Consider the following 144,179-nt stretch of genomic DNA (forward strand, 5'->3'; position numbering starts at 1 on the left):
CACACATATTCATAAAACATGTCCACATCTTGCTTGATCTGAGATATATAAAATCAATTCGTTTACATAAATTACGAATAAACTTGTCGTAGCAAATATCAGAAGAAACTCAAGGTTATTTGTTACTTTGGAAAAAGAGAGGATGCAAAGGTATCAATTTTCCGAATGTCCATTTGGACAAATTGTAAAGTACAAATTAAATAATGATAATAAAAAAAAAGAACAAAGGTACCAAAGAAACATCAAAATTCTCTTCTCTTTCACCGTGTAATAGTTTTTTCTTTTTTTCGAGAGAGAGAGAGAGAGAGCGAAACCGAAACACTGTAAGTGAAAATCAAACGAGTTGCAAAAGTTCAAAATAATTTCCCAGCGGGACTGTATCTCAGTAAGTGAATACTAGTGGAAAGTCGAACCCGAAGTGTTTTAACGAAACCTCAAAGCCGATGGATCGCAACATGTTACAGCGTGTGTAAGCCACTTTATGCGACCTGCCACGGGGTCTCGTTATCTCAGTGTCAGCGTGACGAATGGAGCACACACGAACCGTATGCCAATGTCCAGCAGCTTGGTCAAGTGGTAAAGTGCGAGAGGGGGGCCGCAAGAGCATAAAAGCACGGACGAAGAAAAGCGTCCATGCTTTTGTGGTGTTTCTCCCGTGGTCACATCTCCTGTGCCCCAGGCTGATATACATTGTGCGACAGTGCGAGACTTATCTGCCTACTAGGACAACGATCATGGGACATCCACCTCGACTTAGGAAAGCGACCCTCGTTTGCCTCTTATTTCTGTTCGTGGTTACCGAATCAGCATGTAAGTACCACTTATAATCTTATCTTCAATGCTTACTGCAATCAAAATTCTCCGGTTTATCCAAGAAGCGTATAATTTTCAAACTTGAATACCTCATGCATATTTCTGCATAAATTTTTGCGTGAGAGCATGATGTAAAGAACGTAGATCCGGAACCGCTTCGTCATATTTTCGTTAGAAAGTTTCTAAATTGTGAAAACAAATACGAGTGTTCGGATACTCGACTGCCTGCATTACAGTTAATTAAGGGAACGAAAATTGTCTTTATTGGATTCATCATTCTCTATAGTAATTCCTGTATTTCATTGACTCTTAGTTGTTTAAATCTTTATTTTTGTTCTATCTTTCTGAGGTGTCTTTTAAACGTTATACTTACGAGTCAATTGTATAATATAATAAAAAGTATGTAAAACTGTAGTAATACAAAATATGTATGTAAAAAATGTACAGTAATACAAAACCATAGTAATATTTGTATATTTTTCATACCGTTGGAATCTCAGAATGTGTTAGTTAGAAAATTAGATGTATGAATGTAAGGGTCAAAGCTTGTATAAATGGAGTTTAAACAAATTAGAAGTCTACTGTATTGAGTTGTGTTAGAAAGTTGATCTTTTGAGGTTGTAATAATGTATTACTGAGACTGAACAATCGAAAATAGTATTAGCAATGGAGGCGTTAGGATTTCCTCGAAAGTAGCTAAATTAGAAAGAGAATGTTGTAGTTTCGGGATATAACTGGAACTTCTATTAAAAGTAATTTTCTCTATGTACTCTCTCGTAGTCAACTTTTTCACATTTTTGTCGCCAACACATTGTGATATATTATTTGATCTTTGCAACGCAATATTTCAATTATAGATTAAAATTTTTTAGCGTTCATGTGCTTATGCGCGAATCATAAGAACTAAATTCTGGTGAAGATAGGTAACCAGCGGTAGACTCTTTTTTTTAAATAAAAAGGGGCAAATGTGAATATGTGTATACATTCGAAATGAAATGAGAAAGCTCGTAGAATAAATTTATAATATCCTATACTTTTAAATTATTATTTCATATAAATAACTGTCTCTAAAATAGTAATATAATCTTATCGGAGAGAAATATGAAGCCTCGATGAAACAAAAACGAACGACAAGTATTCTCTTTTATCTCTAAAATGGCCTTTTTGCGAGACGACGAATTAGGAGATAAATGACACGCTCGCGTTAACCAAAGTTTCTCGGGGTCTTCTGTGACTCTCAGAAGGGAAGAAACAACGACTCTTCTTTGTCATAAAAACGGTTCCTTTGGAGCAGGATATTTCAGAAGAAAGAAGATAGCACATCTTCGTTAGAACTTAAGTCACTTTCTTCCGTTAAGAAACTCTTTTGTTGGGAATGTGCTAAAAAATTGGATGTCTCAAAACAGTTTTTCTTTGAATGGAAGTAGCTTGTTTTAAAACATTCTTAAAGATTCCTTTCTATATGAAAATTTGTTATCCTTTCATATAGAAAATGATAGAACTATCTTTTCGTTGAACTTTTACTGAAAAAGTTCACGATATCGGAATTGCAAGAATAAACACATATATCGCAATCTTTTTTATCTCAAAGAATGATAATTATTTTTAAAAATTTCAAAACTTATTTATTAAAAAAAAAAAGAAATGTTCAGAAATAAGTAGATTCGTTTAAAAAGAAAAAATTATGTATATTACAGTTGAATTATGATATAACATAAATAATTGATGAATCGGGGGCAAAATTCATGGAATTGGATGATATCGAACTCCTGAATATTCCATATATTTTCGACAAGCGATAAAAGACATATAAATATAAACAGATAAAACCCATTGCTCTTTTTTTAAGTATTTCGATGATATTAATATCATTTTAGACACAAAATTTTAAGAAATATTCTTCCCTGAATCGAATTATTCGTGGAAATATCTTCCATTTGAGATATATGAAAGGAAGAAACCAATGACAACAAAACTGGTTCGATCAACTAGTTATCTAGCTTGCGAAATAGTTAGCATAAGCTCTTGTAAGCGTTATCTAACTCGCAGATTAGCAATACGTATTTGGCGAGTCTTTCTTTTTATCATTGAAAGCCATAATCATTAAGAAATCGTAATAGAATTTTAACCTCTTGGAACCTCTTAATTTCTTCGAAACTTTTTTAATTCGACGACTTGTTCGTTATCGAACGAACCTCGATAGCTCGAAAATCGAATTGAATTTCAATATTTTAATCGAAATTATAGTATTTCAAATCGGATTACTTAATGGTTCCTATTCTATTGTAATTTCACTGTCACTGCAAAAGATGGATTAATGTTATTTAAGAATTTATAACAAGATTAACGTAACAACAGGTCAAATTACTTATGCATGTTACACAAAATTATTTCAAATCGGGTGACTTAATAATTTCTATTCAGTTGTAATTTCACTGTCACTGCAAAAATAGATCAATGTTATTTAAGAATTTATAACAAGATTAACGTAACAACAAGTCAAATTACTTCTGCAACGTTATACAAAATTCCATACACATTCGCATATCTTATCGTTGCTTTTTTCCATTTCTTCTTCGTTTGAATTAAATTTAACCTCGTCTTGTCGAAATAAGATGACAGTCATTTTCTTCGTTAGGAAACTTTTCTAGATTATGTTATGATTTTTCAACTTAACAACGAGCCCCGTGGAAATGCAGTTTCTTATTTTAATTTACGGATGAAGAGACCCGTAACTAAACTTAAACTTTCATAAATACATCCGCAATGTTTATAAAGTTTCTTCCATACTAAAATACACTACCATAATCAGATTGTAATATACATCATCATCATCAATCCTCCATAGGAAAATGCTGAGATTTCATTCTTGAATTTGTCTTTAGAATTTTTATCCTCATTTGTATGTCTTATTTTTTATATTCCAATTTCACTTTCGTTTTATCAAACAAAAGCTTTCAATATTTCAACTTAGCATAAAATTGAAACAGGAAATCACGCAGTTCCCAGACGCGCTGTCGACGCGATGGAACGTGCTTGATTGTATCGGTACCTTCCGCGAGTGCCATGCACAGTGAGAGTTAGAACAAGAGAAAGTGTAATAGTGTTAGTGACAACGGGATAGTGATGGTGATCCCACCACTGACACGCGATTTATCACAGGCACGTGCATACATACACTCGTCTGTATAAACATACACAAACAGAATCCCTGAGCACAGTAATCCTCCAACAGCTATCCGCACACTTCAAAAATTCAAACTCGCAACGGAACAGAACCAAAATCATCCTACGCAAACGCCATGAAACATGAATACGATCCGTAACATCGCACTGAAACGAACCACTGGAAGCTATCGCACAACACCAATAAACAGTATACCCTTCGAAGCTATAAAAACCTCACTAGAGAACGAAGAAGAAAGAACGTAAGCCTAAAATACGCTGCTAAATTATCTTCTACCCCAAACAACCCCTACAATGACGTAACTACACGTGGATACGCAGGCCTATAGGACAAAAAGACCAAAAATGCCACACCCTTTCTCCATATCAGCATATCGAAAATATTCGAATATAACTGAAGGTACACATCGATAGCGGTTATAACGGGCAGCTACGGAAAATTAGCACCCTGGGTCGTAAAGATCCCCTAAATAAACCCGAGTCTAATAAAAATAACAATTAACATAGAGCATAAAATTGGATTTTCCAGCTTAGACAACAAATACTCTTATCACAATGAAACATATATCGATGCATGAAAAACAGACTAGTTACATTCGTTTTCATTTGCAACGACATAACCAGAAAACAATAACTTCTTAAAGCCACGTCTGCTTTTACAGTTGAAGCATATGCCGTTCTCAGATCCCTCAAATAGATACAAAGAAATAGCAATCATTATACATAATATACTGACTACAATGACATGAGTTTAATGAACGTTATAGGGGAAATCCAAATAATAAGAACGAACGCGAAATCATAGGAAACATCCAAGAGACTTACAAAGAATTTAACAAGGATGGCAAACGCGTGATTTTTACGTGGGTTCCATTTCACCAAGGTCAAAGAGGCAACATTCCTTCCAGCGAACGAAAGTGCGTATGAAAATCTTGCCATCTCGCTGCACGTGACCGGAAAAGAAGAATGAAACAGAATATTGACCAAGTCAAGAGAAACGAAAAACCACGATATTGTAGAGAACTTTTAGCGACAAAGGTACACCCACAATATGACTGAAAAGGAAAGAACAATTGAAAAGGAAAGGACAATGCAGGCTCACTGCAGGATGCTGCAAAATAATACACCAACACGTACTGGAAAAAACGGAATTAACCTTTACAGTTTGCGTAACCAACTTTGACAACCAACTACTATTGTTCGACTGTAAAAAATACAAAAACCAAAGAGCGAAATACAAATTGCACTCACCGCGCAATCTCGATGTCGCAAGCCCACGTAACAAGTAGTTTTAGCTTTTTAGAGAAATACGTATAATACGAAATTTCCTCAAGAAATACGTATAATTTTCCAATCTAATGAGTGGCTAATGACAAAGAAATCATCATTCGAGGCGACGGTAAACACACAACAAAAGAGAGTGGAGAAATCACGCGTATATTAACAATTTAACAAATTTTCGAACTTGAAGAATTTTTTAATAACGAATAAATTATATCAGCTATAGTACTTTCTACTACTAAAGATAAAAATGCTTGAAACTTCACTTAATTACAACTTAAATTCTTGAAAATAACCTGAAACTGGATTTAAGTTACATATCGTACTCCCAAATTTTTTAGTTTCTTTTTTTTTTCTTAAATGTTTGAACAATAAAAGAATCCTAAGATTGATTTGGGAACAACGTGAAAAGTAGAATCAGATCATGGTACTTCTGGAATTTAAAAAATCTCAGAAGAATGAAAACGTACGAATAGCAAAAAAAAACAACTTTAGAAACAGACCTAAATCACCGTGCATGCTTCTTTCGCTTGCTGCGAACTTGCAAAGTGAAAACAAACTCGGCGCTGAAAACCGGAACTTCCTCTCTTCAAGAGAAAGAAAAAAGAAACGGAGCTCGCTCACTATCCATAGACAAGCAAAATATCTTTCGTTTTTTTCTAACGACGTGATAAACAACGTCTCCGCGTCCCATCACGATCCATCAATTTTTCAAGTCGCCATACGGCCGACGGGTGTCTGCTACGTAACTCCATATACCCGAACTCGAAACTCGTTACACCGTCGTGAAACTTTTTCCCAGGCCTATTACCACGTTGATAACGTGACGAAGATAAAGGCAGGCAGAAAAACAGAGAAAGTGTGTAGGGGAGACGGTGGCGAAATATTTTTTAACAGGCTGATAAATTGAATTTATGCGAGAAAAGCATCAGGGACGAGTCACAATGGGGTGAGGAGTCACCCTCACGTCACAACAACATTCCGTTAGAAGTTTGTTCAGTGTGGCTCAAGCCACCTCTAAAATGCATGGAACTACCCCTTTGCAGTCCCACAGGAATTCTGTGTAGACCAGGTAAATAAGTTCCACCCTCGCAGATACGTATCTCGCATAAAAGTTTTCGTGGAAACGCAGGGTATCCAGGGTAGGGACACGTCTAAGGTGTTTTTTCGACGATACCACGGTTCGACGAACTGTATACAATTTGAATGAGAATACGGTATAATACGGTCGTATATTAAAATATACAGCGAAATGTGCGGTATATGAATTAATAGGGAACACGACTGTTCAGAGAATAGCAAAATACTCGTATGTCTTTAAAGTAATTGCTTTGTGTTTTAAGTGGAATAGCATAGTCATGAATGCAAATGAGTATATGGTCACAGATATTTATGGAAATTCATATTTTTCTGAAGGTAAATAAAGTGATAAAACTTGAACAGAAATTTGTTTTATCTATTGAATATTCTAATAGGCGATGAACTTTATTTTTGTTGTTTTCTATGTTTTGAACTTTCCTCTTTTTCTGATTTAAATTTCCTATAAGTGCATCAAAATTCGTAGTTTAATGATAATATGTCATATTTAAATTTTCAATATTTACGAACCTTTAAAGTTTAGATAGGTCTTGACAATCTTTCCTGAAAATCTAGGCGAGTATTAATTTTTCTAACGAAAATTTTATATTTACGCTAAGCTCTCGAGACTTCCAAGACGAAACTTATATTTTGTATAAAATATTAGAGATACATAAGATATAAGAGATAGATAGAAGATAAGATCTTGCAGATAAGATACTGTAGGTGGAATATAATGTAAGAGTTTGTAGATATAAAATCGAAGATGTAAGATGCAGAATATCCGTCTATTTCAAGATTGCCGAGATTCCAAAAGCTTTCAAGATCTGACAAGACTTTCGAGTCTTATCAAAGTTCAAACATAGAAAGACATGTTAAAGCTTATCAAGATTTTCAACATTCTTAAATAGCGTATCATATTTGAAGTGATTCGATCTGTCATGTTATTTACGCAGATTCGTACTTTTATGAACACGATTAAAAAAGAAGAATATTAAATATTGTAACAAGTACATTACTTTGAATATTTTATATATTTCTCTCCACACGCCTTACGTATAAAATGAGGATTTTTATGCAATTCTGCACTTTTATGAACAATACTAAAGAAATGGAGCTTTTGTAGAAATATGTTTCATCTACTGAAAATTATAGCAATATACATCACTATGGATATTTTATATATCCTTGTGTATCATATACGTTCTGTGCGTATGTGCAATTTCAAATTTATCATAAATACATAAAAATCCCCAATATAATATATATACCGCCAGCCATAAACAGCGGGACACTTACTCGTTACATTTATTAAAAAACTCCAACAAATTCTATTTCACATCATATTTTCCACACTAATACGACCGAAGTAACAGATTTATACCGAGATAATTCGAAAGTATGAACAATGAAAACCATCACAGCTTGTTACATCATATACATCATATATACATCAGCTTGTTCCTTAATACTTGTAGTCAACAGCGTATTTCTCAATCTTCTACAAATGCATAAATGCACAATCAGTTGATCGTTAATCGTACTTTCAACTTTACGCAAATTTCTCGACCAATGATATACATTGTGGTATCCCGAACGATAGAAAGGGTCAACGAGCTTCAAGCTCCGTGCGGTTCGTCGTGTTAAAAGGTTATTCGCCGTGTCAAGGATGCAGAGATTAACGTTAACAGACGGATGTCGAAATCAGAGATTAATTTCGACAGATAGGACTCGAACAAATTAACGGCGATTATCGCGAAATTCCTGTTTTTTTTCTGATTTTGAATACACATTTCTCCTCGATTATAAAAGACTTTATGTACCGCTGTCTTTTTTTTTTTTTTTTTTTTTTTTAGGAATATTTGGTTCGTTTTGTCATGTTATGTCTTTTGTCATGCTTGGTCTAGTTTAGCTTCAGTGACTATTCATAGAGTAAGCTGCGTCACTTTAGACGTCAGTATACTTTGCTAATGGCTACTAAAGTATTCTGCGTCCAATGGCTTTGCCATAATGCAGCATGCTTTTGTTTCAATCGAATTTCTATTAGTTATTTGTCTTTATTCTTGTCGCTTGAAACGCAACTTACCATTTTTCTATTTTTCTTGACTGTTTACGTTTCTTTGTGCTTATCTTAAACCCGTTTTAATAGTCTATTTTTGTATAAGGAATGTTTTTACATGTGCAATCGATGAGTTCTTCAATATCTGTAACTATATTTACTTTAATTTTGATACTTCTTTTGTTAATTCTTATAGCTTTTTATAGAGTTATTTGGAATTATTTGTTAGATATTAATTTTTTTTTTATTTCACATCTATTTGAAGATATTCAGAATTAATTGAATCTTTTACGAAATAACTTTTCTTCGAAATTTTTATAATCCTTATATCCTATAGATTCTTATAATCCTATTAATAACGACAAATAAACACGTACTGTAAGAGCACAGATATAAAAGCCGGTCGGCAATAATCTGCAAAGCAACGCAGATAACAAAATCGATTCGTTTGATTATTATTGACCCGTAAACTCACGATTTTTTGGCCTTTACAAAAAGTTCAAATCGGTTGAGATCACGGTGTGGACTTTGAAACCGATCGACGGATTCTTCGAAAGGAAATCCAAAAGGAGTAGTAAATAATAGATAATATCTGATTTGACGAATATCTTCTTTCATTAATATGTTTGTAACATTTTCCTTATTTTTGTTTAAATTCTTTTATGATAACGTCTAGTACTTTTAAAATACTTGAAGTTTCAATTTTTCAAATATTCCTTTCTATTGAGATTAATAAGAAATAATTTTGAATAAGAGATTTTAAATATTAAAAAGAAGTTAATAGAAATGTAGTCTTAATATTTCTCTTATCACTCTTCATAGCTTCACAGAAGATGTAATTATTTCTTTTTTTTTTTATTAAAATAACATAACGTTTAAACAGTTTTAATATCTGTCGATCTAGGAGAAATAGAATGAAGCAAAATATTAGCAGTGTATTAATAACAGAAACGTATAATTTTCGATTTTTATCTCGTAGCTTCAGTGCCTTCATATTTTTAAAAATTTCAAAATGTGATCGTTTCCTTAAAATTCTATCAATTAAAAAAGAACCAAATATTAGTAAATTTTTTTAAATTAATTAAAACAGAGAATAGTAGTAGAACTTTAGCAGAGAATAGTAGTAGAGTAGAACTTTCATTTTCTATTCTTCCAGATTAGTATCTTTCTTGTCTGTTTAATATCTTGTACGAAAATTGCGTTCAGTTAAAGCAAAAATTCTAATTTCTGTGAATTTGATAAAAGAAAAAGAAAATAGCGTAATGTAACAAGAGAAACGTAGAGAGTATTCCTTTCCTCTTTTTCGTTTTTTATTTTATTTCGCGATAAAACTTATCCGTGACATTTAACTTATTATTACGCTCTTACCGTCGTGGACTTACGTGCGTTTCCTGACAATCGTTACAGATGATGCATCAAGGGAAAAAGCTTTTTCAACGTGTTTCGTTTTCCGACGAACCATCAGCGTTGCGTGTTCGCTATCTTTATTTCCGCTGATCGTAAAACACTGTATAAACCACTACACTTATCAGGCAGTAATATCGAAAATGAAATGAATAATTTACGACCGTGGAGACACTTGCCATGAAATAACAAGCATGCTACTTATAGTTAACATTTCTTAAATAATCCTTCGAACTGGTGCAATTAAACTATTAAACTGCTTCTGCTATATTTTTGTATTTGAAAACACCAGTCCATATATATATATATATATATATATATATATATATATATATATATATATATATATATATATATATATATATATATATATATATATATATATATATATATATATATATATATATATATATATATATATATATATATATATATATATATATATATATATATATATATATATATATATATATATATATATATATATATATATATATATATATATATATATATATATATATATATATATATATATATATATATATATATATATATATATATATATATATATATATATATATATATATATATATATATATATATATATATATATATATATATATATATATATATATATATATATATATATATATATATATATATATATATATATATATATATATATATATATATATATATATATATATATATATATATATATATATATATATCCAGTTTATAAAATTGTACTCTGTGATCTTTGTTCTTCTTAATTTGATGAGAAATTTAATGTAATTACACTGTTCATAAAATGGATAGATAAATCAAAATAGATGCTTAATTGAAAAAATTGTTGAAGAAGTTTTTATCACAAAATAGATCCTGACTTTGTAGTATAACTATATATAAATTGTATGATTATATAATAATTAAAGTCTTGTCATTGTTATATTTGTCGAAACTAGATCATTTGTAAGTTAATACGAATTATATACTTATTGCATTCAATATTTAATACTGTAGCAATCAATTCTTTTTATTCACACGACAGAATTATGTAATTTATAAAAGTACTATGGATACAAAGTATCGTGGATTATTTATTCAAAATTTGATTGTCAACTGATCAAACGTTTTTTCTATTGTTATTTTATCAGAGTTTCTAAAATTTTGATAAATTGTTATTCAGCTTTTCATTCACAAGTAAAACCTCATGTTGGAGAAAGAAGACAAATTTTATAGAGCCAGTATAAATTCCTATCGCATAAACAAATCCTCAAAGAAATTTCTACGATAAAACAGAGAGTAACATAATTGATTTTATAATATAGTAAAATCACATTTGAAATTACATAAATCTCTACATACTAACAAACTCCCCACTAACAAACGAAATTTACCCTCACGAAGAAGAAGAAATCTTTAAGATGGGAATAGAATAAATTCCTATGGTACATCTTTATACATCGTAAAGATTTTAAAAAGGAAAAAATGGGTATATCAAGCAAACAGGGCGAAAAAAGGAAGAAACGCATTGTCGAGTTTCGAATAAATTTTTCAAAGTTCCATCTTGAAAATGGAATGTTACGAAGAAATGGGTCGAGTCCCTGAGGACATGCGAAGCTACGTTGGCGTTTGATCGAAGCTGGAAATTTCCAAGAACTCAAAATTACCAATTTTCTCCAAAATAAACGGTATATCGTATGTCAAAAAATTGAATAGTTCGCCTTTCTCGATTTTTTTGTTCTTTTTTATTAGTTTGGTATTTTGAACGAGTGTTTACAAAACGTGACACGGATCAGCGAGATCAATGATCTAAGAGACTTCCTCCACTTGGCGCGATCCCATTGCCGGAGTTAGATGGACGATGATGGACAATGATTAGCCCGCGAGTTCTTTGAATCATTGTCAATGGCCGTCGTTTATTATTGTCCCACATCCGCGGCAGCTAGACAATGTTTAAAGTTCATTACGTGTCGCTTTAAATAATAGATTTTGAAATCATAGAATATGAGAATATTTTTTTAACAGCTTCGTTTGCTCTTCAATCACAGGAAGTGAGATAAAGAAATTCACGTATATTTGATTTGAAAGCAGATAAAAAATCTCATTGAAGGATCTAATTAAACAGGGAATAATAAAGAGTGCATGCGACCTTTATTCAAAGAGAATAAAAAATAAATTGTTAGAAATAATAATTCAAATGGAAAAAGGATATGAAAATATTATAAAAAAGAAAGAAGAAAATTAAAGAAATTTTTTAATGATTTGAGTACCTGCGACAAAAATAATGAAAAAACGAGAATCATTTTCAAAGAAATTATATAATATTTTTGAAGAAGGAAAATTACCTGAATAATTTGAGTAAAATGTGAATAACGAAGAAAAACACTACTATAATTTTTTAAAAAATTGGAAGATTTTTTTAGAACAGAAAAAGGTTTGATTCGATAAGAAAATAAAAGATTTAAACGAAACTAGCAAGTAACATAGATCGATATTTATACTAAAATAAATATTTGTTAACTCTTAAAACGATTTAGAAGAGCGAGAACAACAAAAGAGTACAAATCACCTTTGAAACCAAAAAACCTTTAGAATAATTTAAATACATAAAACTAGAATAGTAAGAAACAGCCGAGACGATACTGTTATTTCCTTTCTTATTTAAGCAAAATATGAGTAGCGAAATTATGATGGAAAAATATGAAAAGGTTTTTACAAGAAGTTTAAAGAACTAAAAAGTGAAATGAATATTGATATTCGTATGAATTAACAATCGTCCGAATTTTAAAGGGAAAGAGCCAAAAGCGACTCCCACAAATTCTCCTTCACAACTGTACAGTAATTTTGAATTAATCAAAATTTCATTTTCCTCCGAGGTGTAATCGTAGAAAATTAGAAAAGTCGCTTTCGAACTAGTCCGGATAAAATGAGTAACAGTGCGGCGAGGAGTTCTTATTAAGACCTGTCATGATTAGCTAGATCGAACTTCTCCTATGGTGGCTGTTCTACCGATTTATCGAGCCCCGTGGAACGAACAAAGTGTGCTTTATCGCGCGTTAGAGATAGACAAATAATTATGACTTGGTAAACAATATTGTTAATCTTCCACGCGTGTAAACATCATTGCGCGTTATTTTTCCAGTGTCATAGGAATTCTATTAATAGGTAGACTGTGAACTGCTACGCAAACTCATATTTTTATGATGAAATAATTAAGAAAAACTAACCTAGAGACATATTTGTTCCGTCCTGATGTTATAACGAATACTGGATGCATATAACGTAAACATTTTACGTTATATTACGTTTGAGTAAATTTTATTTCCTATAAATGCGTAAACATTCCCAGTTAGTCGTTAAGTACCGACAGTTACTTGCGTTCGAGCATCTATGTTCGAGATATTCTTAAGAATAATTTTACATTAAATTACTAAGAATCTTTTTCCATTGATAAAGAATTTCCTTTCACGTGTACAATCAACTTAATATGAATGAGTTGCCCTCTTCACTCCTTCAGAGATATTAATAAATACTACAGATACTGCAAGAGGCGTGTGAAAGATTTTCAAAGCTACTACAAATATTATTAGCTACGAATATTTACGAGTGGTCTGTAAAATGGTTGCGTACGAATACTTTGATTTTTATTTCAAATAACGACAGGCTACCCAATTATTTCTGAATGAATAAAATCCTTCTACGAATGTGTACTAAATCTCAATGTCCATGACTACATATTTGAATATTATTTTTGTGAAAAAAGATAGAAAATATCTATCTTTTATATCAGACTTAATGAATGTAGTCTTAAAAGAGATTAAATGTTAAATTTTGTATCAAACTTTTTACTGGAATGTATAACAGCATTAAACTTTCAAGGAGCAATGAGCGGTTTTCCTTCATCAACCGAAGAAACATTTGCTATTTAAATATTTACAAGGGACCATCGCTTTCTCTGAGAAATATACATTTCAGCACAAGACACCAGGAGTTAAGAAGTTTCGAGGTCCAAGTAAATGAAGAAATAAAGAGCACTTGGGGCTATTGCGTGGTTTATGATCCCTATTGGACGTAATGAAAGTTACCTTACAGTTACAAGAATTTCGGTCTTGAAGCAATTGGTTCGTTATATTAGAGAATCAATTATTTCACACGTCGTTGCTCTACTAAAGAAAGCTTCCATCGCTTGTCTACCATTATCATTCTTTAAGCGAATACATAAAAAATTCTTAAATATTTTTCAAGTTCGCAGAATTCTCCATAGACGTGAATTAATCGTTTTCTACAAATTAACGAATTATTACTTAAAAAGGTAAAGAGTCACGACTCGTTTTTGTTCCAAGTTAGATTTCACATTTCTGAGAATTTTGTAGAAATGAACTTCTATGAATATTATATTTGTACGATGAATACATTACTAGTTTTTTGTATCAAATGACGTCCCAACACGTAATACGTTTTCGAACGTGTACAATAACGTGCAAGAGACATCATTTGACGTCAAGGAGCTTTTTATTATTCCTTACCTAGCCAATTTCATTATTCCGTATGTTCATTAAATGTTATTCGTAAGAAATAGATTGTGCAAATTTATAAAAGTTCATATTATCGTTAAATTTGAAATTTCTTTTACTATTCAAATGTCATTGAATATTTTTGCGCAAAAGATCGAATAAAATAATAATTAAAGGATTTGTATATTTAAATCGTATTTGTTGAAGAAGAGGAAAGATAGAAATTTCATATCGATGAATGTAACACTTTACCTATTACAAATATCAAATTTTGATGATACGAATAAGAATTCATGAATTCGTAACACATTCGAAAAAGTATTTGATTTATGGTTAGATCTTGTGGGTTCACTCAAATTGATGGAAAGCGAGGCTTGTCTTCTTATCGCATTGCAGCTTCCTCGCCTCTTTATACCCTTCATGCGAGTTTCAATTTTTTCTAAAGTCGAAGTTGATGTAGGTACGGCGATGCAACCGGCCCTATGTCGTATCTCGTCTGTTTTATTGGGAAGTCGAGATCAAATCAATTTACCAAATGTCCGGTTGAACATAGGGGACCTGTAATCGTTTCAATGATATAGACCTCGTTCCAGCCAGTTATATGCCGCGAACTATGTGCATTAGCGGTCCAAGATGATTTTAGGTACTCTTGATACGGTGTTAAATTACCACAGAATAGACTGAACCGCGAGACGTTATCGCTGCATTTTACGACGAATCTTCGATTAACTTAATTCTACAGGGACAACCGTGTTTCTTAACCGTTTGAGTTCCATGCAGCGGGATCGCGCTGTTTAGATTTTGTGCCGAAAAGTCCCAGTACATTTGAACGCTACAGATGACTGATGGTATTTTATACTTCATTGTTATCTTCTGAATAATTTTTATTGAACAAAACTTGGAATATTTATAAACTAATAGCACGCATATATAATAATATAGATGTATTTCATAAAATAACAAATATGATGATCGCTATTGCTCCGTTCGGCATTTTTCGACCCTGTGTTTTCAAAGACCCCTGGGACTCAAACGGTTAATTACCTTAATGGAGTATTTTATCCTAGAACTTCGAAAAACTAGGTTTCATTGTATTTTATGTCTTTGAATTTTTAGTTTTAAATGAGAAGTATGCTTAGACAATTTTTTCCAAACAACTTATAGACTTAGAGTATGACAAAAGGTAGGGCTTTATTGATAAAATAAATTAAGATACAGCTATTTAAGGAAAACAAAGTGAGGTGATAGGCGCGGTAGGTACTGAGAAAACACTCGAATATATTTAACGACAAATATTTATTAACAATATATTCTCTGTGTATACCTGGTGTAAAACTCGCGGTTACTAATTTCGGTTCGCGGTTCGCGATTACAAGTTCGAACTTGGGTCCATACGAAAATATTCCGTAAGAATGTATCGACATCTAGTAATCATCTTGTCCGAAGGATAGGGTCTTTGTGTAGCGAGCCACGGAACAGAAACCGTTGGAAAGTTTGCTGTCGAGTGCCGCTACGAAAGAATAGGAAAGAATGAAATGAGAGAGGAATGTATTCTACGTTTGGAAATTTCCTTTCATAGCCTATTAGAGAGATATTTTGCAAATATCCTTGTGGAAGGCGCTAAAGAGAAATAGTAAAACGCAATAAGCAAAAACAAAGGAAATGGAAGGTTTTCGAAGCAATATCATTTGCAAATCGCTCTGTCGATTCAACTGTTCCAGACGATGTGTCTTCATTAGCAGAATTATAGTCGTTTAAAACGAAAGTTAGATTGTAAGGCTAAGTTGTGTGCAACCTTCAGCCGTAATTTACGCCACTTATAATTCCCGGGTGATACATTGTTGGAAGCCATGGAGCTTTCACGTGCTCATCGCGTGGAAAACTACACGGCTGCACATCCGCTTATCGCGGCTGCAGTGCTGCAATTATCCCAGGTCGACTACAGTTGCACGAGTCGCATCGAAAATTCATTTCTACCATCACTCGAGACGCTCTTAAACGATCCGCTGTCTTCCGTCGGATTTTCCGCGTGATTTTCCCTGTGATTCGCGCGAAAATGCCGCCGTGGGAAGAATAAAACGCGAGGGAGCTGCTTTTCCATATCTACACGTGTAATCTGAAGATAATTTATCGGAAGAAGCGAGCTAAAGTCTCGAATAATGATAATTTCTTAAAAATGATATCCACGTGAAAAAATTGTAAAAACTTCTTAAGGTATTTAGTAATAAATTTCTAAACAATTCGTGGAAAAAGTTATCTAAACTTTTAGTAACAATCTTAATCTTTAAATATTTTAAATTTTGTGTTCCTCTTTACAACACGTTAACAGTAATTGTATCGATATGCAAGTACAAGCAGTTTTGTGACAAAAGTGTGTTTTCAATGTGTTCTAGAACTCAGATACACGAAATTCAATAAGTGTACGCAGACTATCGTGACTGACTGTATTATAAAATTCCATGCTGTTTCTTCTCACGAACAAACTTCGATAAATTACACTATGTAAATTTATTTCGACACGTGATATATAACATACGAAAGTGGTCACATAAAATAACAGCTGGCATTTCCACGAGACTAAAATTTCAAGCACTGCAGAGCGCGTGACACTTGCAATTTTCATGTGCAACCCAGCGGCGATTACGCGCGCCGCGACGCTACGCCGACCAGCGAATCTCTGATAATCGGATAATGGAAGAGCAGAGAGAGAGAGAAAGAGAGAGAAAGAGACTGCGATTGCGGCCGACCGATTAATTTGCCGCCCCATTGCGAGCTCCCTGCTGCTCGTTCGAAACGAGACGGAAGCCTCGAGGTTCTTTCGAGGATCGTTTCATTTCGTTTTGAGATTGCGTCGGGGATTTGTTCGATAAAAATTGCTCGCGGTTGCTGCCTTATCCTTAACGTTGAGTAGGCCATTTTACGAGATTCTTCCAGTCAACAGGAATATCCTGCCTCCAGATTTCCGCTTTCTACATTTCCAACTCTGTTTGAAGATTCGTATAAATTGTAGGTGATTGGAACATATTAAATCGTAGGATGTGAAATTGCTAATTTAAAATAAAATCTATGTACATTGTACATACGTCGAAATACAAAGTATTTCCTTCCTTCGATTTCCTTCAAAATAAGTAGGAAAATAGATCGATAGAAAATATCTGTCAATCCGCGATTTCAAAATGATTTTCAGATTTTTGGGATTTTGATGGTTTCTGAATGTATCGAGACGTTTCTGTTTGAGGAACTGGAAGGTTTGATCACCCGTCAAAAATAATTCAACGATATGCGTTCGACAGAACATTACGAATGTTATATGAAAGAGTCATTCCCCTCTTCGCTGCTGTCATATAGTATCGGTTATAATGATTTAAACATGTCCGGCAAAACAAGAATTATTCTCTCGGGGGAGAAGTATATTTAATCATTTTTACAGTTTACGAGGAGCGTTGCGAAGGAATTTATGTTGTTGCACGAAAACATTTAAAAATGAAAAAGGAGAATTTTTCGATACAAGTAAAAATTCTTCTTGCATATAAACTTTAGCAAAACGTTTCCATAATTCCACTGTGTCTTGCGTTATCAATTTAACAATTTTTCAATCTCTCTCTAAAAACTTATTTCTAGTCTCTTAAAAGTATTACGTAATATTATAATCCGAAGATCTGGCAAAAATATTTCTTAACCAACATAATGGAAGAACTGTTCCCATTTTTCTTACAAGATATAAAAGAATACGGCTATTAAGAATATAAAAGGGCTATCAATTCACGAAAATATGAGAAGAGAAGAGAAATTATTAAGTCACATATATCTAAAAAAAAACGAAACAAATTAGTTGATCCATGAAAATATGAAGGAATAAATCAAGTAATTAACCAACCAAAATATACAAGATAAAATAAATGATTAATCGGGGAAATTATAAAAAATGGGAAGGAAGGATTAAATAAATACAAATGACCCAAATTATTAATTTACGAAAATATAAAGTGGTTGAAAAAATTATTTATTCGCGTGAATATCAAAAAATGATCCAAATTATCAATCTTTATATGCTGATATATAAATGAATCAAATTATTAAGCCTCGTGAATAGACAACTGACTTTTGCGCAATTTTATGTTTTTATGAACAGAACTGAAAAAATGGAAGTCCCATAAAAATCTGTTTCATCTACTAAAAATTGTAAAGAGTATCCTACGTCGAATATTTTATATACTTTTTGTATACTCATAAATATGGAAAAAGTGAGAAATATTATTAGTCGACAAAAAATGTACGAAGAAGAAAAAGATTATTAATTCACGAAATCGTAAAACACGAAATAAATTATTAATACGGATAAAAGAGAAGCATTAACGATGATAAAATGGTTGATCGTCTTTTTTCGTATTATAGTTCCTATCTAGATAATACTGTTGACCAGAAGGATTGTGCCTATGTGAGGATCGGTATTAATTTCAATTTTCTGTGACCAATAGACTCCATTCTAGCTAAATCCAATCTGGATTCAGTAAAAGGGAGAAATAGCGAAGCATTACGTGACAGGAAACGCTCAGAGGTCCAGAGCACTCTTTATCGTAATTTATCATGACCTTTCTTACAAAAGAGTACCGACGTTACGTTATTTATTTCAGAAAAACGTTAGCAGGATACCGAAATAATCTCTTTACATTCAAAAATTGCTGTCATTATTAAAAAAACAGGAAGAAGAAGGAAAAAGTAGATTGCAGCAGAACACGTAGAGGATGTTTGCTCTTGCTTTTTACCATCTTATTATGATAAACTTGGAGATGGAAAAATGGAATTCCTTGAAATATTTGAATCATATTCTCAGCGATCTAAAATCTTCATATTTAATTCAATCTGAGACTAACGACAAGAGAATAAAAGATTTTAGAAATCTTCTTTGACAATTTCCTAAAGAAGTTACAAATTGGTATATTGCTATATTAAACGTGCACATTAGAAAACAAAATTTCTTGAAATATTCCTATTATATTGTTAATAGTTTGAAATCTCTGAGATTTCATTCAATCAGAAATAAAAAAGGAACAACTATATTATGAACTATTATTCCTTTATAATTATTAGTTTATAATAATATACTTATTGGAAAATAGTTCCTAAATAACTTATCTACTGCAATTTAGTATATTAGCGTTATGAATATTTCGATTTTTTTAAACTTCATGAAATTATCGGATCTAAATAGAAGCAAACATAATGACAGAAAACAAATCATTGGAATTCCCTTTCACTGTGACAATTAAAAAAAAAACAGGGTTTGATAATATAAAATGTCAGAAAAAATGTAAATGAAATTGTATCAATGATAACGATGCAATTAATTAAATAATTATTGTTATTCTTATTATGGTTGAAGTATCTATTGCAATATCTCTAACGTTACTTTTGTATGTTACGACAATATCACCAGTGGTAAAAGAAAATCATTGCAATAACTTCGACGTAGTTTTTGTTCAGCTAAAACCCGAGAAAAACGCTATGTTAAGCATGCAGTTTATCGGCAGTCATTGTACTCGTAATCGTTTACCAAGTTCTATCAGAAACAAAATAACAAATGACATCATATTTTAAAATTGAAGTGTCAACGTTATAAATACATTACAGGACGTTAAGATATTTCGAAAACGCTACTTTAGATTGTGAAACTAATATTACAGAAGTCTGCACTTAATAGATAATCAATATCACGTTAATTGCCTGTTTGCGCTACAACTCTTTTATGCTTTATTTGGATTTAGTAAAAAACATGTAGCTGATTACGATACATAGAGATCACAATATAAATATTACGGACAAGTAAACTTGTTTGGTAATTCTATTCATTTCTTTTCTTCGCGATACCGTTTTAATTTTTTCTTAGTGCCACACAGCTTTAAACAACTTAGCTGATATCGGCATAATTAATAGAAAAAAATGTTGTCGTATCACATTCCTTTTGATCTAAGTCAAATTACAACACAGAAATCGAAAACAATTCGAATTATAATCATAGACGTGAAAAACAGTAACGATATTATATTTGTTTCTTGCATTATTTTCGATCGAACTCTGTATTTTTCTAACGAAGACATTTCTTTTCGTGATTTTTCGTTTCAATTTCACGTTGATCGTATTTTTACAATCGTTGAAACTACTTTGTTCTCGTGTGTAACGAAAAGCAGGTTGAAATGCAAAAATCTTGAGGATCGTGATAAAGTGAAAATATCGGTAACTGTAAGAACTTCACGTTTCACGTAAGATGATTCGAGAGTTTAAAAAAGAATCAGCTGGAATATTAACGTCGATTGGATAGTGTCGTTTGTTTCTAAAAATCTCAAAGGCCATGATAAAGTCTAAATGACGGATCACTTAGCCTCTCGCAATGCACGATACACTGCCGACAAGGAGGAAAACCCTGCGGACACGATAAAAAATCTTATTGACTCGTTTTATAATCGATAACATTTTTACGCGAGACACTGATTAGCCCCCGGGGGGAAGAGCGACATATTTGTGCAAAAGAGGCCTGAACCTCGTAGTAAGGTCGCGTCGATAACACGATAATCGCTGACTTTGCTGACCCTCGATCTTGAAACGCTTATTTTTAGTCGATTGGTTCTTGATGCTGGGACGCAAAATTAGGTATATGTGTTTTACAGAAATTATCACGATCGCGAGTTTCTGTAAAACATTCAACTATATTCCAATATACTTCTTATATCCTGATAAAATACTAATACAACTTACATTTTAATATTTTTCAATAAGTTTGAGTTTAAACAACATGTACGCATATTTCTATTGGTTAGTCCATTGTTTCAAATTAATTAATACATTCGAAACACGAAGATAAATCATTGATATCGATATAAAATACAATACTTGAGCAATTATAATAATGCATTTTAAAGAACGAGAATATACCTTGTTTATAAAAATTTCGGATCTTTCCTGACGACAAGTATAGCTATCGAATGAAAAATGTTTAAAGATGAAAAGAGGTTCAAGGTACAAGCTTTTTAAACGTTTAAACGTCAAAGGGCTTAAAAAGTGTAATAATCTAAAATTCTTGTTTAAAGGGTCACTTAAGTAAACGAAGAAGAAACGTTGTGCTAATGGAAAGGGCAAGAGATAGTAAAATATTGCTCGATAAAGAAGGCAAGAGTTATTAAAAGTTTTCCAACGAATGAAGCCGCCGTAAGCCTCCTATGCGCGCATTTTCTACCACGTTATCTACTTTCTACATTATTATCCGCTGGAAATCTACATGGTGGATAAAAATGGGATAAAGTAGCTCGGTGATAGAAGCTTCTTAAACACGAGACTTTTCATAAACATTCGCCGTGCATATTTTTTATATCGTTTGCCTAGCTATCTTCTGCATGCATCGCTGAATTTTAACGAGTTTTATAGAACAAAAAATTCGTTACTTTAATATTTTATAGAGTGGCCGAGTTTTCCCAAACGAATTTTACTTCTACATTCAAATGATGATGAAAGATGTTATCGAATTTTTGCTTAATATAATATTCTATTCATTTTTCTGTAGAAGTTAATGGATTATTTCGTTCCGATAAATAAAATTTCTAATATTTCGCTTATTGTACAAATCATTTATTCTAAATTTTAATTAAGATTAAGCTCAATCTTTGCCATTAGAATTAAGTAGAGTCAATTATTTTACAAAATTTTATGCGAAACTTTAATTCAGATATATAAATCTTAATTTTTACCATTGGAACTAATTAAAATTAATATCGTAACATCCAGTTTTTATTTTCAATTAATCTTAAATTAATTAATCTTAATTCAGATTTCGGACAGAAATAAGACAAGAAAAATATGCGGCATTTAAGAAATTTAATTTATCAAATGGCAACGAATAATGGAAATACAAACGATCATATAATTATATATTTGTATTTCCATTATTATATTCGATTATATTATATATACGAATTAATTATATAAATGAATATATAATTATCAACGGAAGATCTTTCAAACGATACCAACAAGATAATTATTCGTCAAATTATCGATTCGTCGATATCTCTATAAATTATTTATTCGTTGATAATTTCTTGATACACAAAGGTGTAACAGACGAATGCTTGTGACTGATGAATAATTTAAACGACGTTAAAACAAAATGATGAAGGACTCTGAAGGTAATAACTTTATAGGAAAAAATAATTAATAATCCTAAATAATCTAAAGATCCCTAAATAAGTTTTTATCACAGTAATAATTTGTGAAGCAACTCAAATCACTGTTTCAACTTTATTACATGAACATACTATGTCAACAACATTATTCTACTCCAATCTATGATCCAAACTATCGAACTACCCCGAGTGAATTGGAAATTTCATCGGGATATCGCTTCGCTGACAAGCCGAAATATTCGGTAGAACTGTCGAACAGACTCTGAATTTCGAGCGCGTGACTACCACTAGACCGAGGGTGAAGCGTATTTTCTTTTTCGTTTCTCGCCGACCAATTTATCAGAACCAACTCGAAACGAGTCTAGATTTCGCGTCACGTGCCGAAATCCTTCAGCAACGCAGAAGTTTCACTGCGTGTGTCACGGCAAGAAGAACAAAATGGTTCTCGAGGGAGTCTAGTGGCTATACAGCGAAAGTCGATTAAATACGACGGACGAATTAATTTCAACTAAGTTGCGAGTAATATTAGATCAGCCTAATGGAGACAATGTTTCATCGTTTCTATTATTGCAATAACGTACTGACGAATGGACTGCCAGTTTTTATGTAATTTCATATTTTCCTAAACGTAGCTAAGAAAATAGAGTTTATGTCTATAGATATTTGTTCCACTCGCTAAATATTATAATGAATGATTTTTCTTAATTATTTTATGTCTTTTATATATTATATGCATTCTCTACATTTTTATAATCTTACATTTCGTATAAGTAAATAAATATCCATGCAAAATAGCGATGAACAAGAACATTCATACTTTTAGCGTTTTAGAATATGATCTTTCGTTAAACTCTTTTGCAAAAGCACGAGTTTCAGTGGTTGAAAATAGCTGTGGTATCAACTTTAGCCCTTAAAACAGTCATATAGAATTTGAGCCTATTTGAAGCACGACGTGGCTTTGAGAAGTGGAGAACGATAATTTGTTGAAGATGGATAATGAAAAACGACAGGACCTATGAAACGATCAAAGATATTATTGTGGATTACGATACGATTAGTATCGTTGTTATGCTATTACATTGGGTGATTGGGTATGATTTAGTTATTATGCTGTTACACATTATTATGCACTGGCTGGCCCGTGTTTATGCGACGTCAAAACAAATCTCGATGTGACCAACTATTGGCCCCTTAATGACGAATTCAAGTGGGCGTTTTAAGCACCGGCCCGACTTATTCAATGCAACTCTCCCTCTTTGCTGCTCTATTGAGCGTTATAAATCGTTACCAAAATTGACTGACAACGTCCAGCGATGGAATAAGTTAGGGCAATTAAAATTAATGCCGACAATAGGACCGTGGTTGAACACTGAAGATTAAGATCTTTTGTTACTTTGTTGCGATTCTGAGATTCTTTAATTGATGTCTGCGAAGATTTTATTGTAGCAGTGAATTCTGATCGTTTTCGATAACAATAGACGATGACGAGCAGAATGTTTATGATTTCATCAATGGAAAATCTAAATATGCAAAGGTATACAGAGCATATTTAATATACAGGGATATACCAAGTATTCAAAGTAAAATACTGTTTATATAATAATACTTAAAGAATTAAACAGATCTTCATTTAGGTTACATTTTGTTAGTTTCGTTTAGAAAAATTTGAATTTGTATAAACATTCATAGTCTAATGATAATAAGATCTATCGTTAGTACAATCTTTTTAATGTACTCTTTATTTCTATTGTTGCAGCTAAATCAGGATGCACAGTCGGTTGCCGTGGAAGTAAGTATTTGATCTTAAACATTTTTTATCCCTTTGCCTTATAAAGTTCAATCAAAATCCACGATATATTTGTATCATTTTATCATTTGATAATTACAATTCAACAAATACAGACTTCGTGTGTAATGATGCTCAGTTTCAACTCTAACTGCAACTTTAACTTTTCGAAATGATTATATTACATACAAATATTTTGCATATATTTCGATATTTTGATTTCGAGATTTAATTTGCATTCGATGTTACAATATGTTAATGCATGAAAAATCTTCCAAAAGATCGTATACGGGCAGACGGTTAATTCGAAAAGCCACGACACTCGTAGTTTGTTTAACAACGCTTCTTTGTCTTTTTAAATAGTGCACCCAAAAAAGGCGTATCAGGAAGGGCATACGTACGTATACAACTTAGAGGGTACATCGGTGACGTCTGTCACTAGCGCGCAAGGAGATGCAACTCTTAAACTGGCAGCCACCGTAGAATTGTCTGTGAAACCGGATTGTGTGCATCAATTGCGGTTGAAGAACGTCCAAATCAACGGAGCGGTACTATTTTAACTTTCTTTTTTCTCTATTTCTGCATTCTAATCTGACGTCAATTTTTCCATACATATAAATAAGGTGATACCAATAGCTACCTTCTTATCGATTTCGATGCCTTAACATAAACATAGTTTCGTGTATCACGCTTTGTAGACGCTTGATGCATTTTTGAAATTTGAAGATGGTAGAATGCACAGAGTACATGTAATATATAAAAATATGATACACCTATCAGCGGAATATTCATTATAATTTTTAATAAGTAATATGAATCCCTATTTAATTTCTTCTTTTTTACTTGCTCTACTTATTCTTTTACTTCTTTACCTACTCTATCTGCAAAGTCATAAATTTGCAATGATATCCGCAATCCACATATAACATACAAAATAGATATGTACTTACATTTGCTGACGATGTGAAATACATTTTTCAGCCACCGTCGACACCAGACGTTGAACAATTTCCGATTCAATTCAATTACCACGATGGCCATATTGACACTCAGCTCTGCACCGACTCAGCTGACTCCCAAGCATCTCTTAATATCAAGAGAGCAGCTGTTTCCATGTTTCAATCGGCTGTTATGCAGGATAACGGTGTAACCACGCGTCACGAGGTTCGTGAAACCTGAAATAATATTATTCAACGTGATTCATAACTAATTTCCTTTCTCAACAATAACCTTATATAACCTTTAGAAATTTAGTGAATTTTCTAATATAACTTAATTTTATAGGAACAAAAGTATTAATCACAGGTCCAAAGTACTATACTTTATATAAAATATTTTTATTTACTAATGTTCAGTCATAATCAAATGGCCGACTACAATTTAGGGTAACAGACATAAATAGTCTTCATTGTTTACACTATGGGATATGTAATAAAAGTGGATATCTCAAAAATCTAGAATCTAATCAAAATCCTTTGTATTTACTTATAACAATGATGAAATTAATATAATAAATTTCAAATTGCAATAACTTTGAAACTAATATATTCTTTAACGCTTAAGATTTTTAGAATTTTAGAGTTTTCCTGTAGTGAATTGAAGAATGCATCGACTGCATTCAAAAGCATAGAATACAATTTAAATAAAAGCTGCAGTTTCATTTTATACATACATCAATGCACAAAAATACACAAGATTAATACGGCTAAATGCATCATCTCGATCTATTTAATTTTCCAAAAATATTGCTAAAATATTCTTTTCTATCTATAACTGTTTTAGAGATATCGCTAGTTCTAGTTATATGGAACACTTAGTATGTACATGAAAGATGAGTCTTTCGTCAATGCTTAGTGCATACTCGCCTACGGCAATAGAGAGAAGAAAGTATAAATTTGATATATGAAGATTAGTAATTTCTATAGTATATATTTTTTATGCTGAGAGTAGTTATTCGTTGTTCTTATCGAATATAACCTCAGTTTGTAAAATGATATATTTTTGCGCATCATCTATCTTCTAAACTTCCTTTCGTCGGCCACTGTACATAAACCAAACATTATCATAATCACATCAATCATCTTTTCAGACTGACGTGATGGGAACCTGTCCAACAGAGTTTAACTTCCGCAAGGAAGGTGACTCTCTGATCGTGAATAAGAATAGAAATCTTGCTATGTGTGCATTCCGAGAGAACGTGGACCAGGCACTCGTATCTGGCAGCATGGACACAGCGGCTGGTTGGAAATCTTCTCCAGTCCTCGGTTCGCAACAATCGATCGAGCAACGTTTCAAACGCGGTATTTTAACCAAGGCTGTATCCAAAGAAGTGTACAACCTCGTTCCATTCAGCCATGGAAGTGCCGGTGCCAAGACTATTGTAGAAACTACATTAACATTAAAGAACGAAAAGAGTGACAATCCCACCGCAGAAGTATCCCAGCCAAAGTCTATCATATTCGAAGCTCCACACCCAGTATTGAAATCCTCTCCGGAAGCCATTAACAATGCGTTGAAAGCTGCCAAAACTGAAGTAGCCTCACGGCGTACCGTGAGACCAGAAGCAGCTGCGAAATTCGCTGATCTTGTGAAGGTTCTCAGGTTAAGCAACAAGAATGACATCCTTTCTGTGTATCGGACGGTTCGTTCCGACAAAAATGATCAGAAGCTATTACTGGATGCTCTGTTCCAAACTGGAAGCGGTGAAGCAGCTGAAGTTGGAATAGAACTAATGAAGAGCAAAGATCTCTCAACTGTCCAGACTCTTCTCTTCTATGCCAGTCTAACTATCATTCGCCATGTTCATCTGCCATCAGTGTCAGCCATAACGACTCTTCTGGACCAGCCTAATCTACCCCGACTTGGCTACCTTGGAGTTGGTCAAGTAATCGGCAAGTACTGCCAAGTACACTCCTGTGATAATGTGCCAGAAGTGAAGCAGGCGGTGCATAAGATTCGTGAGAAAGTAGGTAACGGCAAAACCAAGACCAGGGAACAGGAGAACATCGTCGTCTCTGCTCTTAAAGCTCTAGGTAACACTCAGTTCCTTGATGACGCTACCTTGCAGAAATTGGCCAATATCGGTGCTGATAAGAACGTACGAAATCGTGTACGAGTCGCTGCTATTGAAGCTTTGCCAACCAGGTGCACGATGAAATGGAAGAATATCCTGTTTAAGGTGCTAGCTGATCGAGAGGAAGACAGTGAAATTAGGATCAAGTCTTATTTGTCTATGGTCGCCTGTCCTTGTCCACACACAGCCAATCTTCTGAAAGAGGTGCTGGATAAGGAGACTGTCAATCAGGTAGGATCTTTCATCCAAAGTCACCTGAGAAACCTGAGAGCCTCGACAGATCCTAGCAAACTGAATGCCAAGAATCACCTTGGACTGATCAAGCCTCGAACAAAATTCCCGGAAGACTTCAGGAAATTCTCCTTCAACAACGAATTATCTTATAAGATGGACTCGCTTGGTATCGGTTCTACCCTTGAGAACAATGTTATATACAGTCAAAATAGTTTTGTGCCACGTTCCACAAACTTAAACATGACAATGGAGCTCTTCGGACGCAACTTCAATTTTCTTGAATTGAATACACGTGTGGAGAATTTGGACAGAGTGATTGAGCACTACTTTGGACCCAAGGGAAAAGTCTGGGAGGTCTTGGACGACTTGAACACTGAAAGTACCAATACCGCTACCTCGCTTGGTAAATATATTAAGGAACGGTATGAGAAAATTAGACCTAAACGTGATGTGAAACAGGCAGAATTGGATAAATTCGCAAAGAATGTGCACTTGAGAAACAACGAGGTCGATCAGGAATTAGATGTAGACTTATCTGCCAAATTGTTTGGTGTCGAACTCGCGCACTTGAGCTATCAAGGTGATACCCACAAGCTGAATCCTAAAGCCATCATCGACAAAATCTTCGACAGCCTCGAGAAAGGCTTCGGCGTTGTCAAAGACTTAGACTACGACTTTGAGAACTGTCTCCAGTTTCTCGACAGTGATTTAGTGTATCCCACCGGTTTGGGAAGCGCATTAAGTCTTGGTCTGACTGGAACTAGCGCACTTCGTTTGAAGACTGGTGGAAAACTAGATCTCAAAGCTATTTTGAATGATCCGAAGAACGCCGAATTTAAACTCCTTACTGAGGCAAGTGTTTCTGTCAACATCGTCGGAAATATGCTCGTAAAAGCACCTGGAGCCGAATCTGGAATGAAGATCGTTACCACTCTTCATTCAGCTACCAGCAATGAATTGATTGCCTCCGTATTAGACGGGCACGGCATTGATATCCACTATAGCATTCCTGAGAAGACGCAGGAGATCATCAACGTGGAGAGCGAGGTCCTACTCTCCTCTGGAGCCAAAGGAAATGAATATGTAGCTCCTAAATTCGCAAAGGGCAAGGAACACTCCGGTTGCTTCGAACAACTAGCCAGTATTCTTGGTCTAACCATCTGCGGAAAAGTATCATATCCTTATCAAGATCTAGGTACCGTTATTCAAAAGCCTCTGTTCCCCCTAAGCGGACCAGCTAAATTTGCAATCACCTTGAATAACCCACAAATCAACAAATATCACTTCAAACTTGACCTCAATATCAAAGACGAGAAGAAACGTTCCTTCGAACTTTTGCTGGACAATGAAAGTAGCGGGTCTAACAAGCGTCTAGCGTTGATCGTCGAAACAGGTGTCGAACCTAACAGGTACATCAAAGCAGCTTTGGACACGCCTATTAAGAAAGCTTCCGTGGAAGCTGTACTTAAGAATACTCCAAAGGAACGTACTGTGAGTGTCACTATTCTTCACGATCAGGTAGAGTACTACGGTATTATAGGGGTAATAGCTAGTGGAAGCAAATACAAGCCTGTATTGGAGTACAAGGTACCCGAGCATGTCGTAAAACTTGCTGGCCCAGGGAAGCTGACACCATACAAATACAATCTGGAAGGCACGATAGATGTTTCTGATTACGAAGGTGGTCAAAAGTACGTGTTCGAAAAGGTAGCTTTCGTTATTGGTGGTGCAAAAGTAATTGTTGTTGATGGTAATCTCGCATGGACACCTACCAGCATTAACGTGGACACGGTTATCAGTCAAGAATCAAACAGGAACATAGTATTCAAATTGGATGGCAAGAAAAGCAACGACGACTACAAGCTCTCAGTTTCTGCCATTCCAAACGATCCGAACAGTGCATTCAACCTGAACTGGGAGTTCAACAGAGAACCGAATGAAATGGGACAAAAGCTCGTGTTTATTTACGGACCTGATCCAAAGTCTGAAACCAATCGCTTGTCCTTAACACAGAAAGTTGTTTACAAATTAGATCCCAAGGATCTCCTTTGGTCTGTATACAGCGAGCTCACGTACCCGGTGATCAATCTCAAATTGAAGTACGATGGAAAGCTAACCCGCAAATCGGTCAATACTGACATCGAAGTGAAATATAAGTTGTTCAAGTATGGGACCGAATTATCTGCCAAGAGAGACACGGAGAAACCTGGTGACTATGAAGTTGAACTGGAAGTTGAATTTATGGAAAACAGCATCGAAGTGAAAGGCAAGCGCATCATTCTGGATGGACACAAGAGCCAATTCACCAATTCTCTCGAAATGAAACCAGGTGGCAAATACAGCGCCGATGGGATGGTGATCCATGATATTGGCAAGAACAACGTGAACCTACAACTGGATGGACACTTAAATCTGAATGGAGTGAAGGTGAAAGTTGACACTGGTCTGGAGGCTAATCCTCAACTTCTTAACTCTGTCATCGAGATGAAAGTCGATGGTGCGACCTACATCAACTTCCAATTGAAGACCAAACATAGTCCAAATCCAAGTGGTACACTGAGTGTTAACTTGAAGAACTATTTAACAGCTAATGGTCATTACTCTTACAAAGGTGGTCAAGGAGACGCAAACCTGAACGTGGATATTCCTAAGATCAACCGAAAAATCAAGGCTACCGGTACTTTAACTGTTTCTGGATCTCAACATGTAGGTAATCTCGAGCTTCTGTACGATGCTGAGAAGGATCCTAGCAAACGTCTCAAAGTTTCTACTGTATCTGATATCACAAAGACGTCCGTAGACACGAAGAACGTGATAGAGTTCTTGAAATACAAGTTGGAAGCTAACGCCAAAGGTCAGTTGCAAGGCACCCTACAGGATGGCCAGTTACAACTAGAAGCTGACGTTACTTTACCCAATGGTCGACACCTCGTGTACAAAGGAAAACGTAACAGCGCGAAGAAGGAGAACAAATATGATATACGCGTGTCGAGTGAATTGGCAGATTACGAACAAAAGGGTGGACCATCGAGGAAATTCATTTACGATACTAACATACAAGATCTTGATCTGGTGGCGATAACGTTCAAAGGCAACGCTAACTTGAAGTACATCAATAAGGACGGAAAGGATGTGCGATTAACATGGAGTGGAAAGAACGTGGAACAAGCGGATAAGGGAAAGCTGAGAGAATTGAGCATAAAATTGGACGGAGCAAATATTCCGAAGAAGCTACAAGTTCAGCTTGGCTGCGTTCATGATGCCAATACTGGAACGTACAACGTCGAGTCGTCTGTCGGAGATGATTTCTCGTTGGCGGTAAGAAATTTCCTGAATTTTTTCCAATTCTAAAGGCTATTTTGAACAAATTTGAAAGCTAAATATGCGAGTTCTTCCAAATTAAAAGAATTAATAAAGCTACCCATCTAGGGCACTTAATAAGAGTAACTATATTTAAGTAGATATTTTTAATAACTTTTCAACTACTAAATAACATTAAAAATCAGAAAATCAACAAAATTGTAGTTATCAATAATATTAATTGAGATTAATTTCCAATTTTATAGAGCAAGGTAAATCTAAGACACGGAAACAATGTCGATAAACCATACAGAGCGGACTGTGATCTGGAAATGAAATTGCCTAGCGAAAAGCTCCAAAACCTGAAGCTCGAGCTCTCCTCAAGTATGTTGGACTCTGATGAGGCGGATATCATGAAAGCTACAGACAACGTAAAGCTAACATACAACAACGATCACAAGATCGAATTAAATTCAGAAATCGAGCTGAAAGGATTAAATAAGGACATGGAAGGTCCCAGCGAAGGTCAAGGAAGACTTACTTTGGACATTGTGAATCTCCCTCGTATACAATTATCGAGCAACTATAAGTACAATCCAACGCCAGAGAAGAAGACAGCTATGGTGAATTTGGATGGCCAGTTTGGAGAGAAGGCAATTTCGTTTAGATCTGACAACGAATACCTTCCTACAGTCGCTATCGTCAACATCAAGGCTAAAGCCAACTTACTCCATGAGAAATTGCGCAACGTTGATTTGCAACTCGCTTACAAGGTATTTTACGATTTAAGTATTTTTATTTTGCCTTTGATTCTTTAACCTTCTCGTAATCCTCGAATCGTTATATGTTATATGAAATATGAAAGGAATATTTCTCAGGATGGGATAAAATATATGAGAAATATATGTGTAAAAGACGTAAATAAAAAATTATGTTGTGCTATTCACAACTTCTAATATAGTGGACTAGAAAATAAGAATGAATTACTTGGTCACACAAAACAGGCCTCAAAATGAAAAAAATCTGACTAAAGTTTGGAAAACAATGCTAATATAGAAAACTCGACAAAATTTGATAAATTTACTAGCAGGATACTTGTTCATCTAATTTCTTATTTCGTGTGATTTTACAGAGACTGAAAGAAGAAAACAAGCTAACAATCGACAGTAAAGCAGTTGCTGACGGTAACAAATATACTCTGAATGGTGAAATGCAGTATTTGGACACGAGCAGTCTGTTCCATGTAACATCTGCATGTCCGAATGGAAAAACCGAGATATTCTCCAAATTCCAAAAGCTAAATGAGAAGGAATACAAAGGTGACTCGAGCATCGATATATCAATAGTATTCTTCTAGAAAGATCACTGCAATTTTGATTTACAATTTCTCATTCCACTGTTTATAGCATTTAGTATTGTACTTTTGTTAGAACAGTTAACTAATAAGATTTGCTGAAGAACTGGTTAACAATTACAAGAATGTATTCAATACTTTTAATTTAAATCTAAAATGGAGGAAAGATAATATTATTAGACTGTGATATATGTATAAAGTGAGCAATTTCAATTTTCCACGTCTTTTTTCTTTTTGATAAATATTTCTATCTTTTCGTGAATCATTTTATATGTTGTTTTAAAATTGAGAATTTTTGTTTGAATTAATTACAAATGGCCAAATTTTTGTATCATGTCACAGGTGAATGGATAGTGGACACTCCTAAAGGATTCGCGAAAGCTGATGCGCATGTGGATCTCGAAAGCATCGACAATTTCGTGATTAACGCGAACTTTGATAGCGACAAAATCAAACACCGCAAGATCCATGCTGAAATCGCCAACAAACCAACACCAAAGAACGGCAAGCTCATCACCATGGCTGTGACCAGCGATGGCAAGAACATCGTAACTGGAAGGTATTTCCCTCAAATTTTTTTTACGATCTTTATGAATAGACTGTGGATATTTAAGCAAATTTATACTTTTCCGAACGTAATTAACGAAATGAAACGTAATGAAATAGATACTTATTCCGCGTATTAAATATAATTACGTGTGTTTTAATTCCTATATTTTCTCATTCGTTTTCCATATTTTTATAAATGGAATTAAAAGATGTAAAAATAAATCTACTCTATGCTTTTCTACATTGCACATATAGAATACATATGGAATTTTATTTTTACATATATAAATGTGTCTGTATTTTAGACATCGGTGAAATACAATTCCCTAAAAATTGGCCATTTTATATATGTATCCTAAAATTTTTCATAAATGTATAAGAAGAAAATCCGCAGTTTATTTATCAATTTAATACAATGTACCCAATCAGGATGTAAATATAGGTACATGTTGTATTATATATCCAGCACAAACTACAAGCGTCGCGATGAGGATGGAAAGATCGTGGTGGAGGGCAATGGAAGCATGAAGGTCGGCGATGATACAAGGAGCTCCTCCTTCAAATATACTCGTCAACAATTGAGTCAAGAAAAAGATGGAGAAGTTGGCGTGGCAATAGTGTTGAACGTGAATTTCGAGCCATCTGCCATCGTGGGTGAACTAAAACTATCGAACAAAGAGCTGCACGTGTTCAATAGCTACTGCGAGCAGAACAAGGACTGCGCTCAGTTCAAACTTCAATCGATTATGAACGTAGAACGTGAGTAATGTTTCCATAGTCTTAAACGTCGTTTAGATTAGGCAGGTTACTTGCCTTCAGATCGTATCGATTCAACTTCAAGTTTAGTTTCGTATCAACAGGTCGAATTATCCGATTTAGAATCGGAGTTCGAGTTCAAGCAACCAAATTGGAATGACTATTGCAGTGAGAAAAAGAATTCTCAAAATTGTTAGAAAACGAGTTAAAAGAAATACTCAACTTAGGTCAATCTTAGATTTCGTTGAAAAAGTTAGTGGCAAAAAAACCTGTAAAAAATCAATTCAAAATGTCTAGAATAATTTCATGATTTATTTTTATTTATTTTAACTATTAATCTAATAATACTTATTGCAATTACTAATTTAGATAAAATCGTATCAGAATCGTATAAGAATTTTCAATGAGATTTTCAATGAAACTTCGAATGCTTTATTTTCAGAGAAAAAATTACTAAAACATCAAGTAACGGTAGAAGTCGATCTGAAGAAGTTCAACGTACCTGTAGAATTCGGTCTGAAGACCAGGACGGAGTTGAAAAACCCGATATTCGACCACAAAACGAATCTCTATCTCCATTCTTCAAAGGACAAGACCGAATACACTTATCAATTATACATTCATCCTAAAGAAGCTGGTAAAAACGAGGAATAATTATTGAAATAATTTCAAACGTTAATGGAACTAATACATTAATAATATTTATGATTGCAGCTTCCATTGTATCTTTGCCTTCCCGTGAAGTAGCTGCCATTTTCACATACGATCTACCTAAGACCAAACAGACCGCGTCATACAAGGTCGACGCGTCTCTTTATCTGGACAGAAAGAACAAACCATCTGATAAGACCAGTTTATCTGTCAATGGAGACATTAATATCGACAAGAACAGCATGTCCCTTAATGGGGAAACAAAATTCTCGTATCCAACGCAGTCCAAGGTAAAATTAATATGATACATAATGACAAACAGTCACATTTCATTTGTATCTGTATAACCTCGATTCGAAATGCAACATCCTTTATAGAAAATCCAGAATAATCTTTCAAAATGTACACGATGATTCGTACTGTGAATGACAAATTTTCAATGGAAAATTTAAATTAACTCGCGACCCAGTTACACTTTATCTAAAAATAAAAAAAGGGAAAAGTAAAAATTTCGTAGTGAAAAATGTACAATACAAATGTCGAATATTTTGTGTATTCTCATTTGCAGGACATGGTAGTGAAAGGAAATGTGCACTGTAACAAGGAGCAACAACTATTGAACGCTAATTTGGACATAGACGTGTTCGCCAAGAAAAGTCAGAAGATCACGATTGCGGTGAATGTGCAAAACCAAGAACTTCCAGAAGGCAGAAACCTGACCAGTTCGGTCGAAGTGAATAGCCGTGGCCAGCAATTGAAGCTCGATCTGAAATCTCATTTGACAATATCTACCAAACAAATAGGATTCGGCAATTTCTTCACCTACAATGACGTGAAACAAAAACCAAAAACTTTGGGTGCTCTTTTCTCTGCTGATACAAGCCATGTTTATCTGTTTGTCACTTTACCTGACAAAGAACTGATCAAGGATGACTGGAAGCTGGATATCTCCAAGAACAAGCAAAAAATATACAGAGAACTGTCTCTTTTGGGCGAGGCTCCTCGCGTTATGAGTTACGAGGGCAATAACTTGAACCCATTCAAGTTTGAAGCATACTTCAAAGGTAAACTTGATATTTTGACTCGAACAGTGCCTGACCCGATTAGCTACCTCGCTCGAGTTACTTCGAACCGTAACTTAAAGTACGCGAGGCAAGCAAACCAGTCAGGATGTCCTGCAGTTGCATACACGTTTTCAAGTCGTTTCAGATTTACAGAACGCAAAATTATCGAACTCATAAAAATTTGTCAAAAAATTTATGTCGACGTTCGAAGGTTCATCTCAATGTGTGTTCATTTTGAATGCATTAATTTCAGGTAATCCTAAGGTCAAATTTAGCGTCAACGGACAAGTTGTTCTTGGTCAACTGGCGGAGATCCATGGGAATGCTATCATAAATGGGGCGAAGAAGGAGCTATTCCACGGTTTGGTTCATTTGGACGAGAAACAATTCCTGAAACCCGATTTTGGTTTCAACAAAGAAAATGTTGCCGAGTTAGTGGTAAGTAAACTTGATTGTCCAGCGATAAATTGAGTTAGGGCAATTTACTAGAGTTCGATAATGACGATAGGGATCTTTATTATATTATTGTGATTCTGCGATTCTTTGATCAAGTAATGTTTGCGTTCTTCGTAAGAGCGAATTGCTGTCTCTACAGAGATAAATGACAAGTAAACACCACTGATGTTTATGCATTTAAATATGAAGAAATGCGCAAAATGCATATAACATACAAAAATATAGAAAATATCCTAAGAAAAGACACTAGCTATTAAATTTGATGGATGAAACAAATCGCTCCTTACGTGTTTCATTTCTCTTTAGAAATAAGAATTTCCATTAACATCCATAGTCTGATCATCATTAAATTGTTAATACGATCGATCACACATCGTAAAATTATCCCATAAATGTTCGCTATCTACGTTGATTTGACTTTTTACAGGAAATTAATAAAAATAAGATTCTCGAGCTTGTGAAGAAATTAAAAGACGTCGACGACTACGCATTGAACCAAGTGAAAGCAGAAGGCACAGACTTCATCGAACATCTGAAGAAGGCGCAACCAAATATGAAGCCACTTTTAGATTATTATCAAACAGAACTGAACAAAATAAAGGACGAACTCAATGCTGACGAGAGCATCAAAGAAATCCAGGCTACCTTGTGAGTATTCTTACGAGATTCTATTTCCTATAGTGATATTTAACATGAGTCAAAGGATATTGCGCATAAAATAGACACTTAATCATATTCTGTACTAACTTGTGATGATACAGAAACTATTGGAAAAATATAATTTAAATATATTTTAAATATAGTTAAATATAGTTTAGATTAGGTGAAGTCATTTAAACAGTATCACGATAATCGTTATCAAATAATTTTTTCCTTTTTTTAAACTTACCGATGTTCTTTAATAAATGTGTACTATATGTAGAGAAAAGTTAGTTTAGACTATTTTGAATGAGATATCTTGTATATTGAAATTGATAACAGTGAAACTTTCATTAGGTGGACAAAATTATTTACTAGTAAAAATATATATAAAACAAATTGAAATGATACTATTGTGTTTGTCTAGTCCATACCAAGCGAAGTATTTGTTTATTTAGAAAACATTATAAACTATGTATTATATAGTATTATATTACCTACTATGTAATATATACTACAATAGTCACCAAACAGTGCTAGTATACTCTATGAATAAAATTAAGAAAAGAGTAAAGTTAAGAAAAGAGTACACTAAGCATAGACTCATAAATGCTTAAATATAAAAAATTATAATAAAAATACGAATATAACAACGGATTGGTTTTTGGTTTTGGTTAAAACATAAAGGTGAATCGGCGATATTTAGTTCCATTTCAGGATATTGCCTTGTAAATACAGAATTTATTATATTACAAATTTCTTATTGATTTCCTATAATTTTATCGAACATATTACAAATTCTTTATGTTAATTCTTATTTAGTAAACTTTGGAATTACTTTTGAAACTTCCCAATTGATCTTCCATAAGTGATAATTTGTTTAACCATTATATCGAAAAAAAATATAATTCACTGTTATTTCGTATTTCTATTATAACATTTTAACAAAGCATTCGTGAGCTTATGTTTACATGGCATCTTTTTCTTATTTTCACTCATAGAATATGCTGGTACCATTTCGCTGCAATATCCTGGGACATCGTGTATGTACATATATACATTATAGTATTCTATATTAGAATCTATATAGATCTATATTATATATAAAGATAACGTCCATATTAGAATATTAGGAAACTTTTAAAAATAGGTCAAAACCAGAGTTTGAAACTCGAAACTAAACTTAAAGCTCAAAATCTGGAACGTTTATTTCTTTCTTCCTTGCTTTCTAAACTGTTAAATTTTTATCAAAAAATTCTTTATTGGAAAAATTATAGTAATTAAAATAAGTCTAAAGTCTCAAAACACGAACTTAATTGCATCGTTATTAGTTGAATAGAACTAAATTCATATAATTACAACATTCACCTAAGTTATTTATAAAGATTGTCATTTACCTGAGTCTCGAATCACAAAAATAGTAGAAAGTTTTGTGTGTCGAAAATTTATCCCTAATTAGTGCTAGGATCTACCAAACCAAAATGACTGGTATGAGACTTTTTATCTTTGCAATTACTATAAACATGCGAGTGTTTTTAACGATATCAAAATGCTTGCTTTTCTTGCGACAGAAATATGATTACACGCATTAGGGAATTTTCATTATACTGCTTTAATTCCAATCAACTACTATATGATATATTTAAATAGATATTAAAGATCGATAGTTCCAATGTTAGAATAAGAAGACAAATTAAGGATTACGTGAAATGTTTAAAAACGTTCATTCTCTTCAAGGAACAAATACTTTGGCGTCCTTGTGACAGCTATCACGGAGATGATGAAAGAAATTGCGAAAGGTCTGGATAAACTTCAAGAACAATTAACCAACATAACGGCCAACCTAAAGGAAGCCATTAAGTCGATTTGTCCTAAATTGAAACAATCATACGAAAAGATATTCCATCAAGCTATGGATATCCTCGAGACCTTGGCAAAACTCGCCAATATTTATCTTAACGCGATTCTTGACTTGATAAATCAGCATCAAAAGGAAATAAATGATACCATAGGTTTAGTCTCTGGAATAGTTCAAGACTCCGCGAAGGTTGTATTGATAGCATTGGAACAGGCCAAACGAAGCGTCGAAGAATTCTATACTTTGCTGATGAACGAACTGAAGGCCCTGCCTGTTTACGAAGTGCTGAAGGAGAAATTGGAAGATCTGAAGAACTTTGAGATACCGCAAACTATTCTGGTTCCGATCGAAGAACTGTGCAGGGTCACAAAGAGTATTCTGCCTACTGCGGAATTACAGCATCTTGTCGACAGCATTTGCCAGTATGTTTTCAAGCATATCAAACAAGAGAAGGTATGTTTCCTCGAGCATACATATGCAAATTTGATAGATTTGATATTCAGAAGAAGTCGCATCTATTAAGTCGTCCAATAAGTTTACACTCTTCTAGACCGTTGATCTTCTAGATCTAGACTGTTGTTGTTATCTATGAATACGTAATTAGATTAATTCATAACGTAAATTCCATGTTATAATAATAATCTCATGAAACCAATGAAAGTATGAATGAAGAATTGACAAAACTGTTACAGGTCGACGAGGCGAACGAACTGAAGAAGATCTACTCGCAACTCTCGTCCGCAATTCAATCAGTTCTGACTCTGTTGCAAAAACAGTCTTCGTGGGGCAACTTGCTCTCTTTCGTTCAAGTCCAACCACTCGATTTCACTCTTTTGTCCAGATTCCCAGGCATTTCCGCCATCCAATCCTCTGTTGTAAATCTCTTACGTAACAGAGAGCTACCGACGCCTTTGGATCTGTATCGCGCTTACAGGTAAATAACTTGATAAACGATCTTGTAAAACGTTTAAATGTCTCGCTCTATTCTTTCTATATCGTCCACATTGGAAGGATGGAAACAACGCTCATACTTGAGAGTTAAAACAGCATTTTTTGACAACTGCAATTTGAAAATTGATACAGACAAATAGAATTACAAAAATGTTCGTTTGTCATTTAGGCCGACCGCTCATCTAAAAGATCTCATACCACCCTTCAGCAAATCAGGAGTCGTCACTCATGGAGGACACTTCTTCACGTTTGATGGACGTCATTTGAGCTTGCCGGGTACCTGCACTTATGTTCTAGCACAAGATATGCAGGATGGAAATTTCTCTGTCATAGCAAACTTCAATGAAGGAAATCTGGTCAGCATCACGGTTACCGAGCTGAAAGAGAGCATCACCCTCAAGAGCAATGGAAACGTAAGTGAGAAAATTTTCTTCTGAAAATGATTCGTAATTTATGGTAATTTATGAAATCGTTTGCAAAAAGGAAAGTTGAGCGAAATTGCTTAAAAATATCTAAAATTAGAGTTGAACTGTTATTAGCTAATAGCCTAAAATTCAAAGAGTTCCACTTTTATCCAATTTCTTCGTAAGGTTAATTTTCTCCTTTTAATTTCCTTTTGAGTTTATAGTCGAATCATATTAAAAGTATCAATTAATAATAAATCTGTATTATCTGTGACATTTGAATACGAGCGTGACTTTTCAATCAGATCTTGATGAACAACAAACCGGCCGAGTTCCCAACGAGCACGAAGAATTTGCACGCTTATCTCTTCCCACCATTCAGCAACATCAAGTCCGATTATGGTGTCCGAGTTACATGCTCCAACAAATCACCTATGATTTGCGTCGTCCATGTTTCTGGCTTCTACTTGGGTAAACTACGTGGAATCCTTGGCGATGGCAACAACGAGCCATACGATGATTTTACTCTGCCCTCCGGAAAGGTATGTATCTTGTATCACGAAGTCTCTAAAGAGCTTCTGAGTTCGTGGAAATGGATACTCGTGGAAACCGTACGGGCACCAAAGCTCACGCTCCAACCGGAGTATCGTTCGATCTTTAAAGGGTAACGCTTCCATTCGTGAGGTACATTTTCGAAAAGAGTTAACGAGATACAGATTTTTTCGCACTGGAATTACCGACGATTAGGCTACAGAATTTGTGTAAAAAAAGCAACACGAAGGATACACTTTCGTTCATACGTATCAGGATAATTATTAAAATTTAAGTAAATCTGAGAAATCATTAGGAAATTACCAGAATCTTTAAAAATTATTATCTAGTTTGAAACTAATTTTTAAGAATTATTATGTAGTTAGTATGTAAAGAATATATATATATTCATTTTAAATAGAACGACAATAATCTTATCCATTTAGAACGGGATAAAATTAGATTTCTCTTCATTTATGTTTGTTTCGTGTTTGGATAATTAAATAATAGAAATAATTGTTCTATATATAATTCGAAAATACGAATCTTTTTTGTATTTTTAGATCACCGAAAGTGGATCAGAATTTGGAAACGCGTACAAGCTAAAGGGTGAATGCCCAGAAGCGACTGCAATGGACCACAAAAACCACGCTCCAATCTGTACCGACTACTTTACTAGCTCCAATTCGCCTTTGAAGTACGTACACGTTTTCCTTTTACCACTCGTACCACTTCTATTATTTGCTAATTGGATACACATTCTTCTCGAAGTAATAACATTTAACGAAATAACACGAACAACTCTCTCATGGGTAAAACGTGATAACTCTGTTTTCTGTTTACAAGTTCCATTTTAAAGATGAACATACTTCGTGTGTGTGAACACAATCCTATATCACATAACTTGACGTTTCTACTTAGTATTAAGATAACATATGTATCTTCCTTAGTTCATCGAACCTTTCAAAAATATTGATCGTCATAAAATTAGTTATCTTACTTTCTCACAAAATCCTTTTAATCGCTTATATCTTTGAACCTAACAAATTTGCATTAAGTTTCGGTGACGTTGCTCTCCTTTTTTGTCATGTGGCATAAAAATAAAAAATCTACGATATCTTTCCTCTATAGTTCAGTAACTTGACCTTGATTGTTAACATTAATTATCGTAATTTACAATTTCCTTGCAGTTATATCTAAAAACTCGTCTATACGTATTGAAAATATTGAACATAAAATTTTATACTTCTCTCACCGAGAAAATCAAAGTTTTCTTCTAATTTAATAAATAATCCCAAATTTTTCATCCATATTACAAATCACTCGTATTTATACTTTTTTATTTGAATAATATGATATTATTGTAATATCTAATCGAATATTAAATTGAATATTAATTTCAAGTTTTTCTAATATTTGATAAAATATGATTATAGATCTTGCTTCAATATCGTCAATCCAGTACTGTATCGCGAAGCTTGCGATCATGCGACCGCCGTTAATACACCAAACGGAGCTTGCATAATTGCTACAGCTTATCACTATGCTTGTTACGAGCAAGGCGTCATGAGCACTCAGCTTCCAGCGTCTTGTGGTGAGTTCCCTCTAAAGCGTACCATTGACTCTGAAACGTTCGAGATAAAAGGAGCTAAGTATTTTCCTCCTATTTTCAGTGAATTGCAAAGTAGGAGCAAACGAAATCGAGGTAGGCGACACGTTCAGCGTGATAGTTCCGAAGAAAGAGGCTGACATTGTTTTCGTAGTCGAACAACAGACACCGAACGACAAAATCTACAAAGAGATGATTGTTCCTTTGATGTCTGAGGTCAGGGAGGAATTGAAACAACAAGGAATTACGTGAGTTGGATTTTCGATTTATCATAGAAACAAATCTTTGAAATCTCTTCTTCTGATTCATATGCATTTCCTAATTCATTGCATTATACACATAAAAACAACTGCATTTTTTCAAGTAATTTTACAGTTAAATAAATATAAAATATTGTAATAAGTTTAGAAACGATATAGCTACTTATAGTTAATTATGCAATAATAAGACTATAAAAGCAACACCGCGTAATAAAAATTACAAAATTGAAACTATACAAAAATTACCAAAGTTATATTATTCGATAAATATTAGACTGTTTTAGACAAAGGTTATTAAAAATATATATTGGATGCCGATATGTAATATAAAATCAAATTATATTTGTTACGCCACGGGGCTTACCACAGGCTGTTTTTTCTAACCGTCGCTCGCGGTCCTACAATGTCGCAGGCAGACCGTTTTATCTGGCCGCCGGATCATATACAATGTATCGACGAGAGCATAATTTTCGCCAAGCAGCGAGCTCTAGAAACGTCGATTTTTGACCGTTACGTTTTTCACACAAGAAGTGGGGGTCGTCCTTCAAATGAAACAAAGGAATAATCGAAGGGTGTTCAGTTCCTTCTGACGAATCAAACGTGACACTTCGACAAATCTGACGAGCAAACGAATTTATCTAGAGATATCGCAAAGTCGAGTCAAATTTCTGTAACATATTCATCATATTATTGTAAAATATATTATTCTATGTTAACCTGTTAATACAGTGTTACATTCATTAAACCACCTCTGTTATCGAAACAGGGTGACGACTATTTCGCGGCGTCGATTAACACAATCGTAGCGAGAATTTACGCCTCTCGCTGACGCGTTTTCCTAGCGACCGCGTCTCTCCGCGAACGGTCGTAACAATATTATTAACATGTATTTTGTCTTTGAAGTGTAAAAATATGCGTACTTAAATCTCAATGTAGTAATGTCTCAAACAACTCAATCACAGTCTCAACTAAGGATTAAAAAGAAATTTAGAGAACACACTTCTTGTCTCCTTTTGTGTAGATTTCACTATATTTGACCGATTTTTTCCAGATTAATGTTTACCATTTTCATTACAATTAATTTTACAGAGATGTACACATTGGACTTATTGGATTCAGCGAGAATATGAAGTGGCCACAACACTATACGTTGAATGGCGACACCAACATTGACGGTGAGGTAAAGAACATGAAGTTCCACGAAAAGAAACCAGCAGTTACTTGGCAGGTAATTCTACTTCTTTAAGGCATTATATAGGGAAACAGTAACTTTTCTCGACACGATAAACGAAGATATTAGATAAACAAAGTTATTTGAAAAGTTCGTCACGAAAGTTTAAGTGGAAGATTCGTAGCGTTGTCGGATAAAATACTGTCGAACGCGTTGCTTGGAAAACTTGTTCCTAACTTTAAAGAAATATTTCAGAAATCAGTAATTAAACGTGCCGTTCGATGATATATATTATACATTAATTTAAAGCTCGAAGCTAGTCGATTTTTTAAACTGCAAGTTAGTATTTTATTAACTATCATACACAGCAAATTGTTTATTAGAACAAAACATAGATCCAAATAAAATTCCAGCATATTTCTTAAAGAGATGTGAACTTGGACGTAACGTAGGCAAAATATGTTCGTATAATGTTCGTAATATTAATAAAGTTTTTGTACTGTATTAATATTACATAATACAATAAAAGTACAGATAAGTTGCTATTGATATAAAGGATTTAGATCGAGAGACACAAATGTAAAAAAGAACAAGTAACCTGATCGACAAAAAGAAGTCACCTGTAACGATCAGGTAAAATAATTGTTTTGCATTATGATCAAGCTCTATTATTTTCATTGAAAGTTTTAGTAAAAATTCGCCTATTTCATCTGTAATCTAATAGATCCGATAAATGATAAACGATCCAATTAAAATCAAGAGGTACCTTTTCAATAGATTAATTCCTCTTTGATCGAAGTATTTAGGCTGGCTCAATTTTTGACTAAATTTAATTATTTATCAAAAACTTTATAATATAGTAAATATAATTTTTCATAGGCACCAAATACACAACAAGATATCATTGGCTATCAAAAAGGCTACGTTTTTCAAACGTCTCGAAGGAAATCGAATTATCCTTTCATTTACTCCACAAATGAACGCTTCGAATCTCATTAAAGAAACATGTGGCAGAAGTAGAGGCTGATGCAATGAACCGAACAGTAAAGATCATTCAAGAGTTCAATTACACTTCCGATCGACGTAATGATCGTTTTTTTACACGCCATTCACCGACATCATTAACTTTTTCTCTAGATGCGCGTGGAAATCACGTGGTCGGCGCCCCGCATGTTTTATACGATTCATTTTCAATAACAAGAAGTTGATTCACCGTTCAAAATTGATTTTCCTTGTTGTGACTTAAAATTGGATACGTCTACTAGCAGTTGCCTGAGTTATATAAAATACTATCGCTAAATCGATTGAAAAACAAGAAAATCTGCAAGGATAAATACGACAGAAACTATTCCTAATACATAGTAGATCGTTGCTCGATGAATATTCTGTCTAGTAAATGAAGTCGAAGTCTATTAAACGCGTATTATGTGCTATATTTCAATGTGCTGCATTTGATGCAGCATTTGAAGAACGTATGAGTAATTTCAAAGCATATCGTTAACTATACAACATATGTATAGAATGGTGACATGTCTTAACAATCGTGAACTTTAAGATATGTACAAAAATTAACAGCAAAAGTAATTTGTTTTCTGGAACGAGGTTCCACATTATTTATTCTTATTTCATTTAATAGAAACAGTATTGATAATTAGAATAGAATATATACATATATGTAGTTAATTTTTGTAAATATCTTAAAATTGTTGATTTCTAAGACAATTTTCTACGTCTTTATAATAACAAGAAGTGTCAAAGTATAAAAACTACCCTAATTTCTTAGTTAGCAGTTTCTCAATTAGAGATCCTCAAAACTCAGAGACTATTACCTAAATAATAAACGATGAACAACAATAATCAATTTCTATGTATTTTTTCGTTTCTGGCTTTTTCTTCTTTGATACACGTTAGTACGCTTCATAGGATTTCCCGACATTTTTGTAGCTGGCGTGGTTTATGTGTAGTAAAAAAGAAAATAACGATTTCTAGGAAGCAAAGACGGGCGATACGGAGAAGAGGCTTAATTATTTACGCCAGAAATTGGACGTTGAGCTGGGTACATTCAAGTTGACCGACGCTTACGAGACTGCGATTCGATATCCCTTCAGACCTGGGGCGGCCAAAGCTGTGATCGCAGTGATTGCCAACCCTTGTGAGAAGAGTCCTTTCCCTATTTCGGTAAGTAAGGCTTTCTATGACAGTAAATCCTAGTTTAATACGTTCGCTACACACATATAGTTGATGATAGATAATCCATCATAAAATTGATCAGAAATTGAAAAATAATCCTCAATTATGATCATTAATCATTAGACTGTCTGCGAATAATTATGTAAATTTAAATTTCCTAATAATTAGATCGCGAATTTTTATGCGCTTATAAAAAATATGGAAGTACAATATTATACAAAAGGTACATAATATGGCATGGTACAAGTGTATTGCTTCCTATGGTACTTTTTAAATAAAACAAAGTTTCTACTTTTTTAATTATATTCTCGAAGATATGTATTTGCATAAATATCTGCTAATAATCGTCAAGAAAAACGTACTTCGACTGTAGAATTTGATCGATTTGTGGAATTAAATAATATTTAAACCATGTTTTCTCTTTCAGTTGCAACATCTCAGGCTTTTGCTCGGTCACAAGATATATCGTGATTTGGGGCTTACCTACTACCATGTGTCGTATCCCGAAGAGCTGCTCGTCTCGGGCAAACCTCTAAAGAATATTGTCGGATACGACCAAGACAGCGTGTACACGTTTGCTGACAGCAAGAAGAAGCCTCTTACCGGAAACACCGACATGAAGAGCAATCTCTCACCGGCGATCAACGACGTCTGTGCTGACTTCGCGGTATCCGTAAGTGTTCAACAAGTGATCCTCATCTATTATTACGTAGCTCGTGAGCGTTTCAAAGGACAGAAACACGTAGGAAGTTGAGTGAATCGAACATTTACCTGATATCATATTATAGTCTGGTGGTGCTGCGTTCAGTTCTAACAACTTCTTGGACGCCAAGCCGAATCAGAAGAAGCAATTCATCCAAGTAGCGGCAAGGAGGGTCGTCGATGGACTCATTAATTTAGAACTCCAGAAAGATTGCTCATGTAACTACCAGTATGGTATGGTCGGCCGCCCTCAGTGCAAGATCATAGGCCGCAAGGAAGTTCCGGTGAGGAAAGCGATTTTATAGAGTTCTATAAATAGAAAAACAGAGGTTATTATTAACGTCAGTGTTTGGCTTTGCTTCGACCTTTTAATTTTTACGTATCAACTTCGTTTTTCAACATTTTTAGTAAATGCCGTGCGAGTTTTATATATTTTGCCTTCAGAGCAACGATAGATCGAAATATACTACAAGTTAATATTTAATTTTTGCAAAATGTTATATCGTATCCATGCACCTTTAGTCTGGTAAAGTAATCTACGTCATTCGTATTGATCGAGTCATTTCTTAGTCGACGAAATGTATCACGTAATCATTTTCGCTTAAATTTAATTGTTTCCCAATTTTCGTATTTGTATTTCAGAGACACGCCAAGGGAGGAGCGAAGGCAGGTTAAGGCGAGGCCTTCGCACAGACTATTATTGCTAATTAATTTAGGTGTATTGTGTTTGTTACTTTGTTATAATACAACAGACGTATTTTCTATATTTCTAAACGAATGAACATCGTTAAGCGCTTGCCAGTGACAGGGAAGGTCACAATTATTACGTAATTCTTGTCGAGAACTGAGATTTCATCTTCCCTGCGTCGAAATCCGCTTCGACGAAAATTCGTCGGACGCCAATTGTCCCTTTCTTTTTTCTTCTATTTTTATATTTCTTCGCAATTATCGTGTATATGTATGTATATGTAGACGTTAAATATTTGTTCAACTTGTATCAGTCGTGACTTAGAGAATAAGTTTCTTACCCTGAGTAAACGCAGGTATTAATAGACACAGGTATAAGGAACAGAATAATTATACGAAGAATAACGCACGATATACTCTCATCCATGTAATGCATGGGATATCGATTCGATTCACAGTACAATTTGTACGGCTTACCTTTATTAAATTAAGATACTGATGCTGTACGACTCGAGGCTAATCTGAATTCGATACCGACCACCGTATTCCGTTTATCCGATACGAATGAAAACGATTTTACGTGCTAGATGATACTGTGGCTTATGGAGAAATATACATACAGTGTTCTTATATGTATTATGATCGACATTTATTAACCTCTGTTCATCAAAGTCTGCATTCCTGAGCCAACGTGCAAATAAAATTACTGTGGAAATAATATTGATTATTATTTAATAAACAATCATTATTAAGCTATTATGTATTAATTTCGAAGGGAAGTTCGTTTATGTATTGTATAATTTATTATCTATAAAGTCAAAATTTATATGTACAATATCGGCATAAATTACTAATTAAGATAATCAGGGTTATTTAAATACATATATTACGAAAGTTTTAGTCGAGACCAAATTGATTGTTTTTGTGATTAAAATACTGCCAATGTGAAAAATCGAAAGCTAAATTCGCTAAAAACGAATTGGCCGAAAGCAACGATTTCGAAACAAAGAAAACCGGTCCTGCTGATAGATAATCACGAGGAATCTGAGATAAAAACCTAAGATTGGTCGTGTTCCATCTTCTTGAAAAATTATAAGGCACAAAATTGTAATAAAAAATTTCAAAATATATCATTATATTTAGAAGCATCGTGCATTTAAGGGTTAATTTCAATGATCTTCTAATAAAAGATATCAAAATATTCTATTATATTTGCAAAACGCAACGACCAGTGGCTACGACTCTTTTTTTGCCATATTTACGTGATATAAGAGCTGTTTTAAATATCGCCCCTTCGCGGTGACGTTAATGCTACGCTAATGCTACGTCGCGATTACGTTAGTGAAATGTGCAGACACACTATTTAAGTTTGTCGCGTAGTATGTATCTATGTTTGAAATCAAAATTCCTTGTCGGGTTAATGAGGGAGGTTCATCAGATAACCGAGCCACCGACGAACCGGTGTACTTATTTTTAAAATGTTTGCCTTAATCATTTGTAAATTGCTGTTTTATGGTCAGCGATGAGAAAATTTTGAAAATTTATAAGGCAACCGCCGATAACGTGTTTCAGCCAGCAGAAAATAAACTAGCCATGATCGATCATTAAAATCACTAATCCTCCTTTTTTACACTTCTTAACGATGTTTTACACTAGATCTATTTATTCTTCGTACAGATGATTCTATCTTATTGAGGGTACTCACGCTATTAGTTCACGAGGTTTCTTCTTTGTAAGTGGTAGATTTACGAAGATAATGAAAAAGGGTACAATTTTAGTACCTTTTATCAAGATATTAAAAATTATTGAATTTATATTTTTTATTACAAATTACATATGCCGATGATCCAAAGAAAAGATATTTTTCAATTTGCAATGGTCGTCGCGAAATAGCAAGACACACTGAAGCTTTCTAAATTATGAAATTTACTTTTCATGTCGAATAAAATGTAGATGACAATTGAATTATTTTTAATTTAGTACGCGATCTATTCGTTTTATAAATTTGAATTATTTCAAATCTAATTTTGACTAAATCGATCGTAGAGAAATCGTACATGAGAGAATATTACTTAACGACGAAGTAATCCAGAAATAACCATAGAAGTCGAAGAAAAGGACCAACTGCCAATTATTCGATCCTTTTCATCATCGTTAAAAAGAGAATCAACTTTTACTACATAGAGGCTTCTAGATGAAGCAAAGGAACAGAGATACGTATCGTATAATCTGCAACGGACAGATCTACTTCACTGACCTACTTGGCTGATGTGAGACTATTTAACCCTTTGACGACCACTTCTGTAACTCGCGCTGGCCGTCTCTTCTATATACAATGCCGACATTATGGATCTGCGAAACTATTTCTACGTCCATGCAGCTACGGACTGTAATTTTGCACCGCGTAATTTTATGGCTGATACGCTGTTCGTGAAACTCGTTTGTACTAACTTTTCACATCACACATAAGTACTTATAGAGGATTGGTTGAGTATACATAATATAAAATAACGAAAGCGAGAAATTGCTATCACAACCCGTCAAATATATCTGGAATAACTTAAATAAATAAATAAATAAAAGTACAATCTATCGAAAGACGCTCGTTTACTGTATTCACAACGATAGTGTATGTTCGCTCGCGGAGAACCCGACTCGTAGATATTGATCGCTAATTCGTGTCACTCGGTATATACTAACTCGCCTCCAATCGCGTCCCTTTATTTATACTGGTCGGGGGCAGTCGAAAAATTTGAATTTGTCTAGAATCGATGGTTGCCCATAACGTTGACTTTGTTTTGGCTATTGATATGTTTCGAGCGTCAAAGTTGTGTCCGACGCTAAGATTCCTAATTGATGCACCTTGATATGTTACCAACAAAACCGCGACCTCAAGATACCCACAGTCAAAGAAGAAATAGCAAAATATAGCGACAGATATAGCAAAAGAGTCAACAAACACCGAAACCCTCTAATCACTGGACTACTTGATACGACGGACCAGATCCGCAGGCTGAAGAGACACTAAACGATAGATTCAACTAGTTATTTAAATTAAGTAACATTTACTTATTACAATACTTACGTACAAATTATACTTATCTATAACAAGTATTAACTTATAATAAATAATTAGCCATGTTACTGCGCCACGCCAGAAAAATTACTGAAAATTCTCAACGCGAGAATTGATTGTAATTTTAATAAATATTAAAAAAAAAAAAAGGTTGTGTCCGTGTTCCGAGGCACAACAATAACAATATGAATCGTTCTCGATCCGCTTCATCCTATGACTCATGTGCTGCTACATACTTACGTATAAACTCTAGGTTTCATATTTTTGTTATAACTTTTTAACGAAGTATTTATTCGCGCCGAACAATTATAAGATAGAGATACGGATGAACGATCGAAAGACTCGATAATCGACGTATAAACATGCAACATGTAAAAGAATTGTTTCTCTCTAATACCTTGACGAAATAATTCCATCGATGACTACGACATAAAATTTTCTTCCTTCGAGTCCGTTGTTGCGTTCGCAATTAACTCCGCCCGCAGCAAGTGTCTTCGACGATTTCTCAGCCGCGTCTGAGTTACGTAAATTGAAATTTGCCTTTTAGAGCTACTTCTTCTATTTACGATGCGCCGCGCGTGCCATATCGAGTTCCAGTGGAGAGTGAAAAAAATATTGCGAAGAAACTCATTCACTACCACTGAAACTGGGATAAGATGATATGTAGGCAGTTTTTCATGTTTCGCAACAAAAGGTTGTGTCCGGACAAACGCTTAGGGAAACAATGGAACGGAAAGTAAAGTTATAAGGGAAATGTTCGAACAGCGAAGTGGAAGAATGATGGGAATGAAAATGATGTAATCGTGTTCGTGGTGGACGAAATTGCGAGTGGGATTGACTTCGGTTCAATAGTTAAATCATGTCATAAATTTCGAAAAAAATTATATGAAATTTATTCATAACCATTGAAATTAGATGATATATAGATAAGTTTCATGAATCGAAATGATGTACATTCGGCTGTGTTCGTTTTAATCGAAGCTATAAATAAAATTGACTTAGATTCGACAATTAAATTACGTCACAAATTTCGAAAAAGGTTAAACGAAATTTATGCACAACCACTGAGGAACTAGAATAAGTCAACATGTATATAAATAGAACCATGGTGACAGAATAACATAAATTACTACGTGTGCACATCCGAACGTGTTTATTCAACTCGGAACTGTGAATGAAATAAGCTTCAATATCATGATTAAATCATACTACAGATTTTAAAAAGAAAAACTTGTAAACTCGTTTACAAACACTGAAAATGAGATAAACTGATATAGGACCGAAAAGCAAGAACAACATGAATTAGAATGATATGTAGTGTGTATTCGTGGAAACTGAATGGCAACTGTATTCGTATTAGCAGAAAATGTAGATCCGAAAAGATCGCAAGAGACTTTGCAAGAGATTTATGAACGCTGGAAATTATAGTTCTTATAATAATAGACCGTATGTTGACAATTTTTCATGTTACATGATAAGCTACCTGCGCGTGTTTGAAAAACAAACTACTGGAAATCACTTTATGACCGCTAAGGTAAATTTGAAATATTCTCCTAAGCCTTTACATTCATTGTCATCCGTTAATTTATTTGACTTCGAGTAATTTTAAACACTTGAATAATATAAACCTATTAAAACATTTTTTAGGTTTCATGTTTCTAGTAAAATTAAGATTCCTTTGATAGTTGCTCGATTTCAAAGGAGCAACAGTTGATGTAATATTACTTCTATAGACATGGTCTCGATGGTGTACAATAATTTCATCACATTGTATGTGATATATATGGGTGATGCAATATTGTTTCTACATACAAGTTTGTAATTCATGATATTGAAATTTTCTAAACCAAATTTTCTGAATTTTATGTTTAGTCGTATCTCATGCACATGCTGTTCCTATTTGTAATTATAATTAATATCATAATATATGTGTAATTACTTCCCTTGGCGTCATTTTCCATTAAATATCCACTTGAAGAAAAGTTATTTTAATGCAGAAAATTCGGATTCAAGGAACTGGACTAAATTCAACGAAACTGAAAGAAAACAATGAAATAGGAGGTAAAATTACAAGGAAGGAGATAATAAAAGAAGGAATTAAAGAGCAACGATGTGAATTAAAATGGCATATATACCGTATGTAATGTGAATTTTGATCGAAACCACGCGTGAAATTGGTGTGGATCGAAATATTAAAGAACGCCAAGAATTTCGAGAAAATGGGTTTATAATTTATAAATTAAAATACCATATACAAAGCTTCAAGTCTTCGCTACGGAATGAAAAATTGGTAAAAGACAAAATAACAACGGTATAAACAAAAAGAAATTCGAGTAATAACAGTGGAAATAACTAGCTACAAAAGTATGCATCATTCAGCGAAATAGACGTGAACAATGACGAGTGAACCACAAATTAATCTTGTCGATTTCATATAGAATAAAGCTCATTTCTTATTTGAGAAAATCCATATCGATGTTACGTAATAGTCTCACCAATTTAACGAGAAAGAAATTCCTTACGGTATTGTGAAAGGCAGTCTCGTCATTGCACGTCCTCAATCCTATATTCTCTGCTTGGATTTTAACAAAAAAAAAGGAAAAGAAAGAACGAAGATTTACAACATCAGATCGATCTGCGAATAATCATGTAAAATAACGGAGGCGCAGGTTTTCTTTCTTAATGAACATCCTTTTATTTCTGTCTTGTTGCTTTCATGACAAGAAACGAAAGAAACTATGGAATTATCGTTGTACGAAAACAAGGATCGACGTTTTTCGGCTACCATCTGAACACGATATGTTCGAAATATTGTACAGCGAACGAACAATGCGAAACTTTAAGGTTTCGTAACTTTAACAACGGGAAGAATCGACGAAAAAACCTTAGAGATCTGCACGCACCTCTCCAAACGCAAAAATCAGTCGATTACGCTCCGACTGGACGTAAAAAATAATAATTTAACGATACGCTGCTCGAAGATAAAGTGCATCTACTAATATTTAAATAATTTTTATTGAATATCATAGGTAATATGAATTAGCAAAGATCATACCCCACAGCGGCGTTTCATTTTAAATAAAGAACAATGACTGTTCAGAAACACTGATCATATATACCTGCACGTTCCGTGTGACCTTCATTCTCTTTCTCTTCCACGCCAGCATGATAACACTCTCTCGTTCTCTCTTCAAATTCTACATTTGTCAATTTCTCTATATCTCTCGTCCTTTCTCAGAACTCATTCTTTCTTCTCTCATACATTCTATCGCTTTTTCTTTTCTTTGACAATTCACTCATTCACTCTGGCAACATCGTCTAATTAACACTTTAAATGGTACTTAGAGAGCTCGCGCATTTGTGTACCTAACACATAGTCACACGCAATTTGTATCCACACATGTACATATACACGGTGCCCATATGTACATGAACCACAGCTGCATCTGCATTTCGCACGCGTCTGCACCTAGAAGTTACATTTATTATTACATGATTGTACCTAACAAGCATGAACTTTCCACGATCGAATTGTCACCCAAATTCGGCTTACAATTATAAATATATATATATTTATATCTATATTTATATTTATAGATATACAGAATGTTTTAGGGTTTAACGGTTGAACTTTAATCAAACACAAAATATTATATAAACTAGGTCGTTTAAAGCTTTGTTAAAATGTAATTTAAGGTATTAACAGCTAATGGTTATATCGATCGTAAATTTATTCTTATGTTGTATCATATTTAGTAATCGTAAGTCCATTACTGTTCCCTTCATATATCGTATGAAAATTGCAGGAAAAATATATAAGTACAATATTCTTGATTTTCTGATTCTCATATTATTTAATGGCTAAAAGAGTGTACTTTGATATAACATAGTTAAAAGCAGGAACAAACTGTTCAATTCAAATATACTGACCTTCCACTGACCAATAAGTGATAAATGCATGAAGTTTTACGGAAAATCCAACATCTAAAATATGGATATTTTTTATATAAATATTTTTATAGAGAACCCAGGAACCGAGAGGTTGACCAGATATTGGATTTTAAAATCGCACTCATATGAAAAACAACAGGTGTAATATATCGTATCATTCTTCTATGACCTACATTTATCGTAATTTTTTAATAAAACCTTAAATGACCTATATTTATATAACATTTTTTGCTTACTGATATCATAAGATACGTCGACACAGTTGTTAAACCCTGAGATATTCTGCATAAGTATCCTGGAAATCAAGGGGTCCTCTACGTTCGTTAAGCTGCGCTTAAATAAACCAGTACGTACAATAGTATTCTTCTTCGTCGTATCAGTAAATTTGTACCCGCAAGAACGAAGTTTCATTTCATCGACGCGCAGCGCGCTTAATCTTCGCCGCGATATGAACCACAAGAAGTACGTCTTCGTGTATCACAGAAGCCTCGGCAGGCGTCCTACCAATATCGATCGTTTCAACGAATCAATCGTTGACCTCAAATAATTTCGTATATCGTGAATACTCGCGACGCGAGACCTGCACGAAGTGTCCACCTTTTAGGCGCCCTTTTACAAAGTAATTAAAAACTAACACCTCGTGCAGCGGACGGGCCCCATTCGCGTTCGCCGAAGTATAAAATACTTCTAGGATTTGAACTTCTTTAGCGGAGAAAAAGGCCCTGAGATTGGTGTCGAAGATTGGAATGAAATTTGGACGAATCGCCTTAGAATATTCCATTTTAATACGTATTTTGCACGACTGTGTAGGATGCTTGAATAATTTTCCAATTACAGCGTCTCCTTGAGCATTCGAAGACTTACTGACCTAACATCGCGGTATCCGAATATTGTATTAACATATTATTATATGTTATTAGTATTAATAGTGTTAATCGAGGAGCTCATAACAAAATGATCTGTGTAAAAATTTTTTACTTTTTAAACACGCTATAATAATCAAATTTACCATCGAACGAAAATTTACCGATACTTAAGATTATATGGTATAACAAATATATCGTTTAGAAGAATTGAAACGTATTAAATGCAACAAAAAAGTGCTCAAGTATCTTGTCATTCTGAAGAGAGACAAACACGAACAAGGATCATCTTTTATACGAGCCTTCGATTCGTAATGTTCTCGTCTAACGAGATCAAGTGCCTCGAAGTGCCAGGTACACAAATTAATAATTCTAAACGTCTACAACTATATTTCTCAGAAGCGTCCTATACGGTCGCAGACAACAGCAATATTTAATCAAAATATCCAACCTTTAAATTCATCTAATTTCATTTGAACCCTCGCGAGACCAACCAAGAGATATTTCTTTTGCTAGTCTAACTTCTGAGAAAACAAACTCGGCAGTACATGAAGAGTACACCTAGTGATTCCATTTCGTTCGTCGAAACGAACGACCCGGTTAAGGGTGGTTATAGTTGCCATACAGTCCTTTTATCTCGTAGAAATCTTAAATAAATCTTGGTAAGGCAGTGCCAGCTCGGTGGTACATGTACGGAGGAGGAGGCGGGCCAGTGTAGTGCCTCTGATGGGGATGAGGAAGCGATGATCTGTGGGAACCCATCGTTCCATTCGATGGCGAAACGTGCTGCAGAAGATGAGAAGCTCCATCCCCTAGGTCCAGCTCCAATTCTTGCTCCTCGATCAGCTGCAATGCTCCGAAGGAGGCTGTCGCCATCGCCACATCTGGCATCACACCCGATAGTTGTCCATCGCTACACGAATTGTTCTCTTGTTGCTGAGAGATGGAAAGATAGAGATTGATTTTACAGATGTGTAATTTTTCCATTTGAGAGGAATTTGAAATTTCGAATTTTTATTTAATTTAATTTAATTTAATTTAATTTAATTTAATTTAATTTAACAATAGAACTACCGAAATATTTAATGGTATTGTTAATGTAATCGAAATGGCGGAACGTCGACTCGTGATTTTTTATAGAACTTGAGATTTTTTTAAGTTGAATTTTTTTTAGAATTGAAGCTATCAAAGTGGTCGAAATACTCGATTTTTCATCAAATTTATCATGATAATTTGAAATTTTAATTTAACATTAGAATTATTGAGATAGTCAAAATAGGCAATGTAAGATTTTTCATATACTTCAGAATTTATTAAATCGTTTTCTTTAGAGAAAGAAGCGATAAAAATGATCGATGAATTCTCATAGCATGATCCTTTTACTTTGTTTTACAACTAGATAGCGAATATTTATGCAATTTCTTAGTTTTATGAGTGAAACTAAAAGTTGCATCCTACATAGACATTTATCCCACCTACTAAATATCACGAGCGTTTTATATGTACCGATATTTTATATATCTCTATATATTATGGGCATTCTAACATTTTTCAATTTCCCATAAATGCATAAACATACACAATGTAACGAAGTACATATAACTATTGTTATTCCTGACTAATAGTATCTGCTTACCTCCGCAAGACGTCTACAGCTTTCACCCTCGGTGACAATGGCTGGAAGCTCGTGTCTGTGGCTACAAGAAGAGGCTGGCCGCGGGAATGTCATGTTTCTTCCGTAGCACAATGGTGGAATTGTTCTTGCGTTGATCCCCATGCCAGGCGAATCCATGTCTTCGATATCAGTCAGCCTCTCGTTTTGCTCCTTCGCATTATATGCGGCTGTATTCTGGAAACAAGGCATGACAAAACTACAAAACTCCTATAATAAACGTGACACCTAATCGAGAGCTATTTAGCACCTTGTTACGAGTTACTTCATTGTTAGCACATTGCGTACGGTCATGTTTCGTGTTTGACAGATCGAACGTTGAGGCCGGAAATTTCAATGAGTTGAACGCAATGCACGTCATACCACACAATTGTAGTCGCATATCTTTACTACTGTGTCGTTATTATAGTTATATATAGTTTTAAATTATAGCTATGCGGTAGAATTGAAACTAGTAGCGAACCATCGAGAACGTGTCCCTCTAACAAGAGAACAAGTGGAAAGTTGCCTGAGGACCAAAAGTGTGTTTAATTTGTAAACCGTAGCAGCGAGGCTTAACAAACTTCCTAACTAGAACCTTGAACGTAGGAAAGCTTACACCTAGTGACATTCATTAACTACCGAAATCCAAGGTATTTAGGCGCGCGGGTTTGCCCAAAATCCCGTGACTTAAAAGCTTCCCTAAAGTCTGACGTCAAACGACGAGTACAAAGTTATTAGATCACTTAGTAAGTTTTGCCCTTTTTATTTCATTAAGAATTTTAAATTACAGCAAATCATCAGGAGTTCGATCATCGATAATATCTTCTCTTGTCAGCCACTTATGAACAAATTTTTTACTTATTATAATACGCTTCAAGCATCATTTTGAATCGGTAAAATAAATTGAAAAAGTGTCTTTGTTGCTGATCGTAACGAGGAATTAAATAAATGTTTTGGCAAAATTTAATTTGAAATGAAATTTATCTCACTTTAATCACTCGAAACGATTTAATAACGTGAGTCAGTATATCATAACGGCGAGCGTGTTAACGATCATCCCCCGTGCTCCTCGCTCAGAGTGTAATCCGCGCTTCCTCTAACGCGTATCATTCGAATTTAATCCTTATCGAAGTTAGAGGATGGGGATACCATCAATGAACGTCGAAAAGAAGGAGAATAGGGGTCAAAGTCAAACGGTAACGAAGCTTGGCTCAGTTGTCACGACATCGCTGTACCAGCCGGCCGCATTCAGCCGTTTCTGTAATTACCTGTCAACTCTTTCGACGCTGCAACAGGTATTTCACTTGTTCGTAAATAAAGGACAAACCCTTCTCTGTCAGTGATAACGTTTTGATAAGGAAAGATTCAGGCCGTTTCACTCAGTGTAATTTGGTTTAGCTACGTCAACGAGAAATTTAGAAACTGGGTCGAGCTTCGAGCTGTTACGTATCCCAGCAACCAAAAATATTTCTTTGTTTTCTTTTTTGCTAGAGTTTTGTGATATCTGTAGAATGTTTGGTGAGTTTAGTTGAGTGTCTAAGATTTGTTAACAATTGTTTGGACTTGCACGATTTGGGCTTAGACTTTAAGAATTGTTTGGGTTTCGAAGATTTGGTGCAAGATTGCTGACAATCGTTGTTTTGATTTCTAAGATTTTATGCAAGTTTCTAGCTTTTTGCGATTAGTATTTCGATTAATTACAAGAAAAGGCAGTTATAATTTATCACGGTTGAAGTCTGATGACTAATTATTATAATTGCAATAAAAAGATCGTTTAATCACAATGTTATGGAACGCATATACGCCTAACAAGATACAATGACACAGCAATAAGTTGTTAATACTATAGACGATTAAAGATTATTTGGATTTCGAAAATTTCGTTTAAGATCTTAGAAATTTTTTCAAACATTTGACACAAGGTTCTAAAGATTGTTAGGGTTCCTAAGATTTTGATGATAAGATTGTCTTCCTACGCAACTCGCAAGTCTTATTTATTTTTTTGTATTTTAGTTGATGTGCAGAATCGAGATTCGACGAGAATTCTAAATTCATCATCGTCCAACAACATTATATCGTAACGTACACTCTTCACATTTTTCCGTGAGTATAAAATACCTATATAGAAACAAGATGATAATATAATAAATAATTATACGTGTAATTGTCAAATTTTAAGATTTATTAAACTGAATCATCTCACAAAAACTTCCAAGTTTGAATGTCACGATTTCAATGTTTAATAGTTCTTCAAAGCTTCAAATTTCCAAGATTTCTAGAACACCGAAGATTGCCATGCCAAAAGTCTAAACTCTAAAGCTTCCAAAGTTCCGCTTGATAGATTAAACGATCGATGCAACGCGATCACCGATCGCTCGTGCAGTCAGTTGTCTGACCGCGATTGCGTAATTGCAAAACTGACTGACAAGAAGACTTGCTGACTTGCCTATGTAAGTGATCGATTGGAAAACTACTGGAGTTATATCAGGAACATTGCTGCTTTTTCGTGTGCGATAAAACGATGTCACCTTGTCGGAATTTGTGAGACCTCGTTGCTTTAATAAATTTACATGCGATGCACGCTGGTTAAGCATATTTTAAATGTGCATAATGTTTCCTGCTTAATATTTGCAACTTCTCAAGATTGATTTTTTGTTAAAATACTAAATGTTATTAGGATATTATTATTTGAATGTCTTTGAAAATTACTTTTATTCTTCAAATGCGAACAATTTTATTTTATTTTATTTTATGAACATAAATATTCATCATATTCTTTGTTCTTTATTTATTATTGAATTGCGAGCGTTCTAGGCCTCGTTTCACTAGAATTCATTATAGTCACACACAATTGTGATTTTATATAAGTATACAATATACATATAAGTATACGGATATACTATGTATACAGATGAACTGTTTTTAAATGAAAAATACAATTTGAATTTATATAAATAATAGTATTCGATATTATTAATATTACTATAGTAAATATATAGTACTATCACTTTATGTTAGCATACTCAGTGTATCTGGCAAATTATTCATAGATTTTATTATTACAAGTCTTGCGATAATATTTATTTAATTTAGTAAAAGTCTTACATTGAAAATAATGTCTTGATTCTTCCTTTGGGAAGCTTTTCTACATTTTCTAACAATAATTCGTATTAACTAATAACATCATTAAATAATGATATTGCAACGAATAACACTACCACCTCATTTCACATACACATATGTACATATTTAAATAACAGATTATCTTTACTTTACTACAATTTTTCTACTAAATTTCAAAGTGAGAAATTATTCAAATGAATAATTCAATGATTCACAGCGTATAGTATAACATTTACTTCTTCATTTCTTTATTTTTATTTTTTCAAAATGATACATAAATAATAAACTGTGCATACTTTATTATAACACTTCGGTGAAATTTATTCCTAATAGAAAATTTGATTAGCGGATATTTCCTCCAAAAATTTGTTTAAATTGTAAAGGACCAATATAGATGGTACACAATCTTCGCTTCGTTAAAGTATCCTTGAAGACAATGAGTTGACCCGAAGAGTTAAGGAAACTCAAGAACGAATCTAATTAAACCGTATAATGTTTTCGTCTCATTTAGATATAGTCTGAAAGTCGTAAAAAGTCGTCAAATGTTAAGAGACAAGTAAATAATATAATGTTTCTCTTCTTCGTTAAGAGCTCCTTAAAAACTATGAAACTACCCCAAATGTCAAGGTAATCGGTAAAACTGTCTCGTATAAACAGAGTAACATGATCAATTGTCACCAGGTTTCCAAGTTTAAATTAGATATTATTAAGATTAATTATCATCCGACCGATGTAACGAAAGTGAGAAATAAATAAATAAAACAAAATAATAAACAGATAGATAGAAAAATAAATCAAAAGAGAAAAGTAAATTGTCAACAAATTGCGAATGATGAATAAAAGTAATAATAGAGAGAACAGAAAATGAATCGATCGGATAGTAAATAGATCGGATAGTAAAAAAGTATTGTAATTTTACTGGCCGACACTTTCTCTCGGTCAAATATCTTTATAATTAGAGAACTGCTGCAGAAAGGAAGTCAGTGAGTCACTTTTTACGTTCATTCAACGAGGTGTAAGGAACGGAACGCTTTTCTCCTATTGCAATTTCGTCGGAGCTACCAAAGACGTTTTGTTCTCGCTTATTTTATATTAAGTTGATATATATGAAATGTTATTTTTTCAAATAGAACTTTGACTAATTTAACGCAAGTAACAACTGGTTATTTTGAAGTTTCATACAGTATTTGATAAAAGCGATGTTCGTATAAATTCTATGTATCTTTCTTAATGAGAAATTGGTCTACACTAGTTTCATTAGAAGCTAAAATACAAAAATTCTTCGAATCGAGCTGCTATAATTTCTTTTAAAGCATTTTACGTATTAAGAAATTATCTAGGTGGGATAAAAGATACCTTTAACCATCCTCGTCATAATATTTCCAATCACTTTTATAGCACTTTTTCCAGATATGAATTGATATAAGAAGAACACACGAATATGCAATTATTCCTGAGAGTCAATGTGTAATGAAATCTTAATGCCTTCGTTAGAAATTACATGAAAACATCTTCAAAACGAACCACCGGTTTATCGAACAAGTAACGCGCAGAGATCATCGCAGAATCACGCGATTAACCCTTACCCTTTGTCAAGTATGATTATAGGAAGAAATATTATAAAAACCACAAAAGTGTGTTATTCTCAACTATGAAATTCGCCAGTTCATCAAAAACAACACCGCCAAAAAAGATTATTTTATTGTTATTAAGTAGAAAAAGATCATTTTATCGTTCTGTATACTCTGAATACAATTTATCCATAAAACGATATTATCTTTAATAGCGTTCTATATCTAATATATTCAACTACGAAAGTATTCTAAAACGAGTCACCAATTTAGATAGCAACAGTTACGTCCTTAAAAAAGGTGATTCATAAACAAATAATTGCAACCTCTTTTTCCCTATCGTTAGCTTTTTACGTTTTGTTTGTTTCCCTTTTTACAAATTGAATTGATATAGATGAATTGTGTCATTAGAACTTCCGACGAGTGTGCGACAGTTATCGCATTACGTTAGATTTCTTGATGCGTTGCGCAGACTATAAATAGTGTCCGCTTCTAGCGACGTTAGTCTCGTCCAAACGACGGACTGTTTAACAGTGTTTTTTAAGCATTTGACGTGGTTGCATTTTATTCGTCCGATTCGCGTGAAGTCAAACAGAGAGTGCCAGTTATTGGAAACAACCGAGTGAACGATCGAAACCGATTTTGAATGTGCGGCTAGAGCTTAAAGGTATTTTTTTTTTTGCTAAATAAAGAGCCACTTGAATTTTCTCAATTGTCCGAATGGAAAAGCTTCTTCTTATTAAAAATCATTTTAAACGACTTCAAAAGAAACATTGTCTCCACTACAGTGGTTGACAAGGGATATTTATGCAAATGCGAGACTTTTATGGAGAATCGAATGTTTATGTAAATGCATCCATTTATAGAAAATTGATACATTTATTCTCACATCTGTTATTAAGCTTTATAATCATACGCAATTAACCGTGCATCATTGCATACTCTGAATATTTTATGCTTTGCGCGTTTCTAAAATAGAAAATTTTTTTTTAAATAAAAATGCAATTATTAATAATGAATTTTATTGAAAAGAAAGAAATCAATTGAGGAGAGATTTATGGAAAAAGCGTGAATCGAGCAAATCCAACCGGAAGATTCAGACATAGATAGAACAGTTTCAGTCATTAGCTACGTTTCAATTGATAATTCTAATAGCTCTTAGAGAACTTTGTTAGTTTGTTTTAATCTAATCCAATAGTAATTTAATTTAATGGCTAGATTTAAACATTTATATTTACCAAACAAATAAAAATTCCATGGTATTCCAAATAATTGATTGAAAAATACATTTAACACGTATATGTAGGTATATTTACCTTAAACCTATAGACCTTTCTTCCTCGATTTTTTTTATTAGAATATCTATTAAGACTGAATGATCTTTTCTTCGAAAATTCGACGCAGTGTATACTGTATACGACGATCATACACGCTCTTTTAAAACAGATGCGAAGACTTGTTACACAATCTAATATTTATTGTATCTGCTTTAATTTAGCGAGCACATAATTCATTTTTTCAGTTCCTGCCTATCAAATTAACACCATTCAAAGCTTTCAATATTTTCCACTTTTTTAAGTAAAATTTAAAGACATGAGCACACGTAATACAACGTTAAAGAAACGCAAACGATTTTAACAGAGAACCTAATAGAACATCGATTAAGATCTAATATTTCTTTTTTGATAATCTCATCAGGTGCAATCAACACAGTACATTTCCCTTCCTAACAATTTAACTCTGTTTGTCTGTAGTAAAGGAACGTTGAAATACAAGGTATATCGTAAATATTTATGAGGGAAATGTAATTAACACAATAGGAAGTAGATATCTGATCAACTCGATGACAACAAGAATTACTGCTTGCTACTTTGATATTTTTTTCAAACGAAACAATAATCCATTAAAAGTCAAGGTTAAAAATTGTATCAGCGATCGTGTACAAAGAATTTTTCTTGGAAAGGACCGGTGAAACCGAACGCGTTTCAACGTTTGGAAAAATCGCGTTTCAAAAAACATACAAGTCAAGATGATATCGATTAATTAAGGCTCATCACGTTCAGTTTACATTATCACGTTTTCTCAAGTCTTGTCGCGATCGAGATGAAGATTGATTGAATGAGACGGCTTCTCGTGGCTATTGGCTGTTTCTCTACTTTAAGTGATTGCGTTATCTTGACAATATTGAAACCAGTCATTTTTAACTAACTTACTACGAAACTAATTATTTCATTGAAATGAACTCTTTATAGCGACTAAAGTATACGATGTATAATAACTTTAACAATATAGTAAAGTTTCATGGATATACTCACGTGTAAGGAAAGAAATTAGTGTTATCATTGTCCACGTATTTTTTTCATTCATTGAAATGAACACTTACATTGTCCTAGTTAGACTGTGCATGCATATGGATTTATGACAAAATCTAACGTGCAGAAGTTAATCTTAAAAATTACAGAACATACATAATTTGGAAAAAAATAGAGAAAATATCCAGAATCGAGTAATTATTAAAAAATGTAAGAAGTAAAGAAGATTTCCTTGTTCATAAAAGTAGGAATTTGTATGTAATATTCTGGAATGTTTGTAAAAATGATAAGGTTATATCGTTCAGAAAAAATGAAGATTGTTTGTCACTGTATTTAACATACGTGTTGTTTCTAATTCTCCGGAAACTAATTGAAAACAAAACATGAAAAAAGTAGCGTCACCGTGATAATCGAGTCTTCTCGAAGGCAATACATGAAAATGTACCTTTTCTCACCATCACACTCATCCTCATAATTTTCTACAATCTTCTTCTTATTTATCATAATCATCTCATCATCTTGAATTTACCTAATAAAAACCTTTACTACACATGCGTTGCATGAGTTTCGCGTGATTAGAATCGCGGAAAATTCAATGATCACTATTAAATAGAATAATTATGAAGTAAATTGTACTTAATAATGCAACGGTTAGACGTTAATTGGGATAATGTTAAATCCAATTTCTATTCTTTTTTACTTAGATTATACTTTCATAATCATGAACAGAAATTTTTGTTTGCAATTTCTACACGAAACTACGAAAATTGGAATAGAGAAAACGATCTTTGCTTCCTAGAAATTTAATGTCTATCACCGTTTTGCTCTCTACACAAATACTGGGAGCTTACGTAAGATCGACTGTAATACAATATCGAACGAATTATCTCGCAATTTCCTTCTAACTGCGCTTACAGTTGTAACAGTCACTTTTGCTTTCTACTAGGATTTGCTCTTCCTACTTTACATATTTCGATACTTTTCAATCTATTTCCGATATACAGACTCAATATAACGTAAAACGGCAATACAACTGAAAGCTTTCTAACTCCTTCTAACACTACACAATTTGGAAGTTCCAAGTGTCATAAATAATTTTTTTTAGAAAAGATCCTAAAGAACAACTTAACTGTAATAACTTTGCGTTATCGTGTACATCTATTCAGCTGTTAAATTATCATTTTTGCAAAAGAATCACGGTCGATATGTATCGTCTAAATAAATAAGAAGTCACAAGATTCTTCTGAAAATTATATAGTATACCATTGTATAGTTGTATACAGGGTGGTTGGTAACTGGTGGTACAAGCGGAAAGGGGGTGATTCCACGCGAAAAAGAAGTCGAAAATATAGAATAAAATTTTTTCGTTTGAGGCTTTGTTTTCGAGAAAATCGACTTTGAATTTTCGCTCGGTGCGCGTGCGGTACGTTATAACGGATTTCACTGTAGATCGTTGTCTCGATGGAAAAATTAAAAAAAAAAATTAAAAAAGAAATTTTTATTCTATATTTTCGACTTCTTTTTTCGCGTAAAATCACCCTCTTTCCGCTTGTACCACCAGTTTCCAACCACCCTGTATAACGTACATGTTGTCAGTGCTATCGTTATTGCAATGATAATATCTGTATCAGCACTGCTTCCAATAATAATATTGTAACAGTAGTCGAGAAACTAGTACATATCGATATCTCTGTTTGGATTGAGTAAGACTGGATTGAAAAATAGCAATATCATATCTCTAATATCTAGATATACTACTGAAAGAAAGTAATCACTAATGTTACCAATATTAATCGAATAATTAGTTTCTTAACAATTGAACATTCAGAGAAATCTATATATATGTTGTATTTGACGATAGAAACGCAAGAAATGATGATAAAGAAATAATTATTTTCAAAATGATACATTTCAAATTCTTCGTTATTTTACTATCAAAGGATTAATCGCTTGATGCACATATTCCTAATATACAGTGGCATAGAGTGTCCTTAATTTTTCTAATTATTTTAACCATCGATCTTTACACATACAAGATACTTATTTTATGCAATAAAAGATCTATATACATCGTACCTGGTAAAAGATAAGAATCTTATATATGTGATGAGAGATTTTTCTCAGGTAGTTTCAAAATAATAAGAGAATAATTACTCCATCCTAATCTGTTCGGAATAGTCAATTCTGAAAAGTTTAATCATTTCCATTAATAAACCGAGAAAGAATGTGTGCGTTAAAAAGTTAAACTCTGGAATTCACTACTGGAAGAAACCGAAAACTTGTGTAAAAACTCTTGGAAAAATGGAAAAGGCGTCTCGACACTGCCGATAATAACCGACCTCTTAACACAAGAGCTGTTAATTATACGCTCTGCTCGATGGCGCATCATCGCGTTATGCAACGATGAAATGAAAATAAAAAATTTTTTTGTTAACAATACAGCAAAGACAAGCCGCGTAACGAATAACTCGACTAGACGGACAGCAGAGAATTTTAGCAATTTATTCGGACCCGCCACCGCTTCTATTCGCGTACAAAAACATTGTTCGAGAAGCACCGCGGAAGTCATTCGAGATAAATATCGCGTTGCCGTAGCAAATAATTTGTCACGAGCGTTTTGTATTCGAAAAACACCGGTCGACGTTTATCGCATGCAATTTTCGTGGACGAAAATTGCGATGCGCTCAACGTCTCGCATGTAACGGAAGTTCGTTCCCCGCAAATTCGTGGAAAAACGAAGAGATCAACGTAAAAGAGGCGTTGATGTTTCTTTATTGCACTATAAAGTTAATTTTCGCGTAGGAACACGGAAGCCGATCTTTTGTTACGGCGAGCTTCATGTTAATGAAGGATATATACACCTACGCATACACATACACAGCTTCCGGTGTTTTCTATATGGTTTTGGAATGGAAGGATAAACGGTGAAGAAACTGAATACTGATTCTTGCTAAATGAATTGATAAATCGAGTATGAAATATAACGTGCGTACAAATACATAAACTTCTTAGAATCCAAACTGATAGACTTCGCCTTTTGTACATGTCTCGATTATTAGTCATACATGTACAAATTATCGGTAGCAGTAGATTTTCTTACATAATCGGAACAGGTCTCGTAATAAAACAAAAAATGAAATTTAACAAGGAAATCTTATGTATAAACCACAAATTATCCGATTATCCTATTATAAAACCAGAGTCTATAACTATCAATGTGTTACTTGTCGATTCACGAATATTATTAGTTAGTACGTTATTGCAAGAAAGTCCAGGACTCTCTTAATACGATATACTTTTATTGCAAGGAAGAACTAATCATAATTAATTCCAAATTTTTATCAGTTAAAATTATCTTCTAATTCGACATCAGTCAGACGGAGATATATTATATGTATTATATGAAATATATTATATGTAAACTTACTCCAGTAACGTTCTCAACAATTTTAGTTTCTCAACTAATTAATTTCTGTACAAAACTGCATTTCACTTCAGCATAAATTTTTTGCTAACATATCCACTTGTACTCGTTAGATCTTTCTTAGACGTCATTCAGTAATTGTGAAGAATCAATAAATAGCTTGTAAGTGGCAATTACTTGCTAATGAACTGCTTCTTTCAATAAATTCAGTAACCAATAGTTACTAAACTTTCCAAGATGAATATGACGGATGAATATGAAATATGCCATACAATGAAATAAAATACAATATATATATATACGTATTTGTTTGTATATTTGCTTTAAAAAACAATTTAAATATGTAAAATAAATAACAGGTGATTAAAAACTTTCTAAAGGTGAAACAAAGCTCTATTGAGGTTTCGCTTGAATTACAAATTTTCTAGAAAAATATGCATTTCCATACATATTTGCGGTTTACTGATAATGTTGCACTATGAGGAAGTTATCGTTGGAATTGAATCCAATAAGGAAGTTACGTGAGTTAAATATGATGAGGGGCGGGTAAAAAGTGAATCAATTGCGTAGATAGAATATTAATTCTAAATAGAATGAATGAGAATTGATTGAGAAGTTCTATGATATTTTAATTTCACGGACTAACCCTTTATAACTCCAATTTAGAGATCACACATCTATATACACGCATTTTATCAATTTTATTTCACTTGCTTCGTTGATAGACCCTTATATACCAACTTTAGATAATTCGTTAACAAAATTTTGTTAGGTAACAAAATAAAGTAAATTTTATTTCTGAATTCCAGATTAAAGTACAAATTTGCATGAATTATAATTTTTCTTTGCCGTACGTAACCAAATCCTGGTTATAATCTAATTATAATATGCATAAAGAAAAGAGCAAAATTAGAACTTGAATATAATGTGTGTATATGTGTATATATCTGTCTAACATATTACAAACATAATACTGTAAAGCAATCGGTGAAAGATAGATTATAAAGCGGAGGCGTGTTTAGAGATTAAAATGCACAAAGTGGCGGATTAGTAAAATAAACGTAGTCATAAATGTGAGTATTAAATAATCAAATGGTTTACACAATATTTTAAAATATGTAACGCTTCAAACAGTAGACCCTGAACTATTTCCAAACATACCTGCAACTGCTTCAGCGATTTGTTTAATTAACAGCTTAACATATTCACGATAACATCAGATGTGTTTGCTTACTCTGAATTATACGCAAATATTGAACTTCGTAATAACTTCGAAGCGTGATTAAGTTCCTTCGTTCCATCGAGTATTATGATGTAACGAATTTGGAAATCAATTTTCGTTGTCCTTAACACAGCTTAGGGAATCGCATTAAAAAATGGCTAAGAGCAACGATACTTATCACGTTCAGTTCGATGAAAATGCGACGCATTTGAAAATATATAATTTACATCGTGAAGCTACATTTCCCATCTATAAAGTCGATAACTTCTTTCACCTTATAACTCACAATGACTTACGATAGGTAACTGAATAGATAATTGTGAAGATTATCGTCGAATTGTATACCACTTTTGTGTCATTCAAACCTATCGAACACAATACATTATATAAAAATATTGCATTTTCAATGTATCTTTATAATTGTTTTCCTTTTTTTAACAAAATTCCAAAAACTAGTTTATATCCTTTTAAACAGAAATATATCTAAATTATTTACACAATCTATTTCATAAAATACGTACTTCTCTCTTTTCCTCCCTGTCCCTCCCCCCACCTCCCTCCTATGAAATATTGATTTTTTGGACTTTCAAATATCACTTTGCTAGTGAGACCTTTCGAATTTGAGCGTACACTCACAAATTTAATAAGTTTCTTTTAAATATCTAGCTCAAGTAAGATTAAAACGCAAATGCATTTCAAATACATTTGCGTTTAAAAACAGCTGAACGTATTAACGAAATCCAGTATCTTACAAACACTTAACAATACGTAATGAATAACATATTCGTGACCTGTAATTTCGCTGACTAACTCAGGAAAGTTACAAAATGAAAATTAAGCAAAGTTTTTTCTAATGTATCTTATATAAGCTATAATGTTTAATATTATTAATAATTTAATAATAATAAAAAAATCATAAGAATTTTATTTAATATAATCTAATATATTTAATCTATAAGCTTTATATCAAATGTCGTCCTACAGTCACTGATAATTAGCCGGCTTGACCTTACTTTAACTGTGAAAATATACAACAATAGGAAATTACAGGCGATTTTAAGAATTCACGGTTGAACTGTAATTTCGCAACATATAGGTAAAAATACATGTGAGCTGACGAATCGTTTTCAATATATGAGCATAACAAATTATTGTATATACATGTGTGACAAAAACGTTTTGTAAATAAATATATATCCCTTTATTTAAAAAATAGACGAAAAATATAGAAATACTTAATATATTGCTCGATCACTATTAATGACATTTTTCATTCTTTTCACCAGATTTTTCCAGATATATTTACTTATTTATATAAAAAGTTCTTTAAGAAGTCTTTACGAAGACTTAAAGCAAGCAGAAATTATCTACATAAGTCTAGATAGACATCAAAAAGCAAAAAGAATTGAGGTGCGTGCAAGAGAGCGTGTAAATACTTTACAATAACTAGGCAAAATAATGAATTACTATGCATTGTTTATGTATCCTTAAGCGGCTTGACGCGTCTTTACTTATATCGTTAAGCGTATAGACGATGCAATATGCTATGGAACACGCTATGTATGCATGGTAATCCGATGATGCAATTTTTTTCAAAATTACCAGCACGCAGAATTACGCATATACGCGCGCGTTTATCTGTCTCGATCGCATAGCGTAACTCGAACTATAAAACTAATTTACATTTCATATATGCGTCGAGACAATGAACAGATAGTTCATCGATACTTGGAATCGAATCGTTTAATTAGCTTTAATTATATGTTTTCTCTTCCTTGACCGTTTTCCATTCGAATGTTAGTTCTCTATTTAGCAAAAATCAACTGATTTAAAGCTCGATCAGGAATGAAAAATTACAATACTATACGACGACAGGATATACAATACGTGTACATGCCTGTGTCAACACCACTTGGTCATAAGTTACATGGTAAACATGGCAAAAAGAAAAATGAATATTACTGATAAGCGTGTTATCACTTCTACTTAACTGACTTTGGTTTTCATTCGTATCTCTAATACGAAACATTCACATTCGCAATTAGCTTTGGTCTAATCCGTACTTAGGATATTGGATCCTCCAATAAACGGGAAATTATATAAATAGGTACGTACGTGTTTTTTCATCTATGTAAGTACTTGAATGAAAACGGAAGCCAGAAGAAACAAGTGAGTGTCGTAGAAGAACCATTATTCTCGTCATAGTGGAGGCGTTAAATATTACACAATTTCTGAGAGCAAGATGTTATTACAACTGTTGCAAGTGGCTGCAAAATAGATAACTAACGTGATGTGGAATTATTTATTAATCGTTCTACGACAATGGTTTTGTGAATAACGTACTTCTGATATGACAAGATAAGTCAAGGCTTGTAGAGAACTTCAAAGATAACATCTTATGAAATTTGAATACAATAGAAAAACATCTAAGGAAAATAAGAAAAAAATAGAGGGAAAATATTGCAATTATGTTAGAAGAACACGATAAATCATATTTACCGATTTTCACGCCAAACAATCTTAACATCGGACATATTGTCGAACAATCATATATGTATTATGAAAATTTGTTTATTACAAAATAATATCAAATTATTCTGTAACGTGTTTGATCGTAAGATAACAGAGATAGGAATTTGTAAGCGGAAAAATAATCTCTGATATATCTAATATCGAAGTACTTCACTTTAACCATCTAGTTACGTAAAGATTAAAACATTTTTCACACAAATAATATCAATTAAATAAATACAAAATGATAATGTAATTGGCTAATTGTAAAAAACAAAAAAATAGATAATACAGCTAAAAGCAAAATCTACCATTAACTTTTCTAATTAGAATATTATTTAATCAATTAACAAAGTCCTTTAGTCGGAAAATTCTATAATCGCGAATTTCAAAATTAATGACAAATCATTCGTTCTTCTAAACACAAATATACCATTATTTATTTTATTAGACATTCAACGACATATTAAAATATAGGTCATTCATAAGTAAAGAAATCATTATGTCCCGATTAATAAGTTAATTTTTATATGCAATAAAATATATTAGGTGGAGCATTAAATCCATTCACGATTTGTTGAAAGAACAACATCTCTTAAATCATAATACTTCTTAAATCATAATACTTCTTAAAATCAACATAACTTATTTATCGCTATAAGTTTATTTTTTTCATAAAAAAAATTCATAATATTTTTCGAAATGCAAACAGTAGTGGAAGGCGAGTGAAGTTATTATCCCAACACAATAATAGTTTTCTTTAAACTCAAGCAAAAGCAGGTTTCAATATCTACAAGACAACAATGAGAACCATCAAATATTCTTTCAGATAAATAATGTTCCCGTCAGTCGAGCCATTGTCAGTTCAAAAGTTGGACGTGCTTTTAAGACAAAGTCTTGGTAATGATCTTCAAATAAAGCATATTGAATGGAAGCCTCTAACCGCGCCAGGCGAGAACTTTGGAAGCGTTATGCTGGCCATCATTGTCACCTTAACGCGGTCAAGCAACAAAACGGAAACTCTTCATCTGGTCGCGAAACTTCCACCCACTTCCGCCTATCTATTGGGCTTGTTCAACAGTCCAGTGACATTCAGGAAGGAGCTACAATTCTACAGCGTGATGGTGAAGGAATTCACAAACCTTCAAATAGAAAGTGATGTCAACGAGAAGGACGCAAGAGATCTGGTACCAAAGTTCTTTGGGGGAAGACTAGGTTTGAAAAATCCAGAACAATTTGATGAACAAGCTGCTATCATTTTGGAGAACCTGAAACTCAGTGGCTACGATACGGGCGATCGAATCTTTGGATTGGATAAGAAGCACACAGAATTTGCAATCGAATCTCTAGCCAAGTTACACGCTCTCGCTATTGCTTTAAAGATGAAAAAACCTCAGTTATATGAAAGAATAGCGGCAGAAGTATTTTTAGAAGTTTCAAATGAAATCACAGAAAAGTGTGTTAAGGACATGTTTGGGAAAAGCAAATCGGATTTAGAGAGCATGGAGGAAATTAGACCGTATTTAGATCGAGTTAATAAGACCATAGAGTACGATCTTGAGGCAAAAAAAAATCTTAAGAAACCGGAAGAACCTTGGGCAACATTTGTTCACAGTGACTTTTGGGTGAACAATATGATGTTCCGACACGATGAAAAAGGAGAGTTAGTCGATATGAAGATCGTAGATTTTCAATTATCCGCATATGATTACGGTGCGAAAGATCTGATCTTCTTTCTCGTGTCGAGCGCGAACGAAGACATTCTGGATAACAAACTGGACCATATGTTTGACTTGTATTATTCTTGTTTCATTAAAATGTTAAAGACGCTAAAAGTAGACACGGAGAAATTTTCCAAGCAGAAGTTCGACGAAATTCTGAATCGTTGTGGGCCTGCAAAATTCAATCAATGTATCATGATGGCTCAAGTGATTCAGGCACCTAAGAAAAGTACCTCAGAGTCAGAGAACGTGGAGGGTAGCAATGTTTTCATAGATATATCTGATAATGTAATATATAAACGAAAATTATTGCACATTGTGACTCTATTCGACAAAAGGGGATGGCTGATATGTTGATATATGATAGGGGAGAGGGGAATGTTGATATATGATGTACTATTAAGATGTATATGATAAATTGTTTATAATATATAAAAGTGTATATAGAATTTTAAAGATGTTAGAGACTTTTACAATTTAAGAATTTAGTCTTAAGAAGACACCAAATATGTTCATAAGGGCTCTAATATTATTAAGCCTTAAAAATTAACTAGTTGTTTAAAAGTCAAATTCGAAGTAAGTGTTTACTTTATAAAACTGATTCTGTAATATTATTGTAGATACCTGCATCATGTTATTTTGCACGTAGATATACTTGTTTTTCAAAATAAAAATTCTATTTTATTACATGAAAATAATACGAATAAAATTTATCCAATCTATTAGGCCCCATGAATAATGAAACAATATTCTGAAGTTCATTATCGTTCGTTTCTTCTAATTTTCTAATTTATATTGTAATTATTATTGTATCGTAATTCTGTGAAGTTTCTAAAGGTTTCTAAAGGCGAATCGAGCAAAATCTTATTTCGTTTTGCATCGATATGCCCCTGCGGAACCCGATATAATGACACATGTTTTATGTAACATGACATTGAAACACATCAATCGAAAGTAATTTTCTCGATTAATCAAGTTAACTATCTTGAAACAATGATACCAATACCATCATTTCTCGTTGATTGCAAGTGACATTTATGTAAATCATGTTTGTTAATAAAATAAAAAAATGAAATATAAACAGCAAGCAATAATTCAGAACATATTCGTTGACAGCGCAAAAATAATAAAAACGGCAAACAGTAACTGAAAATACATTCATTTATAACTTAAAAAATAAAAATTTTCTGTTTTGAATTCCGAGGAGTATGTTAACAAGATAATATTTATGCAGATTATTTCGTTTACGTAAGATGTGCAGACTTTTATGTTTTTCAAAATATTCCAAAATTGTTTGTATAGGTGACTCTAGAATTATTCTACGAAACAGGAGGAGAAAAGTACTCACTTCTAACAGATCCGCCACCGTGTCAGGTAGGTTGAACTCCCTCACAACACGTAGTCGCACTTGCCTATTAATTTCGTGTCGCGATGAGAGCGGCAAACTGATAGCCCTCTGACAACTGGGAGACTGCCTCAATTTCTGCTCTCGCTTCAGCATAGCTGCCAAGGTCGCGGAATCTGGAACTTAAATAGAACACATAACAAATACCCATTCTCGTTTTGGAAGAGTGAATTTCTCCATATCTTGTCAAAACACAATAGAACTGTCAAACAGTTTGATAAGAAAATAGCGATCAAAATACCTGGAAACGCCGCGGCGAGAACATCCACCCCGGCTGTACCCATTGGTCTTGGTTTCTCATCAACCATGTACAAGGCATCGGGAATATCGGCCACATACCGTGGCCTTCGCAATCTCACTAAATCTGCTTCTTGGACCATTTGTTCCTCAACTAAAGACTGTAAAAAGATTTGTTTACCTTAGATTAGAATATATCAGCACAAACTAATTATATTGTATCTTGATAATTATTGAAAGATATATAATAATCTGTAACAGAAGAACTGATGATAAATGATTTGAATAAATCATTTCAGTTTAATTTTAAAAGATATTTCTGTACATTGATTCATGTTATAATGTAGAAATTTTCAAATCAACAATTTTGTTTACAATGCTCTATATAATAATTAATAAGCACCGCTCTCAAAGTATCTTAATGGATTTAAATGATAATATTAGTAAACAACGTTGTCATCGATATAAAATAATTTTCATCATAACTAATCTTGCAAAATATAAATAAGCTTGTTTTTATTTGATACATTTGTTTTAGCAATGAGATTAATTTTCTTATAATTTCTTATTAAAAAACTCATTTCTTTTTTAAATAAAAATTACGTTTACCTTTATTTCCTCGTAATAAGGCATGAACAGGCGTGGCCTTACAAAAAATCCATTTTTCTTCCCTCCTCTTATCCATGCATTCATTCGTAAATTCTCCCTCTCATCTCCTATCATATGACTCGGTGGAGTTGAAACTAATCCTCTTCTAATAGCCTAAACACATAAAAATTTCATTGAGCATCATATGAAGATGGGTATCTATATTTGAGCGAGTTTAATGTTTCGTACTTGAGCCAGCGCTTCACTATTTGGGGGTAATATATGATCCATTCTGACAAGTGGTAGAAGCTCGCTAAGTATCTCTCGCAACTCTATATCGCTTAAATCCCTTTTCTTCAACCCCTTTCTTGTCACAGAGTGCACCGTATGACTGAGCAAATTTGGTTCCCGATCTTCCATACGACGCACCAATTCTTGTTCCCCCCACTTGAGTACCGCCTGCAGTATTTCAAGTTCGCTCGCTTGCAAGAAATGACTTTGCAAAACGTTCGCCAAATGTACGTGGTCTAATTGATGGAGAATAGAAGAAGAAGCGACTGGCTGGAATTCCTCTCTTAAATAATGCAAGGCTTGTCTATGTACCCATGCCGATCCGTGTGGTTGACTACCCCACCTGTAAAAATATAATTGAAAATCGATAAGAACAATGAATTCTTGAAAGATGCATTTCATTTAATAATGTTTCAAATTATGGGAAACTCACTTCAAGACAGTTGGGAGCGATTCCAATGTAAGGTATTCTAAAATAAGATCTTCACAACCCTGTGACAATATATCTAGTTCCAAAAATCTGCCGATTTGGTACAATTCCATCGCTTCTTCTAAGGGACTTGGTCGAACACGTCCAGTATGAGTAAGAGCCTGAACCTGAGAACAAACATATGGACAAGGATAATTTACAATCAAACGATAAATTACCTTTCTTGAAATTACTAATAGAATTTTCTTATTTAAATAATAAATAAAGTACTTAAAAATCAGCAATAAATATTCATATAGACGTAAGCTACATTTGATCTTGGATCAAAAAATTAGTTAAGGTATATTTATGGAAATAATATAATTACCTCTCCAAGACTACCAGCGCTGTTCCCGCAACCATTACCTCTCATAATTAACGATAAATCAACTGTATCTAAATACACTGCATGTAACAATACTCTGGCGTATCGTTTGGGTATTACACTCTCATCCAAAACTATTCTAGTGGGTATATGAAGCGCTCTTTCTGTGTGATCTTCCCCAGATCTAGTCCGTCTTTGTATTAAGTTTCTGAAGAACGGGGATCTCGCAGAAAGTATCGCTTTATGACATGGCAGTTCTAACTTTGGCCGGAATCCATATTCTGAACTTCCACTATCTGGTCTCTGGTAATCACTGTCCGATGTGAACACTAACGCAGCGTCCGCGTAATCACCGGTGTCCAGCAGGTATCTGAGATCGTGTTCCAGCGGATTCGGTGTGCCGAATTCTTCGCTCAGTCGTCGCAAGAGATTCGCCTCCAGAGCTGCATCGTGTGGACAAATATCACCAGTGTAGAGATATCGCAATAATGCTGAAAACATTTGTACTTCGAGATTCGGTGTTCTCAGCTCCAAACATATTCTAGCACCGTATCCTACGATTTAACAAAATTAAAATTAATTTGTTTAATTCAATCATCAAGCGATTAACGCGTCCACTGCAGTACTGATATAGAGTATAAATTAAAACATACAGAGTTCGGAAATAATCTTGCATAATAATTCATATAAATCATATACGAAAGTTACAAATGAAAAACATAATAAGGCACATTTCCCGTCTTTTATAAAAGAGCGATTTTAAAATACAATATGTTGATAACTAATTCCACATTAAAACTACCTTTCCATTTGATTTTAGGATTAAATGCATTTTTGTTATCTTCTTGAGCATTTAAAAAATTATAATTACTTTGTATATGTATATATATGCAGAATGATAACCAAGCTAAAGTAACATGATTAAACTAATATTAGTCGTCTTTTAAAAATCATCATGGATGAACCATCTGTTTTCAAAATCTATCAAGTTGTCCTTTTCTTCTACTATTTTATACTCAAATAAATTCTTTTAGTTGCTAAACGACATAAAAATAAAAAGATCAAGAAAAATGATCTTATCAATGTAGTATCGTGAAATAACCGTGTAAAAATCGGTGAACTTGTAAGGAGTACGAACTACAGTGCAAAAGAGAAAGTTCTGACGAGCCAGAAGGGATGGGAAATCCCCATAAGTCATCGAGCCCAACGACATGTCCGCGGCCCTTTCAAAAAAAGGAGTACCTGGGAAGGCGAACGTGACCATATTTGCTCATGGACAACTGTAAAAACGTGCGTGTGGTGGGAGTACGGAAACCGTTAAAAAGGGACGCTTTAGTGGAAAAAATTGTTATTATCATTGATTGACATGAGTTGTGAGTTGTCATTAGTGGTTACGAGTTGATTAGTTGTATTGATTTAGTTACTCTAGTTGTAATACATTAATTTATTAGGAAAGTTTTAGTTAAATAATTATAATTTTCTGTTTTATCATTTGTAAATATATATATAAGATCAAATCAGGAAATTAGAGAAAAGGCACTGAAAAGAGCAGTAAGGTATGAGGAGAAAGCCTTGGAATCGAAAAAGGAATTAGTGAAGGAATGTATAAAGGAGAGAGAAAGGAATTGGGGAAAGGGCCAGGAAGGTAAAAGAGCAAGGAAAAGAAAGATGAGGCTAGAGGAGGCGAGGGAGGGAAGGACTCAAGGAGAGGCAGGAGATAGACAAGAAAGGATGACAGCGAACCAGATCATAGAAGAAAGAAGGAAAAGAGAAACAGAGGAGAGGGAGAAAAGAATAAGGGAATCTAAATACAACAGATACTACAGAAACATAGCGAAAGAAGGACTACCAAAGTACCTAGAAGGAAAGATGAAATGGAAGGACAGAAGTATGGTAGCAAGATTTAGATGTGGTAACGAAACCAGGGCAAGAGAACACTGGAAAGAGGAGGGAGAAAGAGGATGCAGATTATGCAAAAAAGAAGAGGAGGACCTGAGGCACATAGTAGAGAAATGCAAGATTACAGGAGGAGCAAGGAACATAGGGAAAGTGCTGAAGGAGACTGGAGAAGGACTGGCAGAACTGAAAGCAATAATAGTGAAGAGAAGAGCAGCAGAAGAGGGGGAGGAACGACAGGGAGGGAGCATAGCAAGGAAGCAAAAGCCAAAGAAGGATAAGCGTTATAAGATATAAGTAAAGGCAATATAAGAGATGTAATCTGGAAGTCGTCCAAAGCCGAAAGGCACGGACTAAGATTAATAAAAAAAAAAAAATATATATATATATATATAAGATAAAATCACTATAATTTCTGGGGACTCAAACCAAGATTGAACAAAACAGAAAACTATAATTATTTAGACAACAAAGCGTCCCTTTTAACGGTTTTCGTACTCCCACCACACACGCGTTTTTACAGTCTATGACCAAATACAGTCACGTTCGCCTTTCCAGATACCCCCTTTTCCGAAAAGGGCATGGACTTGTCGCTAAGCCCGATGACCCATGAGGATTTCCTATCCCTTCTAGCCCATCAGCACTTTCACTTTTATCTGCACTATACTTCGCAATCCTTACAGGTTCATCGAGTTTTACATGATTATTTCATAATACTATATCATATTTTTCACATGTTATATTCATATATAAAATCTTACGTTATAAAGATAGGATTTATATAAAAATGACTTGCTAAGATACAGATAGTAAGTGATAGAAGGCTAACAAGCAGTGAACGTGTTAAACTATTCCAAAGAGAAGAAAAATTATATACCCGGGCATCCGGCCAGCAAATCCCTAAAGTAGGGACAACGGGCTGACAACAGGGCTCTGTGAACAGGGAAGCATGCTCCTCGGTAGACGAGATCCACATCAGAACAATGTTTATAGTCGTACAACATCGACAAATCCTGTTTGTATGTGGCAGCCGGTGGTCTAGCTAATTCGGCTTGAACATGGAGATCCTTTAATGCAGCCAACGCCTCGTACTCCTCCAAAAGCGCCGTTGCCTCTAAATGGCTCCATGTTGAGACCAAATCTCGGATTATCCTACCATGGTCGCAGGCCTTTGAAGACCGACGTCTTCGAATGAACTTCTTCCGTAAAGTCGCGAACCCCGTCATTTTCTTCTTCTTTTCCCTGCAAATTGGACATACGATTTTTAAGATCAAAGATCAGAGCTCATTAAAGCGCATCTAAAGATACCCGCAGTTGTGCGAATATCGTTAAAATAAGATCTCTATAATATACAGATCTAGCCGCTGAAGAGAAACGGAGCGATTCAAATAACGAGATCCAATGTTAAATGTTTAAATACCTGATAGCAATGCCATGTTGATCAGGTGGATTACCAGAGGATGAAAGTCTAGCTGCTTGGACCGAATCTCCACCTACACTGGTAATGCTTGACGATGCAGAAGCACCCATTCTATGTATCATGTAGGAAGCATCTCCACGCCGTCTTTTCACGAACCAGCAATCCCTTTTATCGGAATTATCAACCTCCTTTGGTCGTCTACGTTGCAATACACACGGTGTCAAAATTCGGAATACATTCATTGCTCACCCAGACAACAGCCTGAAATCATTGTGCACCTTTTATACGATAAACACATCTCCTTAATTCCACTCGTGTTTATCACGCGTAATTACCACGCTCGAACTTCGAATATTGTTTTCCAAAATTGTTTATGAAAATTTGTTCGAAGGTCTCTCTTATCTTTTCGTAATTAATAGATATTTTAAACATAAATTTAATTGCAAATTAAATTTATAAATTAAATTTTGTCAGAATATTAACACGTTTCGTATCATAGAATTTCTCAAAGAGTACCTGTTTCTAATAATTATTTTCATTTGTCAAATAGAAATTCCCACTGAAGATATGTTCAAACATTTTATTTTCCATTAACAATGTATAGACATTATGCGACATTAATAAATTTTATACCATATCAAATTTAATATTTTTTTCTAAAGTTTTAACAATCTGCAAATAAATCCTAAGAATGATCTTCTTCTTTAGATTCATTTCGTTTAAATATTTTAATCATTTACACGTGACACAAAACATGTTAAACATCCACATCAGCGCATAAAGGTACTTTAATGATAAAAGACGAAAGACAAAAATATTATTTGCAAAAACTTCTTATTCGATGTTATTTTATTGAAAAGTTTACAATGTCTGCGCTGGACAAATGTTTTATTAAAAAACTTCTTTCCGGTCTCGTTCTTATCTAAGTCCACGCAGACGGGTCACTTTAAACATTGACCAAATATGCGATCGTATATTTTGAGTGATGATGTAAAAAAGAAAATATAGCAACTTGGAAAAAAATAATTATCAGTTACTATTTTATCTTAACACACGCACACACACATATAGACATCGAATTTTTTTGCTTTCTTTTTTTTCTTTAAATATCTTTCTTCCTTTCTATTTTTTTTATTGTACACGGTATTCATTACCTGTGCATATTTGTTAAAATGTTGAAAACTAATGCATATCAAGGTCAATATTTCAAAGCAACGATGTCAAATGCATTCTTGTTTTCCGTAATACAATTAAAATTTTAACCATGCACAACGATCGATTCTATATATACTACCTAAAAAATTCTTTTTGTCGAATTTACTGCCTACAAAAAAAAGCTCGAATTATTTTAAACGTCTTCGAATGTATATCATTCAAAGTGTTTTTTATTTATTCATTGTGTTGCTCCAACTTTTTCGTTTACAAAAAGAAAAAAGGAAGAAAAAAAAAGGAACGTGTAAGCACGTGACGAAACGATTTACGTAAAAATAACGAAAGTTGCTGATCGCATCTTAAACTTTCACTTTCTTAGCCAACATACGATATTTACCTAGAAAGTACACTGCATTGAATTCGGAAGCGCCTTTTAAATGGATACGCTCAATGCTCGATACATTTTTCATCCATTTCCGACGAAATTATCGAGGCTTGAAATGAACAAATTTTTGGAAGTCATCAAATGCTGAATGACATATTAAAGTCATATAATAATCTTACGAGGATTATTCTTATCAAGCTGTTCTAGGAGATAAAGATTTCTTTTTAAAACTCTCTAATTTGCCTCATCTATGCAGAAGCCTTGGAAATAAGCACTAATCTCTATTAAAAGTAACTGCTCGCAGGCAAATGCAATGAAACAAATACTTTGAATTAGCTTAGTAGCGTAATATTGATAACACTGATGTATTTGTGACCTCTTTGGACTAGTTTCTTTTATTGTATAATGTCACAAGTGTACTAGTGCAGTCGCAATCTTTATTTGATTATTTTAAGTGACAGATATGACTCGATGATGAAACTGGTTTTGTCGAATGCTATACAAAGCATCTAAATGCTGTATAATAATCATCAGTGTCTATTACATTTGAATGTAACAAATATTCAAGTGATTACAACTATTAATTATTATAGGTACAACTTTTTGCATATTCTGATATCTTTAATGATAAGAATGAAAATATTTATAATATAATCAATTAAATAAAAGGACAATGACATTGTAATGCTGAATGCATAAAAACTGCATTCATTAATTTACGCTAAAGATGAAATGCTAATACCAATGGCAATCCCAATCAACTTTGCCCTTTGAAACTTAAAATAAGCAATTGGAAGTACATGGAACAAACTTTAAATATAACCTTATTCCAACATTTATAAATATCTAAATGACCTTTAAAATTTAATCTACTTTACATACAAAAAATAAAATATGCTGATATCAAGGAGAAAACTTTATTTCAAAATATTATTAAAGAAAGTGAGTATAAAAATCTTGCTACCAAAGTGCTATCAAAGCTTACAAAATATATAATTTTTAAAAAATATTTTACTTATATATTAATATATACTATATAATATTAAACAAAAATATAAATTCAAATATACTTTTTATTATTACATAATATTTATTATGTATTTAGCTGATTTAACTGCCACTTATATTCTCCTACTAGACACTTTTTTTGCAAACATATATCCAATACACAATTTTTTAACATATTCATATACAAATTCAAAGTATAAGTAGAGCATTCATTTACAAATATCAAAATGGGTCAAAGTATTCCATCCCATATTTACATAAGCATAATTCTAAAGGAACATGTAATACACAATCAAAAATTGGTTTAACACAAATGTATTTCTCAAATATACTTTTTTTACATTTAAATATACACATTTTTAATTTTAATATACATCAATACAAAATATAACTAATTCATAAAAACACAGAGACAATTAAAACTAAATATAAATCAAACAATAACTAATAACTGTAAATAAATATTTAGATTCCTATATACGATAAAAATATATTACTTGTACTACAAAATAAAAATAAAGCACTTATAATTGTACAATCAAACCCAATTGCACTAACACATTACATTAAACGAATATAACACAAAATCCACTAAAAACACCACTAATTCGGCAAAGCAAGGGTGAAGAACACAACACAAGAAAAAATAAAAAGGCAGAACACCCAGTAACTCCATTACAAAACAGTAAGCCAGAGAACTTCTACTGACAGTAACACATCAATAGGTCAATAGTAGTCAGCTGAGCTATGATTGCAATCGCGTTACGTGTAACAATGCGTATGACGTACGCTTAGCAAGTTCAGTCACCTCCGCGATTACGTGGGGAAAGAATAGAGAACAAAAAAAAAAAAAAAAAGAGAATGAGGAGCACATATCTAATAACGAGCGTGCAGGTATACGTGGTAGACGATAATATCGAGATACAATAAGATCTTAAATAGAGATATAATCACAGAGTACGTCGGGAACGTCCAGGAAGCACGGAAGTGTTTCGTTACCTGGATATCTCGGGTGCATGCGTTCCATCCATTATTTCCATTCTCGAGGGACTTCCTTGAATTCAAACTGGCACAAGTAATCATCACAAAGCGCGACGGCCATGTTTATGCTCGTCAACTTAGTCTGCATGTAAATAAAAGTTAATCGCGGCACGATATGTATCATTTGTACCTCGCATTTCTGTATTAACGAAATCTATGAGACAGGTTTACGAGAGACGAGCATTCAGACACGTTAAGTAAATAGAGCCATACAGACGACAACGTATTATTGGGAACACAGAAGACCGTCTGGTCGCACGAAAACAAACCTCGACGGCAGTCATTGCTAACTGTAATGAGCTCGACGATAGGCGAAACGAAAATAACACGGAACGTTAAAAATAATGTGTGAAATAGTATTGTTTACGTTCACGACGCTTTCACAGATAACAGAATCGTTTAAGGCATACACACAGAGAAGGAATTTTTCTGACACCGAAAGATTTATATTACATCTGATCATGCGCGAATACACAATTCCGCGATGAAGTACTCCATGTCCAAATCTTGGTAGAATTGGAGCGACAAAGAGGTTAGGTTTACTGATCGTTAATGGCAGTGGCAATAAAATATATTTCTTTGATATCACCGAAGAATAACGCGGTTTGTTTTTGTTTAAACGAATTCCATGGAACGGTTGTTACGAACTGTTACCCTGCGTTTCCATGGAACTAATAGATTCTTCACCCTAAAGGTGGAGCCACAATGGATGCATTCGCAGCGTCATCTCCAACGAATGTTCGATTGGAATTGGAACTAAATTTGTTTCAAGCGCAGAAGAATGAATCGTCGAGGCTGGTAACAGTCAGATCTCGATTGAATCGTGCACAGTCAGGTGTTGAAAAAAGCGGGAGGGAAAGTGAGAGGTTCGCATGCTGTGTTATTCAACTCTGACGTGGGTGTCGAACGCGATTTCGATTTCAGGAGTATACGTCCTGCGAAGGGGAAACTACTGTTTGTAAAATGCAGTAAGTCTTTTCAGCCGTTTTTCGTTGAATCATCATAAATGCGCGTCTAGTCATTTGATGTTTTCTTTATCATATAGATCATTTTCAATTTTGCAATATATTCCCGTTTCGACAATAAGATCTTTTAACTCCGTAAATATCGTATTTGGCAGATACAATCGACCAACTGTAATCCATAAATACATCCTTGTTCGTGGATCACAAACAACTTTGTTTGCATACAGTTTTGTTTTCGTTTTCGTTGAGTCAAGCGATATTGCATATGTATATGTACAGCTGTTATAGCGTAGTGTGGATCCATTGATTTGGCGCGCTCGAGTATTTTACAAGTTGTTGTCCTCCTAAATATGTTTCGAAGTCTCCTTCAGAGAAATTTGTATAAACATGAATTAACGTGAGGGCAGAAAAAGCTATTTACACGAAATATTTTTGTAATGCATATATATCATTTATGTAAGCGATAGAATTTTATTTCACGAATAAAATGAATAAATAAATAAATAACGTAATTTTTAATTTAGCGCTTATTGCGAAAATGTATATTAATTGATATTGATTAACATTGCTCTGTATTACTCGACATTATGTAATTTGAAAATATTTTAGCAATGTAAAATTGTAAATTTTCAAATAGATAAATTTCATTTATTTTTTATGAATTAATTCCAATTAATCATTTGAAAATCTTAAATATTAATTATTTTATTAGTTTAAATTTTTTTATGTTTTTGTATTAAGATTTTATTATACTCATGTTGCAAATTTATATTAAGCACACTTTGGTAATGTATAAAATGAATTAATAATATATATATGAACACTGCTTACTGTAACATTGCACTTTATATACACTACATATAACTTAAGGTATTTGAACATGATGCAATATCATATGATGTAACTTATAATTTATGAATTGGTAATGAACTAGATTTAAGTCAAGATTGTTGGCCACAATAACAAAAGAATGTTATGATCATTAATAGTTCAAGCTTTCAAAATGATTTTATGTGCATGTAAAATAATTTATTGTTTTGTTTATTAAATATAATTAAATATAGGACACTGTTTTAAATATTGTTCTAGATATATTTTATGATGGTTATTGTTTCTTATTTATAGATATGGAGTCATTCTTGGAATTGTTTGATCCAGATAATAACAAACACAGCCAGAAAGATACTTGGAATGATTCAGAGAATGAAGGAAATCGAATTTCAGACTGTGAAAATTCAAGTATTGATGATGATCAGGAGGAAAGACTGCCACCAGAACCTGAACAGGGTAATGTTGAATACAAACTAAAGCTAATAAATCCATCTAGTCAACGGTTTGAACATCTTGTAACACAAATGAAATGGCGTCTCAGAGAAGGCCACGGGGAAGCTATTTATCAAATTGGTATGAAACCGTTTTATAAATTATAATTATCTAATCATATATCTTTAGTGACTTTATTATTTATCATATCATTATTTAATTATTAGGTGTGGAAGATAATGGAAAATTAACAGGCTTATCAAGAGAAGACATGAAGGCATCATTAAAAACTCTAAATGATATGGCAGCTAGATTAGGTGCTACAACAAGTATACTACGTGAAAGACATGCCAATTCTAAAAATAAAGATATAACCACACATCACAATAAAGAGGAAAGACAGATAGCAGAAGTTTTAATAAGAAAGTTAAGGAAAGGGGATAGAGAGGATCAAGATAGTATTATTGATTTGAGACTTGCAGTCACTGGTGCCCAGGATGCTGGAAAATCAACTCTCTTAGGTGAGAGGATTAGCAGAGGACATTTAAGGTAGAGAAATATACTTAGAGTTTACTCTGCTAAATTCCTTGTTCATCTAGTTTATAACAATTGAATTGAAATGTAAATTTTAATGTATCTGAAATGTATATAGGAGTATTAACCCAGGGTGAGCTAGATAATGGTAGAGGGAGAGCAAGGCTGAATATGTTGCGACACCTTCATGAGATAAAAACAGGTCGTACATCATCGATATCTCATGAAATTATAGGCTTTGATAGCAAAGGGCATGTTCTAAATTATGCGGAAATGGCAACTGCAGAAGAAATATGCGAGCATGCGTCGAAAGTTGTTACATTTATAGATTTAGCCGGTCATCGTAAATATTTAAGGACTACGGTACTCGGTCTCACAGGTACGATAACTCGAGTTATCTTGGTAAATTGTAAATTTTATTAATGAGCAATTTATAACCTTATCTTTCAGGATATTCACCTCATCACGTGATGTTAGTTGTAGCACCGCCTATGAATGAAGCGTCGCAAGAACACATGGCGTTATGTCTTACATTGGGACTTCCATTTTTTATAGTTGTAAACAAGATCGATCTTGGTTTTTATAGCATATCCGAAACAATAAATCAATTAGAGAACGCCATTAATACACAGGGATATTGTAAGCAATTAATAATGTATAATAACAGTCAAATGTCGTGGAATTATGAATCAGACATAATACCAGTTTTCAATGTGAGTTGCGTTACCGGGGAGGGTTTGGAAGATTTAACAAATTTTATTAAGAATTTATCACCATATAACGTGAATTCTGCAGATTCAGATCCTGAATCGTGTCTGTTTCAAATTGACGAAACTTTCAGGTATATACTTTTTTCTAAAAATATAATTAGAATTATATTTAGTAACCATATGAATTATAAAGTCAAGCTGTTTTCTTTTATTTCATATAGAGTAGCAGGTTTGAACGAACCTGTTTTGGGAGGATTGCTTGTGAGAGGAGCAATCGCTCCTGGAACTCGATTGTTGGTAGGCCCTTTACCAGATGGTGAATTCAGTCCTGTTAAAGTTGTCAGCTTACATCGAAACAAAACTCCATGCTGTTTAGTAAGAGCATCGCAGAGTGCTAGCCTAACATTAGCACCACCAACAAATCGAAGCCCCCCTTTACCCCATCTAAGACCTGGAATGGTTTTAATATCACTATGGGACCAACCTCATGCTACACTTTTTTTTCAAGTATGTTCAACATAATGATATCTCACTTAAAATACATATAAGATTCAAATAAATTACTTATTACAATTTTATGTGCATATTCTTAGGCAACTGTATTAATAGTGTACCACGCAACTGCAATATATTCTGGTTTTCAAACAACTGTGCATGTAGGGAATGTAAGGCAGACGTGTATCATTAAAGGAATAATGGACGCTAAAGACAGAGGTTTACAAACGAACGATACGGCATCCGTGTTGTTTAGGTTCGTCAATCATCCGGAATATTTGCACGTCGGTATGCGATTATTATTGCGAGAGGGTCGTACTAAAGGAATCGGTAAAATAACACAGATATTTCCATTAATAGGTCAGCAGAACAGTATACAGTAAGTAAATCAAATAAAATTTTACGTGTAAAAAGTATTAAAGTATTAAAGTATGCAATACATTTATGAAGATGATAAGAAAGCTACTGTAATATTAGATGTAATTATATCATGCGCCTGGCACAAGTATTTAAAAAATACCGGTAATATTCGTTATAAAGCACACAGTGGTTTTGTTTGTTTTCGATTTTCTTCTTCTGTTTAATACAATGAATGTATGTACACGATTAAACTTGCTTTAGTTTAGTTTTCTATGCTCTTAAAATAGAGAATTTTTGGTATATGAGAAAGCCAACAGTTGGTCTTGATAATATATTTTCTGCCTTTTTTATTTTAAAAAAATGTGTTGTTTGGTAAAGAAAAAAGTAGTATAGAATGAACATTGTCAGATGAAAATTATTGATTGATAGCAAAAAAAAAAAAGAATACTTCTGCTTCAGGTGCATAAGAAAAAATAAGTTTAGTTGTAAGAGAGAAAAATCTTAGAATCATAAAATTTCATGGACCTTAAATAGTACCTTTATTTCATTATAGTATTTATGAAGTCGCTGACGACTATGCTTATTTTGTGATATGCAATAAAAGGTCGCTTTATGTCATCCTTTTGTGTGTGACACTGCAGTTTAAAAATTCTTTGTGAGAACAGTCATTATAATAATGCAATGTTTCTCTATAAAATTTCATTTTGGCTATGAATCTATTTATTCTGCTAGTATTTAAGAAACGAAAGACTAAAAAAACGTTATAGTTGACAAACGCAGAATAAAAATTTTCGCAATAGACTACTATTGTGAAATAATAAGCATCGAGTGCTGTATCGTTTTTAATTCATAGAACTTTCAGAAAGAAAATTATATTATATACTTATACATATGTGTTATGTATATAAAAAGAAAAAATGTTTTGTCAAAGAATCAAAAAATGTTACTTAAGACGGTTGTATTTGCGCACGTGTCTAAATTGCAAATGGTAAATTCTTCAAGATTATATGAGGTTACATATCATAACACATGTTAAAATGTTTTGTAATCATAAATCATTATGCAGCCGTCCAAAAAAAGATTTTGTTTTATTTACATTAAATCTCAAATGTAATGCTGTATTATAAACTGTAAAATATTTTGAATAAAACAGAAAAATTTACACGTCTATTTGAAGTGAATTTAAAATATTGGAACCATATCTTTATATCTAAAAAAAAATCTGTCTTTATTGTCCAAAAATAAGTAGATCAAACAAAGTGATAACTAATATTTATATATATATATTATATGGCTTTGACAATAATAATGTCAAAACCTTTTTGATATTATTTTTGCTTCAATCAATTATTTCCACAATTGAAAAAAAGAAACGCAGACATTTATTCAATATGATTTCATAAAATCTCTTAATAACTTAATCCAACGCTAACAATATTCCATTTAATATAACGTCAAATCGTAGTCGGAGGTAAAATAATATAATATTAAATTCTGAGAAAATACTGTTCCATTACAGGTAGCAAATACAGATATAGCATCTATAAATATAGTTTTCAATTTGATTATTTTCATAATTACGCGTATAACTCTAACCTACGAAGGCGGAGATTCAAGGAAAGAATCGTATAAATAAATAGCGCGTGAATATTTGTATCAACTTGTTGCGTGCAAAGGAAAAACCGTTTCCTTCGGCTAAACCGGTTTCTTTTATCTATCCTTCAAACGAAATTACTCATTCGAGGATGGTAATCACCCGCATGACGAGTACTATTCACGAAGAAATGAATTTATGTACGGTCGTTACTGCGAAGATAAACTGTGATACATAATACCAATTGGAAGAAAGAATGTTAGTAATTGTTCAACGTGATTACTTTCTTCGATAGTTGTCTTCATCGTCATATTCTAAAAAAGACTTGTGTTTCAGATTACGTAGTCGGATAATTTGGCGTTGGAACGTTTATCGTGCCCCAGAAGAGCACGAGCTTCGATGGGTCGTGTCTGATGAAGAAGATGAAGGGTCGATTCGCAATGAACTTCTTCTGACTTCCATCACGCTCCAATACAACGCCAGTCACGGCTGCGGCTTCGGTACCTTTTTCTGTGATATCTATTTCTACCTTTTGAAGAACATCTGTAGCGAAGAGATGTGGGTTGACCAGATTTGCGCTATTTCTAAGACTGTCCAGCCCGTATGATGGAAGATTCTGATGTCTCACAAAGTCCAGGAAGTTTTGATCAATTGGTCTGGTTTGCCTTCTATTTCTTCCTGTTTGTTCTTCGAAACGATACTTGTTTTCTTCGAGATTTACAATCTTTGTATTATCGTGATATTCTTTGGATCTGCCCTCCACTCTATACGAGCTCCTATCTTTCTTTCCTTTAATGTCACGAATATCACGAGTCTTTCTGAGGAAAAACCCATTCGCCCATTGTTCCACGTTATAACCACGAATTTTGTCCTCGTATGTAAAGTAATTTCGTTTTACCATACGACTCGTTTGACCTGGTTTTCTCGATTCTGAGGAAGGATAGAAACGAGAGGGGAAGTATATCATGTCGTTGTATATTTGATTCTGTGGTCTTTTTTCGTTACCATTCTGTGAAGTAGTTATGGTAGGACTTGATTTCGGCCGTGATTCTAATGGCCTCACGTTCGTCTGGTTTCTGCCATTCATATTGGTTACGGCATTGGGTTGAGATATGAGGCTCAAATCTGCTGTTAGTGGATCGAATAAAGACTCGAGACCCAAAGCAGCGAGCGTAGGCCTTAAACTTAGGCTGGTGCTTAACTTCATTCGTGGAAAACCGACGATACATGTTTCGTTCTTTACATTCTTAATTAAATTCTCGATTATGTCAACTGTTAGTTTGTTCTTGAATTCTCGAAGAGCTTTTGCTCCTGGAGCTGTTGGAAGCAAAACGTACATCGAGAGCTGAAAAGAAATTATGAATTAATTTGATAAGATATGTATGTGTATGTAATAGAAATTTTTAAAGGATCGGATGAATTTTAATTTTAGTCACAATAGACTGGAATAACTAATTTTGAATTGAAACAAAATAACATTATTTGAAAGCTTATATCTGTTGTGAAATTTTAAAATACTTACTTCGCGACCCTTGTATGGAAAACCAATGATCTTCGCGCCCAATTTCTTGTCTAAGTAGAACGGAAACGTTCCTCCATTGTACATCATGTTGACATTAACTGTCTCGTTTGGCTCAATGAAGAATGGTCTCCTATTTAAACAATCGAATTAATTATATAATGCGCCATAATTGCAACTGATTATTAACCCATTAAGAGTCAAACGGTGAAATGATGTATAAAAGCTTACATTATTAAAATACTTAAATCAAATAACTTATATTCTTTTGTTAATGTACAAAAAATGTAATAGAATAACAGGCACTTTACAGAAATCCATTACAACATGAATAGAACAAATATTTTTATAAAATTGAAGGAGCTTAGTAAAAAAAGAAATAGAAACGAAAAGAAATATTACACAAATCCTTGGTTTCTTTTTAATAATTATAATATTAAAAAACAAAATTCAATAATGCTAGTTGATTGAATCAAATTTTTCTTATTAAACTCTTTGAGTATTGAATACTCCCAGCGGAAACAACTCGTGTGGATGAATACTTCTTTTGCTAATGTGAACTATGTTGGTTGAATAGCGCAACTGAGTTATAATGTATATGTACACCTGTACACTTACAACGTCACCATGGCGGCAACAATGGAATTGTTAATTCCTCTTATAACGTCGCCACGGCGGCGACAACGGAGTGAAAAGGGGTATTATTCATATTCACATACAGAAGATAAATGAACTTGCATTTTTTTGTTTATGTCGTTGCTAAGAAATGCACATGTATCATCTCATACACTAGTAAAAGAATCTCAAGCGCGGGAGAGGTCAAAAAAGTTGATAAACGCATATATGCGTCCTTAGTCCACACAAATAGCTTCTGCTAGACGCATAGATTCGTTCATAGCGCTCAAAGGAAAGAGATTACAATGGTCTATGTTCTCTATATAAAACCTACATAAACTTCCTTCATAAAGGAAAATGATACCTTTTCGTAGCTCCATCCAAAAAGTATTGGTCCCATTCTCCATTAAAGTAGAGCGCTGATAAAAGAATCATTGCTGTTTCTGGCCCCGGCGTGTGGTTTAGAATACTTGTAATTTTGCCTTTCGTCTTCTGCCGCACCCACATGTTTATCATCTCCTCTGCCCCTTTTCCATTTTTAGCAAAATCCACGTTGAATATATCGGTTTGATAAATCTCTTTGCTAAGTAACTTGAATTGCGGCAGTATTGGAAATCCATTCTAAACCACAACCATTAAAATTATAATCAATTACACGTTCGTTTTACTTCAAATGAAATCCAATTCCTTTTTCATTTTTCTAAAGTTTAATTCGCCCGTGAAAGGAAATTTTACCTGCACGTATGCCGCTGTGGCGAAATTCAATTGCGGTAGAAGTATCCCAGCAGATTCTTTACTTTGAAGTTGAGACAAAAGCACACCAAACATCTGGTGAACAACCTCAGAATTTTGTGAGATATCAATCCCGGCCTCTAATCCAAGAACCTTGGACGCTTCATCGAAAGTCCTACCCGCAGAACCTGCAAGAACGATTGCCAATATTGCGGCAAGGCTAGTTGGCGACAAAACTATATTGTCCCGTTGCTCGATCAAGGATACGCCTCGAGTTCTGTGAATCTCTTGTTCTACGTCCAGACCGAATTTCAGTACTCCATTAGCGATGATATTGTTCACCTGTAACGTAGTAACAAACACGTTATTATCCACTTCCAATAGTACATGTTCGTATATTCTATTGATGGAAGATTTTCTTAATTTTCTCAATAAATATCTTTTACGAGAGCTTCCGTTGATTTGAAAAAGAAACGTGCTCGTTTAATTGAGATAAACGTAAACTGTTTATGCGTCATCAGCGATTGCAAAGAAAAATGTGCAGTCAGAGTTAAACAACACTTGTAAACTTTTTCGACCCCAGTATGTATTCTAGCGTGTAACGCGCTGTAAGCTATAAGATTGTGCCGATTTACACAAATTCAAGAACACTTCAAGACCTTTATTCAACGCATAATTACATTTTACGCTGGTAAAATACGAAAAAAGTGAAAACCCGCAAATTACCATCAAGGTATCATTAATCTATCCGTATGAAACTTCAAGATCACTGTTCAACTGTTAATGTTTACCGGGCAACTTGCATCACTGGTGCTGCCTTTTATTCTCATCATGAATTTCTCAAGAGTATTTCACTACTCTTCGTGACTCATGCGATAATGAATTGAATTGTAATCACCCAAAGCTTCTATCAAAACCTTTCACTGTATACCTTCTTAATTCTCTTGCATTATTTGTTTTTTTTTTTTTAGATTAAATTCTATTTTTTTGTCGTTGGAAAATTTCTTAGCGCGTTCACGATGCAGAACGAAAACGTACTTAATCTTTATACGTTAAGACGCTAAACAGAATTTCGTATATTTCCATCCATTAAACAATATTTCAAGCTCACAGCAGAAAAACGTGATAAGTACTTTTTGGGTGATTCTATGATATTTTGAAGCTACTTTAGACTTAAAAAGGATTAATACACAGCGTGAATAATAGTCTTAAACGTACAGTGGCTACAAAAACAATTGCCACGTATCCTTATTTTCCAAAAAGCACATATACATATGTATAGTACATACAACTAGATATGTATCATTCATATGAATAAAGAAAAAATTACACTTAACCGGGTACAGTCTAAGTACTTATTTTAATAAATGTTTGTATGCTTACATGATCGTCCCAGTCTTGCAACGTGTTTTCGGTAACAGCCGGATAGGCCGTAGTTGGATATGATGCCTTTGTTCTTCGCGGTGCACCGAGTCCAAGTATTGGCGGTGAAGTTCGTGGTAATTGTGAATTTACTTGATAGGAATTGATTGTGCTCTTCACAGAATCTTGTGACCGTACATTTTGAGGGATATTTGGAAAAATGGACGAAGGAACGGTTGTAGACGCGAGCAATTTATCGTCTGGATAGATTAGTTGACCAAAGCAAGTGGCCGTGAGACACAGGAATATAAGCACAGTCTTCATTTCTGCAAAAAAAAAGACAGATAATGGTAATTAGACATATTTTTGTGATATGTGCGTAATTATTTTTGCAGTTAAAATTGTAAGATAAAGTATTAGAAACAGGTGCTTTGTGAAGGATTCGAATATTTTAATAGTATCGAAATATGAAAATTGAAATTTGTTATGAACAAAATTGTTAAAGTTAGTCAATGGAAAATATTATACGTAAATGACTGAGCACTCTAGTATACGAATATCAGCAAAATACGATGATACATAAATGACTGAAGATATTAACATTCCAATGTTATTGTTAAAATAATGTGAATGCCCATAAATATCTGCACTCTAGTTATAGTTTCAAAGTTTTTTTCTTTGTAAACTACCCTCCAATATACCAGAGGAGAGCGGTGATGTTTTAAAAACCGGTTTTAGAATTTTACCGTTGTTAACCAGGTAGTGCAGGTATAAATATAATATGCTTTTAGTGGTCATCTTTTTCACGAATTGTAAATTTCGCAATCAACGTCGAATTATTAGTGCGATAAATGAGATGAAATAGGAATTTAAGTTTCGAAAAACTCAACGAGGATAAATACTTAATGGAGGACTTAGCTGCTTTATTTCGATTCTTCGCGTATTTTTGTCTGTGACCGCGACAAATTTAATTTTGGACCGAAGAATATACATATTTAAAATCCATTAAAAAAGAATTTAAAGAATACTGATCAGAGAAAAATGAGAATTAAATTAAATTAAATAGGAGGATTGATGGGGGAAAAATATTGATAAAACAAGTCCTCGACGAAAAGTATAACATTCGAAACAGTAGCTTCTGGTTCATAAATATTCATTTTCTCTGAATATTCGCAAAACTTATGATATCCATGCACTCTTTTTTTCTTTTTCTCTTTCTTTTTCTTTTATATGTGTAATTATAAGTATGTGCAGTAACGTAAACAACGTTTACGGAATCGCACAACTTTATTTGCATACTACACTTAACCCATCTGCTTTTAAAAGCGAAATTCCTTGAATTTAAGAATGCAAGGCTTCTTCATTCTTTCTACATATTTGTTAGGAAAAGAAAAAGGATGCTGAAGGAGAAAAGAAGAAGCAGAGAGGTATTATTTTTAACAAATACATTCATTTATAACGAAAAGTAATAGCAAATGAAAAGGAAGTAGCTCAATCGTTGTCAATTAATTGTTTTGCTGTAATGATATGCTACAACTGATTTAAACGTTTCGTTATCATTTCACCAAGATACATATGGTCATTTCAATTTCCTATTTGCATATGTTACTAACTAATAGTACTAACTATTTATATAAACACTGTAAATAAATTAGATTGAAAATATGGAAATATTAGCGTCAGTTTGTTAAAAGATATTGAAAAGTAGCTTCTAATTAACAGGTATTTTATCCTAAAAATTATTTTACTAAAAAAACTCTTTTGTCACAAATTCATATAAAAACAATAAAATTTATTTTCAACAAAAATTCCTGTTAAAAGTATTTTTTTTCAAATATTGAATTCATCGAAATTCTATATCTCTTTCGTTAACGACACAATTATGCAAAAAGAAAACATATTTAAGAACTTATTTTAAGACCAACTCAGAAAAATTTAACTTACCGATTTATTAGAATATCAATGCCAGTACGATTCCCATCTTATCTATTACCAAATCGAAAAATTAACGAACAGGATGAAAATTTATTAATAATTTTCTTTACATGCGATATTTGCTCTACCTTAACTTGTTCAACATCAATCATTAATTTTCAAGACGTAGCAATAATTACGATACAACAACATCACTATCTATTATCATCATTAAGCGATTAAGAAAGCAACGACGCTAATTTTGGTATTATTTAACAGATACGTCGTTCCTCCACTGGCGAGAGAATAACGAAAATACTAATGTATTGTTACACGCACATAGCGTTAGGTATCGATCTGTCTGCGGGTATTTCACGACACTATAAAATGCTTTTGCTCGCGTCATTGAAGATTAGAGTTGACATTATCGTGGTAGCGAGCATCCAGTGGGAAAACCCACATCAAACGTTATCCTTAGTTGGCTGCGAGATGAACGATGATGCATGGCCGAGACACATAAGTTCAACTGTACATTTTAAGTGAATGAAACGTATAAACGTGCACGAATATGCGTCGTAAAATTGTATTAACGGCCAGGTGCACTTTTACGGATCGATGAAGATTGTTTCAGTGTTGTTTGAAAGAAACGTAAAAGGTAAATGTACTCAGCTGCTTATGAGATTTGATATTGGATGAGATAGTTAAAAGACATTGTTGAGATGTTTTGTAATTGTAGGAAGAACGTGGTTTATCCGTTTAATTCGCTTTTGGAAGGAAGGAGAAATGTTTCGTAATGCACGACAACTGAGATAGTTTATAATTTAATATTAGAAGTAGTGGAATAGTCGAAAGACTTAACTTGCAGATTTATAGAAATTTTTGTGATTACACGAGTACGTAATTGTAGTAAAAATTTAATAGATTTCGAGGAATTTGTGTTTTCGAAAATTTAAATAACCTTTTGTAGAATATATGAATAAAAGCTTGTTTTTCTTCTGGTAATATATATTTGATCAAAAAGCCAGAAGTTTCGTATTTCTAATATTTTCAGAATTTTTTTTCCAATTGAAACTATGCATGGAGATTCTATTTTCAGAAATACAATTTTCGCCTGGTCCAATTCTATATATCTCTAATATAATTATCTGCAGTTTCAAAACAATAGAAACCCAAAAGAAAGGTAACGCGGGATTATACCACGCGCCTGACCTTTTAAGAATCTCCTTTCCAATCAAAATGCTTGTTGCGAATTCCACTTTCAGAATTGAAAAATTCCGCTTGTTGTAACTCCTATATATAATTTCATACAAAATAAGAACAATGGAAGCCCAAAAGGAAACTGACTATCTAAATCCCCAGAATTCATCAATTAATATAATCGAACAGTAAGAGAAATATCGAAGAATTCACCTTTATCTCTAAAAATTTTCTTAACCTTCGTTACAAATTCTTCTTGGAAGCAGGTGCCTATCTCAAAATTGCATCAATGACTAAGTCTACCATTCCTTGAAAGTTCGATTTTCCAATTATTACGATACGCGATCTCTTTCTCTATTTTATTGCCATGTATAGTCACGACAAGCGCATCTCCAATAAACTAGTCATTCGAGTGTAGGAATTTTATGACTATCACGAACTCGATGACCCTCTATAATTATCCATCTTCGTTGAAGATCCGTGTCTGAAAGGATCATTACTGATCGCTGATAGAAGAAGATTTAACAGGATTCAAGTGTTATCCTTGATAAAGTGTAGGACAACGAGGCATAGAGAGAGAACGAATATGAAGATGAAGAACTTAATATCATCGTAATTCATTAAGCGTCATAGTTTATATATCCTTGTATGAAGACCTTATCACCTGCTGATTCCGAATGTAATACGCTCGACCATAATTCTTCAATTTTTAGTTACGCGTCGATGCAATCGATAAGTTTTATGAGTAATAAAACATGAAGCTGAAAGAAAAAGAGAGAAAAGATGTTCAAGAGTGAGTTATACTTAAGAATGTATTCAATCATTGAGAAGTCAAATTAGTTGTTTCTACGTGCATTTTGATAATTCTTTGATTTTAATATCACATCGTACGTTTTATTTATTACTCTGACTATTCAGAAACCTAAGCGGTTATTTAGTCTGAGTCTTAAATGGCTCAATAAAATTGCAGAATGAAGTATACTGGCTAGAACTTTACCAAATTGTCATCTAGTGTTCTATGACGGACCTGTACTACAAGATACAAAGAATAGTTATTAATAAAGAAGACAGATGATATAATGTATCTACTATTTGATGGTGAAGCTATGACGTGATTATTTGCCCTTTTCAATGTGTATTAAATCGTGTATCTTTCTTATTATGTATGATGTATACTCACTTATGCGAGGTGTATTGAATTTCAGGACTTTTAAATATTAACAACTGAAAAATAAAACCTTAAATACACTATACAACCCAGTTATAGAAAAACAAAACTACAATAAACTACAATGAATGAAAAACGAATTTCTTTGTTATACAAAGATTCAGCTTTGACTCAAATAGCTTCTAGGCAAAATGTAAACAGTGAATTTGTAAATAGACAAATTTTATGTCAATATTAGAAGATAGTAGACAGAGGATTATAACTGGTAATGTGATGAAAATAAATAGATGTATATAGCTATACATCTTAGTAAAGGTCAGGAATAATTCTGTCAAAAATTGTTCATGCCCACTTTCAATAACTGCAAAAACGTGAAGTTCAGGACCCGTTATTTCGAAAGGCACGGTAGTTTTATTATTCACAGATACTATCTTGCACGACAATTTCTCAATCAGTAATATAATTTAAACTAGAAGTTGTATATTATAAATTCCTGTTTTACAATTTCGTAATCTTTTGTCGCATAATATCATCAAATAATTTATACATTGTAAAATTTATTTTCAAAACTTTCTTATTTTCTTTCATCGTCAAACTTATTATTGCTAATCAAAGATATTTATTACCAATGGTAACTTGTAACTGATAATCTGTAAAATTTCACTAATCATGATGGATGAATTGTGCAAGAGAACCTGAGGTTCATATATTACTTTACTGCTTTATAAATATTATAATTTGTTGCTATATTAATTAATCATTGTATCAAACTAGTATGTTTATAATATTATATTATATTATATTATATTATATTATATTGCATTTTTATATTATTAATATATTGCTTTAGTGCGTAAATATTTTAGCCAAAGGAGAATGTGTCATACTTCTGTGAATCACTGTAGCTGGAAATTTGGCGACGACCGGATGATCATTATTCGACGTAGTGAAATATTCATTATTTGGGAACAATAAACAGCAAAATTGTTCCAAATCATATACGTATATCGTCGTTCCAATCGTGATATCCTTTGAATTACTTTCTGTTAAAAACGGAATCAAACGGTCGAGCGATTGTGCGTCCAGCTAAAGGATACTGCAATCGTTGGCGACACAATCACGTGGATACCTGCTCCTTGTGAAATTGATTCCGCAAATAATATTTCGATTTTTCACATTCCCGGGAACTCCGCGGAATTTGCCTCCATCGGTTAGAATTCGCATCGTCTGACCAAACGCGACGATTTATCATTGCTACTATTATTTCTCTGTTTATTTGCTACTATCGCTCGTTTATCGCTACTTGTCGTTACTATCGCTAATACTATGCCTCTTTAAAACTGTTTCACCGATTAGTTATTATACATTCGAGATTGCCTTTATTTGACGCAAAACGTAAATTATTAAATCATTGAATGTAACTGTGTCCTTTTGGAGAAAAAAAATTTTAATGAAGAAGAATCCCAAATAAGTATTATTTCTTTCCTAAACGATGAAACGTATATCGTATTCGACGTAGAAAAAAATTCTTTAATGCATTAATTACAATGATTTCTAAGCTGTCTCCTTTTTAATCAAAAATTGTCCTCCAGAATTCATCCGAACTTTCCAGATAATCTCATGTGCCTTCAAAATTTATATTCCCATAAAAATTTCCCGAACAATCACGAAAGTACTCCGAACTTCCATAAAACTTCCATTATAATCATGTAATCATGAAAGAAGCATTTATAACTTATTTCAGTTATTATTCAATTCCTCTTTCTCAAAATTCGTTGAAACATTCAAAATACCTGCACGTGTTACTTGAACTGTTCTATACCTAAACTATATTATCATCGAATTCTACTTTCCGAAAAATCGCCAAAATACTCGAATATCCTTTCACGTGTATGCAGAACTTAATTATCATAGAAATGTTTTATTAGCACTTTTAATTCTACCTTCTTAAAATTCATCAAAATGTCCAATATAATCCCATTCTATCAAAAAACTTCTATGAATGATTCAACTTGCAATGAATATCTTTAGTCAAACGTCATATCTTAAAAAGAAAGGTATAAATATTCATGAATTTTTATTTACATACGATAGCTTTCTCTTCGAGATTAACCTCTAGTAATATCTTAACCTCTCTGCGATCTTGTATTTACAAAGTCATCTATAGATGTTTGAGCATTTTCTTTGAAATTTTATTACGAATATATAAAATATATTCCTACTTTTCTCAAATGAAACTTTTTAATTCAGTCTCCCCTTTTAGTTTCAATCGAATCGATATTTGAGACATCGATAAAAACAATCAATATTTATTAGTATAAATAAAAAAGTAATATATCAAAGATGAACGAAACCTGATAGTGCGAAAACACCTGAATTAGCTGATTAAACTTTGTATAGATTTTATGAAACATCGGCTGTTGATTATAGATACATATGAAATTTGAGTAATGGCAATATATTCCTTGTTTCAATTTAAATTTAGCAAAGTATTTGATTCCAAATTCCAGATATAGCATAATGTAAAAAATAGAACAATAGAGAAATATTGCTCTATCAATATTCCTCTGTCTAGATTATAGATTTTTGTGCATTTATGAGAAACTTGAAGACGAAGACAATTAAAATACGTTAAATATATAAGATATAGTAGTCGTTCTAATATCCAATAGGTGAAACAAATCGTTGCTAAAGTTTTACTTCCTTATAGTTTGCGTTTACAAAATTACAAGCTTACATAAAGATTCGCAGTCTAGGCATAACTTTGAAAATATAACAAAAATCTCAATACTTTGATAGAATTACGCCAGGTATCAGAATATGTGACACAAGCTCCGCATTCTGATCACTGAATTCCTCGACCTCCTTCAACTATCTTCCGTTTATACAGAACATTCTGATTCTTGTCCTGTTACATACCTTTTCAAATGTCTTCAGAGTATCTTCTTCCAAATGTCGCGTCTCTTTCTCTTGCAACTTCCACTGGAACACCGTGCGCTCTTTTCACTGATAAATTAAATCGTTGAGGCCAATTTACTTGTCGTAGTATCGTGAAAGACAGTGAAACGAGATAATGGATAAAGAATGGTGAAGAAAATGAAAATGTCACGTGCGTTTAATAAAAAGTCGGTCTTCTGCATGCGTGTCTTTGTCGGTTGAATGAAACACAGTACTCGTCTTATTCATAGATCGACAGCCACGAGACGACTGAGTTTCTACGGTCTCCGTTCCGCTTTATTGTATTTACCGGTTTCGTCTCTGCCACTTCCCCTTGCCGTACGCGGTGCTTCCTACAGTTTGTATATACGAAAGAGGGGATGTCACTGTACAATATCATTTCTAGAGACCGGATAGAACAACTTGGCGCTGGGGTCAGCCTATATAATATACTAATATACTAATATTGTTAAATATTGTTGACCCACGGATTTCCTGTCCAGTCCAAATGACTGTTTCACAATCAAAAATTTATATATATCACGTTTTGAAAGCAGCTTCCGTGACGAGACAGAGTCAACGGTGCTATATCTTTTTCTTGAAATCAGAGGTATTGGTGGACATATGGTGTGTGATTGTAAATATTATACGAGCACATAAGAAGTGCACTTTTTTACGCACTTATAGGGAAATACACAAAATGGGCATTACATGGAAAAATGTATCGATTATCTAAAGTAGAGTATGCTTTAACAAATAGGTGAAACTAATCTTTGCTACGGTTTATTAATATAATAATTTATAATATTAATAAATCTTTGCCCTTGTATTTCTTTTTTGTGAATAGGCCGAGAGTCAATGATTTTGTATGTTTTCATAAACTTAAAAGACCTACCGAATGCGATTGAAAATAAATCATATTTAGTTGCATTTATATAAATGCGGAATTTGCATAAATATTCGCAATGTATTGATGACTTATGTAACAGAATAAAATAAATAGAGAACGTAGAATAAAATCTTTTCATTTAGAACTTGGTTTTCGAGAGAATCGATTTTGGTATCCTTGATAAAATTTTTCTTTGTACTTTGTTGAATCTAATAATCTAATTATTTATAAAAGTCGCGTAGGCATTCTAAATATAGAAACAATGGTGTTACTGTACCGTATTGTATGCATATAATTACGTATGTAAGTGTATGCGTACTATTGTATACGCAGCTAATTCTCAAAGTCTGTTTTTGCATAAGAAATCATCTGCCCGCTCCACAAACCTTCAAAAATCAATTTTCTTAAAATCTAGATGAAAAAAACTTTATTCTACATTTTTGGTGAAATGATTTCCCGTTTTTTCTATAAATTTCATTTCACTTACAAATGCATACTTACGTTAGCAGATTTTCAATATCAATTTGAAAGACAAACTCCAATTTTTTTTATTTCAATTCTGCATATTTTGGATACGCTTCTTATTATACAACGCTTGATCCGAGCAATGATTGGCTTATGACGATTCAAATTTTCTTTTGTTTATTGACTGTGGTAAATTCTTATTATTTCTTTTTTATTGTTTTCGGCAGGTCGTTCATTTCTTGAGTTAGCTCTTTTTCGTAATTCTTAATGTATTGCATATGTATTGTATTTTCTATCTTTTATTTATTTTTGGATAAGGTAGCGTTTATACAAGACTTTACTTTGAGCCATATCTTGAGCATTTAGGAAGCAGGGGCGTTAAATTTGGCGTAAGTCAATATTACATAAAGGTTATTTGAAGTAATAAATGCTTATGATAATTGGGTTGGTTTGCTTGTTTCCTAAGAAATAAAGAATGCCTAGATTAATTGCCAATTATTTAACAAAAATTTATTCAACACGCAAGCTATTTTCTGAGAAAGTTTGTTACATTTTACATTTTTCTATAATGTTATACATGTTGTTATTTATTTTATGTATATTATTTTTCTGTTATATATAGCCGTGATATTTCGTGTTAGCGATGATAAGCTATAATCGTTCTGCGCATTACACGGATTAAAAGAGATTAATTTTATTCCGACAGAAAAACCCACAGAGGAACACTGTGAGGTCTTAGACGAAAATGTTTATAGTAAGGTTATACAGATGGACATTAGAATAGAATATTCCAACTTTCAATAAAACCCAGAAACTGTTTTAAACAAGTTTTACGAAGTGTAATTTAGAAGGAGTATTACATTGACATGTATAAATATCTATTTGTATGTGACAATACAGATTGCCGAATTTTCTGAACTGAACCTTTCAGAAAAACCTAATCCCTGGCGTCAGTTCAGGTATCGCCCTGTCCTTGCCAAAAGAAGGTGCGCCAAGGGCATATAATAGAGTTGTCGTAACACTCAGGATGCTGTCAATTGAAAAATTAACATTTTCAAGGTATCAACGTGCATTTAAAGCATGTGTGGCAAATCTTCGATAGTCGGAGAAAAACATTCACCGGATATTTTTCAACATTTCGATAGATATCATGCAATAGCAAAAACAAACAAACCAGTCAAACACTATCACACATTCAAACTCCAGGGCGTTATCTCCACTGAAACAACAACGACGAAATTTTTGTAGCCGCTTTATATTTCTTGGAAAATTCACCATTTGTTATCGAATGTTTCTCCAAACTCCTTCGTGTTCATATATTTTCTTTTATATTTAATATAAATATAAATATATATATTCCCAAATAGGGAAATCCTCAATTTATTTTTCTTTAATGGGTAATAACATTACATAATTTTTAATAATCTGCCAAATATGAATTAACTTCATGCGTCATATATCAATGGATTTCTCAACAAAAATGTGCGATAAAGGGGAAGCCACAAACGCCCATTATTATTATTATTATTATTTTTAGTAACATAATTAATAAGAATATCGCATAGCTTTTAATGTTTCGTAGAACATCAACTAATTTTGTGGTTTAACTGTGTATTTGACTTCTCCACGTAACTGACAATAAGAGTCGAATTGTAAACATCTAAATTATATTTCTAAATTATTACATACATAAATGACTATATTAATGATTTTCAGAATAACAATTAATTCGCAGTGAGGATTGAGTCGTAAATGCTTAAAAAGAAATTCAATCGTATTATGTATATCTCGTTACAATATCTTAATCTTTTGTAATAATAACGCTACACACTTTTTGGTAATCTTTGGTACATAAATTAATTTTATTAAAGAATTTTTCTAATGAATGATATTTGGCAAATTGTATAACTCAATTTCCTAAAAAATGAAGCATTCGATCCAATTTTATTATTTTTGATTTTGACACACTGAATTTTCACATTGAATTTTTAAGTTACTTTTACATTAATAATCTGTCTCTCACCTCTGTATAAACAGACAATTTCGGAATAATAAATACGATTTGTTTGAATAGCTAATACACTTGAAGAAGCATAAGGTAATCGCAGATGTGGGTTTTCCCAAGGGTGGATTTAAAAGAAGGGTTATTGCTGGAATCGTATTTATCATCCTTTTCAATAGTAGCAAATCATTTTCTCGAGAAATAAATACTTATAGTGTAGAATCATGTCACTTTATACGTACTTATACATTTTTCTAATATCGATTCAGCAGTGAAAACAAGATATCATGGTTAAACAGTAATACACCCAATAGATATGGCCATACATGAATGAGCTATCTTCTTGGAGAAACTAATTCTGAGATTTTGATTAATACCATGTGCCAATGACGCATTTTGAAAGAAAAGATCTGCCAGAATTTTATTCAATGACGTTTTTCAGTAGAAAAAATAACCGCGAGCCCGTGTTTCTCAGAGCGTTTGATTTCTTTTATAAATAGAATAATATAAATGCTGAATTGAAGTATTATTATAAGAAAAGATGATATTTTATGAAAAAAAGATAAAGAAGGCTGCAAATAAGACCAAGTTTAATATTTGTTCCATTATTATCGATTTAAAAAAGGTAGCAAGGTCATAAAAGAGCAAATATTATTTCGTCAGCCCCTTTTTGTTTGCAGCAAATAAAAGATATACGATCACTAGAATTGCGTGACCGGTATTAATATCCATACACGAAGGTTATATTTTTAGATAATAAGGTATACATATATATTTCAATTATATTTAAAAAATAGTTTCATATTCCAGGTATTTTTCGTAATATAATATAAAGTATACCATTATATAAATTATATATAGTTTATACTACAAGTCTTATTATAATTTAATTATAAATAACTATAATAAAATGTTATATCATAAATTAAATTTAATTTAATTTATTGAACAGAGGTGTGGGTTGCAACTTTTTAAAATTAGAAGGCTTCTAGAACTAAAAAAATGATCTTTATTTACCCTAAAAGTTCTACAGAGACAATATTTTCCGTCATTTGGTGTACTACTATCTTGGAATTTTCTTAAATTTAATTTAATCGTTTTATCAAATTTGACTTTTAAAAAATCTATGATCTAATTGGATTGCCATCCGAAAATTCTTTCATTTGATTAGGATTCTCTTGCGTAATAATTTATCAACTAATACCAGTAATAACTAATATTAATAAAAGTGAATACCTAACAACATGTTTGAAATAATCGCAGATGAACAATGTCATCGTTAATGAAATATTGAAATTCGCAAAGTCTGTAGTCCATTTTTTGTATTTAAAAGAATCTCTTAAATACGTACAAATCTGTAGTCTACTCATAATTTATCAATGTTCTCCTATAAGTACTGCCAAAATTGATAGTAGTTGACAGTTTATGCTCAGAATTAAACGTGAATGAATCTTTTCTGGACTGGTGACTAATTACACGCGATCGGGAAATTCGAACAATCGATGATTACGAGGATCATCGGATCGGAATCACGGGACTTCTTTTATTATCTATTATGCATACCTATCCCATTAAATAGCGTTACATGATTTTATCCACGCGCCTCGAATTCAGCCGCAACAATCGACAAAACCGATAAGGATCACGAAGCCCGCAGAAAAGATTCTGCTGATAATAAATCGCCATTCATATAAATAGAAAATCGATTAACACCACGTTTGACTCTGTAACTGTGTCAGTATCTCTACCGTTAGTCACGCAAATGATTGTTTTCTTTTTCCTCGGGCCAGAGGCAGGATAGGGTGCGTTATTTGAGAATGACATTTTATTCAAATTAAAGCTCATTTAAATACTATTCGATTTTAATCCCTTATTTGATTATTTGCCATTTATTCGTTCTTTCATTCGTTCTTCGAAACTTAGTCATTTTTAACTTCTACATTATTGGTCAATATAGAAAGTTATATTAATACTTATAATGTATTATATAATATACTATACATTGATAATATTCACAATGATATACATAAAAACCTAAATTTAGGTAAACGTCCGTAATCTAAAAATATAACTTCTTTCGAGCGCTGATCGGAAGTCGTGTCACGAAATTTCACAATGCGTGGGACTAATTTAGAAAGTGACGATGCAAATTATGTGAAATCGTATTTGGCTTAGAAGGAACTTATGTACGTAATAAACAGCAAATCGCGAAGTTCTTCGTTTCCATGGAAGCTGTACAGTTTCGAGGAAGAAATTTGCATAGGAAGAAAAAAACATGGAAAATGGTGCACTCTTGCGTATACTACGAAATATTATATGATAACAGAGCGTTACACAACATAAAAGGAAAATCGTGTTTACACGAAAAAGGCAATCGACATATGCAAATATACGTACGTCAAGCAAGGACTGGATACAATTTCATTTGTGTTTAGTTTTAAAGAAGAGCTTGGGAATACCAAGTTTTATTATTACAGCGCTTGGACAATGGTGATTAATCATGCTTCATAGCCGATGGGAACGATTCATTATTGAAGCAGATTTCCAATCACATCGACCAAGGTGGGATATTTTTAAAAGATTATTTTATTTTTATTCCGGATCACGCTAGTGGATTTCGATGATTTATTCATTAAACACAGGCGACTGGTCATAGAAGAATACCGTGGACAATAGTTGGATTGTTGAAATTTTTGTTGTAATCTTGACTATGTAACGGTATAGAATATATCTAAGTAAATATATGTAAGTAAATAATATCGTATAGTATATTTATTATAATATTATATTATTCATTTAAATTAATAATATAAATGTTACATATCATGTCTTGTCCTGATTTTTATAAACTTTCTCTGTATATTTATAACAATAATGTACATGTATTTTAGGTATCATATAATATTTTTAATATAACTGAATATTTGTCAAGATAATAGATAGAATTTTACCAGAAATTTAATATCACAGGGTACATATTAGATGCAAAATTCAAATGCCAAGAAAAGTTAGGTCGCATCTAAAGTTTTGTTTGTAACATTTACTTGGTCAAAATTGCCTAGCTAAACTGATGAATCAAATTTGATTATACGTGTAAGATATTTTGTGCATAATCTCTATGACATTTTAGATCAGATAATATGTATTCGGATGTATTATATAGTTATTGAAGAAGTATCAATATTTAAATAAGCTGAGAAACTTCTTTGCTTCAGTTAAGGAATACAAATTAAGAAACGATCTTTTATATATATATACATATATGCTGTTTTCATTACAATACATACAAATTCTAAATATGATTAAAAAGAAGATACAGGAAAGGATAGAATAAGAAAATTTTGAAGGTCAAACATTAACCTTTTTCTCTTTAATTATTATGCAAAAGATGCGTTTGGCGATCTCTCTTCTACTAAACATATGCACGAGAACCTGTTGTTTTATGATCTGCTTCGATAATATCCCTAACACTTACTTGCTCTACTTGTACTGAAGATGCAAATTTATACGTATAAGTAATTAAGCTACATAGCAGCAACTAGTTTCATACATAGAGGTTAAAAGTATATATGAAGATACAGTACGCCAGTCATATAAAACATACGTTACTATGTTATCGTGTAAGTGGATGCGATATGAGAATGAAAAGAAAACGTACATAGAGGCCCCTTCCATCACTGGCAAATAATGCCGCTCGTTGATCGGTGATACACTTACTTATTTACCTGTAAGGTACGTTCTCTTTTTATAGCTATATCGCCTTTACAGCTCGTTCACGCACACTATCTTTATATCTCTATGGTTTTACACATATGTGTGTATAACAATAAAAGAATTTTTCTGTTTACAATGTTCCATTTTTATCTAAAAAATTCCTGTTTTATATATGATCCAGTCTACTATGACTTCGATTATTAATTTAGTATCATCTCAATTTAATTGTTTTTTATGGGCAAAAATAATATGGAATATAATGTTGAAATTCAATAATTGTACTACGATAAAAGATATATATGTATTATTACAATATGAATTACAATATGAATATCATCCATTGATTATATTATCTTATGAATAAAACGGTCTTTTTTAACGCTTGCATGAAACTTTTAATTTATTATTACAAAATTTTAATACAATGGAAATCGTTTGACCGTTTTCAACTCAGTTCAATTTTCACTTCACTTTACGTCGTTACTCTCATGAGTACGTCCCTTTAAGTTCGGTAAATATATCACACTGGAATTTATTGATTTGTTCTGTCGCGTTACTATTGGGCAACGTGTTAGCATCACGATTTTACAAAAGAATGAACCAATGAAATAACGTCATTTCTATGTGTGTGTGGAACCTGCATGACGAGAAACGGAAACATTGCCCAGTCGCTCGTTTCCGTCTTCCCAGTGCCTGTCAGCCATTACCGCTCTGCTCGCCGGGTCTTGCAGGGTAAGTTCGCCCGAATATTCTTAGTTTTTTTCATTCGAATACTTTTGTCATTCGGCATGAGATTATTACGAAATAAATATATTCGTTTATATTTTCGTTTTATTAGTCTTCTTGTATAATTATTTTCTATCGCAGGTATAACTGGTACAACTGACATAGTTCCCGAAAAATCGAAGATCGTTCTTACGGGACTGGTAGTGTGTCAGCAGATTCTTCCGAACTTTTGCCGAAATGTATAACAACAGTTATTCCAATCGTACCAGGTACGTTACGTTAAATTCTGCCTTTTAAACGTGCAATATGACAATACCATACGTTGTGAAATGTTGAAACTGGAGAAATTTTTTTTTTGCGACTTGGTGTTCACCATTTTGTTCGTGGATATTCTCGACCGCAGCTTTTGCCGAATCGCTTAATTATGAGTCGAATTAACAATCTCGTATCTTATGAAAATTCATTATTCCGAAACATGGTAGAACGGAATTTGCGTACGTAAAAGATGTATTGTATTATTTTTTAATAAAATTAAATGCGACATAAAAAATAAAATGGCGCTGTCATTATCTAATGGAAAGATACTGACAATGGTAAAATTAAAAAATAAAAATTTATATTTGAAATAATATGTATTACCTGATATCCTTGTATCAAGCCACCATCTTATTGATTTTTATATCAGATTGCTATCTTGTTACATATGCTTTATACAATGAAGCACATTAATATTGGCACACTTTTTAAAACAAAATAACATTTTAAGAATTGGACCAAACGACTTGAATTTTTTGGAGAAATAAGGATTAGTTTACTAAATAACGTGCCAAAAAGAATTTTGAAATAGTTGCAATCAGTAGAAATCGCGAAGAAACAAATAAAGTTTGCTTTCTGTAAATTTTTTATGTGATTCTGTAATGAAAATTTAAACAGTACGTTTTGTAGATTCTTCTCAGTTATATACATGTTGAAAATTTCATTGAAATGAGTAATGTTGCTATGAGCGTAAACGGTTAAAGATCGCGATTTTTCGCGACTTTCGTTCTATAGCTGTAATAAATCTATATTCTTACACCTTTTGATGTCTATGGCTTGTTTCTGTATCAATCGATTTCGATGAAATTTTTAGCATGTGTATAGCTGAAATAGATCTATAAAACGTATATTTTAAATTTTCATTATAAACTCAGATAAAAGGATTGTAAAAAGCGGCCTTTACTATTTTTTTCGCGGTTTCGATCAGTTGGAACTCGTTCAAAATTTTTGTACATTTCATCTAATAAATTAATCCCTCTAGCTTCCCGAAAATCTGAAATTATATAAAATCTCAGAAAGTTATTATGTTTTAAAGGGTTTTAATTGAGTTTAAGCTGATGCTTACACTATCATATATAAGCCTTTAAACACCTCTAAATTATTAAAAGTATGTGAAGTATGTTTCAAATGAAGCTCTTCAATCTAATTTTTACTTATGATATTATCTCAGCTAGCCATATATAGTTAGTAGATATTGATAAGAACAACAGTTAAAGTGTTTAGTATAAATAAAAAAAGTTACTTCTATGGAAATACTTCAGTTAAGTGACTTAAGTGTATCTGTTCAATGTTGAGATGTTAAAATAATTGGAATATGTGTTTCCAACCATGTTCTGAAAATTTTTATAGACTTTATATATAGTAACTTATTTGTTAGAGATAAATATGAAACTTGATTAATGAAAGTATATTCCTTTGTCTTAGTATTCTTTTTAATTCACTTTACTTTATCTTTTTTGTTAAGTTTAGTTTTCTTTTGTAATTTAGCACAACATCTGATCTCAGCTGTAGCAAGATGTAACAATTAACAGCAGAAAAATATTCTTTCATAATAATCTTGAAAATGTAATGAAAATATCAGTATTTTGGTTGGACTGCACCAAATGTCCAAATATTTCTGCACAGTAGTGTATGTTCATTGTATATTTCATGTTAAATATCATCTATTATTCCATATCAATGGTTTATAAACTCATTATGTAGCGAATATACAACATATGTTAAAAGACTGTTAATATCACTTGAAAATGATTCAAAAAAAATAAGTTACAGACCCAGGGGAAGTAGAGACTCTAGCAATCGTAATGGAGGAGGAACATATTGGAACAGCCAGCAGCAACAGAAAGAGAAGTCACTTAAGAAGCAAGTCCAAAGAAGAACTCCTGGAGATTCATTGAAGAAGCCTATATGGGATCTGGCTAAATTACCAGTGATCACAAAGAATTTATATATTCCACATATCAATGTTTTAAAAAGATCAACCGATGAAGTTACCAAATATCACATTGGTAAAGAAATCACTGTAAAAGGAAACAATACTCCTTCTCCAATTCAAGCGTTCGAAGAAAGTAACTTCCCAGATTACGTGATGGAAGAAATTAGAAAGCAGGGCTTTGCTGAACCAACAGCAATTCAGGCACAGGGCTGGCCAATAGCACTTAGTGGACGCGACTTGGTTGGAATTGCTCAGACAGGATCTGGAAAAACTCTAGCTGTATGTATTTTAATATAATTTATTTATATATACAAATTTTTAAAATATTTCAGTCTCAAAAGATAGTAATTATAATAATGTATTTGACATTTCATTGTTTATTGAGTACATAATAATTAGTATAGTATTTATATTTATGAGATTTATGAGCTGACTGTAATATTCAGTTATATAACACAAGTTAAAATAACTACAAAACTAATAGTTTTTCAATATAAGTAGATTAATAATTTTTTTATGAAAAATCTTGAGTATATTAAAAAATATTTGAATGTAACAGTGAAAAGAAATTGTTGTTTAACATAATATTTGTCCTTCCAAATCAAACAATTTATTCCTTTCACATTTTTGAGTATTGTAATGTTTCTGGTATTTTTTGATACATTAAAAGTAACGAATATATCATCTTGTAACAGAGTTAGTGAGATATCCTGTATATATATCAATTAAAATTTTTAATTTGGTACTATAAATCATTTAGGAAATAATACATAAGTATTAAAAAGGAAAGCATAGAACTTTATTTTGTTTAGGATTAAAATACACACCTTCTACAAGGTATTAAGGCAAAATGTTTTTAGTTAGATAAATGTTAAGAGAATTTTGTTGTGGATATTTTTCAGTATATTTTACCAGCAACTGTACACATTAATAATCAACCACGTTTGAACCGGGGAGAGGGGCCGATCGTTTTAATACTTGCCCCAACAAGAGAGTTAGCTCAGCAAATTCAATCCGTTGCTAGGGACTTTGGTTCCTCCTCGTGCATTCGTAACACTTGCATTTTCGGTGGTTCCCCGAAAGGACCTCAAGCTCGCGATTTAGAGCGCGGCGTTGAGATATGTATCGCAACTCCCGGTAGACTGATCGATTTTCTCGAAAAGGGAACCACGAACTTGCGCAGATGCACATATCTTGTATTGGATGAGGCAGATAGAATGTTGGATATGGGATTCGAGCCGCAAATTCGAAAGATCATTGAACAGATTAGACCTGATAGACAGGTATTGATGTGGTCCGCGACATGGCCCAAAGAAGTGCAAGCTTTGGCTGAAGATTTCCTCTCAGATTACATTCAAATTAACATAGGTTCTCTGACATTGGCTGCCAATCACAATATTCGTCAGATCATAGAGATTTGTCAAGAGCACGAGAAAGAAACTAAACTTTCAGGTCTATTGAGAGAAATTGGCAAAGATAGAGGAAGCAAAATGATTATTTTTGTTGAAACGAAAAAGAAAGTGGACGACATCACCAAAGCTATTAAACGAGAAGGTTGGCCAGCTATCTCTATTCATGGTGACAAATCACAACCTGAAAGAGATTACGTGTTATCCGAGTTCAGAAACGGAAAAACAATGATCCTTGTTGCTACCGATGTTGCTGCTCGTGGCTTGGATGTCGAAGACGTAAAGTATGTAATTAATTTTGATTATCCAAACAGTTCTGAGGATTATATTCACAGAATAGGGAGAACCGGACGTTGCCAAAGTGCAGGTACAGCATATGCTTACTTTACGCCTAATAACGCTAGACAAGCGAAGGAACTGATTTCTGTTCTGGAAGAAGCTGGTCAGACGATAAACCCTCAACTGGCAGATTTAGCAAACTCAATAAAACCTGCATATGGCAAGGGCCGCCAACGTTGGAGTCACTCTCGCTCTAATAAGGATAGTAGTTCAACTGGAAGTCCGCGAAATAATAGCAGCCCTATTTCAAACAATTGGCAAGCTCAACATGTTCAAAGTACTCAACATAATAATGGTAACAGTCAAGAGAGGACTGTTGTACGCCAACAAAATGCATACCAGACCAACCGCCAGAATACTTTCCAATCTAATTATCAGCAACACCAACAACAGTCACAGCAGCAACAACACCAACAGCATCAGCAGCAACAGCATCAACGACAATCGAATACTTATACCAACAGCTGTCAAACTAGCAATAGTTACCAAGCTGGCTATCAGAATGCAAATATACCTAGATACCATGGAAGAACAGGTGGTTTCCAAAATAATCGTTACCATAATCGCCAGAACGCATACAGCACTAATCAAACAGCTGGAGGACAAAGCGTGTATTCTATGCCACCTCCGTTCATGATGCCATCTGCTGGTGGACACACAGATTCAGGAATGCAGAGCCTTGTAAACAATAAGTTTTTCCAGACAAATCGTCCACCACCGAATACTGGGGCATGCGCATACCAATCGATGGGATACAGCCAGTTCCAAGCTGTGCCGCCGTATACTTATCCTTATCCGCCTACACCGGTACAGCAGTGACGCATTTCAAGGTATAAATCGGTAAGAGTACAGGCTAAGTAAAAAGTCGGATTTTCCTGTTTATAACGGGCCCACTAAATATTACTATTTGTGTAGATGGTTGGGTCTCTTTTGAATATATAAGTACCATAATCTTTCTTCTTTTCTTTGTCATTTATTATTTTTTTTCTGGAATAGTGCCGGTTAAAACTTATAACGAGAAATAAATTACTTGGGCTTATTTCAAAGAAAGAGAGAACATAGAGATAGTATAGTCGAATAATTTATTGTTCTTTATTGGTGAATATAAAAATTGAAGTAATACTGCGAAACGTTCCAAAGAATAAGGAAAAAGAAAAATTGAAAAAATTAATTATTACGAATCAGTAATCCACGAGGCACATTCCAGTCGAATTTTTTGAAGTAGTAGTAGTTATTTAGCAATGATACATTGATATAATTAATACTGGATGTAGAATATGACCAGCAAATATAGGCTTGTAGCTATGGTCATATCCTTAAGAAAAGTAATTAATCTTCTTGCGATAAAACTATGTAAACGTCATTTAATGCTTTCCCGAAATGCACGAAACGTATAGAAGGGGCGTGGGTTAACGTTTTCATATTTGATAATTTATTTATATTTTGCATATATATATATATACGTATGTACAGGCAACGCTCTTCAAAATGTAAGGCCTTTTGCATAAAAATTAAGCCGTACACCCGTTTTTACAAAGCACACGACAAATATAAAGAAACATCGTGTCCTCTGTTCTGTAATGAGACCGGGTGTTTTGTGTCTCTTTGATAATAGAGGGTGAAATGGTTAAATCTCATCAGAATTAAAGAACTTTGATGAACGATAAATCCCAGCATAATTATATAGCGTACAAAAGTGAGTACTTCGAGATCTATCCTGGACACCGGTGTCTTTGGAACAAATTCAAAGTTTGAAACCGGTAACGGGTAAGAGAAAGGAAAACTTGGGCTTTAGGGGACAACTTAAATTAAGCATGTAGTCACAATGGCTGTGTACCTCGGCGCAAAGTTTGATACCTTATTTTTATAATATATATCGAAAGTAATTTGTTGTTAAACCAACGAATGATTATACGAAGATAAAAAAAAGTAAGAGAAACATTGTTGTTTGATGTTTATGCAATTGGCCACTGAGTGGTCTTGTCCTTGCGCGACCGTGTACAATGTATAGGTGCACGCGCCAGGCTGGCCGCGAATCGAATAAAATTTAGTTGTACCTGTTTTTTAGTTCGTGCTCACTGAAATTATTGCTATTTTTTAGGGAATGATTCAAACTATCCGAGAGACATTTTTCTATCGTAACGTTCAAGCTATAAAAAGTAATGCGCTGCCGTGAACGTATGTATATTGAACACAGAAACGCGTGACGAAAGAGTTTTTAACTTATATATATGGTAACGATCCATGTGTTGTATATGTATATCGCTATGGCCATTACGAAGCGACCCTCGAGAAAATTTCATGTGATATATGAAGGATGCTAGAAAAATGAAAATATAAATTCATGCCGTGATAGAAGGCACGAAATCGTTTATCGACAGCGCATAGTGAATTTTTTGCGGGCCTCCAGATTACTCTGTACACGTCACTACTCGAACAAACGAATAGCAAAGAAACTAAAAAAAGAGCCAACAGAGAAGAATGCAAGACTCGAAATATACACTCGAGCAAGGACTCGTTTGCGAACGACATTATTGTGATAATTATACGTAACGCTTTCGTGAAACGGTCTCACAGTTCGTTACTTAATTACGCACAGTAGAAAATGTTGTGAAGCAGTACGTGTGCACAATACCATTTTCCGGTTGATTCACAAAAAACCGCGCGTCACACGCATACTTCAAGCGGATTTTGCTCGATAAAAGAGATTGAGAAAAAAAACTCTGTCGATTCGTTTCTAGGTTTCCACGTGGTAGTCTTTATATTCTTCTTTTGCTGAGCCGATAAATCGGATACATTTAAAATGTTGTTTGTGGTGGGGTCGCGAGCAGAAGTTAGGCATTCGCGGTATATTGTTTGTATTTGCCCTTTTGAACATTGTGAATGCTTACGCTCCTACTGTGTTGATCTGACTGCAACACATTGCGTTGTCAGAATGAATAGTGATATAAATAATAGGAAGCGTATGCTACGAGTATTAGACAATTCTGAATACTCATACATTGCGTACGCCCTCTATTAAATCATCTATCGCTTTGAATTTTTCTTTAAATCTATCTTTTCGTCACAATTGGTCAGAAAGATACTAACATTTCTTTTTTTCAGAGATTATAGTTTCGTCGTAAAGTTAGAATATATAGTCTACTCCAAATAGCAGACATTATCTTAGTGCAACTGTACATCTTGGAATTCCATTATATTGCAAGCGATGTATCTTTCATGCATTTATCAATTACTGAGGCTTTTAGATACACTTTGTGATCTGTGAGAATTTAATAGATGAATTGAAGTTGTGTTTTATTTATTAATATTTCTTTTTCTTTTTCAATCTAGGTTTTTAAACTTTCACTATCTCCTGAGTCAATCGAAGAAGGTAGTTGGGTTGTTGGAGAGCAGAAAGGCTGCTATAAGTTCAAGACACTTGTTCAACCAGATGAGAATTACACTCTGTTCGAGACTGAACAGTCGCTTCCGTAACTCTGGTTTAAAACTTATCAGAATCTTACATTCTCTGAGGACAGCAATATTATAACATGGCTGTTCTCTATTCCAATAGTGTAGACTTCTAAATGTTTCAGAAAGCCTCAGAATTGTAACCCTTTCAGCTGTGCTGCATTTGTTTCCATAAATTAAGATGAGATGAAAGCGAGAATGAAAATCGATGACTGAATGAAATTCGAATATGCATATCTTTTCTACAACCTTTCTTAGAAATTTTTATGTTATACTTGGCTCGAAGTACAAACGAAGTGGACACAGGACAAACACCGAACATTGGGCAGCAAAGGGTTCATATATTTTACATTTCAATTGACAGTAACGTAAGAAACTTTGTGTTTTTATGTTTCTTCCGAACAAAGCAAACGTTTTAGCGAAATGCAGCTTGCATTTTGAAAATTGATAGTGGGTGTACGCGTAGCTCTGTGATATGTAAAATGTAGCATATTTATAGATCTACCTATCGCGCATCACAATTAAAATAAGGAACGTATCTTATCAGTTTTATACATGGTATACAAATCATGTGATCCTAAATGACGTGTACTGCGAGAGCTCGCTGTCTACTTTAAGGGAAGAGAAACGAAAGTTGTTAGGAAAAAACGAAAGATCAGTATTCCTTTTATTCTTTTATTTTTTGCGTTTGCCGTGTGAATTCGTGTATTGTCATGGTAAAGAACAGATAGAAAGGGATTGGAAGATTGGGTCTATTATTTCTGAGCGTTCTATTCATAAATATCTTAAGTCTTACTTTTTCGTTTCATTATGTAGTCCGACAATTTCATCTCCTACGCGATTATATAAAAGCGTAAACATGATGTTCTTCGTGTTTCTTTTTTTTCTCAATTATCGTGAAACTGTTTCTTTTTATTTTGTATGTCTGTTTGTTAAGATATAGTCTTCTAATACTTACGTGTTTGTTGCTAGCAAAGAAGTCCGTGAAACTTCAGTACTGCTCAGCTATGAATATTTTTGTTAATTTTTCTTTTGTACTTGTTTTTTTATTATTTACTTTAATGAACAATTAGAAATCTTATACTCACTTGTATTCGTACTAAGTCCAGTGTCACGGGGACTGTTCAAAAATGGTGCGTATTCTTCGCATGGTAGGACATGCGGTATAATTTTACTTCTAGGGAGCAAAATCGAATCTTCGAACTATTACTTTCTTCCTACTAGTCGATGACAATTATTCATTCTTTCTTTTTTGTATTATAATTTCGTTTCGACGCGTTGTTAGGGAACGTCCATTGAATCGTACTTTTAACGTAACTTCTAACGAGATCCAGTCATCTTTAGTTAATACCGAGAGATTCCCCAAAAAGATCTTGCTCCTTTTATTGTTATAAACATGGAAGAGCATAAAAGGAACTTTCATAAAGTGTTCCATAAACTCTTGCAATATTGATGAACTCGAACGTCTCGGTCTAGGATATATTTCTAATAAACCGTATATATTTTTTTAATCAATCACCAACGATGATGATAAACGCCGAACGAAGGTGTGGGTGGGTGAGGGGTGGTTTTTCAAAAATATCTGTGACGCGCCTTCCGTCTGTTAATCAAAGACGAAAGGGTTCGATATATTCTCGTGAAATCTTCACGTTTGCATTAAGCACTCCGATCCAGATTATGCTAGTTGATCGAACATGCAATTTTTTTCTGTTCGCGTACTAATATATTGTTTTTTTCCCCTCAACAAAAAGGAAAACAAAAAAAAAGGATCAACGAAACAATAATTGGCACAATGTTCTCCACGCAAATACAAGCCGACGAATGAACGATTAATGTCGTCGAGTTTTCTGTGCCGTACGATCGTTGATGATACTAAACATAGCCTCGGGAACATGAGTACCTTTTTAATGATTAATGCTGAACGCTGTGATATCGCGTACATAAACATTTTTATTATTATAAACATAAATGTGCATATTATAATGTTAAACAAAAAAAAAATGAAGAAGAGTACTATTCTCCTTTATATGTGAAGACTGAATCTCGCCAACTTATACACAGGTTTAGCAGCCGCAGATACGTTCGTATACTATGTAGACTACAGATAGACTATTTGTACATTATTAATTATAACAATATGTTTTACGTTGGTAGTGCCGTATGGGGACGGTACTATTATGTTATAGTTCGATAACGGGTGCGTGTTCGTATTGTGCATTTTCTTTTCATATCGAGAATTAATTAATCTTCGGTGTTTCATGATGAGAAATTCACCAAATATTTCGCGTTTACTTTTCGTAGGTGTTGGAATAGTTGCACAAATCTGGATTCCTATTATTCTTTCTTCTGTATTTTGTGATTTTCGTCTCTCGATTCGAATCGAAGAAAGGATTCGATCAAGAAAAGGAAAAAACAAGAAGAAAAATCGTTTATTTGGTTTCTAACGATTGCTTGCCACGTTTCGCTTCTTTTCGATTTATCAATTAGATCGTTCGTGAAATAAAAAGGGACATTACAACAACAACAATACAATCCGTTTCATGATAGTTCCTATATTGCATTCTTCTTTGTAACGTGAATGAATTGCAGCTTAAATTTTGCTAAGATGAGTCAAACAATTATTTTCCCACATTTTATCTGCGTATCGTTCTGTTTGGTTAGAGAAACAAAGCTAAACTTGCGAATGTTTTATTGGTGTAGTCACATGTGTGCATTGCCAAGTCTGTAATTACTTCTGCGACTATGTCACGGTCGTTGCCGTAACATTACCATTATCTTTCATCAATTTCTCGAGAAATGTACTACTTAAAAATTGATGATCGTGTCACGATTCCATGTCATGGGTTAATCTTATGCGCGAAAAATATTTTTCTTCCGCTATGTAAGTTCCAAAATAATTCTATTTCGAAATGGAGAAGCGAATACGATATTAAGATTAATTTTAGGAAAACCAAATTTATATCATTAGTCTCATTATTTATCTGTAATATTAATGTGTTTCTGTTTTGTTGATGTTGTGAAATATGCGTGAAAAATGATTAATTGTTTCTTATTAAAAGTGATACCGTTCACTATATAAACGGTAATATCGTTTGTTTGTTTTCTGTTTTTTTTTCTTTAACTTTAATAGTAATAAATTTAGTTTCTTTTCTAATGTCGAACGTAGACTTGTTAGTGTATGCATGAGTGTCGAACACTGCACACTGCACGACAACAAAATTTACTGTGCAAGCTTTTACGAAACTGTGTGATGTAAATACAGTTTACGATTCAGATATTTATCATTTTTAAAAAATGCGTCTTTTAATGGTGGTACATATTTAAGCCTGGGCTATTTAAAACAACGGGAAAAAACACAGTACCTTCAATCGATCTTAATGTGTGCTGAGATCTTCGAATCAACAAATCTTATACATCTCGTCTAAACTACGATGATTCCATTAGAGAAACGTGTACTGAGATTTGTATCGATCAATAAGTGAGTGCACAGAATAACGTTAAAAATTTCTGTGATGGTGTACACTGTACGAATTGATTTCTTAATTTATGTATCATGTTCTAATGTTTTGTGAAGATTACAAAATATTTGTTAGATCTGCGTACACCTGTTTCCATAATTATTATGCTAGTGTTTTGTATATGTGTATTCAGCTTTTGTAATTACTTGCTGAACAACCAAGTAATTATAAAAGAAATTGTCTCTCTTTTTCATGTACATTTAACCCTTTTACTGAAAATCATTGAAATTACTAACATATTAAAGATTACCTGTTTCATTGAAGAAATAATAGTTATTTATTGTGTTTTAATAACTTGTGACAATTTACTAACTAAAGATTTAGAATATTCAACAAATTAATTTATATATTAATAATACAGTAATGTATACATACATATATCTTACGTAACAAACATTAAAAATTCATTAGTATTTCATAGTAAAAGACTTCATAAATTAAATATATCAGGCAAAGGGTTAAATTTTTCAAATGATTTCGATTCCAATGTAAATGTAATTCATTGTTTTCTTTGTGTGAAAATGTTCGCATTTTTCATGATTGTTCTCAGAGTAGTGAAACAAATACGAATCCGTCGTACTTCGTCTTTCTGAAAGCGCGTAATATTTCGTATTCAATATATTGCCAAACTTATTCTTGGAGTCGAAAATTGTTCAAATACGAGGATTCGAATATAGGTATAATTTGTGTGATATCACCAATGGTACTAAGCACTTATTTCTTCCAGCGAATCGTAAAAAACGAAAAATGATCCTCTCATAGGGACGTGAAGCGCATCGAGACGATATTAAGAAAAAAAAAAAACATTAAAGATGTTATAGGAATTAACGTGATCGTTGCGAGGAAACGCAGTTACAGCACGGTAGACTTCCTGTTGTTGTAATAGTTCATTTGTTGATGCGTTTGTTCTGAACGCCCATTAGGAAAAGAAAATGGTATTAAGAAAAGGAAAGAAAGAGCGAGTAGTTTGAAAAAATAAAATAAAAAACGCTAAGAAAAATATAATATGCTAAATTACGGAGAGAAAAACCGAGAAACTTGATAATCTAGTAACGCGTAATTTTAGTCGTTTCTACGAGATCAGAAAAAGTTAAGAGAATTTCAGACCGTCAATGATGTCAGGAATGGCGAACATTTAAAGAAAAAAAAAGGAACAAATAGGTATTCTGTTATTACGGCTTCATTGATTCATCACGCCTTACAATATGAAAGAGCTCGGCCAACTTTCATCAAGTGTGTATACAAGATTGCGAACACTCTTAGATCCGAAACAAAAACAAGAAAATAAAAACCGCTCCTTGGTCGTCCTCGAATTAATTAAGATAAGAGGAAGTGTTTGCTCTAGAATTGTTCGAACTGCAGCACAGAAGACGGCATACAACCGTGATTGCATTCTTGTTGAATATAAGGATATACGAAGGAGGCATGCAAGGATATATGTATATTTGCGTCAATTTTATGCGTAAAAAAGATACATTTATCAGTTCTTTATATAAATATAAATATATATAATATACTATATGTTTGTATATACAAAAATATACAGACATAGATTCTAAAAAGGAAAGAAGATATTCTATCAAAGCAATGCTGTCCATCAAAATTGAAGACACTACATAATACTTCTTTGTCTTTCGTGAAGGTTGTTACTAATGGACAAAGAAGCTAAATGTTTGTAATAGAGGATAATTATTCTTGTTAATACGTACTTGTTGTATATCCGCTTAGTGTAATAATATTAAAAATCTATACCATATGGTGTAACAGGAGACGAATAGGAGGAACGTGTTTTTTAAGTTATTGTATCTTTATTTTGGACAGCATTGTTTTCAAGGATAAACGAATGCCATAGAATATTCTGGACGAATGAAAAAAAGTGATCGCTTATCACGTTATTAACAGATTCACTGCTGCCTTATATTTCATAATTTTACTTTTGTACTGACTGTGTAAAAGTACATTCAAAGGAACTATCACAGTGTACACTTGCCATGATAAACTTGGCAGTGAATGTGTTAAAGATGACAAGTAATCTAGTCGGAATTATTCTGTCGTTAATTGTGACTCTTGGTGGGTGCAAAGGTATATTGAAACTAATATCTTTTTTATAGTATAACAATATTGAAATATGATTCGAACATTGTTGTACGTAATACTTTACTGGAAAAATGTTTTTGATTATTCAGATATATTTAGTTTTAGAATTCTGACGCAAAAAAAAAGGAAGAGAAACGAAGATCTCTAGCGTTTTGTACCGAATAATGTCCACACTCGACACGAAAATGTTATTTTAAAACGATATTTTAAGAAAACGAAAGACCCAGTATTAGCAGTACAACTAGAGAAACAAAGTTGTACGAATACTTCGTTATCGTTTTGATTCCTTTGTTCTATATTGTCCTCCATTTTGAATCCATCGAGTGAACGCGGTAGAGATATTCGTCGTCTAATCGTATAAGCCGTTTTACTGCAGAATTACTAATTTTTACGACCAAAGAGAGGTAACACAAAAATTTTTTTCTTTTCTTTGTCCATGACACAACTGTTTAAAGTGGAAAATAAATCAATAGTTATATGTAATGTGAATATTTTAATGCAATCATCAGTGAGTGATAGGAAGCAACTAACATTTGTTAAAAGTACCTTAGAATTAATTATTTTATGGATCGCTCATGTTTAAATACAATTTATGGTTTCGCCTGTGTAGAAACAAGAAGATTAAAGAGCATACACACATTATTTATATAAGGCAGCGTACAAGATGAACAATTTAAGGAAAATGTGGCATATATGATATTAAATAATATTTCTGTATTCAGATTCTCTTCTGTAGGTTTCATTAAAGTGCATTTCTTGTATGTTACACAGTATTATGATAGAATGTAAGAATAAATACTGCAATAATAAACTGTTTGTTTCTCTGTCAATTTACGAAACTTATTTAATATCCCCTTTATAACGTAAATGTTATAGCACAAACCAAGACGATAGATAATAGGCATATTTCGTTAGAAAAAATTATTGCAATTATGAATTAAATTTGAAACTTTAAACAATTCATAGCTACGAAATTTATGTTTTATTCTATCATCGAAGGCAGATGCCTGTTAGTTAGATATTATAATAACGACAAGTATCCCAGTAAAACATTAAAATTTCGACTAAACATGTGAAGGGTGGATATAATAGTTTAGCGTGTGAGATTAATTTAATTAATTAATGAGTAACACCGCTCACCGTCTTTATTTTTCTCAAATAGCATTCGTTCATTTATGAAATTTGTTCTTTTGCAATTAGTTGATTCTGTTTGAACGCAATTTATGGTTTCGACCGAGTAGGAACAGGAAAAACAAAGAGCATACTTGAATTATTTATAAAGAATTTCAGGAATGTGGGGGTAAATGACGTTAATAATTTTTTCGTTAGAAAGAATTATTGCAATTATGAATTAAATTTGAAAGTTTAAACAATTCATAGCTACGAAATTTATGTTTTATTCTATCATCGAAGGCAGATGCCTGTTAGTTAGATATTATAATAACGACAAGTGTCCCAGTAAAACATTAAAATTTCGACTAAACATGTGAAGGGTGGATATAATAGTTTAGCGTGTGAGATTAATTTAATTAATTAATGAGTAACACCGCTCACCGTCTTTATTTTTCTCAAATAGCATTCGTTCATTTATGAAATTTGTTCTTTTGCAATTAGTTGATTCTGTTTGAACGCAATTTATGGTTTCGACCGAGTAGGAACAGAAAAACAAAGAGCATACTCGAATTATTCATAAAGAATTTCAGGAATGTGGGGGTAAATGACGTTAATAATTTTTTCGTTAGAAAGAATTATTGCAATTATGAATTAAATTTGAAAGTTTAAACAATTCATAGCTACGAAATTTATGTTTTTTTCTATCATCGAAGGCAGATGCCTGTTAGTTAGATATTATAATAACGACAAGTGTCCCAGTAAAACATTAAAATTTCGACTAAACATGTGAAGGGTGGACATAATAGTTTAGCGTGTGAGATTAATTTAATTAATTAATGAGTAACACTGCTCACCGTCTTTATTTTTCTCAAATTGCATTCGTTCATTTATGAAATTTGTTTTTTTGCAATTAGTTGATTCTGTTTGAAAGCAATCTATGGTTTCGACCGAGTAGGAACAGGAAAAACAAAGAGCATACTTGAATTATTTATAAAGAATTTCAGGAATGTGGGGGTAAATGACGTTAATAATTTTTTCGTTAGAAAGAATTATTGCAATTATGAATTAAATTTGAAAGTTTAAACAATTCATAGCTACGAAATTTATGTTTTATTCTATCATCGAAGGCAGATGCCTGTTAGTTAGATATTATAATAACGACAAGTGTCCCAGTAAAACATTAAAATTTCGACTAAACATGTGAAGGGTGGATATAATAGTTTAGCGTGTGAGATTAATTTAATTAATTAATGAGTAACACCGCTCACCGTCTTTGTTTTTCTCAAATAGCATTCGTTCATTTATGAAATTTATTCTTTTGCAATTAGTTGATTCTGTTTGAACGCAATTTATGGTTTCGACCGAGTAGGAACAGAAAAACAAAGAGCATACTCGAATTATTCATAAAGAATTTCAGGAATGTGGGGGTAAATGACGTTAATAATTTTTTCGTTAGAAAGAATTATTGCAATTATGAATTAAATTTGAAAGTTTAAACAATTCATAGCTACGAAATTTATGTTTTATTCTATCATCGAAGGCAGATGCCTGTTAGTTAGATATTATAATAACGACAAGTGTCCCAGTAAAACATTAAAATTTCGACTAAACATGTGAAGGGTGGACATAATAGTTTAGCGTGTGAGATTAATTTAATTAATTAATGAGTAACACCGCTCACCGTCTTTGTTTTTCTCAAATAGCATTCGTTCATTTATGAAATTTATTCTTTTGCAATTAGTTGATTCTGTTTGAACGCAATTTATGGTTTCGACCGAGTAGGAACAGAAAAACAAAGAGCATACTCGAATTATTCATAAAGAATTTCAGGAATGTGGGGGTAAATGACGTTAATAATTTTTTCGTTAGAAAGAATTATTGCAATTATGAATTAAATTTGAAAGTTTAAACAATTCATAGCTACGAAATTTATGTTTTATTCTATCATCGAAGGCAGATGCCTGTTAGTTAGATATTATAATAACGACAAGTGTCCCAGTAAAACATTAAAATTTCGACTAAACATGTGAAGGGTGGACATAATAGTTTAGCGTGTGAGATTAATTTAATTAATTAATGAGTAACACCGCTCACCGTCTTTGTTTTTCTCAAATAGCATTCGTTCATTTATGAAATTTATTCTTTTGCAATTAGTTGATTCTGTTTGAACGCAATTTATGGTTTCGACCGAGTAGGAACAGAAAAACAAAGAGCATACTCGAATTATTCATAAAGAATTTCAGGAATGTGGGGGTAAATGACGTTAATAATTTTTTCGTTAGAAAGAATTATTGCAATTATGAATTAAATTTGAAAGTTTAAACAATTCATAGCTACGAAATTTATGTTTTATTCTATCATCGAAGGCAGATGCCTGTTAGTTAGATATTATAATAACGACAAGTGTCCCAGTAAAACATTAAAATTTCGACTAAACATGTGAAGGGTGGACATAATAGTTTAGCGTGTGAGATTAATTTAATTAATTAATGAGTAACACCGCTCACCGTCTTTGTTTTTCTCAAATAGCATTCGTTCATTTATGAAATTTATTCTTTTGCAATTAGTTGATTCTGTTTGAACGCAATTTATGGTTTCGACCGAGTAGGAACAGAAAAACAAAGAGCATACTCGAATTATTCATAAAGAATTTCAGGAATGTGGGGGTAAATGACATTAATAATTTTTTCGTTCGAAAAAATTATTGCAATTATGAATTAAATTTAAAACTTTAAATAATTCATAGCTACGAAATTTATTTTATTCTATCATCGAAGGCAGATGTCTGTTAGTTAGATATTATAATAATGACAAATGTACCAGTAAAACATTAAAATTTCGACAAAAGTTTTGAATCGGATGTGCCATTGTGTAGATACGCTGGTGAAAGTTGGCGTCGACCGGATGTAGAGGTATGGCCACATTGGCAACGCCCGTCGCTATCTTTACTATTCTCAAATTGCGTTCGTCAGACAATTAATATAATTTACATATTGTTATAAACTGTATTATGAATTATTGTGAATTATTGTACATTATATATATTGCTAAAATAAATAAATTCTACATTTAGTGAACAACGAATCCAAGCCTGTGTTGTCAGGTTAATATAGATGGCGCGGCAGTAGCCGCTTGGGGGTTCCGTGTAATGGACCTCGTTCAGTCTCACTCTGCGACTAGATGGTGACGGTTGTGTCGAAGCTAGTAGCGAAAGTGCGGAGTGATTTCTCTGTCTGATTCATGTATTTTCTATACATGTTTTAACACGTTTCAACACGTTTCTTGAATATTATTTCATCACAGTGTATAAAATAATCTTTTTATACTTGTGAACTGGTTACTTCTATCGTTATTACTGAATGTGACCATATTCTTGTGCGTGAGTGTAGTGTTATGTGACTGATGCATAAACATAACCTCCAAGAACAGTAAAATATTTTTTTAAATATTTACACGACAAGAAGAATTGCCATCGTTCGTTTCTTCATTTGTGTCTATTGAAGTATTTCAATAGTAATACTTTAAATATTTAATTATTAACTGTTAGGAAACAGTTAGAGAAATAAAAATAAAAATGAAGAGCAGTAAGTAATACCGTTTAGCAATATCTATTTATCATTTTATCTGAATAGTTTGTCATTCTATAACTGTAGAGCACTGCTTTATCTTAATTATTTCATGTCATAAAAGTTTTATATTAGTTAACTTCTTATTATTTATTTTTATAAATCTAATTTAATTTGTATTAAATTCTACTTTTAATCTATCAAATATAGTATTTTTTTTTATTAATCTTAGTCCGTGTCTTTCGGCTTTGGACGACTTCCAGATTACATCTCTTATATTGCCTTTACTTATATCTAACGCTTATCCTTCTTTGGCTGTATCGAATATAGTAATATCATGGTATATTTTAATATTTCAGATTCAGATGAGAGTGATTATGAAAACGTAAGTTTCAAAAGTTTCTCACAAGACAACGATGGAAGTGTTGAAACAAAAGAAAATTATTCATCATATTTTTCTTGTTCAAACGAGAGTGATGGTAATGAAGATTATTATAATGAAAATACTAGTGAGAAGGATAGTATAGCCACATTCAAATCTCATAGTGTTTACCAAGATTCCTCTTATGAACAAGATTCAGCCGATGAAGGTTGTAGTCAAAGTATGCAGAATCATGCCTACATACAAGATTTATCCAATTGTAATGAAGAATTGGAAACTAGGACAAAAAGGAAGACATATGAAGAAGATCCTTATCACCATAGTAAACGACAAAAGATTCATAGAAGCTCGAGTAAGTCTGACGAGGAGGATATTGATGAAATGAGAGTTCACAACAGAAAAGAAGTAATAACACAAGAGCCAAAAAGTTCCCTTGATAAGGGCATAAGGATGATGCGAATGATGGGATATAAAGAAGGTTACGGTCTTGGAAAAAATAAACAAGGTCGTTTAGAGCCAGTTCAAGCACCTAAACAGCATGGTCGTAGAGGTCTTGGACATCATGTTCCTGGACTTGAAGCTTCAAGTCTTAAGTGGAATCCTGCAGAGGAAATAATAAAGTGTGTAGAAGATATGGAATGGATAAGAAATCCAAATCCTAATACACCTACATTAGAAGAAATGCAGCACTGGTTACATCAGGGACCAAAAAAGTTGACGATAGATGATGAAACTGATTTCTGTTGTGAAGATATAGTGAAAAATGTTATCAATGCAAAAACAGTATTTGATCATTTGGATGGCGTTGAAATACGTCGAGCAAGAACACGTTGCAATCCTTATGAAACAATTCGTGGTGCATTTTTTTTAAATCGTGCTGCTGTTAAAATGGCAAATATAGACAGAGCATGTAATTTTATGTTTACTAAACCAGAAGGTTTGAGGGACAATGAGCTGCTATACTTCGCAGATGTTTGTGCTGGACCAGGTGGTTTTAGTGAATATGTGCTATGGCGGAAGAAATGGCGTGCTAAAGGATTTGGTCTTACTTTAAGGAATGAAAATGATTTCAAATTAGCTGATTTTTATGCAGCTCCTTGTGAAACATTTCATCCATATTATGGACCAAAAGAAAATGGTGATGTTTTTGACCCAGATAATCAAGAGGCATTTACAAATCTTATAATGCAGCATACCCATGGCAAAGGAGTGCATTTCATGATGTCTGATGGAGGATTTTCAGTAGAAGGACAAGAAAATATACAAGAAATTCTTTCAAAACAATTGTATCTTTGTCAATGTCTGGTGGCATTGATGATTGTAAGAGAGGGTGGTCATTTTGTGACAAAATTATTTGACCTTTTTACACCCTTTAGTGCTGGTTTAGTTTATTTAATGTATCGCTGCTTTGAAGAAGTTTGTATTTTCAAACCAAACTCTTCTAGACCAGCAAATTCAGAACGTTACTTAATATGTAAAAAGAAACGGGCTGGGACACAAGATGTTGTGGAATATTTAAAGCATGTTAATCGTCTGCTTTTAAAAGGTGGTGAAAATGGCGATGTTTTACAGTTAGTATCATATAGTGAATTAAAAAAAGAAAAACAATTTGTTCACTATCTACGTGCTTCTAATGAAGATTTGGGCAGAAAACAAATAATAGGCCTGTGTAAAATCGCTGCATTTTGCGAGGATAGTACCCTTGTTGAGACAAAACAAGCTGATATGCGCAAGCAATGTCTAGAGTATTGGAAACTTCCTGATGAAAGTAGAACGCTTCCAAGGCAAATGAAGCCTAAAGATAAATTGAATACTCTTTTGAGAGATACTTCATTCCTTACTATTAATCCAGCACAATTGATGGAATTTAACATTGAAAATGCATTATTATCACCATATGACTGGTTTTGTATGCCATGTGGTACAAAGCCAAGGGATGATGATGATAAGAAGAACGCTACATTTTATATGGGCATGGGAAGGAGTAACGTATATCGATATATAAAGAACTCTTGGGTTCTAGTCGATGACATTGCCATAGAATTACCACCAAATACACTTATATACGCAGAAGTTGTATATGAAATGACTAAGGAATTTAGACATCAGCAAAAAGTACTTTCATTGCATATTATAGATGCATTCTACTTAGGAGGAGAGGACATCAGTAAAAAATATTTGAGGAACAGGTAAGCCATCTGAATCTTATTAAATTTAATAATAAATTATAGATTTTCAGTAATGAAATATTTTTTGAAGGAGTACTTTTATGTAATACTAATGTATGACTTTTTTTTTAAAGGAATGAGGATATGAAGTTGTTCTGTGAAGCTTTGTGGAAACCAGCAGGAAATAATTATGCTCGAGTACGTGCCAAAGAACTATTCCCAGTTGGTTCATACATATGTGAAAAGCTGCGAGTAACACAACGTAAAATGAAAAATAATTGCGATGCCTTAGTATACGAACTTCCAGAGAAGACTTTAGATGTTAATGGTTATAATAACGACAAATTGTATTTCATACCACATAGTGTAATATTTTTGAGAAGTACCGTAAATCCTTGGAATCGGTATGTTAGTAAAACACGTTCCATGACATACGTTTTTAATTGCAAAACAAATGAGAAGATATTCGATCTTCATAGACCAAGTTCAGCAGAAGCAAGCTTCGTTGAATCTTTTAAAAATCGCCTTATTTGGCATTGGCCTAATGATTCATCACTTACTATGAGCAGATTTGCAAAATTTATTAAAGATAAGTGTCCTGTATATAATACAAGCTTAAAATATTAAAACTACAGAATGTACATATATTGAAACATGACTCGAGCTGCGTAGAAGTCAAACAGATTAATTCCATTAAGTTGACTGTTATTTCGAATATGAAATACTTATAATATATTTTAGTATTTAGTATTATATTTCTATATAAATAGAAGTAATTTCAGAAAATATAATTAATCAGTTTGTCTTCTGGGTGGCTCAATTGCAATACTATTTGGTATGAAATATACTTTTACAAATGATATGCAGTATTGTATATAATGAATGAATGGTTATAGGAATGAATGATGATATTAAACTGTACTATATGATTGTATAATTTATTTTATAATTATATTATAAATATTTAGTCGATACAATTTGTTTTTAGTTAGAATGATTAGATATCTATTTGTGGCAGCTGCTCCCATAATAGGATAAGTTTCAATACCCAAGTCTACAATCCATTGCTTACCAACTTCAACATTTGATTCAGGTCTTTTATAAAGAAATATATATCTTATGTGCTCAAGTATAGCTACATATGAACCATCTAAAACATATAATAAGTTGAAGTACTGTGTGTAAATAATTTGTATTTATAATTTAGCTAAATACTTTACCAGCAGGTGAAAGACAAAACTTTTTGTTACTTTTACTTGCTTCAACGTAACCAAAACCAGGAAAGGTGTAATGATGCTTTATATTCCATTCCATATCATTTACTTGGTTAGTTATCCATAAGCAACCGTCATTATCGTGCCTTAAACATATTGCTTGTCCGGATTTTGTTTTGTACGTATACAAAACATGATTGTTTAGTCCAAGCATAGCTAAATGAGTACTTTCCTGTGTAATAAGGTCAATTCTTTGTAGAAGATTATCTTTTCTTTCAAGGTCACATTCTTCAAGTTGTTCAGCATTGAATCCCAAACAAGGTTGACCTTCTTGTTTGTTATCTATTTGATCTGCACACAAATGTGCTAACCTAAACATGAAATAAAAAGATATTAAAGTACAAATAATATAACAGAATTTTCATTAATATTTCAAGTAATGTACCTAAAATGGATTTCAGTAGCCAAAGTTTCATTAGGCAAACACTCTCCACCAATATCACCTTTAATTAGTTCATTCCACATCAAACCGCTTTCATGTTTATAGAGTTCAAGTTTAAATGTATCCTGTTCATATCTCCATGTTGTTAAATTTTCATCTAATCTGTATTGGCATTGCCCTTCAATTAGTATATTATTATTCACTGTTACCGATAATTCCAATGGTGTTACATTTACTTGAACTTTATCATGATGATGTTTATCTATTGTAAGCCAAACTGTTATCGAATCCTCATCCTGAGACCAACAATATTTTGGGATCTTTAGTTCTCCAGTTTTCTCTATATCCTTCCTACTGTCAGTAAATGGTTTTGTTTTTGGACATTCAAATGTTATATAATCTTGGCAAATAGAATGCAAGTATTTTCCGCATTCTTCTATATATACATATTCAACAGAACCATTTACTTTCAAAGCTTTTTTATCAGTTAGCTCAAAGTATTCAGCTTCATTTCCTACATTTCTCCAAATATATGTTAGCAGTAATAGTCTTGTAAATTTTTTTTCGCCTGTACTTCTAATATCACACATTACGATCATAACAGCGCTTATACTATTCACATATTGTACATCTAATATAATTCCAGGCTCTGCGTCATTTAGTATAAAAGATTTGATATGTTCTTGTGCATCTGTTACTAATAATGTTAAACAGTCTCCACCATCAGAGATTACAATAATATTGTTACTAGTAAATCCAATTGATGGATTATATAGAAAATTCTGTATCTTTTCGCTTAAGCTATGGATTGTATATACTTGCTGTAAATTGCCATTCTTTTTTAAATGCCACACAACCCAATCTTTATCTATAAACCAAACTGATGTATCGTATGGATTTTTGAATAAGTGATTATGGAAAGCAAACAATCGTGTTTCTAAAAGGGAATCACGATTGGTTGTTAACTCTAACCTAAGTATATCTGTAATTATAAGTAACAATGTTTCTGTTAAGATCTATCTGTTAATGTATTCTATCAAAAATAAGAAAATAGTAAAAATTAATAATGTATTTTGTTCATTAATCCTTACCTGTTTTCAAATTTATTTCACTGTCTATTGGAACTTCATCAGAACAAAATTGATATTTCTCAAAATTTAGATTTGTTAAATTTCTATCAGGACATAATTCCACAACTTCCGTCATTTTTCGCTGTTTTTTCTTCAAACGTTACTTAGAAATAAAGAAACGTAATTATCTTTAAAACCAAAATTTATAACCTTAGTATGTAATTTGTCCCCAATAGTATAGTCCCCAATAATATTTTTCAGTACACTTAATCGTACTTATTTCTTCTACTTTATTTTACAATATTAATAATATATATACAGCATTGATTTTCTTTATTTTAATTAAGTTTCAGTACAACAACACATTGACAGATTCAATCACTAATTGCTATACCAGCAATCGATATAACTTTATAATCGATATATGTACTTATAGAACGCGATAATATTGGATATAGCAGTTCGTTATGAAGTTTAAGAAAGCAATGAAGTGAGACATAATATCAGGCGAGTCTTGAATAAAATTGTAGAAGTATTAGATACATACTAATTTTATATGTGTTTTACGTTGTTTTGACAATAATGAACAACGTTTCTAGTACAGTAAAATGAAAATAAGTTACATTTTTTCCTGATATTAGAGTGTATACATACATAAGTAAGTACTAAAAAGGGGGTGTTTGTAGGAAATATTACATAAAAGTAAAAACGTATCAGAAATAATTTTTATTGTTTCCTTTTTTCAATAAACGCATCAACTTTTCACGGGCTTCTTTAATCGACATCTGTCAACATATAGTATGAAAAACAGCGAAAATTGCTGGTGTCAACCTATATTAACGTCCAAACAGTAAGTATTACATATTTTTAAAATAAATTATAGATTCTTGTATTCGCGAATGTAGAAACTATCATGAAATGTTTAATGAACATTCGTTATTGTATGTATGTATATCGTCACACATATGGATTCTTTTATTTCGCATTTGTTTTGAAATTAGTTATGCTCGCGTATACAATGCACATGGCGTGAAATTAACAATTCTCGTATATATTCGGGAAGCATCAATCCAAAGACAATACTGACTCAACGGAATTTCTATTTCTTGATTGATATTCTCCAATACCAACATAGTTCAGTGGACATCCAAATATTCTCCGATCGTCCGGTAAATAGATTGGTTGTAGATTGAAAATGAAACGCCTTGCAGAATCTAGAAAGGTACACGTAAAGATTCTCAAAGTAAGTAATATATTAGGAATAAATATTAAAGCTGTATAATTGTATAACAATCGACCAGAGCTCCCGAAAGAAGCTTACTTCTTGGGGGAAAATTATACTTTCTTATTTTCTTTAATTGTAGTTGCTAGATTAAAATATATTTATCATTTTGTTTATATAGCGTATATAACATCTTTTGGTTTTGTAATGATATATCAATTAGTTTATAAATTTATTAAAAATGACAAGTTTATATTATATTTATTTTTTTATACTTTTAAGTTTTAATTTTACTGTAAAAAATAATAAACTGTAAAAAATACAGTTTTTTTAGTTATGGAATATGGAAACAGGGACAATGTTTTTTTTATCATATTGTTTATTAACACATTATAATTTTCTCGCAAGTAATTAAGCTAATACTGACCTGCAGAAAAATTTTTGACTGTCGTTCGTTGTCCAATACCATTTAGCGTGATGGCCTAAATAAGATTAAACTTGTTTTAAGTAATTTTCAACTTCAATATCTTAGATAGAAAAAATATTATTTCGATTTCATTCCAAGTAACAATGGAAGAACTTAAAACAGGATGAAAGTCGCTGTAGAAATTATGATAAAAATATTTCTTTTAATGCAACATGCACTCAAATGTACTGTATCGATCCTTCTCCCATTATACTTATGATTCATGCAATATTGATTGATGCATCTTTATAATTTTAAATTTTTAGATTACTTTCCTTCTAGTTAATTTTTAAATTTTCATATTATTTGTCGCTAAAAAATGGTAAATACGTAGTTTCATTCATGCAATTGAATATCTTTTTCAAATATTTTCTTAAAGTTCATTATTTATTAAAGTTCATCCTTACTTACTGTAGTTGTAATATTGTCTTTTCCAATTTTTATAAAAAAAGAGAAAATTATCGAAAAAAAGTAATTTACTTGTTGAGCACTGTAATATTTATTTCATTAATTCTTATAATATTCCTTCCTTTATGTATGCAGATTGTATCACGAAATACATTCTTGGCCCGCAACATAATTTATATGAAATTGAACATCATTATAATGTAATGATATTCTGTACTTAATATATAATTATAGAAAATTGGATTAGTATACAAATCTCGTATAGGGATCTTTTGACTAAAGTACTGCTAGATACTTTTTTTACTATTCTCTTTGCTTTTTTCCTATTAGTTATTCTGCAGTTTAATGAATATTAGTCACTGTTATATGTACATATATCTCAATAGCAAAGATATATCGATTCAAACATTGTTCCTGATGATAGGCGAACACATACGTTTTTGTTTCAATAAAAAAAGGAGTAATAAATTTTCATATGCTATGGCCTAATATAATAAAAATGCAATATACGCTGTTGTGCAAAAATTTTCAGATAGATTTTTCACTTTATATTTCAAAAGCTATGCCTAAAAGAATTTTAACTAATACTGGGTATGATGGTATAACAAGTAAAAGATTATGATATAGTTATATAATATTAGTTAAAATCCTCCACAATACTGCTTGTGGAATATAGAATGAAAGATATATTTGGAAATTTGTACACACCATTGTACACGAAGAGCATAAAGGATAATTTTTCTTGCAAATAAGTCGCATTAAATCATGCAATATTAGGTATTCCAATGTCGTGTAATTCGCATCAATATTTTAAATAAAACATACACACGATGCATAGAAGGATTCACTTTACATCTACTATTATATTATCGTAGTAGGCGAACGGAAATTACATTATGGATAGAATGAAGAAAGCAAATGAACGATCATAAGAACAAACGATGCAACAAGCTTTACGATAACACTGATACCTCTAGGCTTCGTACTGCGTTTTCGTGTCATCGTGTTCGGGATTGTTGTTTAATGAGTCAACACTCTCCTCAACACTTATCCTAGACGAATTTTCCGGCTGAAATTATTATACATATATTTTCGATTATGTTCGTCCGCATTCGAAACTTTCGAATTATTCTCGATTTTCTTTTTATTCATGTTCCATATGACATGATGATCTAATTGATTGCCGAGAAAATGATGTTTATGTGTCTTAGGACTTTTATGGGTATTATGGTATAATTTTCTTTCATGTGTTTTGTGGGTTTACGAGGAGTGAGATGGCACAACGTTTTAGAATTGATTTCCTTAAGGATGTTTTATTCGTTGTTCGTATAACATAATCAATATTGCATATTTATATTTGTATTTATATATATAAAAAAGAAAGGATAAGGGACGTACATACAAAGCTGACAGAGATAAATAACAAATGTATGATAGATGGATATGAATAACACTGGTGTGTCACATCGCAGCCAAATAATAATGAATATATCCAACAAAATTTGAACACATTTACTTTGTGGTGAAATCGAATCTGTCCTTAAACTACAAATTTTTCTTCACTTTGATATAATCGAGTAACGGTTTAACCCACCAAGGACTATTTCAGGTTGATGCAACATTTCATTTGCATTTGCTCCGGTCAATTTACATTATTGAACTCTGTCTTTTTAGCCCTTTTTGCTTAGAATCTATTTCAATACCATTTCTTCTTATATATAATAGTACGAAGATGGAAGAAATTCAAATATTGTAGTATTACAATATGATAAACTTTTCTTAAAACAGGTTTTTTTTTTTTGATACAATAAGTAAACGTGCCTTTGAAAAGTGTCTATTATTCCAATGCATACAGTTTCTGTACATTCTGTTTACAAAACGATATTTTTTATATGGACAAGTTTATGTTTCTCGATAATGTTGTATCCATATCCATTACTTGGTCCTTAATGGGTCAACTAACTTATACGAATATCAAAGTAATAAAATCATGAAAATCATTTTTCAACACTTTTCTCCGTTTCTTAATTTAGCTTAGTTCCACGTTTAGTTTGAGATCTTTGAAAAATAGATTCTTGCGATATCGGACCGGATTCGTATTTCAAGGACAAAGACCTATCTATTCAAGGAATAACTTCTTGATGTTTTTCTTACCGACTTGACAAAATCTTTATCGTCAGTATGTTCTCCTTTCAACTGATGTCTCTCCTCCTCATCTGGATTCTGTTCTTTGGAATCGTCTCCTTTTTCTTCTTCTTCTTCCTCAGCCGCCTCCTCTTCTTCGCATTCTTCCAGTTCCGGCTCCTCCTGCAGATCTTCCATCGACTGTAAATCAACGATTCGATGCGTAGAAACCGAATTTATATTTAATACTTGTACGTTTTATTGTATTCTAATTCTTTTATAAATTCTGTTCTATCGTTCCGCTCCTTGGAACGTACCGTAAAAAGTAGCATATGTCGTTGAGATATTTAATAACAAATGCTCAATCAGAATATGAAAATTTGATGTTATCGTCTTCGTAGTAAAAATTAAAAGCTAAGAACATTTCACAATATATAAACTAGAATTGATTTACCAAGAAGAAAACGTTAATTTCTAGAGTAATTCTTTTGTAAAATATTTTTCACGTTACTAGAATTATATAGCTAAAGAAATATCGTGATCAGGTATTCGTTTATTTATTTCGATATGTTTTAAAGTATTTCAAAGCGAGCCTGCAAAGTAGATACAAATACGAATAAAACATTTATTGCGCATCGATCGTGAAATAGTGTCAATTTGAATAAAAAAAATTTTCCTTGATGGAGATACTACCGAAAAATCCACTTGGCAAACTGCTTAGAACTTAACATACGTAATTTTTATAAAAAAAAGAAAAAATCTTTACGAATGGATTTGGTTTCGGAGGTTTAGTGATGATGCCTGTATTTACCCCTAGGAGCTCCTTCCTCTCTGGTTCTTCATCTGCTGTAACATAATTTTAAATAATTTCGAATCTGTTTCTACGATAATCTATATTCTAATAATTCCGATTTTCCTATTCTATTTCCTATCCTAATTCTATTTATCGTTATTCAAAACAATTGTTAATTCTCTTAGTAGTCTATCTATGTATAGCTCATCTTCGAATCTTTTCATTGAGCTATTATTACAATAGAGTTTCGGTTTTCCGAGTCCCGTTTAACCGATGTTCTGTATCAATGAAGAGTGAGAAAGTGTAAGTAGTCAGTAAATAGTAAGTACACGCACGATATTACGTTCAAAATTATTACTGTACTCTATTTTTCTATTTAGGATGTTTTACGATTATGCTCTTCACACCTCTCAACCAATCAAAATCCTTTCTGTTATTATCAAAGTTGATTAACATTGAAATCCTCGAAAACCATAAAATTCTATATTTAATTTTCTAGATTATCATTGTAAATAAATATATAAAATAAATAATCACTATATTTTGAACATTTTACATATTTCATATATGCATTCTATTCACTTTTGCACCTTCAAATACAAATTTGCAGCTTATTTATCATGATCTTAAACTTACCTTTAATATGAACCCTTTTATCGTTAATTAAGTCTTTCGACTCCGCGTTGGCCAGCGGTTTATACTCTTTCGCCGCGGACTTATGCGTGCCATTTGGTCTTTTCTCATCTTCTGTCACGTTCTTGAAGCCTACCGTTTTCACGGCACCAGCTAGTTGATCCGTATACTGTTGAGATTGCCATCTTTGAGATCCGGAGGATGAAAGTACGGGCGAGCCAGCGATCCCGGCTTCGCGTCTTCGACGTCGATCCTTTCTTGCGCTTCGCCAAACTTCATAGATGCAGCCGATCACCGCGGTAACGAATACGCAACACAATGCGATGAAGATGTAAGTACCAGCACCTTGTTCCTCCTGTGTCGCGTCGGAATACTGCGATTTATATAAATTCCTCTTCGGAGGATCCTCCATCCAGGATCTGTTGCGATCCTTTGACATATTTATTATATTAATGCTTATTTCATCTTGCTATATTGTTATTTGCTATGCCGTCAAGCTTAATTGAAAGCTATTGTATCAAAATTCTTTGGTAAGATAACGTGTGCACGTAAAAGTTAAATAATACAATAACTTTGTTCGGAGTTTACATTAACTGGATTTCTTCTACCAATATCTATATTCCATCAACGTTTAACACTGTGACTGCCACGCCGAAATCACATGAGGACGCCACGGTAATATTTTTATTATACAAAGCATATAGTGGCAAAGTAATAATAAATTAATGAGATAAGACAACATTCTTCCCCAATGAACCGTTCATCTTATTGGTGGTTACGGGTGACCACCGTGATGCCTTGGTAACGTTTGATAGCGACATATTATAACAAGGCTTCGTTTATGTCAACAAACCATTCGCATTCGTTATTTCGTCGTAAGCAAAACGTCCAGAATATATTGTTGAAACGTGTAGAGGATATTAGTAAACAGTATTTGCTCATTCTATATATAATAGTAAGGTATGTTCACACTCCTAACTCTCAATTTTCATGGAATTTTTACAATTGTAAGAAGTTCAAGCGCTCCGGTTACCAATGACCATCGTGGCGTCACAGAAGAAACCGTGGCTGGTCATATATGTTCAACGTGGCAGTCAAAGCGTTAATATCGCAGAACCTATCAAAATGGTATGTACCAGCATTTAACTAACTGACTTTCTATATAAAAAATATTAAAATAAATGCTTTACTATTGACAGTACTTGATAATAAAAAGTTTCTTACAACGCTATCGTTTCTGGGTGGTTCAGGGCCACGTGGTTCCGTGTGAAAGACCGCGCACTGGGCGCTCCTCACTCCAGCAAGTATCGTCGCCCTGACCGTTTCGCTGCCCTGTTTCGTAAATAGCATATATTCCTCGAGCGGTTTCATGCTAGGTCCTCCGTTGATCGATACCACGACGTCTACAAGAAGAGGGTATCCGTCATTTCGTAATCGCAATGTGGCTGACGATCGTTTTGTCTAACATAAGAAAGACAGTATTCTATTAGAAACCACGGTTCGACTCTTACTGTCGACGAATAAACTGTTATCGGTTTTCGACAGACTTTTGTTTTTCATAGCGGCTTGATTTAACGTAGGACTCACTGCTCAGACAGCCGGTGTATCCCTTGTATTCATTGCCGCTGAATCGAGAATCTGTCGTGTTCAGACCGCCTAGTTGAATTTCTGTCACGCCTGGACTATTGTCCTCGTCCTCTCTCGGCTTCAACACTGGCATTGGTACCATTTGCACCGGCTGGCGATCGATCTACAATCAGTAAAGGGATTGTCAATCATTTTAGGAGATGGTATGCCATTCTAAAGTCAAATCTAATTTGTTCGACAGATATTTGACGGCGGATGTTGCAAGGCATTTCAATTTATATCAAATGCGATTTGGTTTAAGTATTCATCGGCGTGTCTCTATAAGTAGTTATTAATAGACTGTTTTTATTTATCTAGGTAAAAAATTCGAAAGTGGAAAATTAAATGGAATGCAAGTAACATGAAAAAATATATAAAATATCCAAAGTATAGTGCTTTCTATAATACTTAATAGGTGAATTAATATTCTACCGATATAGAATATATACTTCTGTAATTCTCAAGAATACTAATTTGCATAAAAATGCTCAGTCTATTTGTAAAACTGGAAAAGCTTTAAAACAATAGCAAGAATAACACACCAGAAGCGTGGTCGTATTATTATCTCGAACATAATAAATGCTGTGTCGGTTTCCATTTGCGAAGCTTCCTGGACGTAAACGTACTTCATATACGGAGCCTTCTCTGTCTTCTTCAAAAATCAGCCCACCTTGTGACGACAAGGCAACCAGCAAGTAGTAGTTTCTGAAAAAAAAATCTTTCAAAAGACATCTAGGATTCAAGAGCGATTTCAGATCGTGATTATCATTGCAACGAATTCGAAATATAAAATATATTGATTGATAGTGTACGGATTAGAAACATAGAAAAATGACGAAAAACTTACTTATTTTCTGTTTGTAAAAGTAGAAGAACCATGGTATGCTGTTGAACATCATTAGTTGAGAATGCTAATTGAACCTTCACTTGGTTCACTTTGTCAACCGGGTCGAACTCGCGCTGCAGAACACTCTCGCCACTGAAGTCTGCTCCCTTTTCTAACAAACAATGCGAATTTTGTGTTATTGAATTTGATAAGTTTCAAAATCTTTGTAAATCTCTAGAGAAATGTAATAATTCTCAAATGTAATAGTTGATTCTCAGTGTAGCAGAAATTATTTTTTCAAATTATTTTTATTATTGTAATTTAATATTATCTAACACAATTTATATCTTTAGTATTTAGATAATCTATGAGTTGTTCAAGGTCTTATCATTTGTAAATGAGCGATGACTTTATTTTTCAGGATTGATTTTATTAAGTACAATCGCATAAAACTCTAAGTGACATCATCTTTTTATTGGTCTAATTTATTTTTCAATTGGTCTCTGTATCGTTATGGGAAGTGTCGAAAGAAGGTTGTATCGAAACATAAGAACATTTAGTGTATCTGCTAAAATAAATAAAAGAAATATAAATAAGAATGAAAGAATAAATATCTAAGAAACATAGATTTCAGATCCTATCTATCGTATCTTTATGTATATGATTTATTTATGAAAAGCATATAATATTTTCTGGTGAGACGTGCATTGTATCTAAATGACTAATTGACATTTTAAACGTTGTGACATGTGAAAACGTTTTCTATTAACACGCGATCTCTTCTAACCTCGACGCAAATGAGTTTTAGATCCAAGTTTATTAAGGTTTTCTTTCTTGTTTACTTTAATGAATACTGCGTGCAATATTCGTAGATGAGATATCATGTCATGACATGATGTCGTTCACGCGATCTCTTCGAAGATATCTCGCGTGCCTATTTTTCATATCTCAATATTTATAACTAATTAATTAAATGTTGTTTCACATGAAAGAGAATTTCACATAAAATTTAAAACACTTGTCTTCCTACATTCAGTATCGTTTTCTACGTTTTCTAATTTTTCTGTGTTTAATTCCTCTCCATCAACGAAAGAAACCGAACGAATTATTCTTTACTGAATGATATATGAGAAATGTTATAAACAATTTATTCTATCGATGGATTTATTATAAATTAATATATACAATATTTTAAAAAGAAGTAAATCCATCTTTGTGATCGAATAAATTAGCCATTGTACCAGGTAAATCTATTAAATTATTTAATGATCGGATGAGTCGGACAAAATATTTTTAATTTTCCTAATAATAAAACACAGAAACTATTTCATCTCGAAAATAGTATAAATGATATCGCGTTGCAAGATATCTCCATAATTCATAAATTAAAGAAGGATAAATTTTGTTGTTCAAATCATTTTCTCAAAAAAGAAACAAAAAAAGAGCCTCGAAAGAATAAACTTAAAGCAAAAATATCTCACCATCAGCGCAATGTTCCCCAAAGTACGACGTCAATTCACAGTTACAAGAAAACTCCTGTCTTCCAAAATCTTCCGTACAAGTTCCGTTGTTCTTGCACGGGGTAGCGTCACATTTCATCTGACAATTAGGTAGCACTCCTTTGCTACCCTCGTGATTAGCCTCGTTCGCAAGGCTAGGCAAATCAACTAGATATTCTCCGATCATCAATCCACGAAGACAACCGACATAGCCCTTAATTTGCATATCTTCTTTGCCGAACCTCAGCAGATCATTCGAATCGAAGCCTCCTAGATTCACCTATGTAAGATTTCTGATCATTGCATACATTCGATTCAGTTTGAAAGTCTGAAATCTTACCTGAAAGTAATTGCTGGGCGGCGCTGGTGGCCTCTGAGGTGCCAGTACTTCCTTTTCTGGATTTATCCAAGGTTTATTCGAATACGTGTCTAGCAAGATTGGAGTGGCGTTTAGGGTAGAGTTGTACTCGTTCACGTGAAGTGTCGTTGATTTTTCGTTCCGAATTATAGCGATTTGGACCGAAATTCCTGTGTTCACACCTGGAAGTTGCTTGTACGTTACATATTGCTATGTCAAGATATATAATATAAATTACTGGCTACAATATTATACATTATTACAAAAAGTATTGGAACACCACTGTATCTATTATAGCATTTGTATGCTAATTAGTTAATGCAAAAAATATAAATGTCGATAATTCAAATATATTAATGTTCGTATTATTAATAGTATTTTCATACGACTACAAAAAATTGATACTATGAAAATGAAATTTTAAAATAAGATAATTTCCTATGTTCCGTTTGTTAAAATAACAGTAAGATTGGGACAATTCGCGGACTGCAGCAGGTTCGATAAAGAGCCCAAAATATTTCTGAAATAATATTCCTAATAAAATATCCCTTTTAATTACCTGGATATTCCACGGTGATGTTCTTAATCTCATTACCAGCGTTGAACAGATACACTATACTGGTGCCATTCGAGATGTAAAGATGAGCAAAATTATTCAAGTGATCATTCGCATACAAGATCAACGAATGAGTATCATAAGTCCTCAAGTTGATCAGAATATTTTGTAACAGTATACTCTTCAACAATACCGTTTCTTCGCTTTCTTCGTCCTTACCAAAATAATTCTTTTTGAGAAACGCACCTTGGGAAGTGAATGTCAAGGCCTTGTTGTTTATATCTAAATGATCGAATCGATAGAACGAGAATCGAGAGATAAAATGTGGAAATACATAGGAGACAGTGGAGATTTGAAATTGGCTGCAGAAGCTTACTCGTCTCGCAATAGGTGCCAAGGTGAGCCCATTTGTTCTCGCAGACGCACTCGAAGTTGCTCCACAGTTCTACACATCTGGCACCGTTCTGACACTTGTTCGGTTGACAGGAGGGTTTGCAGTCCTTTATGATCTCGGATAGGTGGACCGACATGTAGCTGTGAATGTCTAAAATCTCCCCATTCACAACCAAACCACGGAAACAGCCGATGAGTCCTTGGCGAACTGAAGAAGTCCTCAAGTGTTCTCTAAGAAACGGTTTTTATTCTTTTATTTTGGCCAAGTCATTGAAACCTCATTTTTCTAATATTTTTTAAATCTCTAAGCATCTTTTGTTTCTCTAATTCTTCTAATATTTTGTTCTTTTAATTTTTCGCATATTTATTTCTCAATTAGTGTTTAATCAGCGTTGCATCAGCTGGGAGATTATTAACGAAAACGAGAGAATATACTATACACGAAAAACTAACACGATACGTAATTCAGTTTCCACAATAAGCATTAACAATTCGTGGGTTTTGTTATCTTCTAAGGTATTTTTGAGAAAGGTCTCTAATTTTTCTACAGTACTTTGTTCTCCCTTTTTCTCAATTTTCAAACATTTCCAATAGTTTATAATATTTTACTGTTTTAATATTCAGTCTCATTCTCGTAATGTTTTTAATATCCATAAACCTTTCGTTCTTTAAATATTCCTATATTTCTTTTTTTTTTTTTAAAGACACTTTAAAAAAGAATACTCACGCGGTGGCTCCGCCAATAAACATAGAACCTTCGAATGGCCCAAACTCTTCTTCAGGTAACAACTCAACCATTTGATAGTCGGTATTGATCATGAATCTAACGTGATAATCATTATAGTCGATCCAGATTTTTTGCCAGTCGCCATTGTTCAATTTTCTTATGCTCTGCACCTCTAACTCCCTGATAGTACCAGTATTTAGAGTGAAGTTAAACGTCAATCGAAATTCTGAAGTCAAAGCAACCATGAAGGATGGATAATTGCTTCTAATTGGTGGTTGATACAGAAGAATGGCCTTTTCTCCAGTTGTTCGAAAACTGAATGCTATATCTCCTTTCCTCCAACCAGGCACTTCGATGTATGATTGCGAGGTCGTGAAAGTGACAACGTATTTCTGTGTATCTAAAAATTAACGAACGTAATAATTAACGATAGTTAACAATTCTCGAGTGCGATTAAATTTGTAAATCTACGAATCGGTGTAGAATGTAAAAGATGCGTCATGAGAGCTATTGAATCTAAAGAACCAATTACTCTAAACAGTTTAATTTAATTTGATAAAGAAACATCGCTTACTAGTTTCGACACATTCTAACGGTCCCAAGGTAATTCGCCCCTGTGCATCGTCTTCGAGATCTTTTTGTTGCAAAAACACCATACTGGTGATGCCTAAGGAGTCTGGTCTTTCGTAATATCCTTCGTCAGATAGCCATTTTCCTGCGGTTCCGGCGAGAACATCACAGTTACAGCTTAGATTTGCATCGACGCATGTCCTGTTCACTAAACATAAATGTGAAATCGATATTTCATTAATATTAATGCATTGCCAGCTTTATTGATTATTACGACAATTTCCAATCAAAAATGTAATAGAACTCTATTTACGAAAGTTCCATTTCTACGTAGAAGATACGAAATATAAAATCGTTATAACGTTTGCTATGATATCAAATCTCAAGTATTTCTTATGATAATTGTTGTGTCACTTCTTTATTTTACGAAAAATAAAAGCACCTTTATATAAAAAATATAAAATATAAAAAGCACCTTTAACCCTTCTGTGCTGCATAGTTTCTCTAAATAAAGATTTCTTGTGTCTCGTATAAATCGGAAAATCACGCGATTGAAATAATTAAAGTCACTAATTCATCCTGAAACGTTTTATATTATATGGATTCTCGTTAAAATATGATTTTTATATAATGAATAGAATGCTATAATTAATTTCTATATTAACGAATAACGAATAGAATATGTGAAAGTCTAATACTCACTTCCACAAGGACAGGATCCCCTAGTCACATTTCCTATGTAGTCTACGGTGGTTCCTTTCGAGCTAATGAACCACGTAGCACTATGCAATTCCAATGGCGCTTTGTAGCAATCGTACTTGATGTATTGACTACAGTACAACGAATGTGAGATCAATTCTTGTAGCATCTCTGCAGTGAACTCTCTGTATTTGATGTCGAAAGAAAAATCGGATTCTGCAGTGGATCTAACATCGACTTGCGAGGGCAGATTGTGTTCTACTATAGTCTTTGTCGAGTCCTCGATAGACTGGAACTCGCACTTTACATTCGCTGGAGGGAATCTACCGTTTCCATCAATGTCGATTGTGTAAGCTCTGTCCTGGGTATATCCCAATAACGCTAGCTCCTCGCAGGTTTTTCTGTATATAGCTGAAATTTTACATATTTTTGTATCTTTTTTTACTCGCGTTATTAATTCTCTTACCACGATAGATTATTACGCTATAATATTAGGTCGTCCGAAAAGTTTCTTTCGTTTTATAAAGAAATAATGGATGCACAACATTTTCCGTTTTATGTTATTTTATCGAATTACGTATGATCAAAATAAAGATCACAACGTTCGACAGATTAGGTTTCACGTTTGTATAAAGATGCGTCTTTGTAAAAGACGTGTCTGTAAAAGAAAGACACTTTTCGGACAGCCTAATAGATTATTACGTTGTTGGCT

General features: G+C 33.0%; 9 protein-coding genes and 4 long non-coding RNA genes across 32 annotated transcripts in view; 8 read left to right on the forward strand and 5 right to left on the reverse strand.

Moving 5' to 3' along the window:
- The first annotated feature begins 520 nt into the window (after positions 1-520).
- LOC100747495 (apolipophorins) lies at positions 521-52,918 on the forward strand. 3 transcript variants are annotated; one of them, XM_024369641.2, is made up of 27 exons: positions 522-810; positions 24,271-24,303; positions 24,664-24,848; positions 25,282-25,464; positions 26,390-30,925; positions 31,174-31,680; positions 32,040-32,226; positions 32,604-32,820; positions 33,277-33,569; positions 34,009-34,203; positions 34,281-34,507; positions 34,786-35,281; positions 35,535-35,719; positions 36,165-36,385; positions 37,378-37,419; positions 38,114-38,687; positions 38,927-39,168; positions 39,355-39,598; positions 39,895-40,131; positions 40,684-40,817; positions 41,557-41,714; positions 41,794-41,977; positions 43,079-43,217; positions 45,150-45,338; positions 45,778-46,023; positions 46,139-46,336; positions 46,695-47,447. In XM_024369641.2, exons 1-27 carry the CDS (start codon positions 528-530, stop codon positions 46,725-46,727), a joined length of 10,368 nt encoding a protein of 3,455 aa, XP_024225409.1. In that variant the 5' UTR covers positions 522-527; the 3' UTR covers positions 46,728-47,447. The 3 variants fall into 3 exon arrangements, with proteins under 3 accessions (XP_033178261.1, XP_024225409.1, XP_003491784.2); XM_003491736.4 differs by lacking the exon at positions 37,378-37,419; XM_033322370.1 differs by lacking the exons at positions 43,079-43,217; positions 45,150-45,338; positions 45,778-46,023; positions 46,139-46,336; positions 46,695-47,447 and adding an exon at positions 52,705-52,918 and having other exon boundaries at positions 521-810.
- LOC117152052 lies at positions 46,141-50,683 on the reverse strand. The gene is made up of 2 exons (XR_004462279.1): positions 50,213-50,683; positions 46,141-46,361 (listed from the first exon to the last, which is right to left on the reverse strand). It is a non-coding gene; the product is annotated as an uncharacterized LOC117152052 (long non-coding RNA).
- Positions 50,926-52,412, forward strand: LOC117152051. Of its 2 annotated transcripts, none has more exons than XR_004462277.1 (2): positions 50,926-51,261; positions 51,829-52,412. It is a non-coding gene; the product is annotated as an uncharacterized LOC117152051 (long non-coding RNA). The 2 variants fall into 2 exon arrangements; XR_004462278.1 differs by having other exon boundaries at positions 51,040-51,261; positions 51,813-52,412.
- A 902-nt stretch (positions 52,919-53,820) lies between the features above and the next one.
- Positions 53,821-83,072, reverse strand: LOC100747695 (BTB/POZ domain-containing protein 7). Of its 6 annotated transcripts, none has more exons than XM_033322372.1 (12): positions 82,343-83,072; positions 80,348-80,444; positions 78,799-79,059; positions 78,256-78,620; positions 75,486-76,036; positions 75,122-75,285; positions 74,647-75,031; positions 74,419-74,571; positions 73,814-73,970; positions 73,516-73,688; positions 56,266-56,478; positions 53,821-55,565 (listed from the first exon to the last, which is right to left on the reverse strand). In XM_033322372.1, exons 3-12 carry the CDS (start codon positions 79,038-79,040, stop codon positions 55,278-55,280), a joined length of 2,691 nt encoding a protein of 896 aa, XP_033178263.1. In that variant the 5' UTR covers positions 79,041-79,059; positions 80,348-80,444; positions 82,343-83,072; the 3' UTR covers positions 53,821-55,277. The 6 variants fall into 6 exon arrangements, with proteins under 6 accessions (XP_033178263.1, XP_024225411.1, XP_012244484.1 ...); XM_012389061.3 differs by having other exon boundaries at positions 55,278-55,565; positions 73,516-73,694; XM_033322371.1 differs by having other exon boundaries at positions 55,278-55,565; positions 73,516-73,694; positions 78,799-79,076.
- On the forward strand, positions 57,424-87,344 carry LOC100747939 (GTP-binding protein 2). Of its 5 annotated transcripts, none has more exons than XM_024369647.2 (8): positions 57,424-57,578; positions 58,297-58,385; positions 84,475-84,753; positions 84,840-85,133; positions 85,265-85,525; positions 85,597-85,987; positions 86,078-86,363; positions 86,450-86,734. In XM_024369647.2, the coding sequence occupies exons 3-8, from the start codon at positions 84,477-84,479 to the stop codon at positions 86,732-86,734; spliced, it is 1,794 nt and encodes a 597-aa protein (XP_024225415.1). In that variant the 5' UTR covers positions 57,424-57,578; positions 58,297-58,385; positions 84,475-84,476. The 5 variants fall into 5 exon arrangements, with proteins under 5 accessions (XP_024225415.1, XP_024225416.1, XP_012244488.1 ...); XM_024369648.2 differs by lacking the exon at positions 57,424-57,578 and adding an exon at positions 57,608-57,801; XM_012389065.3 differs by lacking the exons at positions 57,424-57,578; positions 58,297-58,385 and adding exons at positions 83,105-83,352; positions 83,430-83,593 and having other exon boundaries at positions 86,450-87,344.
- LOC117152050 lies at positions 61,463-73,261 on the forward strand. 2 transcript variants are annotated; one of them, XM_033322376.1, is made up of 2 exons: positions 61,463-61,644; positions 71,276-73,261. In XM_033322376.1, exon 2 carries the CDS (start codon positions 71,283-71,285, stop codon positions 72,522-72,524), a length of 1,242 nt encoding a protein of 413 aa, XP_033178267.1. In that variant the 5' UTR covers positions 61,463-61,644; positions 71,276-71,282; the 3' UTR covers positions 72,525-73,261. The 2 variants fall into 2 exon arrangements, with proteins under 2 accessions (XP_033178267.1, XP_033178268.1); XM_033322377.1 differs by lacking the exon at positions 61,463-61,644 and adding an exon at positions 67,551-67,786.
- A 570-nt stretch (positions 87,345-87,914) lies between the features above and the next one.
- On the reverse strand, positions 87,915-106,942 carry LOC100748059 (leukocyte elastase inhibitor). Of its 4 annotated transcripts, none has more exons than XM_012389064.3 (6): positions 106,831-106,942; positions 92,555-92,859; positions 91,175-91,513; positions 90,804-91,060; positions 89,828-89,957; positions 88,643-89,650 (listed from the first exon to the last, which is right to left on the reverse strand). In XM_012389064.3, the coding sequence occupies exons 2-6, from the start codon at positions 92,855-92,857 to the stop codon at positions 88,643-88,645; spliced, it is 2,037 nt and encodes a 678-aa protein (XP_012244487.1). In that variant the 5' UTR covers positions 92,858-92,859; positions 106,831-106,942. The 4 variants fall into 4 exon arrangements, with proteins under 4 accessions (XP_033178265.1, XP_012244487.1, XP_003491788.1 ...); XM_003491740.4 differs by lacking the exon at positions 106,831-106,942 and adding an exon at positions 99,732-100,166; XM_033322373.1 differs by lacking the exon at positions 106,831-106,942 and adding an exon at positions 94,787-94,807.
- Positions 94,911-95,283, forward strand: LOC112213349. Its single transcript, XR_002947243.2, has 2 exons — positions 94,911-95,102; positions 95,184-95,283. It is a non-coding gene; the product is annotated as an uncharacterized LOC112213349 (long non-coding RNA).
- On the forward strand, positions 104,711-106,952 carry LOC112213348. Of its 2 annotated transcripts, none has more exons than XR_004462276.1 (4): positions 104,711-104,907; positions 105,150-105,667; positions 105,748-105,850; positions 105,997-106,952. It is a non-coding gene; the product is annotated as an uncharacterized LOC112213348 (long non-coding RNA). The 2 variants fall into 2 exon arrangements; XR_004462275.1 differs by having other exon boundaries at positions 105,150-105,498; positions 105,583-105,850.
- Positions 106,953-107,431: 479 nt separating this feature from the next.
- Positions 107,432-119,673, forward strand: LOC100748179 (DEAD-box ATP-dependent RNA helicase 20). Its single transcript, XM_012389059.3, has 4 exons — positions 107,432-107,551; positions 107,687-107,814; positions 109,628-110,075; positions 110,699-119,673. The coding sequence occupies exons 2-4, from the start codon at positions 107,783-107,785 to the stop codon at positions 112,361-112,363; spliced, it is 2,145 nt and encodes a 714-aa protein (XP_012244482.1). The 5' UTR covers positions 107,432-107,551; positions 107,687-107,782; the 3' UTR covers positions 112,364-119,673.
- A 5,567-nt stretch (positions 119,674-125,240) lies between these two features.
- On the forward strand, positions 125,241-129,080 carry LOC100749013 (cap-specific mRNA (nucleoside-2'-O-)-methyltransferase 1). The gene is made up of 3 exons (XM_012389058.3): positions 125,241-125,309; positions 125,651-127,862; positions 127,976-129,080. The coding sequence occupies exons 1-3, from the start codon at positions 125,300-125,302 to the stop codon at positions 128,466-128,468; spliced, it is 2,715 nt and encodes a 904-aa protein (XP_012244481.1). The 5' UTR covers positions 125,241-125,299; the 3' UTR covers positions 128,469-129,080.
- On the reverse strand, positions 128,759-131,078 carry LOC100748302 (nudC domain-containing protein 1). The gene is made up of 4 exons (XM_003491742.3): positions 130,589-131,078; positions 129,501-130,479; positions 129,062-129,426; positions 128,759-128,991 (listed from the first exon to the last, which is right to left on the reverse strand). The coding sequence occupies exons 1-4, from the start codon at positions 130,701-130,703 to the stop codon at positions 128,780-128,782; spliced, it is 1,671 nt and encodes a 556-aa protein (XP_003491790.1). The 5' UTR covers positions 130,704-131,078; the 3' UTR covers positions 128,759-128,779.
- A 200-nt stretch (positions 131,079-131,278) lies between these two features.
- The window catches only part of LOC100749134, a 24,859-nt gene continuing 11,958 nt past the window's right edge, over positions 131,279-144,179 (reverse strand). Inside the window, exons 13-28 of one of the 3 annotated variants that reach the window (XM_012389054.3) lie at positions 143,471-143,878; positions 142,773-142,976; positions 142,199-142,598; positions 141,455-141,702; positions 141,082-141,360; positions 140,505-140,704; positions 140,147-140,444; positions 138,687-138,837; positions 138,382-138,544; positions 137,801-137,963; positions 137,438-137,616; positions 136,217-136,643; positions 135,554-135,630; positions 134,818-134,988; positions 132,217-132,271; positions 131,279-131,781 (exon numbers count right to left, since the gene is read on the reverse strand). In XM_012389054.3, coding sequence (XP_012244477.2) covers positions 131,633-131,781; positions 132,217-132,271; positions 134,818-134,988; positions 135,554-135,630; positions 136,217-136,643; positions 137,438-137,616; positions 137,801-137,963; positions 138,382-138,544; positions 138,687-138,837; positions 140,147-140,444; positions 140,505-140,704; positions 141,082-141,360; positions 141,455-141,702; positions 142,199-142,598; positions 142,773-142,976; positions 143,471-143,878 — 3,572 coding nt within the window. In that variant the 3' untranslated portion in view covers positions 131,279-131,632. Of the gene's footprint in view, positions 131,782-132,216; positions 132,272-133,634; positions 133,733-134,817; positions 134,989-135,553; positions 135,634-136,216; positions 136,644-137,437; positions 137,617-137,800; positions 137,964-138,381; positions 138,545-138,686; positions 138,838-140,146; positions 140,445-140,504; positions 140,705-141,081; positions 141,361-141,454; positions 141,703-142,198; positions 142,599-142,772; positions 142,977-143,470; positions 143,879-144,179 lie in introns of those variants that run through there. The other 2 variants (XM_033322368.1, XM_033322369.1) reach the window with 2 other exon arrangements.

Source organism: Bombus impatiens, unplaced genomic scaffold, assembly GCF_000188095.3.
Source record: "Bombus impatiens unplaced genomic scaffold, BIMP_2.2 scf_0633, whole genome shotgun sequence".
Taxonomy (NCBI): Eukaryota; Metazoa; Arthropoda; class Insecta; order Hymenoptera; family Apidae; genus Bombus; species Bombus impatiens.

Excerpts from the sequence above, each read along its gene's own strand:
- LOC100747939 (XM_012389065.3), top strand. Across the intron at positions 84,754-84,839 it reads GGAAGCTATTTATCAAATTG|GTGTGGAAGATAATGGAAAA; the intron begins GTATGAAACCGT and ends TTTAATTATTAG. Across the intron at positions 86,364-86,449 it reads ATGCTACACTTTTTTTTCAA|GCAACTGTATTAATAGTGTA; the intron begins GTATGTTCAACA and ends GCATATTCTTAG.
- LOC100748179 (XM_012389059.3), top strand. The coding sequence starts at position 107,783 with ATGTATAACAACAGTTATTCCAATCGTACCAG. Across the intron at positions 107,815-109,627 it reads AGTTATTCCAATCGTACCAG|TTACAGACCCAGGGGAAGTA; the intron begins GTACGTTACGTT and ends AAAAAAAATAAG. Across the intron at positions 110,076-110,698 it reads GATCTGGAAAAACTCTAGCT|TATATTTTACCAGCAACTGT; the intron begins GTATGTATTTTA and ends GATATTTTTCAG.
- LOC100747695 (XM_024369643.2), bottom strand. The coding sequence starts at position 79,040 with ATGAATGTATTCCGAATTTTGACACCGTGTGTATTGCAACGTAGACGA. Across the intron at positions 75,286-75,485 it reads GCGCTGGTAGTCTTGGAGAG|GTTCAGGCTCTTACTCATAC; the intron begins GTAATTATATTA and ends GTTTGTTCTCAG. Across the intron at positions 73,695-73,813 it reads TCTCGCCGCGGCGTTTCCAG|TTCCAGATTCCGCGACCTTG; the intron begins GTATTTTGATCG and ends GTTCTATTTAAG.
- LOC100748059 (XM_033322374.1), bottom strand. The coding sequence starts at position 92,857 with ATGAAGACTGTGCTTATATTCCTGTGTCTCACGGCCACTTGCTTTGGT. Across the intron at positions 91,514-92,554 it reads TGCAAGACTGGGACGATCAT|GTGAACAATATCATCGCTAA; the intron begins GTAAGCATACAA and ends ACTACGTTACAG. Across the intron at positions 89,651-89,827 it reads TTCCATACAAGGGTCGCGAA|CTCTCGATGTACGTTTTGCT; the intron begins GTAAGTATTTTA and ends ATTTCTTTTCAG.
- LOC100749013 (XM_012389058.3), top strand. Across the intron at positions 127,863-127,975 it reads AAAAAATATTTGAGGAACAG|GAATGAGGATATGAAGTTGT; the intron begins GTAAGCCATCTG and ends TTTTTTTTAAAG.
- LOC100748302 (XM_003491742.3), bottom strand. The coding sequence starts at position 130,703 with ATGACGGAAGTTGTGGAATTATGTCCTGATAGAAATTTAACAAATCTA. Across the intron at positions 130,480-130,588 it reads TGAAATAAATTTGAAAACAG|ATATACTTAGGTTAGAGTTA; the intron begins GTAAGGATTAAT and ends TTATAATTACAG. Across the intron at positions 128,992-129,061 it reads GTTTTGTCTTTCACCTGCTG|ATGGTTCATATGTAGCTATA; the intron begins GTAAAGTATTTA and ends TATATGTTTTAG.
- LOC117152050 (XM_033322376.1), top strand. The coding sequence starts at position 71,283 with ATGTTCCCGTCAGTCGAGCCATTGTCAGTTCAAAAGTTGGACGTGCTT.
- LOC100747495 (XM_024369641.2), top strand. The coding sequence starts at position 528 with ATGGAGCACACACGAACCGTATGCCAATGTCCAGCAGCTTGGTCAAGT. Across the intron at positions 31,681-32,039 it reads ATTTGCAACTCGCTTACAAG|AGACTGAAAGAAGAAAACAA; the intron begins GTATTTTACGAT and ends GTGATTTTACAG. Across the intron at positions 40,132-40,683 it reads TTACTCTGCCCTCCGGAAAG|ATCACCGAAAGTGGATCAGA; the intron begins GTATGTATCTTG and ends TTGTATTTTTAG.